Source organism: Anser cygnoides, chromosome 1, assembly GCF_040182565.1.
Source record: "Anser cygnoides isolate HZ-2024a breed goose chromosome 1, Taihu_goose_T2T_genome, whole genome shotgun sequence".
Lineage (NCBI taxonomy): Eukaryota > Metazoa > Chordata > Aves > Anseriformes > Anatidae > Anser > Anser cygnoides.
The window spans coordinates 189,465,476-189,587,473 of record NC_089873.1 but is presented as its reverse complement, the minus strand read 5'-3'; the positions used below and the strand labels follow the sequence as shown (position 1 = coordinate 189,587,473).

General features: G+C 48.5%; 2 protein-coding genes across 54 annotated transcripts; one reads left to right on the top strand and one right to left on the bottom strand.

The window, feature by feature from the left end:
* Positions 1-24,245: 24,245 nt before the first annotated feature.
* KATNAL1 (katanin catalytic subunit A1 like 1) lies at positions 24,246-64,258 on the bottom strand. Of its 8 annotated transcripts, XM_066989721.1 has the most exons (12): positions 64,165-64,256; positions 63,113-63,285; positions 57,178-57,353; positions 48,734-48,894; positions 46,575-46,743; positions 39,691-39,818; positions 39,081-39,186; positions 33,903-34,061; positions 32,901-33,027; positions 31,803-31,937; positions 29,350-29,476; positions 24,246-27,897 (listed from the first exon to the last, which is right to left on the bottom strand). In XM_066989721.1, exons 3-12 carry the CDS (start codon positions 57,337-57,339, stop codon positions 27,699-27,701), a joined length of 1,473 nt encoding a protein of 490 aa, XP_066845822.1. In that variant the 5' UTR covers positions 57,340-57,353; positions 63,113-63,285; positions 64,165-64,256; the 3' UTR covers positions 24,246-27,698. The 8 variants fall into 8 exon arrangements, with proteins under 8 accessions (XP_066845822.1, XP_066845821.1, XP_047928755.1 ...); XM_066989720.1 differs by lacking the exon at positions 63,113-63,285 and having other exon boundaries at positions 64,165-64,258; XM_048072798.2 differs by lacking the exons at positions 63,113-63,285; positions 64,165-64,256 and adding an exon at positions 53,145-53,423 and having other exon boundaries at positions 57,178-57,310.
* On the top strand, positions 63,894-119,964 carry LOC106041153 (uncharacterized). Of its 46 annotated transcripts, XR_010828309.1 has the most exons (13): positions 63,894-64,179; positions 67,585-67,666; positions 81,544-81,942; positions 84,015-84,170; positions 92,175-92,241; positions 94,092-94,255; positions 104,038-104,126; positions 106,239-106,390; positions 112,374-112,486; positions 114,109-114,711; positions 116,508-116,608; positions 118,013-118,167; positions 118,716-119,964. XR_010828309.1 is itself a non-coding variant. In XM_066989726.1 (7 exons), exons 3-7 carry the CDS (start codon positions 81,598-81,600, stop codon positions 104,122-104,124), a joined length of 819 nt encoding a protein of 272 aa, XP_066845827.1. In that variant the 5' UTR covers positions 63,894-64,179; positions 67,585-67,666; positions 81,544-81,597; the 3' UTR covers positions 104,125-106,009. The 46 variants fall into 46 exon arrangements, 2 of the variants coding, with proteins under 2 accessions (XP_066845827.1, XP_066845828.1); XR_010828308.1 differs by lacking the exon at positions 118,013-118,167 and having other exon boundaries at positions 118,716-119,963; XR_010828307.1 differs by lacking the exon at positions 118,013-118,167 and having other exon boundaries at positions 114,109-114,743; positions 118,716-119,963.
* Positions 119,965-121,998: the final 2,034 nt, after the last annotated feature.

The window sequence follows — 121,998 nt, the reverse complement described above, 5'->3', positions numbered from 1 at the left end:
CTGAACACTTCAGCATTTTCTGAAATGCTTCTGATATGGTTTTTGGCAAAACGTTTTAGCAGCTATTTCCTTGCCGTACAATGATTTGTGCCCTGATCTCGCTCTTTCAAAGCAAAAGAAGCAGGCACATTGTAAATACAACTGCAGCAAGAATAATACCAGCATAATTGGTTAAAAAAGGGTAGTGTTTGGGCATACACCATGAGCAAGCAGTCGGTATTGTTGGAGGTGAATAAGGCCTTATATTGCTTTTATCCACACGCTACAGGAAGAACCGAATTGATATACTTACAGATCATGTCACAGCAAGCTATAGAGCACAAACAGTATTTGCCGTGAAAGTACGTGGAAGAAACATTTCTGCTGTTACAAGATCGTGCATTTTGGGGGCGGAGAGGTGGTGCTTGGTAAGAGCAGGGTCTGCTCTCCCCTCTGCTCTGTGTAACCAGGAGCCTTGCGAGGCCCCAGCTGAGCAAAAGCCTTCTCCACCTTCTCTCCATCACCGGTTCCGTTCTCTGTAAGCATGCCCAAGGCCACTTGCAGCACCACATCCAAAACCACCAGCTTGACAGCCACAGGTTCGCAGCCCAGCTCCTCAGAAACCAGGTCTAGCTCCACAATTAGCCTTATTTAGTGTGAAAGAAAAGAAAGAAAGGGAAAAAAAAAACAAAAGCTATCAGTTGCTGAAGTCAGATTTACGTGTCCCCGATTTCTATGGCAACTGTCTGCAGTCCAGCAGTGACACTGATACATCCACAAGCCCTCGTATCAGCATCGACCAAACACCAGCAGCCACGATGGATATGTCTGGCCACCCCGAGAGCATGGGATGGGAACGAAGGGTTTCCAGCAGCGCCAGAGCAATGCCAGGTAATGGGTCCAACAGTGTTTTTTTCACTTAAGTCTTAGGAGATACTTGGTGCAACTGCAAACTGAAGTTTCTTGATACCTCCGGTGAATATTTCTCCATACCTTTCCCTGAGGCTGAATATCTTTAATAGCTTATGTCCTCTTCCTTCTTTCTCATTTCCCAAGTCATCCCCTTCATCTTATTCTAAGTAAATGCAGTCTTTAGGCTTCCTGAAAAGCCAAATATTGAAGCAGCTCTACCAGAAATGGCTTTTTTTCCTCCAAACTCTGTGGCTAGCACATCACTGTTTGTTAGGAGCTTTGTTGAGGAGATGAGGGCTGGCCACACGTGGGTCACCTTCGGCACGAGCCTACTCGGTGGCTGAAGTACAAAACCCAAGGCCTGGGCTGGACTTTGAAGCTAGCCCCAGATTAAATTATTCTGTGATCTACAGTTTCATTATTCACATGAAAAAAATTACTGCAAAAGCACAAAGAAGAGTAAATGTGTTGTTTCTGTTTCATTTTTGACGGCAATAAAAAGTAAAGCAGCAGTCTTGACTACAGCTCTGAAATGATTCAGTCTGATGAGTCTGCTGCTGGTTTTGCCTGCGAATAACAAAAACTGCAAAATATAGCTGAGTGTTGTTTATTTTAAACCTAACACAAAATTTTCCCTTTTTTTTCACTTAAGAGTCTCCAAGCTCACACACGCAGCTCCTGCCTCCCTCGCTGCACCCATACCAAATTTGCTTTGCCGTACGGAAGCAGAGCCTGTGCAGGAGCTTCTAAAAATCCATTTCCCAGCAGGAGGCTGTGTTTATTCTAGATAAGCTCCTTGTCCCATGGGGCTGTGGCATTTCTGATTCGCTGGAGGAGATCCCAGAGCCCCGTCTGCCTTCCTGCAAGCCGAGGGAATCCTCTCCATCCCACCAGCAGTGGTTTTCCCCACCCCCAGGCGCGGCGGCAGCCACGCCTGGTGTGTGCCATCTGCATGCTGCTCGCATCAGGCTTTTGAGCTGGGAAGGTCGGAGACGATCAGCTGGTGGTAAGGAGCCCGCTGCTCTCTCTCAACATGGAGCTCTAAAAATACTGCAGACTGCGAGATGCTCGGGACCACATTTTTGGTGTTATAACTGGCGTTCCTAATTGTTTCACCAGGGCTGAGGGTTTCATCAGCACCTGCTGCGACTGTCCCACAGACCAGCTGCCAGCTTCTGTAGCCCCCCAGTGATGCCGGGCACTGAACCTCCTGAAGGGAAGCAGAGAAAGCTGAACGGGGAGCCCGGGCATCTCTTGTGAGTGATGCTGGGGAGCCCACGGGGTGCGACAGGGCTGGTGTAAAAGGGGCGACTCGGGTCTGCCAGGGTGCATCTCCCACGGGATGCCTGAAACTAATCCTTCAGGTATGGCCCTTCTCCATCGCAGGAAGGGAGTCGCTCTCCTGATGTGGCCATCAGCGGTGACGAGAGATTAGGAAGGAAGAGAGCTATCACGGCGACAAGCCGTGTTCATGTGACATCCTGCAGCGCAGATCCAGATAAGGATGCTGCCTCAGTCAGGCAAAAATAGCAACGAGATTGCCTGGCCGGGTCGCAGCACCATCCCAGGTTTGGATGGGTCGCTGTGAGGGCAATTCCAGAAGGATGTCTGTGCCCCGTCCCCGTGCTGTGGGCATGGTGCCAGCTCCAGGAGCATTGTCACAGCCACGCGCTGCTCTGCGAGCTGGGCAGGGCTCCTGAGGGGGGATGCTGGAGGGCACAGAAGGACCAAGGGACCCACCGAGGGGACATCTCCCCGAGGAATGGGTCCAGCAACCCATGTTGAAATGGATACGGCCGAGCAGGAGCCCGTGAGTCACAGCAGGGCGGGGAGTGAAGGGTTTCAGCATCTCATCCCTGTAAAGGGGTCACCTCAGATGATGCCACCTGCACGATGAAGAGAAGGGAACCCTGCTGGTGTCCTCACCCCCAGGATGCGCCCGTGGGGGCCCTGGGAGCCGCCAGAGGAGCTGTGGGATGCTGCGGGCAGGACCACGGGGTTCGCCTCCAGCCTCTGCGTGAGGGGGATGCGCAGCCAAAGGGAGACAGTTCCCGCACACTCCTTTTCTTTCCCTTTTCCTATTTTTACCCCTGCCAAATCGAGAACAAAGCCAGCACCAAGGGAACGCAGCCCACATCTCTCCAAAGCGATGCGCTGGGGAGAAACCTGTGCAGGATCCACACACTGTGAGGGATACATCTGTATCTATTTATATACCTAAATCTATATCGACCTGTGCCTGGGAGGTCTCCGTGTGGCACTGGCAGCCCCCAGGAGGAGCCGACCAGCTCCAGCCCAGCCCCTGGCCCCAGCAGCCTGGGCACAGGGACGTGCCTTTGCTCACAGGAGAGCACCGAGTCCCGCTGGCAGGCAGCTCTCCAAAATCCCATTGCAATGGAAAAACCCTCTCAGCCCGCCCACTTGCTCTGTCTGAGCATTGCCTCAGCATCTTACGAGACTTTATTGATCATTAGGCAGGTAATGAGGAGTGAAATTGTCCACCTCTCCCCCTCCCGCACCTGCCTTTCACAGAGTACGCGCGGGGAGCCGACATAATATTTTCATTTATTACCCACTTGTCTCGGACACGTACACTAAGTGATTACGGCACACACAACAACAGCAATCAGAAGAAGCTATATAGTATAGCAGACCTGCAATCTACTTCTTTTTTTTTTTAGCTGCAGAGTTGTGTTTTAAGCTGGGTGTTATACAGCTTACTCACCGCCTTATTTTAAAACCTAAGGAGAGCAGAGGAGCCCCGTGACTCACCCCGACACACCGCTCCTCCCTCCTGGCCCCAGCTCCCAGTTCAGCTGCCCCGGTCCCCCCGGGAGATGATGTGAGACCAGATTCAGGGCACAGAAGTTAATTATTGAGTGCAAGCAAACGTCCGAGCTCAGTAAAACACCAGTGCGTAAGGAAAGTGGCAGGAGAAGGAAGGTGCACAGGTACGCATGGCTAAGGCTCAGGGACTTGTTTCTGCAGGCAAAAGGGAAATGTGCTGGGTATCCAGCTCCTGGGCCCCCCACGGGAAGCAGCAGCAGGAAAAAATTGGATTTATGGAGACCGGTGTTGTGGCTGACGCTGAGATGGGCTCAAAGTAAGATGCCATCTTCCTTCACCAGATCTTGTGTGCAGATCAAAGGACGGGACACCAAGCAGTCTTTTTTGGGTCAAAGATGAAGAGGCTCCACGGCTGGATAACCAGGCTGGGAGCAGAGTCACCGAGGGCTGCAGGGAGGAAGGTAAATTTCGGTCCGCTCGCAGCTGAAAGATTTATCGCTCTGCCTGGCAGCGATGCCCACAGAGAGGGATGATGCACTAGCTCTGGCGAGATGCCTGCCTGCCTGAAGCACAAACTGCCCCCACTCATCCTTCCTGGGTTGTTCCAGATTCACCCGAGGAACCTGCCAGCGAGAAATGAGTTTGCTGCCCAGTGCACCTGCTGAGGTCTTTTTTTTTTTTTCCCAGGTGATTTGGCTGCACAGTCCTGGAAGCAAAACCAGCTCTGGGAGTCAGCATCACCCCCTCTGCAGGGCTCACCCGCAGCACATCCCGGAGGGTGCAGGGCACCCACGGCACAGTCTCCGTTTGGAGTGACCCAGGGGACACCGGGACCCTCAGGCATTTTTAATTTCCTTGTTGTGGAAGAGGGCTATCAGCCTTTCCTGACCTTCTCATGCTGAGCAGATGTTTCTGCTCTATCGTTCATGCACCGCAGAGGCTTCAGGTGATGGCCGCCACTGTTTCTTTTAGGTTTTTGGACTCCGGTGCACAGCAGCAGCTCCTGGCTGAGCTAGCCTCTTTAATTAGTTATTAAAACGGAGGCGCTTTCTTCCTCACATCTCCTACCATTCTGGAACGGGTCCACTACAAGTAGACACAACTCAGATTAGCATCTATTACTAGGCTGTGAATAGAGGGAAGAGGCTGGCAAGCCAGACTCTCTCCTTGGAGCCCGCCAGGCATCTGACTTGTGCTAGCATCCACTTTTGGGAGGGTACGGCTGCCGTGTCACTGCACGGTCCTTGTCACCCCAGCATCCCCCGACTCCATCCATTTGGGGCGAGGGCTGTGGCACCCCAGCTGTGAAGGCCTGAGTACGTGCCGGAGGTGACTGGTGGCAGGGATTTTCACGTCCTCACCGTGGCTGGGGAGCAGGGCAGGATGACCGGGTGAGTCAGGAGAGCGCTGGGGACGATGTCTCTGGTCCAAACTGGGAAAGAGATGGAAACGTCTGGGGGCAGCTTCACCACGCTGTGCAGGGGCAGGCCCCAAAACACCCCCCCCCCTCACCCCCCAAAAAATGGGATTTCAGCATTAGCTTTTCCAAAGCCCCTGGGAAAAGCTGAAAGTTTGCTGCTAGAAAAGAGAAAACTGTCGAGGGGGATGTTTTCTGGTCAGATAGGAGCGTTTGTTACCGCTAAGCAAATAAGAAACGCCTCAGGGCTACGCAGAGCACTCGTGACCGCCTGCTTTTAGATATTTGCATGGGTGGCCGAGAGCAGAGACGATCCCAGCAAGCTGCCACGCCTCTGTGGAAGCCAAATGTGCCTCTTATCTGATCTAACTCAGGGCTACGTCCCGCTACGCCGGATGCAGGTCGTGGCACTTTGCATCCCCGGCCGAAGGCGCTGTGCGAGGTTTCCTCCTGAAGGCTGGACGTGGTGCTTGGGGACATGGGTTAGCGGGTGGCATTGGTGGCAGGGGGATGGTTGGACCAGATGATCTTGGAGGTCTTGTCCAACCTTAGTGATGCTATGGTTCTCCTCATCCCCTGTCCCTCTTGTTGGCGTGCTTCGTGCCAAGAAAGAGGAGCCGTGTCCTGGCCAGGCAGGGCTGGGGTGGGCGCAGGGTGCAGGTGTGAGTGCATCCCTGTAGAAAAAGCTTCCCACAGAAGCAGCAGAAGCTCTTTCTCAGCTGGTGATTTCAGAATAGAAGGAGGGCCGGGCTGCTCCTGCAGCGTTTCCGAGGCGTTTGGCCCTGGGGACAACCCGCAGCTGCTCCTGAGAGCGGGGACAGCAGCACCAGCTGCGGCTGCTTCCCCTTTCAGCCCCTGCTCAGACCCGGGGCAGGAAAATCCCTCTAGATTTCATTTCTTGTTTTGATCATCGTTTTGTTTATATTGCAGTTTCCAAGGCTGGCACTGCCCCGGGGTCACCTCCCACCATCACCTCTCTGTTTTCTCACACTGCCATGCAGCCTCGCAGGCTGGCCAAAGCAAAGACCATGGAGGGGATAACTTCATAAGGCACGGCAGCCCCTGTTAAGTCCAGCACGGGACACTTGGAGCATCCACGAGCTGTTCATAACACCTGAATTCACCTTTTGTACATTTAAGGCCAGGTGAGATGGCTTCCCATGGCACCCTCTCCCCAGCTCCCGCGGTTTGAGGTCCATCACCCCAAGACTTCTGCCGTCCTGATGTGGGCGGTTGCCATCCCACCTGGTTTCAGGGCAGCCCCAGCAACACCTCGACGTCTGCAAATAGAGAACAGTGCCAGTCTTCCTGGTGGAGCTGCACCCACACGTGAGAACCGGCCCAGCAAAAGGGTCCTCCGACGCTTCGATGGCAGCCGACTGAGGGAGGTTGCGGTGGATGCTGTGCATCGAGAGGCCACAGCATTTCTGATTGTCTGTGAGGACCCCTCATGTTGGATTAATGTGTTGTTGAACATTTACACGCTGATATGTGAGTGGCAGACCCTCACCAGAAGATGGTCAGCTGGAGCCCCTGGGTGGCGGCAGCTCCTCCAGTCCGATCCAAGTGTAGGCAGGTATCAGCGTGGTTTTCTTTCATTTCCACTCACCTGACCCCATCATAAATAAATTCCACATTTGTCCTGTATATATTTATACCCCTTAACTGCTCTTAAGGGTCTTCTCAAGGCTACTGAGAGACATGAGAGCACTCCGCTCCTAAAGGCACGGGGAGCTTTTGAACCAAGGGGGGTTCACCCAACGTCTCCAGCACCTCAATATGATTCTCAGTACGTGTGTTGGGTGCGTTAGCCAGGAAAACCTCACACCAGGCAGCGGGGTGGTGGGGACGCTCTGGTCATGCAGCAGGACCTGGTGGCGATGGCAGCAGAGGGGCAGCTTGTGTCCCAGCCTGCCCCACAGGATCTCCACCCAGGATCATATCGGGGTCCCCATCCAGGCACTCAATAACAGGTCTGAGGCTCTGGTAAATAAGGTCCGCCTGCTTTCAGCGGGGCATTGCCCATTACCTTTGGGAAAGCTGCGTCCCCGCCACCTGCCTGCGGCCGTCCTCCCTCGGCAAGCAAAGTGGCTGTGCAGCAGGACTCCCGTCACCGGGCTGGGAGCTGTCATCACGCAGCCTGTAATCGTCCTGCCAAACTGACGGGCTGCTGAGGCGTGCCATGAAATCACCACCGCGGGAGAGCCGGAGGCAGGGCAGAAGCCGCGGTGTTCCTCCCTGCTTCGGAGGGGCCGACGGAGGTGAGCACCGCTGCTCGGGTGATGGGGGTCACCCGTAGCCTTTCCCCCCAGCAGGGGGATGGCTTCATTGGTGGCTGCCGATCACTCAGGTCCCACGGTGACAGCATTAAAGAAGCACCCGGGAGGAAAATAATCAATATGACACCTGATCAGGGGTCTCCTGGGATGCCCACGATCAAGCCACACACTGAGGGCAGACAGCAAAAGCGGGAGGTGGGTGCGAGAAGGAGGTGAAGGTCCCAGACACAGCCCCGGGGTGGCTGGGGAGGGGACACCAGGCTGGTGTCTCCTGCCACCTCCCTGCTGCAGGACGTCCTCGCCCGGCCCCGGTGCGTCACGGCGCGATTAGAGGCTGCCGAAACGTGTCAGCGCGGGGTGGGTGGGGACGGGGCTCCGCTCGCTGCTGGCATTTTTCTCATTTTTGGCAGCCTGAGTAATTTCAGACTCATTCGGTGTCTCCTTGTGCTCCGCCACTTGGGTTTGCTCTTTGTCATTATTACTATAATTGCATTTATGATTTTTTTTTTTGATTAAATATCAAATAGTAAATAGCCACGTTCAGTCATCACAGTAAGAAACGCTCAGATTTTCTCTCCTGTCTCCAGCCTGCCCCGGAGCACCCAGCACAGGACTCGGGACCTGGGAGCAACATGTGAAATCAGGAAACGAAAATCAGAGCATCGCCTCTGGACAAGCCCAGAGCAAGCCCCAGGAGCCACCGTTTTAGGTCCTCGTCGCTTCCCTCCCTGTAGTCACCTCCTGCTTGTGCCTCCACCTACAGGAGGCATGAATATTCCCTGCGATGTTTACTTCTGCAGTCTCTCATCTCTTAGGCATTTTAGGATGCTCAAAATTATCTTCAGATGCACTGAGATACGAGAGCACCCCCAGCAGCAACATCCACTAAGGCACCTGCAGTTTTCCTCGGCCAGGGCCGGGATTTATCCCCTCGGACACGTTACAATTCCTCATCCTGGGTAAGGATGGCACCTCGACTCGGGAAGTTATTCGTGCCCACCGGTGATGCCAGCGATGGTCACAGCTGCTGGGTCTGCTTAAACCAAAGCCGGGGGCACACGTGTAGGTTAGTGCCACGGCTCAGCCACGGGTTGCGTGCCCCATCTGTGACCACAGCATGCCCGTGAGCATCACGAGCTGGCGATGTGGGCAGGGGACACGAGGCAGGGATGGAGGAAGGAAGGAAGTCATTAAGGACAGGACAGGAGGTGTCCCGTCAACATCGCTGCTGCTGCTGGGCGGAGGTTGCCCTGCAAACGATGAGCACGGGGGACGTCGTGTGCTCGTGAGCTGTCCCACAGCCCCGGGCAGGCAAAGCCCTCTGGTGCTGTTTCATTTTTGGTCGGTTCCCATTCCTTGAAACTGCTGGGATGGCAGAGCAAGGGCTCTCAGAGTGCCTGCCTGTCCCCATGGCAGGAGGGGACATCTTCGGCCAGCCAAGGAGGAATTCACAACGCGTGGCTGCAACCTGCCACGGAGGAGAAACCTGCCCTGAAAAATGCTGGGGGACTCCAGGGTGTCCGACACTGACAGCACCGAGGAAGGACTGAACCAAACGGGCCTGGTTTGGACGGACGTGATGCCTGCGCTCTTGAGGAGTGCCATGAGGCCGCTTTACACCTCGCTGCAGCCACCACGCATGGGACCTGGGGAGGACCACGCGTGATCGTCCCTGCCAACGCGCGGGCGGCAGAAATAGCAACTCGCCCACGAGAAGGTGCTCACTCATTTCATTACACCCCGGGGTTTTCATCACCCCGGTTGGGCCAGTCGCAGCCTGACTAATGGGAGGCCAGGCCTATATTTACTGCAATTCATATAAATCAGGAGAGACCTCGTGGAAGACAGACAACCGGCCTAATTGCTCCAGGGACAAATTCCTTCTGACACACACACACACATCCGATAACATCAATTACCTGGCAAACAGACTGATTCAAGTGTGGGTGTTTCCAGAGGTGATAAACACGACGGGAGGAGGCTGGAAACACACTGGCAAAGGCAAGGACCTGTAAGGCTCTGCGTCCGTCGGGGGGCACACACTCAGGGGCAACAAAGATGCCGGGAGGGCATGTTCACATGTCCCTGCACAGCACAGGCCCAAAGAAGCTTCCAGCATCTCAGAAATCTCAGACCTCTGTTTAAAAAATTAAAAAGAAAAGAAAAAAATCAAAGCTAGGCTGTGCTAGAGCACACTGCCATGTCAAAATCTCCTGCAATAGCAGGGAATACATTGAATAAAAGACATTTCAGAGTGCTTGGAGCCCCCTCCACCTCTTCAAAGCCTCTCCAGCCCCATCCCAGTCTCCGTCCGTACCCCATCCCACCCGTAACCCATCTCCATCCCCATCCCCTCCCCATGTGCCAGAGCTGGCCTGGGCTTGGGGCCCCACACCGTGGCCCCGCAGCCATTAGATGTAATTGCGCTGTGTTTTTTTTTTTCTGTGGTTTTCCAGTTCAGAGCATCTGAAATAACAAGAGGGCTGTGTCATTGCCTGCCAGCGCTGCCTTCTCACAGCATGGCACTGCAGGTGAGTTCTGTGTGCCTTGGGGTGCAATAAAAGGGCTTGATGGCAGAGGGGCCACTGGGGTACAGCACCGGGGGACCATTGGGCCAGACACAGCGCAGCAAATAAAGGCTTGTTGGAGAGGCTCAGGGGGCAAATCTCCCCCCTTGGTGCTCCCTTTGTCCTCAAAGAGAGTTTGTTGGCTTGGCAGTGAGGGGGGAAACCAGCGCTGGAGCCACGTGGGCCATCGTGGCGGGCAAGCCAAGCAAATTGTTAGTGCAGAGGAGCAAGCGTTGGCATCCTCCTGAAAGCAAACTCCTTCAACTTTTGTTTGGACTCACATTAGTCCCAGGGGCTCTTCAAAGTTGTTATTACTGTCAGCTTCCAGCTCTTGCTTCCACCACAGAAGTGAGGACATCTCCAGCCCCCAGAGCGATGCAGGGTGGCTCGGGCCAGGCTGGTGCCACCAACCCGCAGGTCGGGCTAGATGTGGGACCGGGTCCTGAGCTCACCCCCAAAACGTGTGAAATGATAGAAAAATGCTTAGTGTTGTGGAAAACGAGGAGCCAGCTCCCACCACCACAGAGCCTTAGGATGTTTCACTGCTGGTGCCACCAGCACAGGGTGGCCCCGAGTCCCCCCCAGTGTTCCTGCACCTGGCTGGCCGTTCCCCACCCTGCACTATTGGGAATTGCTCTTTGAGTGCACTTTGCGCTAAGGTCAGGATGAACTGGGGCCAGCTGGATACTAGCCCTCTTTTAGGGGTTTATTAGGGTTTTTTAGGGGTTTATTTTGGGGGTCATACCAACACCAAGCCTCTGCAGACCTTCCCAGCAGCCGTCCCGTCGAGCGTCTCACTCGCTGCAGGTAGGAAAGGGGAAGGGTGAAAGGGGGAGGAGGAGCCAAGCAGGAATTCGTAGCACTGCAAACTAGGCTAAAAGGAGGGGAAAAATTAAACAAAGTGATTGGGAAGCAGTAACTACAGGGGTCCTAAAGGAATCCTTGGGAAAAAAAAAGAGGACGGAGCCTCTGTTACAGCAGAAAGTAGGACTGAGCTCTCCGAAAGCACTTCCGTGGCTGTGAGAGCTGGATGCCAAAACGAATACATCACCGCCCACACTCCCACACTCAGAAACGCTGCAGCAAACCACAACACCATGAGGCGCATCCGTAACTGAGGGACGGACGGGCTCGAGCTGGGAAGGACCTAGGGTCTTCGCCTTTTCCTCGGACCTGAAAATCCTACGGCCAGCCCCAGGTGAAATGCAGAAACTGAGAGGCGGGCGTGTGGAGCTAATTGGTCCTGATTGGAAAGAACTAAAAATAAATCCTGGGGGAAGACCCCGGCAGACAGACGGCGCGTCCCAAGGGGATGCTGACTCAGCCAGCAGCAGCACGGCGCAGCCCCACGGGGCGGCGAGACCGTCCCGAGCAGAAACCTCATCGCGGCTGCTGGGCCATTCCTGCTAACCTGCCTCCTATTTACTGCCCCCGGGGCTTCGGCAAGGAACGTTAGGGCTGAAATGCAGAAAGGAGAAATGCGGGCTGGATGTCTGAAAAAAATCTCCCTGACACGGCAAGATGCGCCGAGCGTGTCCGCGGGGAGATTTTCCGACACCATCAGTCTGGATTGAAACTCCCTGGGGGCTGTCTCCCTCCCTGCCAGGCACCTGGGGGCTCCTGGTACCCGCAGATGGGGGCAGCAGGGGTGCACAGTTCCCCCTGAGCATCCTCTGGGCAGCAATGCTCATGATGAGCAGGGGGAGATGGACTTTCAGCCCCCAGATGCGCTGAGCGGAGAGGCGCAGGCCACGTGCAGCGGTGGCCGTGCTGGAGCAATGAAACTCAAGCACGTGCCCACCCAGCACAAACCAACCAAAAAATGAGAAAATTAAAATAATAGCACCATAGACCCAGCCCTGGTGGTGAACAGCACATCCCTTCCCATTCTCCTGTCCCCAGGGCTGTCCTCTCCGGCACCAGCATGAGAAGCACCCAGCGCGGGCACCCAGGCTGGCGCCGCAATTAGAAGCTGCCATGTGCCGTCTGTCCTCTAATTTCCTACACTGGCACAGGCGCCCGTGTGGGTAATTAGGCACACAGTGGGCTCTGCAGCATTACGCGGCGCCGCTAGCGTGAGCAAAGAGCCAAAAGAGAGAGGCTTTTGCAAGAGGGCAGCTGGGGGAAAAAGTCGGCGTGGTTAGAAAGCGTGGCACGAGGTGTGCCAGGGCTCCCCGTGGGGGGCTGGTGGGAGATCACTGCCAACATCCACCTTTACGGACAAGAGAGCGATAAAAAAATTTGTGATGATGGCATCCTTGTTTGCTTGTCCATCGCTTCTGCTATCGCAATGTAGCCGTCCTGGTGGGAATGGTGCCAGAGGCAGGGCTATCTCCGAGACGAGGAGCGTAGCCACCAGGAGGGCTGGTTTCCAAAATGCATGCTAGCACAGCAGCACTCGCTGCCAGTTTGGGTGGATGTACACCCACGTGGATATACATCCTTCAGGAAGTCAGTTTTAATCCCCCGGGTACCTGTAAGCCAGGGAGGGCTGGAGGGCTGGAGGTGAGGGGCGCAGATCTCCGATTCTCAGGAGGACAGGCCTGCGTTGAAGCCTTCAAGCACGTGCCCAGCTTCAGCGATGGGCTCAGGTCCCAGCAAATCCCAAACACAGGACCATGATCACGCCAAGCCCCGTGCAGGCTCCTACCTCGTCTCTGCCGCTGGGCACCCACCCCAGAGGCTATAGCAGGAGCTGCTGGGGGTTCACCAGGCAGGAGATGGCACTAAGTCTTTCTTCTCGAAAGGTTTCTGTCCCGAAGAGCTGCCGCTTGTGGGCTCTGTGCTGGTTGACCCTGGGCGAAACACCAACCTGAGCTATGGCTTCCTCCACCCAAAACAGTGCTTGTGTTCCCCAGAGCAAAACCATCCCAACAAACTCTTCCCATTCCCTTAAACAACACCAAAGTATTCCTGAAACTTGCGGCTGTCCAACCAAACGGCCATCAATCACAAGGGATTAGAAAGCAGGGTGGGGACAGCTCGGTTTCAAATCATTGGTTTTGTCCCAAGAGGAGCAATGGGAATAAAGTTTTTATTCCCTGTTAGCACCCCCAGACTGCCCCCCAGGACCCCCAATTTTTGCTGCTGATGCTCTGCGGGTGGCTCCAGGTGTGGCATTGAGTGGGACAAGAGGAAAGCAGGGTAGGGTGGGTGTGACAAGCAAAAGGACAACCCCAGATGGAGCTGGGACTTCTTCCTCGTGCTTTTTTGGTCATAAGGAACGGAAGGCCAGGTCTTGGGGGCCCAGCATCCAAGTGATGTGTACGAGCAGTCAGGATCCCACACAACGTCTCAGCTGGCTGCCTTGCACGGGGACCACAGGAGCTGACCACGCTGCTGTCATGTGGTGACACCACTGACCTGTAGCTGTTGTTGTCCTGCTGCATGGAGCCCCCACGCCCCAAAATTGCTAACGGGGACGCAGAGTAAGCATCAGGGAACTTATGCCTTCTCCTTTCTTTTCTGGTCACCTGAAATCCCACATTGCCTGCTAAATGCACCAGCGTGTGACCACCAATCCTCCTTTATGACAAAAGAGATTTGCTTTAAAAGCTACTGTTTAAATTCATTTTTAAAATTTTATTCAAGGGATTTATTGCCCAATAAACCACCCCTCAGCCAGCTCTCCCTTGCCAGCAGCAGAAAAGCCCTGGGGGTGACACAGGACCACCAGCAGGACCACCCAAAAGCAGAAGCAGCATCTGGGGACACCCGAGCCGAGCCCCTCCATCCTCTCCATGCCATCCAGGTGCAGCAGTGCTTACAGCTCTGATTTAATTTCCTCCTTCATCATACAGCAGTGGTGAGCCTGGGGAAGCTCCAGGCAGCCAAAACACCATTTCTGCACGCTTCCACGAGAAGATGCCGCAACGCAGGGAAGACCGGCTCATTTCCAGAAAGCCCTGTTGGCCGCAGAGGAGCGTGCCCATGCCGGCCCCTTTATATCCTAAATAATAAACAGGCGGGCAGCTGTACGGAGCAGAGACAGCAGAGGGCAGCTCCACCCTGCCTAACGCACGAAATATTGTGTGCAAGCAGCTGCTGTTTGCACGCTGCATGAGAAGGTGAGGCGGACAATTTTGCAGCCAGAAAAGAGCAGGGATGATGCTCCTCATCCCATCCATCCATCCATCCATCCATCCATCCATCCATCCATCCATCCATCCATCCATCCAGAAGTGCTGGGGTCTGTCACATCGCTGGGGCTGCGACAGGCTCCCTGCGTGGTCCTGTCTGCTGCTGGGGGCTTAATGTGGCCCTGGGGATGTCCTCCTGAAGCCCTGTGTCCACATGGGCGGGTGATGGGGCTGCAGGGATGCTGGCCTTGTCCTGGCCCTGCTGGGTACGGGCTGAGGTCTGCGTGGATAAAGTCTGTGCTACTCATGCTAAAAATGACCTTTATATCTATATAAATCACCTATATGTACAAAAATCAGCAATAAGCACTCTCTACCTTCCCTTGTGCACTGGGTCCGACCCCCCAGGCAGAGCAGGCTGCCCTATCCCCCCTACACCTCACTGGGCTGAAGCGAAGAAGTGGGATAAAGTAAAATCCGGGACGTGCGTTTCTGTAGCAGTTCCTGAGGTTTGGAAGATGGTGAAACCCGAGGGCTTTCACCGTGGTGTCGCAGGAGGTCTCTGCACATCTCCAGTGGCAGCCCATGTGCCGAGCAGTTGTGGGTGCACTGAGGACCCTCCCGCTGAGCTCAGCTGAGGCATCCTCAGCCCCCCCTTCCTCGTCCTCTGGACGAGGGCAGCGTGTGGGGTGGTCCCACCAGGACTCGCTTGGAAATGCCAAGCTGTGGGTGCACGGCCGCCGTGACCCGCACCAGGACCCAGCATCATCCCATCCACCTGACTTCCCTTCCAGCAACTCCTCCATCTTTTCTCTTCGTGCCACGAAGCCCCACGTTGGAGACCTTCCCATTTTTATAGGGGCTTTATGCACAGGTCCTTAAGCTCCTTCCCCTCGAGCCGCAGCTCGCTCTTAGATATACGCCTCCAGCAGAAGGTGGGCAGAGGAAGTTTTTTAGCTCTCAAGCGTACAACGAGCGCTCAATAAATAGAAATCGTTTCCCAGACATGAAAACGCGGCGGTGGAGTCACCGGTGCCCCAGGGCTGTTTGCTCGACTGTGCAATTGGCAGCGCATGGATCCGGCTTTGTGGTGCACGCCGCGGGGTTCTGCTCGAGCACTTCTCCTGCCTGTCTGCTCGGCTCTGAAATAACCACGAGGTACAGCCTGCTGCTGGGGGCATGTCTCAAAGGGGGCAGCCCCAGCTCGGCCCTTCTTGGACGGGAGAACGAGAAGACCTGCCGGGGAGGGGGGATCTTGCGGTCTCCCTCTTTTCCCTTCGTCCATCCATTTTGGCTGCTCTTCCCCGGTGACTGCAGCAGCAGCAGGGGCCTGATCCTGCCGGGTTTGAAGGCAAAGCATTGCTCCTTACCTCGTGCGAGGGCACAGCCCTGCTCCTTCCAGCAGCCCCTCTCAGCACCCGTGGTGCTGGGGTAAATCCAGCACCCAGCTCTGCAAATATACGTTATCATTCTTCATGGTTGTCTGACATCGTATTTTACAAAAGCAAGTGAAAACACGCTCATGATGGACCAAAAATTGGAATTTCCTGTCAGATACCCTGTCAACAACATCCCCGCTCACACCGCAGGCGCGGCAGGCAGCATTCCCTGGGCTGGGCCTCAGTGCTCCCCTGCGCCTGTCCAGGCCGACCACAACTTCCCCATCCCTCCCTGGGGAGGCTCTGGAGTTATTACGGGACAAGGACCCTTCCCGGTAGGCACCCCAAGTGTAGCCACGCTATTTGGGACTGACACGGCCTGGGTGGGTGGGTGCCAGCGCCCTGCTGAGCCCCGTGTTCAGGTTCCCATCACCCACAGCTCACCTCCAGCCCCTTCAGGCCCACCTCTTGCTTTTGTGTCCCACCCGAGACAGCAGGAGCATCAGGGTGGATGTCACCAGGGCATGTTGGCAGGGAAAACGTGGTTATTTGGGGTGTAATTTTGGTGTGCTGGCGCAGCTGTGGGGCAAGCATTGCCCCCCACCCCTGAGCCATGCCTGGCCAGCAGGTCACACCTCCTTCCTTCTTCCCTCCCTCCGCTCTGTGCCCTGATAGCCCATCTCGTTTGAAACCTCATCACCTTCATTTAAGAGGTTATTTTGTGAGGAAGAGCAACCTGTGCTGAAGCTATGCATGACAGGAAGTGTCACCTTTTTACTCTTTAAGAAGTGCTGTTACTATTAGGAAAACATGCACCCTGCCCCTAACCTTTGCCCACTCAGAAAACCCATCCTGCCTATCGGGGTCACCGAGGACAGCCAAGAAATGAGGGGCCAGGCCTCAGCTCCTGTACGGCCCCAGTGCTTCGTGCCCCGTTACGAGCAGGACGTGTCGGGAGGAAGGAGGGGAGGAACCCCGACCAGCCGCTGTACGCCGTGGGGTTGCGAGATATCATCAGGAAGACGTCGGGGCTCGTGGATAATATCTGGCTTCTTGAGCCTGGCAATTAAATGCTGAGCTCCTCATCTAATTTCCTACCACATTAAGCACAGAGAACGACAACTTAGTCTTTTATGATTGCTCCCAGGGGAAGCCGAGCCATTGCAGCAGCCTGCAAGATCTGCAGCAAAGGCTGGAGGTTGCTCCCGTGTCGCCAACAACCTTGCTGGGAGAGCCCAAAATCCAGCAGCATCCACAATTTGGAGCCACCCGGCTTGCGCCTGCACCCTACCAGCCAGCTCCCTGGCCTCATCCACGTGGGGTGGACTGCCCCTGAGATGCCAAACCCTAAATGATGGCGTTTTTTATGGCCATGGGAGAAGGAAATGGTTGTATCTTTAAGAATTACAACAACAGAAAGGCCCTTTGCTAATAGGCAAAAATCATTAAAAATAATAATAATAATTAAAAAAAAGTGTAGGTATTTTCTTCCAGGGCTTTTCTTCCACCTTCCTGGTGAGCTCCTTTTGGCCATCCATCTCTCCTTGCTCTCTCCGACCCTTTGCTTCCCACCCCAGAGCAAAGCCTCCCACCTCTCTGCAGCCTCCTCCTCACCCTACAGCTCTCACAAGAGATTCAGGGCTTTCCTCTTCGTCTTTCTCCTTCAATCTCATTTCTGCAGCTATCAAGTGATGCTTAATGCAAATGTCCTCATAGGTCAAGTCACTTCAGACGCTGAGCCGCCGGAGCTGAGAAAAGCAACAGGTTGCTGTGAAGTCTGCTCAGTTTCTATGGCAGCACCGAGAGAGATTTTCCACAAGGCTCCGCTTTTGAGATGTTGCCTCCGGAGCCGATCCCAGGCCCCGGCAGCGAGCGGTCCCTGTCTGACCCGGGGCATCAGGAGCCGCCAGACCCATGGAGGTGCTGCTGATGGAGCTGGATGGGTCGGGAACGGAGCAGGGGCCACAGGGCTGAAGGGCTATCGGGCAGCAATTCGGGGCAGCAAGTGAAGGAATAGGAAAACTTGGTGAGGGCGGACTGGTAGGTGAACCAGATGAACCAGCACTTGTGCTCCTTCAAGCGGTCTCGTCACCAGAGGACACTGTCTCAACCCCTGAGACCTAACAAGAAAAAACCTGTTTTTACAAAGAGGTGAGATGCTGAACAAGCAACCAAAGGTTTTATCCTACATGACATTACGCTAGGCTGAAAGGGCATAATCAGATACTTAAAGAACAGGGAGGCCTTTGCCTTGCAAGGGTGGAACAAAATCTACACGTTAAATTTGATTTCATGTTTCTTATGGACAACCTCAACCCCACTTTTCCACTAGTGGTGTTTTGCAGTGAATGAGAGCCTGTGGGTGTCAGTGCTAGGAGCGCTGGGTGAGACAGCGGGGCTTTGTCCATACACTCATAGGGATCCTCCAAGATCTTGTTTTGAGTTTTCCACAAATACAAAACCATATCCAGCAGGTTTATGCTGACAGAACACATCTTTTTTTTTAGCCGTAGCCCAATATTCATGGCTTTATTCTCAGCTCAATTGCACTGATAAGCCAGATTAGTTGTTTTCTTGACCAAAATACATGTTGTCTTTGGGAACTCTTCCCCAAGTTTGTGCTCTTCTCTCTCTGAAGAGCAGGGAAGGCCTTTCTGAAGTCTCATGAGGCTGCCCCCAGAAGATGTGCCATGGTAGATGTGCTTGCAGAAGGGGCAGGAGCCTCCTCTAGCACAGGAGGTAGGACCGGCAAACAAAACGATGGACACCATTTTGGGGAGAGGTCAGAGCATCGGGGAGGTGCCTGCAGTCAGAAAGATCACGGCTGCAGATTACTTCAAACACGTCAGAGAATCACAGAATAGCAGGTTGGAAAGGACCTCTGGACGTGGCATGGTCCCTTTCCAGCTCAAAGCAGGCCCAGTTTCAGCAAACTGGTCAGGGCCGTGATGACTTTGAACGCATCCAAGGGCAGAGACACTTCTGTGGGCAACTCATGCCAGTGTCTGACTGCCCTTGTGGTGCCAGCACAATCTGAAGTTTCCTGTGCTGCCTCATCCTTTCACCACACACCTCCAGGAGGGGTCTGGCTTCATCTTCCCTGTTACCTCCCCTTGGATTGCTGTAGGCAAAATTAGCTATCTCCTTTGCCCTCTCTTCCTCTCTTTCCTTGAACACCCCCAGGGACGGTGACTCCACCACCTCCCTGGGCAACCCGTCCCAGTGCCTGACTGCTCTTTTTGGGAAGAAATGTCTCTGCCAGGCAGTGCAGGAGCACCCCGACCCCGCAGCACTCCCCAGCCCACCCGGCACATCCCACCCTGTGGTGCTGAGCCTGCCCGCCGCAAAGGTGCCCAGAGCAAACAGCCAGGGCACCGGCCTCTACCAGGCTCTGAAGTGGAAGAAAGTGTTTTCTCAGCATTTTATTTCAACTAACGCGGTCAGGCTAGTCTCATGCTGTGCTATTAATGCCGCCCCGGTTTGTAATTCTGCTTTCACGTCGGCTCCATTTTTCTCTTTTAATGCCGCTATCTAGCCTCGTGGGTCTCAAACGTGGGACCTATTTTTCCAGCTGCTGTAGCAGAAAGAACTAATTTGGTCCTTCTGTGTATAAGCAAGAGGACTGTGAAGAGGAATAGCGGGTGATTTTATCTCCGTGTACGTCCCTGGTCAGGCTGACACCATCCTGCTGAGGTGCCCATATTTTAAGGAGGACATCACAAAATTGGAGCGGGTGAAGAAAAGAGCCATAAAAAAACGGCTTGAGAGCTGAGGAAAACCACTTACAGGGGAGACTTCTGGAGGTCAGCCTCTGTAACTCGTCAGAAAGAAACCCGAGGAGTGATTTGATGATGTGCGTAAGTACATGTGAGGAGAGGAAATACGGGATGCTAAGGGGCACCAAAAAGTTTGTCCGAGAAAGGCACACGGCGAGGCAGTAATAGGCAGCCAATGCTCAGAGCTGAATTAGGAATCAGACTCACTTTTTAATCACAGGGGCGTTCACTCTCGGAGCAAAATTGCAAAGTGAATGATGGGTTGGAGGTGAGTTTGGGTGCTAGTGCTGCACGTCGGGACAGAGGTCCCGGGGGAATCACAGTGAGCTTGCCCAGATACAGCCTGGGAAGGCACGGGAGTTTGGGGAAGGGTACTGCCCATCAGTTCACATCTTCAGTTTGGGAGAAGGCAACAAAATGTTGCAGTGCCTAAATCATCACAGAGATCATCAGGAGCAGGTCTGGAAGACGACACAGCACACCCGCAGCTAATATATGTCTGCAGGCAGCACTACGGGTGCTGAAATTGCATCCAGCCCCAAACGCCGGAGCTGCCCCAAGCACAATCTGAAAGTGCTGAGCATGTAGAGCAACTTCTCACCCTTAAAACTTCCTCAAGCGCTTACGAATCTCAAAAGCAGCTAGACTATTTTCTTCCCCTGATGATTTCTTGCTCCTGAAGGACGTGTTTTTGCAGACGGGCACAGTCGGGAGGACGCTATTAGCTTTAGGAGTCAAGTGGTCTTCAAGAATTCAGAGCCCAGTGCAGCTCTGAAACCTTTCCAGCTGAGCTCTCGTGCTCTGCAGCCTCTGTGTCGGGAAAGAAGTGTCAATACCTATGAACGTGGCACATCCCGAGGAACCCTAAATCAAAGGGGTTATAAGCTCTGCGAACACGGCCTTAAAAACGGGATCTGTCCATAAACCACGTGGTTTTGTTTCGTCCCCAGCAGCTCACTCGGCAGTCCGGGTGTCCCTGCTGGCGGCCAGCTTTAATTTCCACCTTGGACTTGCTGAAGAGAGGGGCAGAAAGCCAAAAGGCTGGGATTTGTCGTGCATCAGGGGCTGCCAGTGGGTTAGCCGCAGGGCGCTTTCCTCCAGGGTTAACGGAGAACTGCTCACAACTTTCCATCCCGCGGACATCCAGCTCCAGCAAAGCACAGGGGAGAGGAGGGGTGGGAACAGGCAGCCTGGCAATAAATAAGTCTGGGAGAATGAACCATCTGCTTACTGCTGGCCACAAAACGTGTCCAGCGATCTCCCGAATCAGCCTCAAAGCTCTGGTCGGGGACCAAAACCCAGCGGGCTGCAGGGAGATGCGAGGGGACAACCATTGCTCTGCAGCAGCTGGGGGATTTCTTGTTGAATCAGCATGCCCCAGGTGGAGGTCACAACTATTCATCTTGAGTGGCTCTGAGTCCTTCTGCAACCCAAATCTGGGGACTGGTTTCACCACGAGCTAGCAGAATTCACCGGCTGTAAGAAACAAAGGTTCGACCACCAAAGCCATATAAACCGTGAACCCCTTGCAGAGCAGTCGTCTTCCTTTTAGCACATTTGGAGCTCACAACGTTTCCAGTCACCTTCCCCAGGAGGAGATCGAGCTTGGCCCCAGCCTGAAGGACGGGGAGACCTGGCTGTTCTTATTTGCTTGATTACAACATGCCACCGTGGCAACCTCATTTTTCCTTGCCTTGCTGGGTCATTTGCCACGTGTGGCTTACTGTGCACCCTCCTCGTGACTTGTGTCAGAGAAAAATCCAAGCAGGTGCAGGTGGAAAGAAAGGCTGCTGAAGAGAATCTGTCTTACAAAAAAGGGCTGAAAGGGCTCGTGCTAACAAAGCACAAGGTGTCGCTTTACGTGGCGACTCTATAAATACATCCACGGATGTAGGGTAAGTGTAAGCATCAGGGAGCAGAACTCTTCGTTACGAGACGGCATTAGCACAAGATCAGCTGGATACAAGTCAAGCAGGAACAGATTCAGACTGGAAACCAGCAGCAAGTTTCCAAATCACCCGAGAACGCCAAGCCTCTGGATGTGCCACACAGCTGGAGGAGGGTCACTGGCAGTGGCGGGCTCCACTCCACCTTCAAATTGGGTAAGGATTTGGATCCGGGGAGGGGAGCTGACCTGGCAGCGCCTGCACCCTCCGGGCAGCACGAGGATCGCTCGGCTCCTCCTGGTCCCCCCGGCACCACGGCAGAAATGTCTCATTAGGTACAGCAGAGGAATAGATATGCATGCTCAGGGCCCTTCCTACACGGGCATAAATTAAAGAAAGGCAAATATTTGTTTTAAACGGCTGTGCCATATGCTGATGAAATGCTAATCTGCGCAGAAAAGACGCAGTGTAAATAAACTCCCCAGAAGCACCTTGCATTCGCCGAGCTTTGTCTGTCTCAGCAAACTAACAAGAAAATAAACCCGACCGCATCCATCATCCTCCCTTCCATAGGAAATTCAGGCGAGCTTAGGATGACGTGGGCCAGCGCCTTCGACGCTATCGCCTGCCACCCCTGGGAGCAGCACAGCCTGTTCGTAAGGTGCCTGCAGGAGGGACTGAAGAAAAAGAAACTTACTGGGTTCAGCTCACAATATCTTCAGCCTCGGTAGGAAAAACACTAGGGTGCTGCAAATCAAAAGCAACTGGAAAACGCTACTGTGCCATTTAGGAACTGGGAGTCAGAGGGATGGTTTTGGCCCCATGGCCTCAGGTGAGTCACTTCAGCTCTACCTCCTTCCCCAGCACATCTCCCTGCGAGCATTACAGCATCTCTTCTTGTGCACTGGAGCGGTACCCAGCACTACAGAGCCGCAGCACCCTACAGAAACAACTCCTGCCCCGGCACACCCAAAAGCCTGAAGACATTTTGAGGTGGGAAGCGAGCCATTAGGATTTCGAATCCCTTCCCATGCAAGGCAGGTTTTGCCGTGGCTGTAAGAAGCCTGCCCCGGAGGTTGGCAGGTTTTTAAGCAGCAAGGCAGGCGATGCAACCCGTCAGCAGCGTCTGCAGTCGGCTTCCTTTGTTCACCGAGGGCGACTTCCATCCCCTCACGCACGTCCTCCTCCCTGCGAAGGATGCAGAGACCCCCCGCTTTCATCGACATGCACATTGCAGCGCTGTCGGCAGCTCCTTAAGGTTATTCCCTTTTCTTTGGGGCTATATTTATAAACCCAGCGCGGAGTTGCTATGGTTTCTGTTACCGTCAGTCCCATTGGTATTCAGAGCGTTTCCTCTCACCTTCCCCACGCCGGTGACCTTTCCTTCAGGAGGAAGAGCTCTCGTACCATCGGCCCGCTCGGTGAGACGGCACGCAACGCGCCGTGCGAGAACACCCACCGCCGAGCAGGAGAGCGCTCCGTGGAACCAATTCATCTGCAAAACGCCGGCTGCGAGGCGGATAAACAATGGTAATTATTTCCAAACAAATTGGAACCAGAAAGCGCAACCCGGCAGCCTAGCTGCCAGACAACAAGGGAAGCCACAAAAAGAAGAAATCTCATCCCCTAACATCTCGGGTACTCTGCTATCTCCCTTTAGGCAAATGTTTTTCTACCTTTCTTGTTCTCCCAAGCTCAAAAACTTCTTACATCCATGACAGCTTCTTTTACACCAGTCGAACAACTTATGCAAGGGGCTGCTCACAAATGGGAGCTACGGAGATGTGATCCACTGGTGAGAACTTCTCTCTTTGTCAGACCGATATTCTATTTTAAGAAACTTTGCACAATTCTCCGCTAGTTGCTGTACAGCAGGACAGCCAGGCAGGATACACGATGTTTTCCTCCCCAGATAACCGCGCTGGGGATGGTCTCAACAGCTCCAGGTGCCAACCAGATCATTGCATCCCCAAAGCCCAAACATGGAGCAAAAACCCCGTGGCTTCCCCTTAACTCAAAGAAAAACGCTCCTCCTACTGCAGTCACAAATGCAGAAAAGCCAGAAAAATGGGGCCTGCCCATAACACAACCCTAACCCTGCCCGTGCAGTAGGGATGGGAACGTCCCGGCACTTTGCCTCTTCATAGCGAAACTTTTCTAGTGGCACTTTCTTAGCTGCTGTCACCCGCCTGGGTGGCTTTATACTGCCCGTTTCTTCCCTCAGAGGGCACTGAGGCTGCTCCCACCTGGCACACCAGCGACACCAGCGCGTCCCTCTCGGTTCCCTCGGCTCACAGCTTCCCCCCTGGCACCACCGTGTCACCCGTGTTTTCATCGCGTTCTTATCTGTAACTGCAGATCGGAAAAAAATCTCAGTCCGTGAGCTGATTCAGGAGAGTCCGTTCCAAAAACAGACATTTCTTTTCACCCTTTCCTCTGCTGCTTTTACCTGCTCACGTCCGGATCGTGGGGCTCACTCTTTACTCACTTGATGTATGCTGTAAAGAAGTCCTACAAGCCCTTTAATCTCCTCCCTGATCAGAACAAGCCAGCGCACCTTTCCTATTGTGCAGTCTTCTTTTAAAGCCGAGCGAGCTGAACTTTCTATGCAAAGATTTGACCTCTCCCCAAATCCCTTGATCAGCAATTTCCCCTGCTCGCTCTTTCATGTCGGAGGCATTATGAAACGCTGGAAACTACACATGCTTCCATGAGGAAGTTAGCGAGAAAATTCAAATAATCGACTCGGCCCCAAGAGACGTGGGGTCTCTTTCCAGCTCTGAAAGCTCTTTCCTAACAGGAGTTTGGCTTTTGAAAGCCTTCTGGTGAGCGAGCAGCTGATGATAGTTTCTCTAGAGCCTGGTTAGACGTTCAGCCCAGGGGCAAGCCATAAAAAAAAAACCTGCCCAGCTCTGTGAGGTCTGAATCAGGTGCTAACACCGAACATCTGCTGGGGCCTCTGCTCTCCTCTCCCCCCTCCTTCCACGTGCTGGACGCTGGAACATTTACCATTTTATAGCCCGGGGCAATGAAAGGCCAATTTAAGAGGGAAAGCATTGCTGACAGTGTTATCCAAAGAAGACCAGGCTCTGCTGTAACTGCTCTCCGCCCAGGACCTTGGTGAATCCAACACCACTGGGACACGCTGAAAAAATCCGCCTTTGGAAACAGTCAGAGACAGGCAGACTCTCCACGTACATTTATTACTTCATACAACCAAATGGCACGTTGTACAGAAATTAACAGTGCCACCCAAGCGGGCGTTTCACAGACGTTTTGAAGGAGACGCGTAAACACAGCTTTGAAACGTGTTTTTCTGTAAGGTAAAGCCCAAGCCACCGAAGCACCACGCGCGTATAGCCACGTACACACATCCACGCGTGTGCGTACGCAGCTCCACACACCAACAGGCTGAAGGAACGGTTGCAGCAGGCTGCGATATGCTAGTAAGCTGCTCTCTGATGAATCAAACAGCCCTAAGCAAGGGCTTCCCCCAGAGGGATGGGTGTTGGACTCATGTAGGGTCTTGCCTTGCTACCGCTGTTGGCCCGGCCTTCCTTCCCTGTTCCTCCTTGCTCCCTTTTTGAGACAATCACCCAGCCTCTAAAGGTGGGTGCACCACTGAGACCTGGTGGAGACGTAAGGGTCAGCATACACGGTCCGACACCTACGCTGAGGTCTCGGCCAGGCAGGGGTGGTCTCTGTCTGATCAGCGCCTGATCTAGAGGGGCTCAACTCATGGGTGCAATGCTTGGGCACAGCCAGCGTATGGATAAAGAGCTATGGCCTGGAAACTCTCCTTTCTGCAGAAGTATAAGATGAATGGGCCTGTACAGAAAAGAAAAACACATTTGGAGCAGAAATCAGGACCTTTAGAGAAAGGCTGCAGCACCTGAATAATTGCCACTAGAGGGAACGTCCAGCGTAATGGATTTTGGTTACAATGCAAGGGCATAGCTTAACACCTTAGGGTAGGAGGTTCACCAAAAACCCAAGGAAGGACATCTTTGCTAAACGTTGTGCTTTCAGCAGCAGCAAGGGCCCTGCTGCTTGCAGTATGAAGCTGAGAAAAGGGGTAGTTGCACCTTGCTAAGCAAAACACTGCTGAATCCAGCACTGCTCCCGGGCAGCCGAACGGTGTGGGTTATTGGCATTCACGTCTCCTCCCTTCTAGTGCTTGCCTGTGCAGAATAAGCTCCTCGGGCAGCAGTGGTCTGAGACTAGCGAGGGCCTCTGAAGTGCTAATCTGGCACCGGCCACAGAAGAGTCATAGCTTTACCCATTTCTACTGCAGTAAAAGCAAAAAAAAAAAAAAAAAAAAGAAAAGGAAGAAAGCAAAGCAAAACAGCCGCAGCACACAGCTTTCAGAAGGAAGAACTGACAGGCTGTAGCAAGGCTTTTAAAGCTTTCTCTCTGTAAAGATCCAGTTACTCCCTGGGAGGAACAGACTGGCACTGGGAGGAATTTATCCTAAAATTATAGAGTTGACACGGCTCTGTGCTTGCTCATCTTCCAGTGCAGAGAGAGCTTCTCCTTCCAGAGCCCGTGAAGCCCAAGGGCTGTTGGTGCAAAGTGGGCAACCAGGAGGAAAGGGGAGCTTTAATTCTGCCTGGAGGTGAAGAGGGAAAAGCCGATGTTCTCCCTGCACTGACCTCCCTGGCCAAGAGGGTGACTCCAAGATGCGCTGTCCTTGGGCAGACGTGAACAGCAGCTGCGTCTCAGCCAGCCCAGGGGCCACAGAAGGTGGATTTCTGGGGTGCTACATGGAAACGTGCCTCCAAAGCCCCAGCTGACTTTTACATCAAATGGAAGATTGACAAACTCCAAGGTGTTTCCCCATGGAAATTAGTGGGGCCCTTGAAAATGACAGGATCAGCCCGAGGTGTGGTCTTTACACAGAAAGGAAGAGAGAAGGAACGCTGGCAGACAAACGGAGACGGTAACACGACCACAAATGTTGCTCACGCAGTCAGACAGATGCTGCAGAGTTGTCAAGCACGTATCCTGACAGCCCCTGCTACTGAACAGGAGGCGTGCTCAACAACCATTTGCCTTCGTGGTTCGCGTGTCATGCCCTGAGAGACCACTGTGCCGGATTATGGACATTATTTGCAACTTCCAGAACTAGCAAAAAGGAGCAGTAGGGACACACTTCCATCCAACAGGGGGTGAGCAACTGTGAGTGCTTGGCCTAATTAAGAGATCCATGTCTTACTCCAGCTCCCCACATCCGGCAGTGCCACCTGACGTCTCAGCAGAAAGCCAGAGGGCACAGTAACCCCCTGAACTGCACAGCAACTCAGATCCAACACAGTGCTTGGCATCCAGCTCACAAAATCACCACGAATCTCAGAGCTTGCATATTCCTCTGTAAATTTGACCTATCCTTCTCATTCCTTCCATGGGAAACCTTCACGCGTCAGACTTGCAGCCCAGGTCTGTGAAAAGCGTGACAATTACGCTCCAGAGAGGACTTCTCATGCTAGGGTTTGTAACCCAACCCTTCTCATCCTTGCACTTGGGAAGGGAAGAAACACATAAGAACATAAAGGAGATTGTACAGGTTATTTTCTCCCTAAATCAATTGCATTTATACATTTGTAAGAAATCTTCATTAAAAAAACAAAACAAAACAAAAACATTAACAGTTTAACAGTTCTGCAATATAAACAAGTGCAAATTCCATCGCCTAGTAAAGCTAGGAAAGGGTTCAGGCCTAACTGAAAGAATTGGAAGTCCACAGTCATGTATTTTTAGGACAGCCTTGATATTAGTGTCTTTACTGTATTAAAGTCCTACTTAAATAACAACAATAACAATAATACTAATATCTAGAAAGCAAAGTACAGGATTCTACATAAGCATAAAAGTGCACGATATAACTTAAGTCAAAGTGCCTACTGGTCAAACGGGTACAAGTTACGTTCAGAGATCAAGTATGGGCTGAAAGCAGCCGAGGCCCTTTCCTTTTCCTCTCATTTCCATCAGGAGAAGTCAAAAAAAGTAACATCAGTCCAGTCTGAAGTCACATCGACGCCAAACGGGTGTACAAGAGAGGCGAGCCCCCGTCTTGATGGCAAACCGATCCTCGTTTCCTCTGCGTAAATGCCAATTAATCCACAGGCTTTGCTCTGGAAATCTGTGCGGAGAACAGCAGCAAGGAACAGCAGCTTCGATGCCACGTCCAGGGGAGGCAGAGTCGGCGGCTCAACAGAAACGTAGCACTTCGAGCAGGGGGTACAGCGAGCCCTCGTTAGCTCCTCTGGAGTCACGTCCCCCAGCTGATTTACTGATTCTAGCCATGAAAGATGACTATTAGAAGGTAAACAACGCTGCTCGTCATTGGGAAAACGAAAAGGTTATTCTCAGAAGTATTTTTTTCCCTTCCTGTTTGTCTGATTTTACTATTTCAGACATAACATATATATATATTTTTTTACAGTATCAGCTCGTTATTGTGTTCGCTCCCTTTAAAGGCAAATGGAGTTTAAAAGATCTTGTCACCAGAAGGGGGGCAGCACGGGTGGGGGGGAGGCAGACCTTTTATTAAACCTTTAAAAAAAAGATTTCTAACTCATTTTGCAAGTGAAAACAACAAAAGCCATAAAACTCTAGCAACGGAGAGCTGTCGGTGAGATTAAGCAGATCCAAACTCTGCCATCCATTTTTCATACTTCTCCAGGTCCGCAGCAGAAACAGATTTGGAGATTTTCTTCAGAGCCAGCTCAAAGTCCCCCTTGGTAACCGGCATCTGAAGTTCCTCTTTAGAAAGAGCCCGGATCTCTTCTGGAGTTAAGCCGTTAATACGCCGTCTCATTGCCATTAGAGAGGCATCCCTGGAAATACAGGACAAGGTTTGGGAGCTAATTGCTAGCAGCACGTGCCGTAAGCCTATGAATTTCGATTGTGCTCTCTTGCTAGCAACCACTGGCAGGAACACTGAAGAGAGCATTTATTTACCACGGAAGATGCAGTTCGCGTCTTTGTTAGCATCCGCGTTCCCGGATCCCGACATCAATCCAACATAAAGAACGCACTGGCACCAAAACCCATTTAAGCATACGGCAAATGCGCAGAGCTAATTAAAACTATAAAACTGAAAGCCTTTTACAATGATTCATAGAGACGAGATTCTACATCTTCAGCGCAGGGAAGGGCACGGTGGGAGAGGAACTGCACCCAAGGAGATCTATTTACCCTTTTCTTTTTCAAAAGCACTCTGGATCTTGCAGACCCCTCTTTAAGATTTAAGATTTTCCCCTTCTCCCCACCACACAGCCCCAAAGGACAGCCAGCGAGCGTCGTGCTAACGCCACGTGGCCCTGCGGGGCTGAGGCCATCGGTGCCCGCGGCTTCTCGTGCTCTTCCTGCTCCTCCACTCCTCCCAGCTCTGATTCTTGCCAGCGTGGCCCACCGCCACAGAGAACACCGCTCATTTCTCACGCCACAGCCCACCTGCAGCTTGAAATTACCTTTTCTCTTTCCCCATTTTTTTTCCCAGCAGGGGATAACACAGGCCTCGGGGGGAACAGGTAATTTAACTATTGCACTGTGTGACACACACCGAGTTTCCAAAACCACGGAGTCATTTCAGTTTCAGCAAAGAAGCAAGGGAAAAAAAATAATCCCAAGCCGTGTTCTTAAAGGATCGGTTTCTTTTAGCAGGGACCCTATCTCTGTAAGGGATGGACAGCTCCTACTGGTAAGTTTAATCAAATACCTGTCCTCCCAGAAAAGCCTCATTTGTCAAAAATTGACACAAGTTGTGCAAACGGGATGGAAATGAATTCAATGCTAATGGTATACGCTACCTGTTATACTTTGCACCTATAAAATTCCAGCAGAAATCAAGACACTGCTGTGCTGGGGCTGTCCAAACATACACCATTGGGAAGCCCCAAAGAAGGCGAAAAATTCTAGGAAAAATTCTTTTCCACTGCACAACTACAGAATTCTAGCTCTTAAACTCACAGGATTTAAGAAAAGAATCCAACCCAGTTTTGCGCTGCATTAATAAACATCAGTAAATGCAGACAAGGGTAACACAAGATTTGCTCAATTTTTTTCCTCTTCAGATCTAAGCAAACTTGATCGCATCTCATGCAAAACACCGCGGTTTTTAGAGTGCTCCACATGACAGCAATGCTCATTTTCAGTAAATAGATTTGGGCCCCAAAAGTAGTCACTGTTAGCTCAGCTTCAGCTGTTGTGGGTATTGCCTTTTATCACATAATGCAAATGACGACCTGCCAGGCAATTTTATTTGCAAATTAAGGGGAAGGAGATACCTGCAAACATTAGTGATGTCAGCACCAGAATAACCTTCAATCTTCTCAGCAATTTCTTCGAGGCTGATATCAGGATCCAGTTCTACTTCCCGAAGATTAATCTTAAGCAGATCTGCTCTGCCTTTTGCTACAACATAAAAAATATTTGTTTGAAGCCTTGCAAGAGTAACATTAAAAAAAAAAAGAAGATACGAGCACAACTTAGATTTTTCAAACAAACAAAAGGCTTTAATATAAGGAAAGGAAAAAGACAGAACAAATCATAAATCTTAGCAAAGTGCACAATCAAATACAGCAGAGTATATGTTTTAAAATTGGATATTAAAACAGCATACTCTAGAGACGTTTTCCAAAGACATACATCATTAAAAATGCCTGTTATGTCTCAGGTGACAAAGCGTTTGGTGACACGCTACCCAAAGGCACTAAAGCACAAGGCTACAAACGTCTGCTGCTTCTCACATCCCTTTGGATTCACTCTCTGCTTGAGTGTTTGATTGCATATTAGTCACACAGTTTCATTAAAAACACAACGAGGATTCTATTAACAGAGCTTTAAACAACACCAAAGCCCTAACAATAGGCTGAACTTTAAGCATGTGTTTAAGCACTTTACCCAGTTGGGACCCAAGAAAGCTGCTGAAGCCTGATAGAAAACAGATACATTAAGAGGGTAAATACATTAATGTATTTACAATCCAAATGTCCTGGCATCCCACTTTCAGACCTGGGTGCAGCGTACATACAGTGATAACCAGCTGTGTAAATGAGTACTTACGCAGCCAATTAACCATTTTGCTTGGGGAGAGCACACAGGCATGTGTGCATTTGGGTACATACGCTAAAGAGCCCAGGCTTCTAACAGGGAATTCGCATTTGACAGCTTGGGCCTCGGTGTTTCTCTGCGTAATGGTGGTAAAGGAGGGACAAATGCTTTCCTGGCTTTCGCTGTGCGGAAACACAAAGCAGCTCGGCACCTCCACATCCACAGTGACCATTTTTTATGGCTTTGAAATGAGGACAGCCATGGCAGAGGAAGTAGCACTAGGAAAAGCTGAAAGTCTGAAGGAAATATCCACACGTTTTTATTCACTGATGCCACAAATTAAAATAAATAAATAAATAAAAGCAGAGGGGAATCAGAAAGCTCATCCAAGGCTGCTGGCTTGGAGCGCTTTGCAGAACTGTCAAGAATACAGGCAGGTATCAATCAGACAGCTGGCACTGGATATAAAATGGGGATTTACTATTTACAGAGCGCAGTGTACACACGGCGTGCCTGCAGAGAGCTTCCTGGATCAGAGAATATTCTTCTAATTTTTCTACCGGGATGAGCAAGCCCCTACAATATTCCAAAAATGAAACACTGTAGAATATATACTTGTGTCAAATTGTACAATATAGAAGCGTATATATGACGTATCTCTTTTTTTTCCAATTAAATTGCCTGACCGCATCGAATGCCACAAGGCAGTTATAAACGCATCATTTAGACTTGCACGGAACTGCTCAACTTTCTTATACACAGAATAAACGCAACGGCACAGAAGACCGGAAATAAAACACGAGCCCATCTTGTATGTTGTCCAGGGTGTAATCTACTGTGTCAAAAAACAATCTTGTTTAATTAGAAACGAGCAGGAGCTGATAGGATTTTAAACTAATTGGTCATAAAGACAGGCATCCCGTTAGTAGCTGTTGCTGCCTGTAACCTGCACAGACAAGCTGTAGACCTATTAAGTGTCCTTATACCTGCTAAACTCAATCACAACTGCTGTCACCACACACACAGCATCTTGTTATCTTGAGTGCTCATGCAGGGAGACGAGGCGCCCGCTGCACCGCGCAGAAACAAAGCTACGCAAACTTCAAGCGAGAGGGATCTCAAAATTAATAGGACAGCTGAATGACAGCTAGAAATGACAAGACAAGCTGAGCTGTCTCGGGGCAGGAAAGCAATCAGCCCGCTCCATTCGGAGTGACTCGAAGCCTAGTCGTAAGGCAAGCAAGCGGTGATTTACAGTGAACTAAGCCTGTAAGTGAAAATTCATGGAGTCACTTCTTTGTATTCATCCGCAAGGGCACGGGTGCATTCGCAGTATTTCTTAACATGTCCAAAGGGTGCCTTTGATGATCACTCAAGGACTGACTGTTAAACATTTAAAATAATTCCAGGCTCATTAAAATGAACTCTCTTTCAAACTGTAAGAACCCAGCAATGGGCTTGCAAAGCAATGCAGCAGCTCTTTGTTTTTAAGCCCCCAAGCAAGGGCTTTTTTTTTTTTTTTCTCACTCTTTTTAAAAATAAAGCAATCCTACCAAACGATTAACTCCTGAATTTCACAGCTCATCACAAAAACATCATAATTCCTCCCAAATCCAACAGTCCCAGAGCAGTCCTAAGGTAGGCTTGTAAAGGCCATTTTAAAGTAAAATGCTTGTACCAAACATACCTGTGGGTAGAGGTATATAAATCCTCTTTTCCAGTCTCCTTCGGAGAGCTTCATCGATATCCCAGGGAAAATTAGTAGCAGCTAACACCATAACCATCTTGGAGGGGTCGTCGTTTTCCAGGGCACCACCTACCCCTGCAAGCACAATGGTTGAGAGAAATTTCTCTTGAGATGCTTGCTAAGAAACATTGCACGAATGTTGCAAAAGCTCAAACAAAGCTCAGCAACTGCTCCTTATGCTCCTAGAGCCACTTTCCAGACTTTCCATGGCTTAGATGTGGCATCATCACTGTCACAGAGAGGGGAACAGTTCATTCTTTTGCTGAGTCAAGAAAGGGCTTTCTTTGCCAGTGCTAATAACACTGTTTGTGTGAAATAATGTGTGTGTTAATAAATGTATGTGTTAACTAATATATGCATGCAGCGCTGTTAGCCCCACCAAAAATGCTCTCTCTGTCAAATCTGGCCACAGAAGTAAGAAAATCACTCCCTGGCCTCCCAAATGAGGACTGCAAAGAAATGATGACTTTGAGGCAAAAAGCTGTTTACGCAGGGTGAATATTTGAGGCAATTATAAATGGTGGTTCAACAGCAACTGCAGTACAGAGGTGATTATGAAAGCACTACGCCACAAAATGTTCCTCGGGTGGTGGGGCCTCGGTGCACAGAACTGGTACTAAATGTGACTAAAAGGGTAATATTAGCTGCCACCACAGCACACAGCAAAATGAGATCTGATCACTGGGGCCCTGAGCAGGAGATTCGAGAAAGGAAGGAAATTTGTTTAAATTGCATCAAAAATGAAGGCCTGCTTTAAACTTCACAAATTTCCATTATCTGCTTCTCCTAGAGCAAGGTGTCTCTTAAAAATGAGTTCTCAATTTTCCATCAAAATTGGTATCTTACCAAGAAATAAAGCAGAGCACCTTTCTCAGTTATCTGCCTTCAAACACTCAGAAAATGTACTCCTCCCAATTTGTCTTATTTTCCCCCCACCCACAAAGCTAGGTTTTCCAGATGGTTCAAGTTTTTTACATTCCCATCTGTAATGAAACAGCACCCCGGCCCCAAAATTAAAGCTAAGCCTGTAATCCTTACCGTCCATTTGCACCAGCAACTCCGACTTGACTCTGCGACTCGCCTCGTGCTCGTCAGATGTGCCTCTGCGACTGCAGATGGAATCTATTTCATCAATGAAGATTGTTGTTGGAGCGTAAAACCTCGCCTTTATTCAAATGGAAACACCGCTATTAAGACTTGTGCAGCAAGCACAGGCCCTCGTCTGACCACGACACAGTTCAGCCTAAAATACCGCATAGATGTCTTCCCCGCTTGCCACAAGAAAAATAATTCAAAATCTTTGATTTACAAACTGCTTAAGTTTATACACTTCAAATTGTGCCCCTTGAGTCAGAGGTCTTTCAGTGTTGGTTGGTTTTCCTCAGATACCAGTCTTGAAAAGGGGAAAAGGAACACAAGCACTGTACATACAGGCAGTTTTTAATGTCCAGGTTTTTGTGCTGGTGAGGACAAGGCACAGGGGACAGAAAGGAACCTAGTCTACCCCAAAATAGAGAGGTTTCAACTGAGAGCGTGCTAGAAGCAAAATGAAGATCCCAGCGAGGTGAATGACCCTGCAGTGTAGGTCCACATGGGCATGTCTTTCACACAGCCCACATGACGGGCTGTGCTCAAAAATTCACTGAGAAGCTCGTGCCCATCACTCAGAACAGAAACAGATCTAAAATATGTATTGCTCCTAGAATAATAGCTCCCAATCCCTTCTAATTTCAAATTACTTCCTATTACTACGGGTTTGGTATCCCATAACTAAATAACTGAATTTCTGTCAAGATCACTACCCTACTTTTAGCCTGGAAAAAGCTCTCCTGAACACGGGTGACGAACCCTTTCCTTCCTAATCCTCAGTGACATATCTGAACAAGATGGATACAAACAGATTGTCTTTTCCTGCCTGGTTGAGGGGGGTCTCGGTGCAGTGAACTCCATACTTTCAGAGCGCTACAGAAGGGACAGGGAGCCGAGACGGAGGCCCCTTCTCACCTTAGAGCTCCCCAGACCACGTCATCGAGGACGTACCATTTCAAACAAGAGGCGGACTAGCTTCTCAGACTCGCCCCTGTACTTAGATGTCAGCGTGGAGGAAGACACGTTGAAGAACGTTGTTCCACATTCTGTAGCAACAGCTTTCGCTAGCATTGTTTTGCCAGTGCCGGGAGGGCCAACCATCAGCACACCCTGAAAGGTGAAAACAAAGGGAATGAACAACAAATGAAGGAAATTTGCACTATATTCCTCTATACTATACCTCAATATAATCCAAAATCTGTATTTTAATTGCTTAATGACAATTGTAATCAGCGGAAAACAAAAGAACCCCGTATAATGAGAACAACATGGAAGCGTTCTGCAATTTATTTGCCTTACCACTTCACCCGAGTCAGAATCATAACAGGCAACAGCTGCTGCTGCAGCTCTCACCTGGGAGGCAGGTGACAGATTTACAGCCTTGCTCTGAAACAGACAGAGCCTGGACTCGAACTTGGGCCCTTCCCGTCTCACAAGTGGCTGCACACGTGGATGAAGAGAGTGAAGTCATCATCTTTTTGGAACAAAGGCTCCTTCGTGAAGAAAGTTGCACAGAAACCAAAATACTTTTGCAGAAAGTAGAGCATTTTTCTACAGAACAACATTTTGCCAACAAATCCTAACCAAGTGTGTGTACGAATCTGGTTGATTTTTACAAGTCAGTGTGCTGAAGAGCACTCAGTGAACACAAGGACGTGTCGTACTGTTTAATCTCCCCATCTAAGTAGTTCTGTGGCCGTCAGGTTGGGCAGAGAACAGACTGAGAGCAGCCCTGTGGAGAAGGACTTGGGGGTACTGGCGGATGAAAAATTGGACATGAGCTGGCAGCGTGCACTTGCCGTGCAAGAGAGCCACCCGTATCCTGGGCTGCATCAAAAGCAGCATGGCCAGCAGGTGAGGGAGGGCATTGTCCCCCTCTGCTCTGCTCTGGTGAGACCCCACCTGGAGCCCTGCGCTCAGCTCTGGGGCCCCCAGCACAAGGGCAGAGACCTGTTGGAGCGAGTCCAGAGGAGGGCCAAGAGGATGGTCAGAGGGCTGGAGCACCTCTCCTATGGGGACAGGCTGAGGGAGTTGGGGTTGTTCAGCCTGGAGAGGACAACAGGACAAGGGGTAATGGTTTTAAACTGAAAAAGGATAGGTTTAGATGAGATATTTGGAAGAAATTCTTCCCTCAGAGGGTGGTGAGGCCCTGGCACAGGCTGCCCAGAGAAGCTGTGGGTGCCCCATCCCTGGAGGTGCTCAAGGCCAGGCTGGATGGGGCTTTGGGCAACCTGGTGTGGTGGGAGGTGTCCCTGCCCATGGCAGGGGGTTGGAATTAGACAATCTTTAAGGTCCCTTCCAACCCAACCCGTTCTGTGATTCCATGATTGTCTCAAGAGGACTTGTTCTCAGGACCCATGTTAAGACTGTAGCACGGGGACTGGTTAACCACCCTGACTATAAAGCAAAGACAGGCTCTTTAAGTGAGCCACGACAAAAACAATACAGGCTTCTGAAGACAGGTGACCCTTCCACCATGAGGTTACCGCTCACTCTCAGCACTAAATCGGGATAACGTTTTTAAATAGTCATCTTCATGAATCATCTTTCCAACCCTTTCAGCACCAGAGCTGGGGCAACACATTGTTCCACCCCCTCACGGCACTAGAAAAGGACACTGGCATTTTGAGCATGCTCTGAAAAAGTGGTGCTCCAGCAGCTTTTTTTTCCCCCCAACTGCAAGGTCTGATTACATGCTAACAAGAGTTTCCTAAAGCAAAGTTGCGGTGTGTTGCAGGGGTAATGAAATTAGCTGGAATTAGAATTGCACATCATAATGTGCTTTGCAATTAATATCTTACATAAAACGCCACAGCAATAAAGTATCTGTTAAACGCAAGCCACGGAGCAAATTAGATTTCATCTGTTCCCCACAAAAAATTTACCTCAAAAAGCACAAAGAATGACATGGAAGAGATCTATAAAAACAAATCAACCGGGAATGCAATTATTCAAAAACGCACTATTCAAAAGCAATCGCCTCTCTGTATTCCATTTTCCATTAACTCTTAATACCTTTATTGCCATTTAACACTTAGCTAATGCAAGCTCAACATACATTCATCGGGAAATTAAGTCAGAAATGTTCATACTTCCCCCGTACAGCTGACGGCCCAATGTCACTCTTCAGGCTGCTCAAGGTTCCCTAAATTCCAGGGCAGCGAGCATGAAAAGTAAATTGACTTTTTTTCTCTCCCCATGAACACTCAGACATGTACGGATTTGAGTTGCTGCAGAGTCACACTGACGTTATGACAATATTGCAAGTACAAGCCTGGAGCGCCTGGGTGAAAATTACTCAGCCTGTAACAGGCAGGTCAGAGATGCCTTACCGGCCTCTCGGAGTTTCAAAACGTGCTTATTTAATATTTTAAAACAAGCATCGCCTCACTTCAAATCGCACTCGACCTGTGTTCGACGAACTGCACTTACTGCAGGACCTAGTGACACAAGGGGCTAACATCATTTCTTTGGGATGTAGTTTTAGTCCTCCATCACTCCGGAAGGTCAAATTCCAGCTTCAGCTATACACCCTGCTCACTGCTGAACCCAAAGCTCATCGCTTCGTACCTCCTGTGCAAGTACTACAGCGAGCATTATCTAGCACAGGATACTGGTGGCATTATCTATGTGCTTGACACAGGTGCAAAGCCAGGAGAACACCATGTTCTACAGGGATTTAAAAAAAAAAAAAAAAAGAAAAAAGTCAGTAATAAAAGAAAAAAATCAGAGAAACCTTGAATACTCAGGAAAACAAGGTGTTCACGGCTGCAAAGAGAAACACATCGGATCAAGTTGCTCTTTCTCTTTGCAACTAGGAGGGGCTGCCACTTACTCACTAGTTAAAATCCTTGATGAACACAAAGGCTTCTTTATTCCTCCTCTAAGGCTCTGTTAATCCACAGTATTCCAATAAGAAGCTGAAACACACCACGGGGAGTAAGTGTTTTGATGAAATCACTGCGGGGTTACTTCTTGTTGTTGTAACAATCACTAGCAGAGCAGTGGGAAGCACAGAGAGCCACCGGGCCTTCTTGGAACAAAACAGTTCAGAGGAAAAGAAAAGAGCAAGCCTTTGGACCCTCAGAAACCCACGGCTGCAAGCTCACAGCCCACTGCTGAATCAGGAAGGCAGCTCTGGCTCCTTCATGCAAGGCACTGTCCTGAGCATGAATGCAGGGGCAAACTGCGAGGGCTGCCGTGGGAATTGTTCTCAGGAGCGTCTGAACATCCAGAAACAGATCTGGCTGCCTCTTCCCTGAGTTATTGTCCTGAATGCCCAGGCTCAACGAACGCCTGCTGCTCCACTGATTACCGCGAGAAACAGCCTTCCCTTCAGAACTTCTCATCCTTGTAGCACAGTCAGAGGTCAACAGTAGGGAAAATACATGCTGTTCTACGTGAAAAATAAATTCAGGAGAGTTACAGCTTCACAAGCCCCCAGGGAAAAGGCTAACAATGAAGACTCTTCATGGACTCGTCAGAAATCAATCTGCATTTCAGGCTGAAGGGAGGAAATAATCTTAGCGTTTTTTTCCACGTCTGCAACCACCTAGCTTTCAGAAGTGATACTGGCCAGCAAGAAAGGATAATCTCATGCAAAGAGAAAGAGACTGCAACTCAGAAGATGAGGTTGTTGTTTCTCTATCCGCTGCCACGATATTTGGAGAGACAAGGCCATTGGCACTCTTTACATTCCCTGCAGCCTGCTGAGATACCTGCCTTAAAAGACAGATGGCCACTGCATGCTCTAGGCATGTTCATAGGTGGAAAAGCAGCACAGCATCTCTTCAATCCCATAAAAAGTTTCTGAAGGCTGGATGGGTGGTGCCCCAGTAGCCTAAGAAGGAATGGATCAAATTCCTCTGTGCCAAGAGGAAGGGAGAGAGATTCAATAGACATTAAAATCTCTCTACACTTGTGACCCACAATATCTAGTCTTCATCCAGCTTGCTTAACCTCGAGCACACTGGCACTGACCACAAACACACTGAACCCCAAAGGCCACGCAGCTCAGGCCCAGAAGGTGTGCTGACCTAGGCTGGGACTCTCTCCCTACAACTAAAACCTCCGTGAGCTTCCCGCAGGCAGCAACCCCACAGCTCCTGCTGCTGCCTCGCACCCTTCCACCTTCCCCTCTTTGCTGCCTGCAGACACAAGCCCCAGGAATGACACGTCTTCCACTCGTCAGTTGCTGCAGCACTTTGTTCCATAAATAAACAGCGCCGGGGGATCTCGGGGTGGCGCAGGCTGGAGGAGGACAGCTTTGGAGGCCAGTCCTAAATGTGAGAGAAGTATGAGGACCAAACAGGAAAAGATGGGGCAAGCGTTAGTAACGTGAGGTCTGATGTATGCTGCTGAGCCAGTGTACTAAAAAACTACTCATGGACACAGCATTCCCTACACATGCCATTTCTTTGGAGACTCCGGATGGCAGACAACTTGCAACAGAGCCTCTTCTCCTCAGTTTATCACCAAATGCTTCCCTGTAACCAGAAGGCCCCTGTGTTGTGACTAGTTATTCCCCAAACAAGTGTCAATCCATCCCACGACAAAAGCAAGATAATTTTATTTTTTGGCTACAGTAACACCCACCAACCTCCTCGCTCCTCTTCATTGTTAGGCCTGAGCAAGGCCCAAGCTGGGCTCATCTCCGGTCCATCAGGAGCCCAGCCCAGCCCCATATCCTTGCTGTTGCCTGCAGTTTGCAGTCAGCGTGAGAGAGAGCTGGCATATGCAGAATAAACCAGTCCAACAACTGCTTTCCTCGGTGAAATGCTGAAGAGCAGCCATTCTATTAGGCAGAGATTTCCATTAAGCGTTTCTGCTTCTCTCAGGGTACCCTATATGCTTGCTAATGTGTACAGGCTGACATACAGAAAGTATTAACATCAAGAAGCAATCACGGAGTAAACACAAGAGAATTATTTAGTGTAAAACCCGCATCCATTTCCAGCTGTTTATTTCAGCACATTTTACTTGAATCGTTACGAGAGGATTTCACGAACAAATTCCTGAACTTTCCTGTTTGGCATTTTAGCCATCTACTGCAGCCATCCACACATGCTAAAACAGCAGACGTACGTAACTACGGCTTGCCATTTACTCAGACACCAAATAAATCCCCACCTTCCAAGGTCTTCTGATCCCTTTGAAGAAATCAGGCATCCACATCGGAAGAACGACAGCTTCTCTTAATAATTTCTTGGCTTCTTCCAAATCTGCTATGTCATCCCTGTGCAAGAAGAAATTTTTATGAGATTCCCATACAGCAATATTCCTCCTGCTTTTACATAAGGACAAACAAAAGCTTTCCACTCGGTGCCATCACTTTTTAGCATGCCAGTGTATGCCTCGTGAGAGCACTCCTATAATCCCACGACCTAAAACTAAATCCGTTTGTGAAAGGTAGGCAAAAAATGATTTTCGACTCAAGTTACTCTGAGCTGCTTAATTAAAACTTGTTTTGGATAATGTGAGCACCAAAGCAGTATCTTTAGAGATCTCTGGAGTATGCCTTTATTTCGGCAGCACTTGCAATGGATGCGCTGCACCGTAATACCAGTTAGCAGCAAAAGCCTGACTATAATCAAATTAATAAACTGTTAAAACCAAAAGATCTTGCTTTGCTCATTTGTAGAAGACTGTGATGGCTCCCTGTTTTAAAGGCTTAAGAGAAGAATAATTCCTCCCCTCTTCCATGCTGGCAAAACCACTGCAATTGAGAAAAACCTCATACCAATGAATGCTCGGATTCCTTGACACAATATCCCTTTCAAGAGCTTCAACCAAGTCTTTGTCGTAACCCGCTCCATCAAATTTTGGAATTTCCCCATCACCAACACCTTCCTGGGGTATTTTCTTTCCCTAGAAGTGAAAGTCACACAGGCTCGTAAGGACATTTTTCTTTGCACATACCCTTTACCGTTAAAACATTGCAATAATGTCTGGTTTAGCCTCCGCTCGAGCCACACGGAGACATGAAGCTTTAATGCAGTACCACGATGGGCAGCAAAACCGACATTTTCATACCCTGCACGCCACAAAGAGTCCCCAAACACCCGTGGTTGCTGCCACCACAGCTGCACAATGCTTTCTCCAGGGATGCAGCTCACGGTGACAAACCCATGCCAGACCTCATTACCTGTCGCGGTGGGTGGGTTGGTTGGTTAAATTAGCGAACCCGACTCTCTTACCAGTGCTAAACCACTCTTTAGACAACTGACAAACTTCTTGGCTGACCGAATGCACGAATGCAACTTGTGTAAGAACAGAGACGGCGCTGGGCTTCGTGCCGCGCTGCAGCCTGGCTGAAGACCGGACCATTTGAAGCCTGTTTGGAAGATGCTACCCCTGCTGCTCCCCCTGCCTGAGCTCAGCCAGGGGCACCCCACCACGACAGAAGAAACACAAAGCTCTTACACCCGATGTCTTTGACAGAGGAAAACCGAGAAGGGTCTCTCCCGGTGTTTAAATAAAGCCTTCTTGCCCAGCAATTTCTCCTGCAAGCTATCCATTTCCTTTCTCTCATTCACAAGCGAGCTCCGTAAAGAGTTAAAAGCTTGCAAAAAGGTCATATTTATTTAAGGACAGCACTGAAAGCCCTAAGCAAGCTCCCCAGTCACCCAGATGTCTTTGAACTCCAGTCATTTCTGCAGCAAGCTGCAACCCATTCAGAGGCCAAGCCCAGCCTTGCCTCTGCCCCCAGCAGCCCCCAGTTTCTGGTTTAATGCCCCCACAATGCCGGCGAGCTTACGGGGTCGAAGCAATATTTTCGCTTTGAAGCATCACAGCTCGTGCTCCTCCTTCTCTTGGGCCTCTGACTACAGAAAGCACTTCGACGGCAGCGTTGGGCCGCGCCTGAAAAGCAGCTGCGCTGTTTTACCCAAGGGGGCCGAGCAAGGAGCTGCTTTAGGACTCTCTAACTCAGCCTCTAAATGCCATCAGCGAGCAAGTTAAAGAATCCCAGCTGGCGGCACAAGAGCAGCCTCAGCGAAGGCCTGAGAGGCAGCTGGAGACACACAAACAACCTCACGGTGGAGAAAGGAAAAGGTAGCGACTGCACCCCTCCTGCCTGCCGTTTGCCCACGAGGCCGGTGAGGGAGCAGTTTATCTCCCCCGTTTTTATTTCTTCCTTCCAAGCGAACGCGGTGTTGTTCAGTGCTCCCAGCTCAGGGTTTCTGCAATGGAAATCAAGCTGAGGGTTGTGGTTAGACAAAAAGGTGGTGTCAAAAACGTAATGGCCTGGCGTAGAAAGGAAAGGGGGAAAAAAAGCCCTGTGGAGTTCGGACGGTTTCAGAAGAGAGAAAATGGAATCCAAATGTAACTATAAAAAATGTAACTATAAAAAAAATCACAGTAAAGCAAAAGGTATTTGCTGTCTGTTTGTTAGAATTTCTCTCATATCCCTCTATAAGGAACTGACTGTCCTAGTGGAAGAATTTCCCTGTGCATCGGCATCCAAAGCGCATCGGCTGCATTGCTTTTTCAGGGTGAAACTGAGCAAGGGCAGCTCAGAAGGCAGGGCGAGCTGCTCAGCTGCTGCGCCTGGTGGAGGAGGCTGGAGCAGCTCGAACCCGTGGCCCTGAGGCAGGGCTGCCTGCTGGAGAAAAGGGGGGAAAGAAAAAGGGATGAACAAGTAAATCAGCCCAGGTGATGGCGGGCTCTTAGTGTGATATAGCTGAAAGAGGGCCCAGCCCTGGCCCAGGGACTCTTCTCCTGCCTCCTGGGGGACAGCAAGAGGGGACGCCACCGGGAGATGCACTGTCAGCGTCATGCTGCTGCCATTTTGGTGAAATTCAGCGTTTGGGGGGTTTAGTCCTGGAATTAAACCGAGATTTAAAGAATTTAGAGGCCCACGCATAATAAGATTATTAGGGTTGGTCCCAAATTGGCCCAATATTCAATCCTCTGTCAGCAGGTGAGTGGAGACCCGAAAGAAAGGAAAGCGTGTCGCCTGGGCGCAGGCAGCAGGACTGAGTGACATGTTCTCGTAGTGAGTAAGCACAATTTCCCCAGCCATATCCTCGTCTCTTTCCCAGCTTTAAGTAAGGCTGCAGTGATGGCTTCTCTCTCGGGATGCCTGTCCGCAGACAGAGGCGTACAGGACTGCAAGAGACCGCTCCCACCCAGCCCCCTGGCAATCACATCACCCAAACCTTCTCCTCAGCCAAGTCCTGACCTCAACGCAGTCAGAAATCCATCAGGAAGGGTCATCAGACTGGAATAAATATCTCATTTCCAACCTCTCTCTGCCCTTGCGCTAGGTTTGTGCATTGCTTGCAGCAGCCGTCTCTTTGCTGTGCCCACCACCCCGCTGTGCTTGCAGCACGCCTGTGCTCTGCCCTCATTTACCAACCCCTTCTCTCTCCCCTCTTGCAACACGAGCACATCTTTGCGGAGCACGGCTGCTGAAATGCACACAGAACAGCCCCACCAGTGCCACCTGTAAGAGCATCAGTATCTCTCCTCTCATCCAGCTGGGCTGAGGACTTCACTCTCGCTCCCATCACACCGCTGCCTTGCAGTCAACCTCCAGCAGATCATTCACGTAGGATAACCGTGGGGCTGCGATGACCAGAACGGGGTACGAAGACACCTTTTCTTCCTGCAGGCTCTTCCCACCACGCAGAGGCAGCAACGACTGCCAGATGCCCTCCGCACCCCATGCTGCCAAAGCTGAAGGTGGCACCTCACTCGGGCAGCCAGCCCTTCCCATCACCGCCAGGGAAACGGTGACGTGCCAAAGTTGGACACGATGATTTCTACTGATACATCCCAGCCTGTCTTCTCCACAGCTGCTGAGCTCCCGTCTTCCAGAAGAAATTGTCCTTACTGTCCCTGAGGGCATGGCCTGCCACTCCGCACCGCTCACCACCATCCCATTTCCACAACATCCAACTCCTCCTGGCTCGTCCTCCTCCACTGGAGATGGTGCTTCCCAGCCCAGCGACATCAGCAAATTTAATCAGCACTTTTGTGCCGAGGTCATTAACTTAAGGGTAAAATATGAGCCCTGGTCTTGAGGAAATCCACAGGTAATTTGCCAGTTGACTGATATTTTTGGTTTAAACTCCCCTTGCTGCTTAATTCCTCCCCAGCTCTTCTTCTCCACCATACGCCCTCTAGATTAACTAATTAATTCCCATGTGGCACCCCGGTAGATGAATTTCTTTCTCTAAGACATTAACTCAAACTCTGAGTTCTTTCTTTCACAGAAAGTGCTAGTAAAGGCAATACCTGTGCTCAAGCCATTCATTTTCCCTCCGTTCTGCATTTCTTCCACAACTTTGCGTACTGTTTAGATAAAATTAACAACTCCAGTTGCCTGGACCGCTTTTCCTCGTCCCTTCTAAATACAGGCATGGTCAACACAGCTCACCATTCCCCTGAGACAAGAGCAGACCCAGGACGTTTGACTGGAAACCCCTGCTCCCAGCCCTGCCATCTCGCCTACCAGTTCTTTCAGCGTTCTGGGATGGAGATTAAAAAGCCTTCCAGTCCCAGTTCATGGAGGTCTGTACTTCCACCTACGTGCAGCTACCTCATCTCACATCTTCTTTTCCATAATCTGCCTTGCCTATATGCTTCTGATGTTGCATGTTGGAATAATCAAGCAAAAAACCTCTTTTATGGTGTTTTAAAATCACATCTTGATCAATTTTAATATTCACTTCACTGACAGAGCAGCACAGCCCTTCGCTATTTCGTATCCTTTGCAGCAACCATCCTTGCCCTCTGAGGATCAAAAATAATCTAAAGACCACTCCTAAAAGCATTCGGGTATGGTATTATGCAATTTCTAAAAGACAGACAAGGTAACATTCGTGCCACCTCTTTAAGCTGAACTATCGAACAGAAGCTACGACTCTTGGAAATGATGCAGCAGAAGGTACCTTGAGAACCAGCCTAACAATTTCCCATGGAAATAAGAAGAAAGCAACACTTGAAAGCAGTTATTTTTAGAAAAAGGGATGTGTAAATGTAAGAGCTTAGTGGATAAACACCATCCGTGTGGGTTTCAGTTCAAAATTATTTTACAGAGCACTCCAAAAGGCCATTTTACAGGCATAGTCAGGTTAAAACTCCTAATAGCAGGATGGATACAGCCAGAATGAAAAGATGATATGGCCCGGGAAGGAAAAACAGTGATAAAAGGCTTCACACACATAGGCAAAATACTCTTAAATATACATACTATAGCTGCTTCAAAAATATTAGAAATAAATATGCATATCGCATGGTAATATAGCCAGGAAAGGGTACAACCTATTGTGCTGCAGCGAACATCTTAGGAAATGCTTTAACTGTTGTTTTTAACTGAACATAAAGTGTTAATGAATTTTTGATTCAACATCCAGGGTGACCTCATTGCAGCTTTTCAATACTTAATATTATAAAAAAGATGGAGAGCAACTTTTTGCTCAGACAGACAATGACAGGACAAGGGGGAATGGTTTTAAATTAAAAGAGGGGAGAGGTAGATGAGATGTTAGGAGGAAATTCTTCCCTCAGAGAGTGGTGAGGCCCTGGCACAGGCTGCCCAGAGAAGCTGTGGATGCCCCATCCCTGGAGGTGCTCAAGGCCAGGCTGGATGGGGCTTTGGGCAACCTGGTGTGGTGGGAGGTGTCCCTGCCCATGGCAGGGGGTTGGAACTGGGTGGGCTTTAAGGTCCCTTCCAACCCAAGCTGTTCTACGATTTTACGAACAATACTAGGCCACAGATGGAAGTTTCTGTTAGCTTTACTCCAGAATGAAAGCCTGCAACAGTTGCAAACTGAGAAAGGATAAATCTGAAAGGGAAGTTAAACCTATTTTCATGCCTGTGTGTAAAATATGGGAAGTTGCTTTAACTTCTTTCACTTCCCTTGCCTGGCTATTTACTCTTTCATTCAAAATTTTCTTCAAAGGAAAACCATGGGTTCCTTACATAAATCACCAAACAACACAGGAGAAGTTGTAACCTGGTGTGATTTTTGCAAATATACCTCAGACAAAGAAAGTAAAATGACCACCAGGTAGCTAGAAAAATGCAAAAAGAAGAACATTTTTTGAGTAAACATTAGTAGCTATTTTCCTTCTGCCACCTAGTGACCGATTTATTCAGATGAGGGTAGCATTTAAAACATACCATGTTAAGCAGACCTTCGTGACTTCCTCTGTCTGACAGCAGCAGTGTCGCTAATCGTGTTATTCCCAGAGGTATGTATTGTACAAGTCATGGTGGTGTGGGCTCCTTATAGTAAACCCTGGTAATACTCTTCCCAGGATAGCTTCGAGAGCCCAGTTCACCCTCATTAGAGCCGAGGCTCTGGAGGCTGCCTCACACGAACACAGCTGGTCAACCTGTCACAAACAACGCCTCCAAGCCCCTGTGTAGCTGGCATAACTGTAAACAAGTTCGCAGACCCTTACAAGCTTTTCGGAGCTTGTAGGACATACCCTTGTTATTTTAAATCTTACTGATCCAGAGGCGAGAGATTTCTAAAACGATTACACTTGAACCGTGCAGTCACTCGGTGGCACTGCTGAAGATGTGCCTGGCCCTACCTGCTAGCTGTAACAAGGGCTGATACTACTCAATGCTTTTCTTGAGTATCAGAAAAGCAATTCATGATGGAAAGAGCGCATCTTCTGAGTTTTTCCTGCACTGAGACACAACCTGTAATAGAAGGGCCACAAAGAGACTAACTGAAGTCATCTGGAGGGAAACTGGACTAAATATTTTCTTTTTTGTCTGCCTAGATCCATACAATGCTGACTGTGTGCCCCGTAGGAAGGGGCTTCTTGTATCGCTGTCTGTCAGGAAAGGAAAGCCACTACAGCACACTCTGGACTTGAATCACGTATACCACAGATTCCTCGTGTTCCCAGCACTGACTCCACAGCTGAATTTAAAAATGCAAGCGTCTCAGAAAGCAGTTTGCGCACGCAGGCATTTTTCTCAGCCACAAAACAGTCCTTCCTATATATCAGTTGATTTGACATCATTATTTGACAGTGAGTCACTGTTTCTGCTTTTCTATCACTTCAGCACTGCTTCTTTGTCACGAGCCCACAGAGGAAAGAATCCCCAACTTACTCCAATTCACTGAATAGTTATTTTTTTCTTAAAAAAAAAAAAAAAAAAGACAAAGCCTTTCCAAGAAGCATCTTCCTAAACACCATAATAATAACAAAAGCTTTTTCATAAACAAAAGAAAATTAAAGTTGCTCAGGGTTTGCTTTCATTGCATCTCCTTCACACCAATTTCAAATATGTAATTTCAGACAATTTGGCACACATTTGCATACCACTTACAAAACCCTACTAGACTTCAATGTACACCCAATTTTACTTTGGCATGGCAGCAGCGACAGCACTGTGGAACTCTTTTTGTAATGACTGAAGTCTACAGAAGGGCTCTGGTCTCACTTCTGTACTTTTTATGCGGAAATCTTTACACACGACATGAATTGGACCCCTTTTTTTAAAAAAGGGGGGAGAAGGGACTTTACCCTGACAGATTAGAGTCAGGATTATTGTGGTTTCTTTTCCTTTTTTAAAATTTCTATTTAATAAGTGGAAGTATGAATGCTTCCTTAGCCACCTGTGCGTGGCAGCTCCTTCCCCCCACGCCTTACCTTGTCATCCCTCCCTCTAGCCCTCGGCTCCCTGTCGCGGCTGCCTGCGGACTTGTCGCTCCTCGAGGCCGGGTGCGCTCTGCCCGCGGGCCCCCGGGGCTGCAGGCCTGGGGAGTCCTTCCTCAAGGGCTTTGCTTCTCGGTTGGGACGTTTTATCTGAGGCGGGGCCCTAACGATTAAAATAAATAAATAAATAAATAAATAAAAATGCTAGAAACAGAGTAAAGAGAGCAGTGTTAAGGAGGAAGGATTCTAGTAGCTTGTTAATGGCATTTAGTGAATTAACACCAAAGCTGACAAGCCCCTGTGTCTTAGCTCTTGATATCTGAAAATCCTGCAACCTATTTCTGTCTAACACTTAAAGACAGAAAAAAAGACAAAACACAAATTTTCAACAGCAGGGAAAAAAAAAAAAAGAAAATTACCAATATTATTTATCGGCCAAAACTATTGTACAAATCTTACAAAAAACCTGTACGCTTGCAACAAGAGAGGAAACAACTTGGTAAAAGAGATGGAATTACAGTTTCCTCTGACTCTTAAATCACAAGAATATACCAGGCTACATTTATATGCACAAGTCCTACACAGCTAGGAGACGCTGCTAGCAAAAAAAAAAAAATGCTGGCTAATAACTCTGACAGGCCCCAAAACAGAAAGAGAGAATTAAAAAAAAAAATCCTCCTACCTCCAACTTAATTCCCCTGAAAATGTCAAAACGTAGAAATTGCCCAGAAAGCAAAAGCAAGCAGAGCCAAACTGCAAGCACCTGTACTTGCGCGCATCACCCACGATATCAAAGGGAACTCAGCAGTGGCATGAGGAGGCAGAATTTGTTTTTATGATGAGGTGTCACAGTCATTTTGCTCTAGGGATCAAACTTGAACCAGAAAACTGAAATACGTGGCCAGAAATGTCACCCAACTTTAATTAGTGTTCCCTCCTGAATCTTCTACTTCGCCTTGCTCTGAGTAACTCAAAATTTGCTAACTGCAAAAAACATTTTCGTGGAACATGACTTAAAAGGAGTACGTATGGATACGCAGTCTTGCATAAAACTGCTGCATTTTGCTTTGTATACATTTTCACCAAGCTTAACAGCACACGAGAGTGGTTAGTTTTCCTTACTTATTTGCACAAAATTAAAATTTCAGCTTAAAAATGCAGTTGAACTATTCGGCCCTTACCTCTACAACAGACACGAGAAGGAATACATCTTGTACTTCCCATGGCATTACCACAAAATTCTGATAATCATTTCTACCACTCACTAAAGGAATCAACGTTAATATTAATTTTACATTTACATTTATTTTTTTTTGGAAAAGTGAAGAACAGCTTGTTTGACAATCATACAGCACATGAATTTACACATAAACTTGGCATTTCCTTCTGCTAACCCAGATCTTTCACTTTCTTTTTTTTCCTTTGAATATACGAGTACACAAACATCAAAATTCTTCGTTATTAAAATACTAGAAGAATGTTGGCATGTTAACCTTTATTCTTGTATTTAAATTAGATTTGTTTTGGTTTTCTTCTTCCAACAACCTGTGTCAAGTTCTATTAGGGTAAAAGCAGGAATTTCACAAAACACACATGCTTTAAGAAAACTATTAGTTAGCTAAAGTTACTTTTAGAGTGGTTACAAAAGGAAAACCAGCATGTATAGCAGAACATGGTTAGCTAACCAAACTAACCAGTTGATTAAATAAAGGTGATATCATCTCTAACTAGGGAGCAGTTTCTAACCACTCTGTCCTTCCAGCTCCTTCAGTTCCAGCTCCTTACAGAGTCCTCAGCCATCAACGAATTCAACTGCTTAAATAAATTGAAGTGGAAAAGTTTTCTCTCTGCATATGACAAAGGCAACTGTCACCAAAAGCTCACTGAGCTCTCCAGCAGACTCTAGCTCCAGGACTTATTTAGTCCCTCCCACCAGAATAAAAGCCTGACTTTCTTTAGAACTCCGGTAATAAATCTGACTGTAATTTATTTACATTTTTCCCCCAACGGATTAAATTTAAGCTTTATTAGAAGTGACTAGTGTATAAACGAAATGTGATTTTCGTGTTACAAATACAATCAGAATGAAGAAAGAACTTGAAATTAAGGCAAACCAGTTTTATTCCATCCACCCTGCCTGAGCCTCTCATTACCTGTGTTCAGCTGGAACAGGAGGGGGCCAAACAGCGGGGTCTCTGTAAGGCTCATCTTGACAGGATACGGGGATATCTGCAGGTCTGTCCATTTTAAAGCTCTCTAAAGTGTTGACAATGCTCTTAACTTGCTCATATTCTTCAACTAATTCTTGTCGGACCTTCAGAAATAGATAATTTAACAATAGTTACAATTCCAACTTCTTTTTCAAACCACAGAAAGCAGTTCAAAACACGCACTGCCCTCAAAAGCTGAACGCTTCCACTCACCAACCCCAGCCCTACCAGGCTGACGACACCATCAAAAATGGAACCTGCTGGGTTCATCTTCCTGCTTGTGAGTGTCACGACCAGACTTGGAGATGTGACTTTTAATGCGGGGACCACTGCTCCGTAACATGTTATTGCCCAGATTTACACGTGCATGTTGACACATATGCACACACACACGTGGTTTTGTAGTTTAAGGGCCCTGCTGGCAGATCTTTAACATTTGGCATAAAAGAAGCACAATCTCTAAGGTCCTAGTTATAAAACAGAGTCTGTAAAATAACAATGCTATAAAATTAACTGTGATGTGCACAGAACTACCATACAATCAAAGCACAAGACCATTCTTTTTTTGGATTAGAAAGACTAGAAGACAAAAACGGGATCGCTAATGCCCTATAGCATCAGTTCAAAGGATAAGTAAAGCACGCGAGGCAAGAACGAGAGGAAATTATGTCTCAAAGAAATCTGGTTGCAGAATTCTGCAGCTGAATTACATACTTGACTTTTCCATTGCCACTTAGAACTACCGCAGTAACTTCAAAATTACTTACTCAATATTGGTTCACTTCAAGTTTTCTGTCCATAAATCCTGGGAAAAATAAAATCTGAAGATATTTCACAAGCTTTAAGTGATACGGCTTGTTACAAGACGAAGTTTTCTATGTTAAGGTCACCAGTTCTTAGCACACAACAGCAGCCAAAAAAAAGGCACCGTGCACCCTTGCTCAGGAACACAAGCTCTCGGTGCATTAGTTTAAGATGTACTTGGATTCACCTGAGTGCACTTGTACAGCGTTTTACCCATCTTCTACCTATCGTTCAGTGATGCTTTCCATCCTGTGGGATCAACCTCCGTGCTTACTTCGTTTCCACCTGCTCAAGGGTCATAACATCCAGATGTCACCTCTTCACCGAAGGGCTGGTGCGCAGCTAAAACCAACGCCTGCCTCGCTGTGTGTGCCTGGAGATCAGAATTGGCCACAGCTAGGATTACCTTAGGGCAACGTCAATCTTACCCGTACCAGGCTGGCAGCTGGAACGACAGAGACATCTCGGACCTTTCTATCCTCTGGAAAGGCACACAGTCCCTAAAAGCTCTTGAGGAGACACGCTACAGCAAGGGTTATTTGCAGGCTGCCACCAGGCACACAACCAAGCGAGGCCACAACTAGCATACCCTGCAGGGCCGAACCTAAAGCCAGGAGCAGAAGTCAACCTGTGAGACAGCCAAGGAAAGACACAGACACCCAGCTGTGCTCACGTCGTGCGTCCACATGATAAAGAGCTGGGAAAAACACTGCCTGGGAATGCTACACCGAGGCTTTGCTTTGTGGCAAACAGAGGAAGGCAACCGAGGACATCATCAACAGATGTCAGCGATGTTGCCCAAAACCCAGACAATCTTTGCTGTGCATATCCTGAGCAGATTCCAAGAGGAGAGGAGAAAGGAGGTCTGCACGGCCAGCCTGCCTCCTGAGGTTATAAACATAACAGCAGCAAATCAGGAAACTACTACTGAGCAGCATCACGCTTCATCAACATTGTTCCTGGTGGTGGTTACTGATGAAATGATGTGGCCACTAACCAGAGACCTTCTCTTCTCCATGCGTGCTTAGAAAGGAACCACAATGGGCAAGTGCAGGCGGCTGTGTCTTGTCAGCACATGTGTGCCTGATTTTCACCTGCTTATCCCATTTCTCCCTTACACTCTCATGTCCCCCTCAGGACTGTCAGAACAGCACCTTTCCTCACCCACCCCACTCTCCCTATTTAAAAGGGCAGCAGTGGCCCTCCACTTTCGCTGGGAAAGCTTCAAGACACAAAGTGCTGTCTCACATAACCATTTGCTGGTGTATAAAAGAATGAACAGAGCGCACTCAGAAACAAGCACACATCACCTCCTCCTGGAAGTTACCGTTCTCCTAAAATACTACCAGGCACCTCCTGTGGTGATGTCCCATCCTGCTCTGTAACATTTTCCAGGAACTTCCCCCCACAAAGAACAAATTAGGACATTTTAGCAGTACAAAGAAATTCTTTTCTAGACTAAAACTTCAGCCCTGTTTAAGAAGAAGAATATATATGACTATCCTCAGCCAGATACCAGCAAGGACAGAGGAAAAAATGAAGGGTTAACCGTTGAGGTCCTGCCCAGTTCTTGCAACACCACACTTACTTCACCAGGATTTCTCCCTGCGTCTGTACCAAAGGTACCCGAGGGCATGGCAGAGCAGCCTTCTCGCTCATTCCCGATGGGACATCTGCGTCTTTCCAAAGATGCAGGACACCCAGCTCAGGCAGGGTTGTTCCACCAATGACAGTCAATGCTCGACGTGCCCTGCTACCCTGCTTTACTCCCTCTGCTTTCCCCTCACACAACCAGCACGCAGCCCCCGGAGCAAGAACTTGCTGCTGGCTTACAAACGTGATTGATTACTGCCTCGGTTCCCTCCGACTGCCTGACACGCATCCCTCCTGTCCAAAAATAAATCCAGCCAAACAGCTGCAGCGAGGTGCAGAGGTACAGATGCTGCAGCAGCCCTCCAGGGCACCGCTCCAGGAGACAGCCGCCGCCTCCTCCGGTGCTCCAGGAACACCGACGGGATTCCTCCTATCGGCCTTCCAACACGTGCAGAAAAAGTTGGTGGAAAAGTAGCAGGAAACAACTTGCCACCACTGAGGACCGGTGCACCGGAGCAGGAAGGAGGGTGGTATCTGAAAATACAGAGAAAGTGAGCTTTTGGTGCCTTGGAAGCTGAAAATTTAACAGCTGGCCGTTTGTTATCGAGACCTGAGCAGCCCGAACTCTGAATTACACAGCCCCTGTCACTGACTTGGTACCTGGCAAGGCAACTAAAAACCCTCAGCATACTCAAACAACGTGACCACAAAGGAAAAACAGTTGACAAATTCCCAGAGGCCTTAAAGAGACCGAGTCAGATGAAACAGGTGCAGAGAGAGCTTCTTGCAGCTGGCAAACGAACAGCCCAGACCCAAGGCGAGAAGGGCTGGGCTGTAATTACAGAGGTGACTGAGCACAGCCTCTGAGTGATGAGCACGACTCTGCAGCAGCCTCAGAAAGCTGCAAACAGGGAAATCACTGGGCTGGGCTCACCCAGTCTCTTTGCCCCTTCCCTCCGGTGTAAGGGCTCCCAGACAGCTTCAGCTCAGGTTCCAGAGAACCCCCTGAAAATTTTACATTATTCACGTTAAAGTAGTTTTAGGAGAAAGCATGTGCTGAGTTAACAGCTCACCACTGCCAAGTAGGAAAGGTCTCGCTCTCCTTACTTCTTCTACCTAACCACGCTCTACTGGAACTCCTCTGGATTCAATTCTGGAAGAAAACTACCCTAGAAGAGTAATAAATAAGTATATATGTAAATAAAGGAGAGCTTTGTGAGGTTAGCAAGCTGCACTGGCTCACTACCCTGTGACCAGATGAACACCAGGACAAAGAACGACAGTGTGCAGAGGAGGGAGAGGAGCTGGTGATGCAGGAGGGAAGGCTAGGTGGGAAGAGCTTGGCCTCTGGGCACCAAGCAGAAAGCACATACGGGTATAAAACGGAGCTGGGTTCAGTCCTCCTTGTGATAGTTCCAAAAAAAAAAAACACCCCCCAGAAAAAAAAAAAACAAAAAAAACACAAAAAAAAACCACATTTCAGAGTTCCTCCGTATTTCAAAATCTTGCAACTCCAGTAACCTTTGGGATTGACAGCTTTTCTTCATTATATTACAGCCTGTACTTCTACACAACTTTCCACAACATGGGTATTTTATACTCTGGTAAATGCACACACAACACGTGGGGTTATTTTTAATTGCATCGTGCTGCAACTAAGCTAATCAAGTTTCTACAAAAGCGTTTTCCAAACCTGAAATTACTGCCTGCAATTAGCGTTAGTTGTTCAACAATCCCCATCCAAAAAAAAAAAAATGAAAGTAATTTCCCCAACCATACTGTCTGATCCCACAAAGTACAGCTCCGGCATTCGCAGATCTTCGCGAGCTGCCTGCTGAATATATCCCTTAATTACTCACGAAGAAATCTGTGAAGTGCTAATAAAATGGGCAAGAGGCAGAAACAGCATAAGCACAGACTGACCGAAACGGGCTGACGATTAAAAACAAAAATTAACCTTTATTCTTTGAGCAAGACCACAGCGCACCTCATCACCTCCTCCAGCAACCGTGGATGGAAAGGGCGTGTTGTCGGCTGCTCAGAGCTCTCCAAGAGAATCCCTGAATTTCTGCCTCAGCTCCGGCTCCAGCAGCACACAGTTACAACACGCAGCAGGTTTTGCTCAACAGCCTCTGGCCTCGTTGTAAGACGGCGCTCTCTCCCGGGGGCACGCTCAGCTGTCGTTCTGCAGCTGCCGAACTGTCACCAAAGCAGCTCCTTCCTGCAAGCCAGCTGTCTAGTAAAAAGACCACAACAGCCAAGAAACTCTCTCGGAGTAAGCAGGGGGAATGTCAGAACTAGTAAAGCTCACGACGGTGGTCAGGAGAGGAAATCTAGCTTTTATTGTTGGTAAGCACAGAGAGAGATGAGTTGCTTTTGATTTTAAACGGGGCTACTCTCAGCCAATTTTTTTAACCTCAAGCCCTTTGAATTTTCCAAAGCGTTTGAGGAATTCTCGTATCGTCACATTGCTGCTTTGGCGGGCCGCGCACTGACCTCCAGGATGCATCTTTTGTCCTTTTGAAATTCTGCAGACTGTCCCAGACTAATCATCTCTCTCCCCTGCTCAGCACTGGTTCTGATGCCTGGGACGCAGCATTGCTCCAAGTGGAGCTGCACCATTCAGTCGTTCCCAGCGGAGCAGATGATACGCGTCCACATTCCTTCTCCTCCTAATTATCCTCTCCGTGCCAAGCACATGAACTCCTGGAAACCATGGTGCCCAGTTTCAAAGCCGAAGCTGTCTGTGCTGTGTGGAATACAAGCTACCAAATACTCGGATTGTGGCACTGAGTTATTCTGTCCAGACCAACCTGTAGGAATATGAAAACGATGACACCCAGGCAAATAGAGGTGGATCAAGAGTGCTTGGGAGTCTGACCCCAAATCCTACCTAGTTCTGGTTCACCTCTGCCCTACATCCCTCAGAAAACCGCTGGCAAAATCCTCTGTAGCACACAAAGCAACGAGCCAGGTTCACACAGCACGAGGGAGCTGCCCAGGATGGAGCACCCCTACGGAGAAGTGACTGTATGGGGAGAACAGCGCTTCAGATCGGGGGTATGAGTTGGTCAGCTGCAGTGGCACGGCTGTAACTGCCCTTTGAGGTGTGTTACCTTTACAGACATTCCTATTTTAGGAGGGAACGTGTACGCAAACACCTGAAACTGAGTTCCCGACCTGAGAAGTGAAAAAACACCCTGTTCACAACCACACAGGAAAAAAAGGGCATGCTCCACGCTGCCAGCTTTCCTCAGCGTCCATCTCCCAGGAATCCTTCAGGGGGTTCAAGGAGGAAGGCAGACTGGGAACATGCCTACAGACAGCAGATCCCAAAGAAGAACTGGTTTAAGTAATAATCTTTTCTTCTCCTTTAAGCACTTACCTACGTGCACATTCACGCCATGGACCACTCCCAACAGTTAAAGCTCTACCTACCTAGAGAATGCCAAACTCCACCTCCAGCAGGTTCCAGTGGCATTATCCTCCTCAGGTTCACCAGAGGATGAAGAAACCAAAGTGACTAAAGAACAGGTTTGTTCCATATTCCAAGTGAGACAGAATTTAAGGTAAAAACCCATCAGCATTCATCCCCTTAACCACAACCTAAGGTTGCTTTGCTTCTGGTGCTACTTACAAGAGGACGCAAGGGCAGGAGAATATTCTAATTTTGTGCATTATTGGGTTAGACCTTAATTTTGATAAATCTATGTGTACAAATTCTGGTGATGTAAATTTTTCTTTTACTTTTCTCGTAAGAGGCAGCGTGTCTGACAGGTACTGCTGACTGGAAGTTTGGAGGCAGCCACCAGTGGAGCTGGAAAGCAGCATTAACATCCAGATCATCAGCGTCCCTCTTACTCTGTCTCAGTGAGTGAGAAGGCACTGCAATTATTTATCTAGGGTGGGTTAGAAAGCACGTCTACCCCTCCAGGTCCCAGCAGAAAAGGGGCAGCTATGGAAAAGCTGGCGATTCCAGGGTTATCATTTGCTCCCAGGGCTGCAGGTAGTCCCATCAATTAATGACAAGGCAGACAGCCTGGGGATGAAGAACAATACATTTTTTTCCACCCCATGCTTCTTATTCTTTGGTATTTGTCCCTGAGCCAAGGGTAGCACAAGTAATGGCAAAGCTATACTCTGACCAAGCTTATCTACCACCGCTGCGTTAGGAAGCTTCAGAACCAGCATGAGCACACAGCATGCCAGGCACTACCCCACCTGCTGCTGATCTTCCTGGGAATAGCTCTCTCTGTAGTGTACACTGTTGGGGACACTGTTTTTATACAAAATGGGGTAATTTCTGAGATGGTGCCAATTTCAGATCCTCTGCTAAGGAACCAGCTGCCTTCCCCAAGGAGTAATCCTGCAGACTGTGTTACTGGCCCCTTTTAACATGAGGCTTGTATGCAGTGTACAGCATCCAGTCCACGGAGCACAGGCTTCTCTGAAGCAGTTGAAACAACACAGTGTCACGAGACTTGAAGTAATCTTCACGAGACAAGAGCTGTTAAAAGCTTAATGGAAGAATCGATGTAATCAGAGGAAACACGAAATACTAGAAGTGAAGACCATGCAGAGATACAGCTGCAGAACAAGGAACAAACTCATGCTCTACCTTCATGTCAGCTACAACCTCAGCAGGAACTAAGGACATGAACATCTCTCTGTACCAGAATGGCCAGGGGCGAGGAGGAGCTTGAATCCATACACCTGAATGCGAGCATCTCCTATCGAACCTTCAGCTTGTCACAGCATCAGGACAGCTAGGCACTATCACTGCTGCCTGTCCGCACACGTACTTTGCAGGCAACATCTTAATAAGCAAACAGACTTTTACGGTTTCATGATAAAGACCTATGAGTAGAACGTGATTAGAAAATGATTGCCAACAGTTTTACTGTCGGTATTCAAAAAATGTCAGACACTAAAAAGCACAAAATCATGACCAAAGCACCTGCTGCAATAAACATAAAAATTTGCTTCCATTTTAAGTGACCTTAGTTAAACACTAATATTTGGAAAAACACTCCTTGAAATCTTCTCTTCACCCACTGCAGAATTTTATCTTCTGTAGAGGGATATGTTCTTCTTTCAAAAAATAACTTTTACACAATATGATATTTTCTTTCCTGGAACATACCTTTACATGTTTATCCTCTAAATATTAGTATTATTATTATTTCAGATGGAGTGCATTTTCTACAATGAAAAATATACACATGTAGAAGGATGATGTATGTGATACATGATCCAGACTAAGAGTATTACTTGGGGTTTTAGAAACCTGATCCAAATTTGCACATTGTAGAGTCATAGCTACCTGCTGCTCAGACAACCGCTCTGCTGATGCTAACCCATTCACAGAGTCATAGAATACACCAAGTTGGAAGGGACCCACAAGGATCATCAAGTCCAACTCCTGGCTCCACACAGAACCACGTAAAAATCAGACCATGTGTCTGAGAGCGTTGTCCAAATGCTGCTCGAACTCTGGCAGCTTGGTGCCGTGACCACTGCCCTGGGGAGCCTGTCCCAGTGCCCGACCACCCTCTGGGTGCAGAACCTTTCCCTAACCCCCAGCCTGACCCTCCCCTGTCCCAGCTCCATGCCGTTCCCTCGGGTCCTGTCGCTGTCCCCAGAGAGCAGAGCTCATTCACTCACATCTTAAGCTTACTGGACAAAAGATAAAACAGCAAAGAGAAGTCTTCAGTGAAACAGTTTTGCCAAAGAAAGCAATCACACACAAACAGACCAGTGATTAGCCACACATCACAAGTGAAAGCAAAAAGATGTTCAATGAGAACAAAATGATTCCTTTTAAGTACACCATAAGAAATATTTCCCCACAAATATCAACCAAATATTGTGAAGAAAATGTTAAAAACTTGGTTGAAATGTACATCCTCTACAGCACAGAAGTTTTGGGATGTACAGTGGACTTTCCAAATATCAGGTAAGAGTGTCCAGGCAGCCTTATTTCACCTTACCTGTTGCCATTTGCCCTTTATCGCTGGATCTCGGATCGACTGGCAATGTCTCTGGATCTGTTGGATTACACCCTGGTAGTATACCATAGAGGAGTCATAATTCCCAAGGAGCGCGTATTCTCTTCCCTTTTTGGCATTATCGCAGATCTCAGCTAAATTCATCTTCGCTCAGAAGTCTAAAAAAGAACACAATCATCAGAAAAATCGCAGACTGTAGAATAATACAGACCACAAAACTCCGGTTTTGTTATTTCTCACATAGCTGAATGGTGTCTTTTTTTTTTTTCTTTACCAGTCATTTAGCTCTTGGAGTACCTCCTTACCAAATTAAGGTTAGAAGTCATACGTCACGATTCTTTTACAGTGATTAAAAAACAAACACACAAAAAGACTGTACAGCTTCTTCATCGCCTTTGGTCCCAATCCTGTTAAATTAACATAAGAAAATTAAATGCCCTGCCCACGCTGAACTTCAAGGACTTAACCAGCCAAACTTCCACTCGCAGATCACCACAATATATTAGCCCATGAATCACAGATCACACGAGGCATTAAATTGCTTTTTAAGCTGGTGGATCATATACGTGCCTAAACGCCCCGAGCAGCACCAGGGAAGCCTACGCTTAGCTCTTTCAAGAGCCCTCACCCTAATGAGACTACAATGCAGCTGAGTGGCAGCTCCGCTACAGGCAAAGCTGAGAACCTCCTTCTGCTTAAATACTCTTGCAAAGTACTCCAACGTCCACGTGTTGACTTGCACCTTTTCATTAAATTTAACGTGTCACTTGGGGATTTATGGCAGTTCAAGGCTTCTTAAAACAGCAATTCTCAAAGCACCACCTTCCCCTAGTCCCCAGAACAATTTAAGGTTAATATTTTTACTAGCTTTTTCACATATAAGCAGCAAATCACAGCACAACTTGAAGGCAAACCCGTAGTCCAACTTCTCCAGGTTGGAAGAAGGCAGAATTAAACCACGCGCTCTCAGGCAAGGTGTGCTGGACAGAGCGGTTTGTATCTCAGGTTCAGGATGCAAGCGATGCCTGCCCCTTCAGTTTACCTGAATCCCACACAACTCAACACCTAGCGCCTTCCCACCCAAAACGGCATCAGCTCCTGTGCCACGACTCAGAACATGGGGTTCCTCCACATTCACCCAGATGGAAACCTGCAGAAATCCGAAATGAACCTCAGGTTCATAGCTCTGCAAGGCGAAGCCGCCGAAGGCTGCCACCCGTCCCCAGACCCAGGGCCACCTCTGCTTCCCCTTGCTGAAGACCGTCCCGGCAAGAACCCGCTGCTTGCCCGTAAGGAAAACACTCCTCAGACCCGTGGATGTTTTCCATTTCTAAGGAACCGCTGCATTCAATTCCTAGAAATCCACAATATTACGAAAAGAACACGTAGCTCCTTCAGCAGGCTGTTGGCTCTGCTCAGGACAGCCGGTTCCCACCTTGCTGTGTGGGTTTAATTCCCTGCGGCCCTAAGAAGGCTGACCCTCACGTCTGGATCCGCAATCCTGCTCGCAGTGAGGAGATGGCCCCATCATTTTGGTGGGAGCTGGGCCACCCTACAGGCACTCGGGAGAGTGGTTGGAAAGCAGGAGCTAGAAAAGCTGGAAAGCAGGAGGTAGACAATTTTACATTTGGAAGGAAACGCCAGAACAATGTCCCGTTTCCTCCAGCAGCTGTGAGTTTGGGGGCTTCTGCCCTCGTGCTTGTGACGCAGAAGCTCAAGCAAGAGCTCGGTGCCCGGTGCACGACACCACAGGGTTCCCACACACCCACAGCACCGAAGCTTGGAGCTTACGGGGAAGTCACTGGATGTACACACGTGCTCCTGAAGACAGGAGAACGCCCATCAACGCCTCCAGAGGCAGAGTGACTAGCTGAATCTCTGGGATTCAGGCACTTTGGTTCTACCCATCACCTTTTCTAGGCCCCAGAGCAGATGCTATAGCCCTGAGGTGTCTCTAACATCACCCCTATATACCTGAAACGTGTTGGAAACGGCAGCTGTGGAGCTCAGTCCTAAAGCAGCACTCAGGCAGCGCTGAGGACCTAGTGCAAAAAGACTGCCTCTTTTAAACTAACAGCACAAAAATAGTTTAAACGAGTTCCAAACCTCTTAAACCCATCAGCTACGGCACTCTCAGTTCAGAATAGCCAGCTTCCAAAGCAAGTCAGAACAAATATATCCAAAATTAAGGGGAAAAAGAGTTCTTTTGGGGAAGGCACTTTCCTGGATGGTTTTCTGAACAACCCCCTGCTGCAGCGCCAGGGGTGGGAGGAGGTAACGAGATTTAGGTATGGATTTTTTCCATGCTATATATGTATTTTTTATTATCTGTTCTACATCATAGTATGGAGTTCACACATTGTATACACCGAAGAAAGCAGAAATAGAAAGTGCATAGTTTGTGGTTTTTGCTTTGTTTTTAAATATTTGTTTTTCGCAGCCACATATTTTAAGAAGATGCACAGCGAGGGACGAGCGTTGTCAGGCACCCTCCGAACAACTCACACGTTCCTCGTGACACCAGCTCTCCGCCCGACCGCGGCGTGGCTCCGTCCTGCACCAGACGTGACAGCTCCACGGCACGCCAAGGTGCCCTCCGAGATCCCTCAGCTCACGGATCATCGGCGAGGAGAGGCGTTACAGGCGGTCACGTCGGCGGAGCGGCCACACGCAGGGTCTTAGCCCACTCGTTAAAAACCCTGCAGCAGCAAGGCTAAAAGGCCGCGGGGGACATTAACCGCTGTGCTTTGGAGCATAAGCCCGGCTGATCCATCCCTAGCCGGGGTCAGGAGAGAGTTTTTCTCACGACTGAGCGAGATCCAAAATTTGGTCTGTAACACAGCCGGTCTTTAACTCAACTCACGTCCTTCTCTCACCAAAATACACCCAAGCAGACCAAAAATTTTCCGCAGCTCCCCGAGACTTGTGGCCACACGGCCTCACGTCGTTGCAGCTGAACTGCCCGACTGGGCAGCTGAACATCTGGAAAAGCCCGGGCAGCCACGGATGAAGAGCTGTTACTAATTCTGCTTTTCGTTTTCAGCACATCAGCCACACAGCGTGGTGCTGGGCGTCCCGAAACCCAACGTGAGAGCACCACCTTGCTGGCATCCAGCACCACCGCCGCGCTCCTTCCCCAGCAGGGGCAGCCCTCAGCACCGGGACGTTTTTCACGTGGAGCAAAGCAAGGAAGGCAGCTCCGTATTAAGAGGTTTCGATTTTTGGACTTACCCACCTTTCACTTGCACCCATTTCCATTGCCAGAGTCTAAGGAGTGAACTGGTGGTTGCTCCTTTCTTCTTCCTGCTTGGAAGCTTTTCCTTGCGATTAATCTAAAGCTGCCCTTCTTAGTTTAAGGCCATACTGTTCTTCTAAGTCAGCTCCGAGCAGTTGCAAACATACTCCTCTCCTTCAATCATAATTTCATTGAACACAGCCCAACAATCTTATTTTCCATCTTCCCCTTCAAGGTCAAAATTGGTTAAAATAGAGACACGGAACAGTGTGACAACAGGGCCTTACCTGGAGAGGCATAACCTGCAATGATGTCAGAGGAGGAAGAAACATTTTCACCACATCACCCGCAACCCCCCCACCAGAAGCCTGCAGAAGCGTATTTCTATCAGACTGTATTTCTTCATGTGCCTGATTTGTTCTAATTGAGTTTTAAGGATGTTGCTCAAAGACGCAATTCCAAAAGAGATTAAATAAACCTTGCCTGTTCTATTAGAAAGATCACCGCCTTCATTTTGCATGTGGGCGCAGAACCGCTGGTCTTCCCTTCCCATAACTGACCGGCCCTGCTCAGAAGCAATCCCTGATGCCGCAGACAATTATCAGGCGTTACGCTGGCACGCCAAAACCAACATTTTAACCCATTGCTGTCCGACGAAGCACAAACAAACAGCAGGGCTTGCCAAGTCCCGCAGCTGAATTATTTTTTTCTTTCTCCAGTAACTTGGCTTTGCTTAAATTTGCTCCGTGGCCCTGGATGGGGACTAATGATTCTAACCTCACAGCATCCCAACTTCTTTTTGGTTTATATATATATATATGTATGTATGTATGTGGTTCTTTTTGTTATATATATATATATATATATGTATATATATATACACCTGTGGTTCAGTTCCAGCAGGTCTGGATTTAAAGGGTGATTCAAGGAGCCATTTAAAGAGAGATAAAAAGTGTGCTCTAAGATTTTTTTATGTTCTTTTTTTTTTTTTCCTTTTGCTGTGCACGTCAGCAGTGGCAGGTACAGACACAAACACGGCAGCGGCAGCAGCGCTGGGGGCTGCAGCGGTAATGCCATCAGAGCGTTCCCTCCTCCTCAGACGTGTCACTTTGAAGAGCACACACCGAATAAAGTGTGTGCACACCCCGGTCCAGGAATCCCGGCACTGAGGGGACTGTTTTCTGTCAACCAGTGTTCGGCTTCTTTGCACTGAAGCTCTGTTGTGAAATAGAGTTAACAGGGAAATGTGCATGGGAACGGGAGGAAAACGCACGCACGTGGGTGTCAAACAATGTGTGTGTGGATTCTTCTGAGAGCTAACTTAAAATATAAAGGGGAAAAAAATTTTCAAATGAAGTAAAAACAACCACCACAAGTTAATGGAAATCACAAATATACAACAAACCACTGAGCAAGCTGGTCAGTGCTTCAGAGATAACATGCTATTGCACTGAACAGCGAGCATCCTGCAGAACGAAATGACCATGTGCAAAGCCCCTGAACTACAGTTTTCTGAAGAACTAGAAAGAGAAGCACCAGAGACTGCTGTGCTGCTCCTAAGACTGACTTCAAACTATATTCTCCTCCCAGGCACCTTACGTGCCAACTTCAGGTATGCCCACAGCCGCATCTGCACTACTTCAGGTGATGAGATGCTCATCACCCAGGCTACGTAACAGAAATGAAAATGGCGAATACAAGCTCTGTGGGGCACTCAAGTGGACATAACTCCACACACACGTGGGTTACCTTGCGAGAAGATTACCATCTTCCTTACTGTCATGGCCCCGCTGGCCCACGCGCCTCTCTTCCCTATGGCACGCTCTCCTGGGCTTCTGGCATTAGCGCCACACCAAACCCAAACCAGAATCAAGCGTCCATGCGGTACCAACCCTGAGGTGGTGGATCCCTTCCCCGACAGGATGCAGGGCTAAGATAACCTGAAGGCTTTTATAGGGCCTGTCCAGAGCTCAGCCCAACTCAGTAATCCCTCTGGCTCCTCGCGGAGCCACCTGCATCTCTGCACAACACACACATAAGCGCTTCTGGCGGAGCAAATGTGCCACCAAAGACTCCCAAGATGGGTCTGTGCAGAGCCAGCTCGGGTTCAAAGCGTTTATTAGGTCAGGCTCTGAGCCAGGGAAGTTAAACTGCTTCTGCACCTGGCCCTGGATACGGCACATCCATGTTCCCACACCGCTGCGGCTCCTCAGCCCTGCCAGCCCGCAGCCAGCTCCGCTCACATTCAGTTCTGGTGCTGCTACATTCCTAGCGCAGCCGATCTGCAAACCAGATAAACTTTCCATGAATAATTGCAGGTTTAATGGACTCGCATGTGTTTATAACCCTGACTCATAAGGTCAGAATTTAGGCCTGGATGCTTTTCCTCCTTTTGAATTCCCATTTGAATGCTGGAGAATTGGCTCCTTAGGACTATGACTGCATATCTTTTGGAATTTTGCTTTTTAAAAATTCTTTTGAAGAACGTATTCGTTAAGTAGAAGAATTTTGAAGAATGTATTCTATGGATGTATTCTTTAAGATGTGTATTTATACACATCCTGCTGTTAGTGCTACAGCCTTCAAGTCACTAGATTCCTCAGCTCATCACCAACAGAATGAGTTGTTTTGCAATTATTTACGTAGAAAGCCACAGATAAAGGCCTATTGTTATTTCCCTACCTTCCAGTTACTTTTCAATCTTGAGATTGTGACTGGCTCAGGGCAGGATCCGTTCCTTCACAAGCAGCTCAAAAGCCAAATCTCTGTGAGCAGAACGCTTCTGTGGGAGCATGCTGCTGCAGAGGCGGTCACTTCTGCAGTACAGCAAGTGCCAAGAGCTGCTGAGAACGTGTCTGACATTGGGGAAAGGGGAGAAGGAGAAGGGGAAGGAGGGAAACACCTTCAGCTGCAATAAAAATCAAGCACCCACTGGACAGAATCCCATCTCTGAGCCAGTTAATGCTGCATATACGTGTGAAACTGTACGGAACTGGAAGAGACGCCCAGTGTTAATACCCAAAGGAGTACTACTGCAGCGACGCTTGCACGACACCGCTCTGCAGGAGAACTAAAAAAAAAAAAAACCACACTTCCACACAGCATGCCTGCGATAAACATACATATTTTAAATATCCCCTCGAACGGGAGCTGCGGTTTTATTTCCCTGCCCCTCCCCACGCCTGTTGCAGACCAGAAGGACAACACCAAACCCATCGCCAAGGGTAACGGAGGGCAGCAAACAAGCAAAAAAAAACAAGAGGCCCGACAAAACCCCGCAATTTTAACACATAACGAAGAGCCTGAGGGCGTTAATACCCCCTCACGGACCCTCCTAGCCCCAAATTCCCCTCTTCTAGCCCCCAAACCCCCTCCTCTGGCCCCCAAACCCCCCCCCCCAAGCCTCCTGCCCCTCCATCCCCTCACAGGGGTTTCGGGCCCCCCCCCCCCCCCGGCCCCTCACATCCCTCTCAGCGGGGGCAAAGCAGCTGCGCCCATCCCCGCGCATGCCCGCTGGGACTTGTAGTCCCCGCCCGCCTCCTCCGCCCTCAGCGCCCAGCGCGCGGCGGCGGCCGCGGGACTACATTTCCCAGCAGGCTCCGCGGGAAGCTGCCCCCCACCTCCCTATACACCCCCCCCCCCCCAGTTTCTTCCCTCAGCGCTGCCGCGGGGCCGAGCCGCCCCGGGCGGCGCCTTGAGGGACCGCCGAGGGGCCGCCGGGGCCCCGCCGTTACCTCGGGAGCAGCGGGGTGCGTGGCCGGGCGCCGGCGGAGCGGGGAGGGGGGCGCGGCCCCTTCGGCTCGGCCACACCGGGGGGAAACGGGAGGGGGGGGGGGAGGATGGGCGACGGGCGGTTGCCATGGCGGCGGGGGAGGGGGCGGGGCCTCGCCTTAGGGGGCGGGGCCTCGCCTTAGGGGGCGGGGCCTCGCCTCAGGGGCGGCGGGCGGGCTCGGGGCAGGCTGAGGGCGGCAGGAGCCGGCCCCTGGGGCGGGGGAAGGCTGAGGGGGCATATTGCCTTTATCCCCCGTATACCCCTTATGGGGGGATTTGGGGTCGTGGTGAGGTGTTTTCGGCCAGCTGGAAGCAAATAAGGAGCCCTCCCGGCTGCTGGAGGGTGGCTGGGGGTGTTGTGTACATCCCCCCCCCACCCGCTGAGAGCCGTTTTTGCGGTCGTTTTTGTGTGGTGATGGAGGAATAAAATTTGGGATTTGCCTGTTCTGGCACCAAAGGTGCACCTGGTGAGGGTGGAAAGCAGACGGGCTGACCCAGGTTGTGGTGTCTGAGGGTGAACATAACCTTACGTTTCTGAGCACCCACCGCACAGCCCCTGCGAGCAGCTTCTGAGGGAGGCAGTGCCCGTACAAACCTCTCCCAGGGCACAAACCCCTCCGAGGGTGAAGCTTTGCTGTTAACGCAAACCAGCCCCTGCCACCAGAAAGGACAGACCTGCCCGCCTCTCATCTTGGCCGGGCTTTCCTGTTTATTTACACAGCAATAACGCTGCTGTTGCCATCTGGCGAGGCGTGCCTGGGCTCCAATGCGGCCGAAAGCCCGTTATGCCCCTCGCAGAAAAGAGCTGCTTTTCAGCGGGGTCAAGCTCCTGACCCTACAGAGCCGCGCCAGGCACGAGGAAGACGAAGATGCGGAGGCAGAAGGAGCCCGTTCGGATCACGGCCGCCCCGAGCTGCCTTTCTGCGTGCAGCTGCTCACTGCCGCAGCTCCCTCGTGACAGCTCCGAGAGCGTCCCACTAACCGTGATCTGGTGATAGCTCCCAACGGCGGCATGTGATTTCTCTGGAAAAATGTAAATTGTTATCTTAAGGTAGCAGCCTGAGGTTGTGTCTCGCAGTAAGAGCCTCAGAAATGTTAGCTGACACGAGTGAAAAGAGCAGGGACTGAAGCTAATGCTCAGGACGCCTCTTAAACAATACAGCATGTGTGGATGTGTCACTCATATATGTACATATCTTGCTTCCCTCAAAATCATGTGGAGATTCTTATGCCTTTGTGAGTATTTTAGAACTGGAGCCAAAATCGTGATGAATTCATAACAGCTGCAACTCTGGCCTCCCCTTTTTCCAGATTTCTTCAAACTTGCCTGCCCGTGACTCCAATTCCTGCTGTTTTTTCACATACCCAAAAGCGTGGATGCTGTGCAGACCTTACAGAGCTCAACGCTTTTTGAAGGGGAAGCAGATCATAAGCAGCCTGCCCCTCTGTACCACCGTAAATATCCATTCCCACAAGGCTCTATACCTCTGATCCCATTAGACGACACATAAACTGCTTTGTCTGAGGATCGTATCCCTCAACTGGGAAACTGTGACACAGAGAAGGTTGGGTAGTTAGTCATAACCTCTCTCTGTTGTTTCTTTTATTTTTTTTCCCTTCAACTTTTTCAGTAATATTTGAATCAAGTTGGGCTGCTTCCTAGTGGCATTGGGTACCCTTGCTCCCACTGATTTCCCTCTGAAAAGTAGTTGCTGAACGCCGTAGCAATACCTGAGTCGCTCTGGTTGGACCCCTCAGAGGGAAAGTTTGTTTTGGGAAGCATTGGTCTGTGTATTTTGCCAAGATTTGCTAAGCATTGGGACAGCAGGAAGGGAACCACATCTCCAAGCTCCCACCCCTGCACATTAGCTGTACTTTGGGATCGTAGGATAATTGAGACTGGAAGGGGCCTCAGGAGGTCGTCTAGTCCAGCCTCCTACTCTTTTTCGTGATCGAGCTTGTAGCCATACTGCTGCGTGGTCTTTGGTACAAGAAATGACGAAAGGAGGGGGAAGGATTAACAGGCCATCAAGAATTCATAAATTTGTTAATAAAGTAAAAGAATGGTAATCATGAGGGTGATATTTCATAGCTTTTACTACTGCCATGATCAGACAAACTCCAGCATATTTGGCTGGAGAGACCCAAGAAATATTGCTCCCCCGACCCTCTGTTCTGCCTCCTTACTGAAGGTTCCTGCCCCCACAACAGTCCCTGGAATGGAAACCACTAATGTTTCTAATCCATTTTAATACAAAATATGGCATTGAACTCATCCTTATCAGCAATTTAAGATAATTCGCTGGACCTTGTATCGAAACAGCTGGGACTCGTGCACGTATTTCATTTCAGCAACTCTGCTGTCAGGCAGTAATCTCAGGCAGAGGGAAGGTACAAAATTTCTGTGCGGGGGTGACACTCCAAACCACTGAAACTTGTTCTACTACGAGTGTGTTTTCATGGCTTGCATCCTTTTATTTTTCGATAGAGGCCGTATACCTAGCAGTTCTGGGTAAGACATGATGTCGGTGGGTGTCAGCAGCTGTGGCTAGATGGGCTCCAGCTGTGCTGGTGGAGAAGGGCATTACTCACAGCCAAGCCCCAGAGACTTATCATGCCCCTTTCAGCGATCTGCAAATCTGCCAGCTGAGCTGATTGCATGCCCTCTCTCTCTGATTTATTCTAGTCAGTTCAATCAGAAGCTGATATAAATTAATGTAGCTCTTTTGCTGCAAATGTTTGATTTGGTTCAAAAGTGTCTCTTGAGCTAGAGTAATGGCAGACTCTGTCAGATAAGTTTAGAGCTATCCACGCTTAGGGTCTGTGTCAGATTAGCAAAACTGGTTTCTACATTGATTTGGTTATTGTTACATAAATTCTGTAGACTGTGTCTAACTCAGATGGCTGGTACAGGCATTTAGGACAAAGTTGCAGGGATCTTCATTTGTAACCTTCTCCCACGCACAAAGTCCTGCAGGAGGAGGTTGAAAGCCTATGAGGTATCTGTGAATTATCAACTGCCCTTTGCTTTTGCCTTTCCTTCCCCTCACAATTATATTTAACTAGACAACCAGCATTATTATGCCTTCATAATATTGTTTAATGCTCACGTGCAAATATAACTCTACCAAAGGTCTTACAGGTTGCATTGAGAAATGCTGTAATAATGGGAGGTAAAAAAATGTAGGGAAGCAATAAGGAAAAGAGGGAGCATGTAACATATTCATGGACGTTAACCTTCTAAGGGAAGTTATGTACAACTCAGTAAAGGCACCAGTGGACACCCTCTGTTAATTTCCATGCACACATAGTAATTCTTCTGCCTATGTGTTTTTATTGTATGATATTTATCAGAATGACGCATCCACCAATTTCTCTTCTAGGCAAGAATGTCAGAGCCTGAACCTCCAGAATCTGTGATGGAGTGGCAACACAGAAGGATATAGCCAACATCTTTCACGCAAGGTACGTCTCAAATGCTATGGATTGTTAACAAAGAACAGTTCAAGGGAAAGCAGTTCATTTTCAAATGAGACTTCAATTTAGCCAGAAAATGAGAGTAGACATGGCCACAGTTTATTGTATTTAACTGGTGACATGTGGACGTCTGCCTTGTAGACTTGTGCATCTGAATTAGCCTTCTGCTTGTTTTTTTCATGGTGGAGAGAGAGGGAGGTACTTCCCTCTTTGACCAAGGTGGACTGTGTCCTGACTGTGTTTAATATTTTTTCCAGTGCTATTGAAGAGCTTAGCCAATCACCATAAATGTGGGTGTTTGCAACTGTAGATGCATAAAGTTAGATGAGAGGAGTACTACCTAAGGTGTTTGTTGCATCATTAGAGCCACAGAGAGAGAAAGATGTCATGATAGTTATGACTAGGTTGATTAAAATGATGAAGAACGAGCCAGTGACAAATTAATGAAAAGTACGGGTAGAAAAAATGTACATCTCTGAGATGGGTTGAAATAAGCTCGCAGTAAGTTGGAAAAAAAAAAACAAAAAACAAACAAAAAAAACCAGTAATTCTGCTTGGAGTCTTTGGACAGAAATTGAAAGAATTATCAGAAATTAGGATACTGAGTTTCTTTTCTGTGTATACTTAATATGCAGACGCATTTTGCATCTGCTACAGTATTAGTCTTTGGAGAAGGATTAAGAAAGCAGTTTACAGAGGTCAAAAAGAGAGTAAGGCTTGGACAGAAACCTCAGAGAAAGTGGAGCCAGGCCCACGAAGCTGCATGTCAGCAATTGTTACCTGAAAACTGAGGGCAGGAAAAGAAAAATCCGGTCACGTCATCCCAGCCCTGTGACAGGTCACCAGACAGTGTAAGGTGGCAGAGTTGTGCCAATTTCATCCGTGTGCGAGGGTTGACAACTAAGAATAAATCTATGATGCACAATTAAGGAAAAAAATATTTGGTAATATAATTCTTCTGTGGTGGGGTGTGGATTTTAGACTGGTTTGCTAAAGGTACGACATTTTGGAGTTGCACACAGTCTGTCCCACTGCAGTGATTTTGACCCTTGTTGGCCAATTTCTACTACATTTGAGAAAAGGGTGGAAGCCTTAACGATAACTGAGTTCCTTTTAGTTTTCAGTAAGTGGCCTGGTAGAAAGCATGGGCTCAGCTGGTGCCTCTGCTGAGCACAAGGTAGGCAGGACGTAGCTGTTAAATATTTCATCTGGCAACAAGCTGCCCAGTCAGCGTGCATAAAGTGACCGACCGCTCCGCGCTGACTGCTGCTTGCAGCACCCACTTCCGTGCACGGTTGTGGTGTTACGCATGACCCGCAGGCAGCTGTTTTACTGAAGTACGAGGGCTGAGGGGAGAAGATCACAGAACCATAGGATGCTAACCTGCCGTAGTTTGAACCAAACTGTTATCTCAGTTGAGCCTGTTAACTCAGACACAGGCATAAATTTAAGTCATGCTGGTATGTATTATTCTCCTTCCCCTGGAAATATGTCTCTGACTTAAACGTGGAAGTTTCAAATAAGGGAGTGGTTGGGCAGCTTTTTATCATGCACTGCTCAGATGTGGAAACCAGTAGAATAAACAAAGCATGGTCTAATACGTATTAGTGCCTTGTCCAGCATCTTCCGTTTCTTAGGCATTTTAGATCCAGTTCTGCAGTGTGGGGTTTTAGAAGACGAATTGGCTTTAACAGTCCATTCCTGTAAACATGTTCATCTAGAGTAGGAGATAGCTACGTCCAAAAAGTGTCCTTTAAAGTATCAGAAGTCCTTTTTAGGATTGTCTTGAACAGTCCTTTGAACAGTGGTGTGAGCAATGGCAGTGAAGGTGGTTATGTACAGAGAAAAGTACACTGAAAATTTGTGTTCTGGCGTGTGCCTAAGAATCAAGAATGTGCAAGTCAGGAGTGCAAGAGGTAAGCAAACCAATGCCCATGAATCAAAAACAACTTTTGTCATTTATCCGTAACTTCTTACTTCCAGCAAGTAACGTGTAAAAAGTTCTGAGTGGATAGGAGCAATGTACTAAATGGCAAAATGTAATTACCAGAACGTAATTAGCCAAAATCATCCATGAAAACTTCTAAAAAGTGCTCAAGGAGAACAAAAAAATGAATAAGATATGCTGGTGATCATTTCAATAATCACTTTGTCCCTTTCTGGTCCTCTAATGTGATCATTGTAGGGAACATGCCGTGGTTTCCATGTGAACGACTTAATCTGGTTTGTATTTTGAGAGTAAAATTGGGAATCTTTTTTTAACTTTAAAATTTGGACTGCGTGTGGAAGATGTGCATTTCTTAACTTTGTTCGTTTGTCTAACAAATGAGAAACATTATTGTGTCAGCGGAGGGTCAGTGGCGCAAAGACAGTATCTCGTAAAAGAACAGACATCGTTATCATAGCTTCGGTTAAACATATTTCAAATTATTATAACATCCCATTCACATTCTCGGGGGAAATATTCACTGCATACGTTTAAACATCTAACTTACATGCCTAAATTAGGAGGCTTGTCTCCCTAGATGCCTTGCATAGTTGAAGGAGTGAGAGAGGCTCCTCCAGGGAGCAATTCAGACTATGTTAGCGAGGCTTCTGCTCTGAATTATCATCTGGAGGAGCCTCTTCAACTTTGAGAGCTGTTCTGTGCTATTCTTTGCATCTTTTCCTTGGCAACAAAACCAAGTTAGCTGATCTCCACCCCTCAACACTTGTTCTTGCTTTTGCTTATCACTCTGTTGCTTGTGCTGGTACGGCTGTTTGTGCAGCGGCACTGCCGGATAGGCTGGTGAAATCAGCTGGATTAAAAGGCACCCTGAGAAAGAAGTCGTTGCTTTTCACCCAGACCACATCTCTGATCTGGTGCGTTGTACGATCTTGTAAACAGTTAAACCTACATAGCCGAGGCAGCAAGGAGCTTCAGCAAGAGGCAGCAATTAATCAAGCTCTGGGACCTGTCTGCCAAGCGTCCTACCAAGAAAAAGATCTATTCAGCTTCAGGATTTAAGGAAAGGAGACTACGTCCTTTATCAAAGCATGTCTGTTTGTATATGTGATTTTTATACCATTCGTGTTTCACAAATATCCTGGAGGTCTGTTATAGTTTGCATCACTGTGTGAAAGAGATAAGCTAACCTTATGTCTGTGTTATTCACGTAACAATGGCCATCATTTACAACCAGAGTAGCTTACAGGATTTACAAATGTACCATGAAAAGGTCTGCTGAAGTTTAGAAATTAACGTAAAAGCACGGGGTAGCCGCTAACACAGAGCAACTGCAGTCAGGGTTGAGTAGCAGAAGTTACCTGTCCTTCAGCCAAGAGCTGCTGACGTTTCGTCAGAGACACACTCAATGCAATTTACCTAAATTTAATGATTTACAGTGCAGATACCTGCACACAAGCTAGCCGCCTTAGATTCCTTTCAAGATCGCTGGAAAACCTGACCTTTTGGGTGGTGCTTCAAACAACCTCTGCTAGATACCTGCTGTATGACGAAAACGAAGCAGTTCTGTAAGGCCGTGACTGCGGAGAGAGGCAGGCTGCCTTTGTCAGACGTGAAATAGCGGCGTTGGGCCAGCTGAATCCCACCCACTGGTCCTCGTACACAGCACCACAGACTACACTCACGCTCAGCCGCAAACATGTGACAGACTAAAACTTCATTTTCTGATTATTAAAAGCCCTTCCAGTTCAGAGGGATTTACTGCTGCCGGTGACTACTGCTGGGACACTTTTGCAGTCTCTAGCAGTTAAGATTAACGTTGGTATAGAATTAACTATCGTGTTTTAAAACAGTATGCTTTTAAAACAATTAGGAACGCTGGCCACAGACCCAATGAGCTGAGAGAATGGTTAATGGCTTGTAATGGTTAATAATTTTACATGGTATCTGGGGCGCTGCTTTTTAAAGTTGTGTAGCCATCAGGATAGGCTTCTTAATAACCTGTGAAGAGATTGTTTAGTTACATATTTATCTATGACATTCCATATGCATTTATCTACGACATGACCTGGCTAATTGCTTCTTGTAGCTGAAATCTCACCTCTTTCTGGTCCTTCTCCATGTAAGTAAGACTGAAGACATTCCTCAAGAATCACTGGCTCACACCCAGCTGCTTAGCACTGCTACAGTGTCCTTTCCATGACACACAGCCCTCTAACCTGGAGCTTGAGGCATCCTCCTAGCCCTGGAGCAGAATTATTATTTTAATGTGTTTTTCAGCTTACATTGTGATATGTGAGGGCTGTACAACAACCTATCAGAGTGATGTTGTTATAGCTTGAAATGAAACGTATGTATTATATGACCTGTGATACAAGTGAGGGCATCTGGGTAGGGGGTTTGCTGAGTCTACTAGAATAGTGTTGGACAACAACATGGATCTGAGGGATCCAAATATAAAGTTTGTGGCCTTATTTCTGCTTGGGAGTAATCCCGAGATCCATGCCTTATCCTGAAGGTAGGAGATGTACCTCGACAGATTCCCAAGGAGAACGCAAACAGTTAAGCAGTGGGGACAAGTGGATGCTCAAACTTGTTCCCTCTTATTGCTCTGTAGACTCAGTGTAGATGTCTACGTGCCCAGTTTAGTCTCGCGGAGGAATGTGTACAATATAACTACATAGGTTCAGACGGATTAACTGTAATTGTAAACAAATTTTGAGAACAGAAGTGGTTAATGCCATGTATCACAAGCATCTGAACATTTCATACATGCTGCTGAAATAAAGCCGCTTGCATCCCTGGTTAATAGCTCTACCTGCAACTCAACAGAGCTTTGGCTGGCTCTTAGATCTAAAAATAAAATTCTCCTCACTGAGATACCATGTAATTCAGTGATATTCTCCGTAGGAAGGGAGTGTAAAAGTGGAGTAGGTTATATTTAATTGTTGTATGGAAGCTTTCATATGTTGCATAGGAAACTTTTATTGTATTCTTGATGGTACCATATGGCATCCAAGTGTAATGTGATAAAATTACTAATACAGGACAATAAATAACATCATGGTTATGTGTTCTGGGTGCCACCTCATCCATGCAAAACAAGTAATTATAGCTGGAGTGAATAATGGAGGTGTGAGTGTTATATCTAGGAATATATTAAAAAGGACACAGTTTGCTATTAAGGGTGGGAATTGTCTCATCTGACTTTATGGATTCAAGAAGTAGGTGTCCGCACTAAGCCAGTCATCTGCAATTGCGTCTGTGATCAGCGGAGAGGAACAGGCACTTCAGAAGATAAATGGCCCCTCCAGTCTTAGACAAATATTTTCAGAGGAATGAATCTCAAAACCTCGCACAAACGGAAAATCTTCAGCAGTATCTTCCAGAGTGAAACAGAGAATACATCCAGGAAAACCCGGTCACACACTGTAACCCTTCTCAAACAAATCACCAAGCCTATTCTCTGCTTCAGTGGACAATCATCAATAGCAAAACTTTTGGTAATGTTTATTTATGTTTTTTTTTTTTACACATCCCAGCAATGAAAATTTCACTGTTTCTCTGGACAGTTTATATTTATTTTCCTTAATCCTGGGCAACTGTCTAATGTAAATGTCTTTAACTGCAGTTTAACTCCATTGCTTGTAAGCTAATGGACACAAGTAGCAGTCTGTTTCATTCTTCTTTATGACTACTTTCTGTGTATTTGGAGATTATTATTCCCACTTCCCTCCAGTTTCCTCTATTCTTGACATCGTTTGTATCTTGACACTGAAATAAAGCACTGTTGTGATACTAGCAGGATTTATGCGCAGTTAAGCCTCTCAGATAAAGTGTAAGTGGAGTTAAGGTCTGGAGACTGGGCTGGGGGAGGAGGAAGGTCTTTCTCCATCTCAGCCCTCCCTCAGCCCTCTGTCCTGCGGCCAGTTTGACCTGATCCTGGACTGTTCCTGTTCCTGTCCACCACACTCTAATGGATGCTGTAGGACAAGGTGACACTGGGGCCCTGGAGCTTCCTCTTCGTTCCGCATTACTTGAATTTAGAAACTAAACCAAACCAACGCCTGCTCTCACCTGCCCTTTCCCGGCCCCCGGTAATCTCCGTTATCCAGTAACTCCACGGGAGCACTGATATTTCCTGGTACGCTTACAATTGCAATACCATTATGTTGTTAGTCCGTCACTCAGCACTAGCTCAGGTTGAGCAATCCCAGTTCGTTCTGTCCTTCCTGATACATCGGGGGGAGGAGGGGATTAAGAATTGGATTGTTTCTCTCACTCTTTTCTGGCCTCTGACTGGTTCACTGCTCTCGAAGGCACGATGGCTACACTAAACAGCGAAAATGTTGAGACTTGTTAGGCAGTTTTTACAAGCATAATGTAATTTTTGTATCTTATCTTCCCTTTTTTCCCCCCTTGCTGTTTTCACTGAGTTTCTTCACTTTCTAATTTTAAACACAAATCCAGCCATTTTATTTGTGTGTACAGAAATATGCTCCAGGATCTTGCAAGTTACCTTTAATACAGCACGATTCTCAGGACTATACGGTATACCACAAAAATATCCTTAACATGTTAATTTGAAACATATTTTTCTTTAGATTAGTTCATAAAGAGAGAGGAAGGAAGATATTTAGCTCCAGACAGAATTTGCAATAGAAATTGGTTATTTCTGTACAGCATCTTTCCTTTGAAATATCACTAAATGATTTCCAGAGAGAGGAAGAATGTAATTTAATGATCCCTTGCACAGCTCTAACACCTTTCATCAGAGCATCTCAAAGCACTTCAGGCAAGCCTGAAAGCTTGTCTCCTTTTCCCCAGCTATATCAGTTGGCCTAATAAAAGATATTTTCTCTTCCTACACACCTTGTATTGTTTAGCACTCAAAGTATTATCATGCTTGTTTTACAGATAACTAAAAAGAGACCCCAAATCCTTGTAGTTTTATTTCAGGCAATGAATCCGAGATGAGCTCTGTGGGGTCCCATTTTCACCGAGGCTCCAGGACTTGCAGAATACGCGTTCTCGGATTACAGTCAGACACGTGGAGCGAAGTCTTCGTCCCACTGACATCAGTGGCAAGTTTCCCCTTGATCTGAATAAGGCTGAAATCGTGTCCTAGCTTCCCTGACTGCTGTCTGCCAAAATCGACTTCAGACCTGCACATCCTTCCTGCTTTATGCGTCACTGTTAGTAGTGACGGCTCTGCGGCCCGCATCGTGCCTGCCGCTGTGTTCTCGAGAAGCGATCGAGACGAATCTAACCGAGGAATGAGAGACCCCAGCAACAGGAGGGGTCGTCGCGCAGCGAGTGTGCTGTGTGTAGTTAGCAGTCTCCTTGCAGTCACCGCAGAGGGATCCATCTGCCTTTTATGCACGTACTCTGTGCTGACGAAACGAGCCATACGAGAGCCCTTTGAATCAGCTCGTCCTGACGTGGATGTGTGCTCTCCTCACTGGTGAGTGTCCCAGGTTACAGGTGTGCTGCCAAGACCGCTGCAAAGACTTGTCACGTCCCCTCTATCTTTGTCCTTTTCTGATTAAAGGCCAGCCTAACCTTTTGGAGAAAATGGAGAGATCTCTTCCAGCTTCATTTTTTGCCTAGTTAAGGCTGTGGATTTGGGTCTACAGCACCCAGTGCACCTAAAGACAAGTGTTGTCTTGAGAAATTGCAGTCTCAGAGAATAATCGAGAAGTCTTTCTGCTGTATTGTCCTTGGAGTATGCACTATCATTAGAAGCTATATTCTACAACATAAACACCTTAAAATACAGATTAAAAAAAGAACACAAAGGGAGAAAATGCGTGTGTATGCAGTTTACAGCTGTCATCTTTTGCTCTTGAGGATGGCTGAATATGGTCCTGGTGAGGAAAAGGGGATTCGTTCATTCTCTCTCCCTATATTGTCCACTTTCCCCTTGCCGCAGGAGTCTTCTCAAGCTTAATGGAGATGTGGCCACCCAGTCTTAGTATGTTCTTGATGATTTTCTTGCTGGATGTTCAGTGAGTGCTCCGGCTGTTGTGCTAGCCTGAGAAAAGAAAGCTCTTGCTCATCTGGCATTTGTTATCCACAGCTGCCTTTCCCTCTTTCATAGCATTTCAGGTTATGGATAAGCTAGAGGAAAAGAAAAGGGAGTTTTTTTAATACCACCAGTTTCAATTTGAAGCTAAAGAGCACCAAACAGCTGAGGTCTGAGAGTAACTGCTAGTCTCACGGAAACGCTCTCGTGTCTTTTTGGCTGAATTAAACGTTGGTCTTTCTACGTCTCGTATTACGGGCTGCTTGCAGATCTTTCTATCTGATCGTTCTCTCATCCTGTTGGAAAACAATATGTGGGAGTTTCTTTCCATACCAGATCTTTGCGGGTTACTTGCTAGTAAACTAATTTTACATGACTCAGATTTAAATAATAAAAAGGCTTAACTCCAGTCTGAGAAGAGTTTATTGTCCACAACTGTAGCCTAGAGACAAACCCCAGCACCTTTGGGACTCAGCTGAGGCAGCAATTAGGCAGCATTTTATTGTGATGCAGTGAGTGCGCAAAAGATGAAGCTGGACTACTCTCAAGAGCTTAGAAACAAAATTGGCTTCCTGGAGAGAGAACATAAGAAATCTGGCAACCTAAAAATATTTAAAGAGCTTAGGGTTCCCAGGGGAGAATTTCAAGCTATTGAAGTGGAAAAGACTGAGCATTTGCTAAGATTGGAAAAAAAAAAAGGGGGGGGGGAGGGGGCTACATGAAAAACGACAAAGTGTACAGACTTTTTTTTTTACTGTAGCATGTTTCAAAGGGGAAAATATAATAAACCTGAAATCAATCAGTAGCACAGACTTCAATGCAGCCTTCCAAATCAAACGGCCTCAGTTTGAAAACCGGAGTCGAAACAAGATTTTTTTTTTCCTTTATTTTTTTCTCTCATTTCAGAATTATGAGTGATCGAGGCCAAGAAAACATTAAATGAGGTGAAAGGTCTAGGCTAGAGGGCATCTTGAGCAAGTCTAATGAAGTCATGGTTGCTTCAGTGGCCGCGTTCCCAAAGGGTTTTGCTGTGTCTGTCACCGTGTCTCTCTGTTCCTGCACGCCAGGCACCCGCCGTAGCCCTGCTCCTGGCAGCAGCCCCGTAGCGTGTAGCATCCCCGTGTCAAAACAAAGACGTGTGAAAGGGGATTTATCTCACCCAGCGCTCCTAACAGACATTTACCTGTGGGCTGGTCGTGCCTGACTGCCTTTATTGTCAGCGGAGAGCAGCAGGAGCTTGCGAGGCACGATTTAGCCCAACTGAGTGTGAATTCCTAATGCCTGCTAAAAATGCCAATTTCTCTGTGACTTAAAAAGGGGTCCTAAGGTGGTTAACTCACAAGTGGACACCCCCAAGTTAAATATCCCCGTTTGATCAATGAGCTCTACCCACGCAGCTCCCATTCCTTTGGTGCAGGCTGTACATTAGAGGTTTCTCTGCTGGCTTTGGGCTATCCCTTCACGCAGCCTCTAATTAGGCCTGTATCTAGGGCTACGACAAATTACCCGAAGTGGTTTAGCTTATCCCAAGACTAACAACCACCCAGGCCCTGCTGCAGGAGCACCTGGGGCTGCACCGCAGGTAGGAAGCATGCCACCCCGCAGCTCTGGCATGAAATAAACCCTGCCAGGAGACACACATCCCATTTCGCTTGTCAGCTGTCTGTCAAACGAAAAAAGAAACCCCAAAAGATCTCTGAAGGATTTCTGTGCCAAGGGTCAGAGCCGGATGACTGATCCACGTGGGAGGTCTTCTCTGCTCTTCTGTACCTGAGCAAACTTCGTCTGCGTGAAGTCTCGATGTCTGTGTTGTGTTGACTTTGACAGAGCTACACTGGTAGGCAAAAGTTGTCCATGTTTTTTTTTTAAATAGTCCCATAAGGAGTACCCACTCTGTGCTAAACGTACCCTAAGGCTTCCCTTTCAAGTGTTTTATGTCATAGGCTTCCCGTTCTGTTGTTCCACCACCAGTTGGGAGGTTTCTACACACTGTGATTTGCAGGGCAGACAAAGTTTGTTGCCATTACCATTAGCGGGGCGCTGTAACGGCTCAGCTTCTGCGAGCCCAAGGCTTGCTGCAAGCTGCCTGGTGTTCCAGGCTTTTGTGGAGCCCTACGCACTGTGCTGTGCATATTGTAAAGCCATCCTGCTCTTGATTATTGCTAAATTGCCCAGAATCCATCCCTTTTGTTTGTCAGAAAGGAGGCACCTCCGGTAAACAATCAACAGCAGGAAAAAGGACGGCGTTATCCCCTCCGAAACGTACCAGCAGAGCATGCCAGTTGCATTCACAGAGCAGAAAACAAGCTGCTGGCTGGTGTGCAAATGTAGCAGCAAACACAGCGTTCCCCGGGGAGGCCGAGCTGCAAGGCGCACAGACGACGTGGGAGCAGCTCTGGACGAGCAGAGGACATGCGTATCGCAGTGCCTTGCGTGAGGCTGGGGTTCTGGTATTCCCTGCTGCAAGGCCAGATATATATTTAAGGCATTTCCTGCTTCAGCATCGTCTGCTAGGAATATGAGCCACGTTTCCTAGGTTGGGTTTCTGTGCTTCCCAAAGACCCAGCGTAAACGCAGCCACGGCTGTAGGAGGGAAGGAACCAGGCCCTATGCCCAGAAGTGCTCCCCGGCCCCTGCCAGGTCAGTGCTGAGGAGCCACGCACACCGCACAGCTCCCCGTGGTGCTGAAGAGGGGACAGTGCCGAGGAGCTGCTCAAACACGCCAGTCCCTTACTTCACCAGGTAACCCGCTTCACGCTCGAGATCCTGCTCTTTGCCAGAGCCACCTGGAGGAGGAACAGTGTTCGGGTTCGGTGGGATGTGGAAGCGCTCAGCACGGGCTATGAAGGGAGATGGGTATACCTTAAATGTGTTTTCCTGCTGACAGCAGCAACCTGCAGCCCCAGAGCCAGGGCCTCACGCTAGGAAGAGCCGCCTGTCCTACAGCACACCATTTCGTGCTGAAGAGCCCCTCCAGAAAAAGCACGTTTTGCAGCAAGACTCGAAAGAGGCAGGTATAATCAGTTGTCGTATCTCTGGGTGACAAGAAAAGAAATGTTTTTATGCCTACCGAGATGTGACTAGCCCGTCAGTTATGAAACCTGCTCGTTCATGCTGTTGTCATGATCTATGAGTAGTTTTTATGGCAACAGACCTTAGACAGCTTCTTGGCCTTAGAGATCTGGGCCATATTGCACTAAGCATTATGTGTAGATATAGAAAGGTCTCAGAGTCTTCCGTGAGCTCTGCTTGTGGCCATACATTTGGTGTTCTCACATTAACCCAAATTTGAGATATAGAAACAAGCAGACTCTTTTGAAAGAGTTGTGTTTTTGTTGTTGTTGTTTGTCCGTTTGTTAATTAATTTATTTAATTTATGCTTCTGTAATAAATAGTTCAGCCAAATCAGGGCTTATTTTTTGGTAGACCAGACTGGAGACCAGCTGTGCAGTGTCAGGTCAGAAAGTGCTTGTTTAGGGCCCTTTAGCAGTGCTTCGTACTTTTGTTGAGATGTTCTTTGACCATTTCAAACCATCCTACAAACTGAAGCATTAATCCTGACTCCACTGTAACAGATCTCAGCGTTGCTCCCATTACAGACAGGAAAATGAAAAAACCAAAAGGGGCAGGGATTCATCTCTTGTCAGTGGCTGGGACTGGATTCGCTTGTCCTGATTTTTGGCTCTAAGCACGAGACGCGTTATTTCTTAGGTGTTATCACAGCCATCCTTTAGCTGATGAACGGTGGGGCAGGAAACAAACTAAAGCCTAATGAGGCCAATGTTCTTCTCAAGGTAGATTGATACTAATGGAGCTGGAGAAGCTGCCTTGAAATTACTACAGGCTGACACCTCATTAAAGTCAGGAAGATCAAGAACAACGCATTTTGGGGAGGAAAGAAGTCCTATGGGCAGAGCTCACAGAAGACTGAAAGTAGCTGGAGGGCTAGCTTCTGATTATGGTATCAATTTCTCTCTTCGTGGTATAACTGAGTTTGATAAATGGCTTTACTCTCCTTGTTTTACTGTCATTTTGTACTTGGAAACTCAAGCTCGAAGGAATTGTTCACCAGGTGCTCTGAAAGCACAGTGACACCAGGACACCATCACCCTGTGCTGTTCCTGATCAGGATGTGAAATAAAGCTGGCAGGGGAAATGGAAGAGGCAAGGCAGCGTGCGTCAGGACACCGAAATGAGATGGCGTCTTGATCTCCTGAACACCAGGACACCGCCTGCCTCTCCGCAGGCGTCCACATGAGCAGACTCAGCTTTTAGAATTACAGGTTCCTGGGCACGGAGGAGAGGGAGCAGAAACCAAGATAAGATCCTTTCCCAGGCAGAGAGGAGCCCAGGCAAAGCGCTGTGCGTGCCATGCAGAGGGGGAACAGCTTTTTTTTGGTTTCTGTCATGTGGTCCTCTTGCAGGAGTGACTTCCCCTGAGCGTCCCTCTCGGCTCCCTGCTCTGCCATGCTCCTTGCCCTCTGCTCCCCGCACTCCTGTCCGGTGGCAGACGCAGCGTGGACGTGCCTCGGAGAAATCAGCTCCTCTGCAGGACTGCATGCTCCTTTTGGAGAAGAAAAGGACTGTGATTATTGCTCCCAGAAGAACCGTAATAGCTATTTACCCATGGCAAGAAAATGTTATTTCTGGGCAAAAGGGAGCTGTAGTGTTTTCCTGTTACAGTAGTTGGCAGCATTTCTCTATAGCCCAAACCTATCTTTCTTAATGGGATCCCTACTCATTGCTGTAAGTTTACTAGAGGGAGAGAAGCGTATGAACAGTTTTGGAATTCAAACAGAATATAATGAAAGTAAGGGAGCTTTAAACCCTGGGAGCCCAATAGCGATTGAATGAAAGAACGGCAGAATAGGACCCAGACCCAGGAGCCTAAGCTGAGAGGGCACTGGTGGCTAAGTGCAGTGTTGTATGTGCAGTGACTGTCAGAGCACAGGCTGTTTGGAATACAGACGGCAAGGACATCGCTTCTCTGGGTTCATCCAGATGTTTCAGCTTACTAACTGTGAGTGATGGCACGGGGAAATGGGAACCAAATGGATTAGCTGGGACAACCGCGTTCAGAGGCCAGCTTTGCTGAGCGAGCTGATCAAAGACACCAAGGTGAATTTAATGGAATTAGAATAAGAAGAAATAAGAAAGATAGGTGGTGACCTACCTCTCCTACAGAACTGATTATAAACCATCCTGTGACCCCGATTTTCTCTCCCATTATCGTCTTGTCTCTAATCCGCCTTGGCTTCAGGGGAAGGTTACTGGAGGGGCTGCTGTGGGTAAGCCCTGGTAGAACTCGTCCTACCGTGCAGCTTCCTCTTACAGTGCCTACACAAACCTGACACAGCAAGGGAGGAATGAGCTCCTGCTTCAGGGAACGCCTGGGGGGCCTTGTTCAGCCAGGTGCCAGCGCTTGCCCCAGTTTTCCTTTATCACAGCGTGAGCACTGCGATAAGGGAAAGTGAGCTCTGCATGGCTCCCCGTGCAGCTGCATCACTGGCACGTCACCAGATGCCCTCCCCAGGCACCCATCACAATACATCTCCCATCCTAAACCACCATCAGCCTTAAACAACATGGGAAGCCACTCGATTTTGGCTGTCACTTTGTTCCCTGGAGAGTGCGTTGCCCATGTTATGGCGCTGCTGACCGATAAGAGCCAGACTGCAAAGTGCTGTTGTAGCTACAACCGTGGTGTGTCGGGTGTTAAATCTAGTGCTTGCCTTGCTGGAGCTGGAGAGGAAGGTTGGTGCATGGCTGGATAATAAAACCGTAAGCACCTTAGGCCCAAATACCACAGGAAAACCCCTCGGTTACGTGTATATCAGATGCATGGCACTGTTCTTTAACAGATGGCTGTTAACCCCCTTCTCTCTATGTTCAAAGGCACGGAGGAATGTTTGCATCCTATCCCAAGGCAGCTGCCGGCCCTGACCCCCCATGGCTTTGGGGGTTTGCGAGGTGCCTCAGAAACCCATTTCGGGTTCACAGCCCCAGCGGTGCCCAGCGGCTGAAGTCGACGCTGCTGCCAGAAGGGCCGGTCTCGCGCCCACCACATCTCCTTGGGCCAGCCCTGGCATCCACACGGCCACTCAGCCAGCCAGCACGCTGAACGTCCTGCAGATTAACCCTACGGAAGGGAGAACAAGGAGGGAGGATTGCTCCGAGACCAAGCGGCCCCCGGTGCCACGGGCCGCGCAGCCAAAGAAGCACAAGTGTCAGCACAGGGGAGAGAGCGAGGGCGTGCGGCCGGCTGGGGGAGCTGCCTTCTGGCAGGAGCCCAGGGTAGGTCAGCTTAGGCCAGTTGTGAAACTGCACATTCACGCAGCTTCGCTCTCAGGAAGCAGCCTGAGAGCTTCCCAGGGGCCCGTGGTCCAGTGTGGGTTCAGGAACCAGCAGCATCTTCACTGGATCCAGTTACTTCTGCAGTTCATCTCGAGACCTTGAAGGTTTAATGCCTGTTTTCACGAGCAGAAAGGAGCAGATTCATACTGCACGTGAGGGTGATCTGGCGTTATCCCGAGAGACTAAGTGCCTCAGGGCAGAGCTAGGGTCTTGTTCTCCTCCAAAGCGGCTGGCATAAATAGTTAATTCAAGAACAAAAGAGGGCAGCCACACCGGGGTTTGCACCAGAGAGAGAGGGAGAGCGCAAATTAACCTTTATGGCTTGCCTTTAAAATAATGGTACAAAGTTTTGGATATCGTTTCAGTGGTGCTGCAGCAGTAATGATGTCAGGCTATAAGCAAGGCAGGATTTATAGGAAGAGATAAGGCCTTTTATTAGACCAGCTGGCCGAGCTGTAGAAAGCAGACACATAAGCCCTCCTTCAGGCGCCTGTTTCAGATTGGTAGAGCTCGTGTCTCGGGAAGCATGTTTTCCCTTTGAGACGGGTTGGGTCCATAAACCTCTTTTCTACCAGCCTCGCTCCACTCCTGGTTCATGTGGGCTCTTCAGGCCAAAGTTTCAGCTCGTTGAATACAAAGCTCATTTAAGTGGGCATCCCTGATCTTGGAAATTCAGTTCTCACCCCTGAAATGTTAACTTGTAGGTCCACATTTTTAAATACACAGCAGAGGCAGGACCATGCTGAAGCCAGGTACGCAATGAATCAAGTCTTCCCTCGTCTCCCCTTGTGCCAGGCGTAGCCACACGCCATCTAGTGAGGTGACACAGACCGCTGGGTTATGTATCCTGCACATGGAGCTTGCATTTATCCTATAAGCCCTGCAAGGACGCCTACTGGAGAGCAGGCAATTTTTTTCCAAAGTCACACAAGTTATTTGTTTTAAGGTAGCTCTCCGAAGGAAAGGGCCTGTCCAAGCCATTGCTGCTCAGTAAACTGAGGCGCTTGCCGACCACCACCACAATGGGATAGACACATGGAAAATAAACGAGGTTTTCAGAAAAAAATGCTTAGCACAAGACCAGTAACCTGGAAGGGGCCCATAAGGTAGCTGTTGCCTACGGTGCTCTCTGGCTACGGTAGCTGTTGTTGTAGAAGTAACTTTATCACCATGTAGCCGAAGTGAAATGCAAACTTTGCGACTGAAAAGCTGAATTCCTTCCTCTAACCAGGCTGCAGCCGCCGAGGAGCTGAGGAATCCCCTCGCTTCTTCCTGCTTCGTGCTTCCTCGCTGTAGCTGCAGTCGGCGTTACAGGAAGCAATGCAGAACACACACCCTCCTTTTGTGCTTTATGAACCCTGCACTGGCAGCAAACACTTGTCTTTTGTCAGCGAGTAAAGCAGCTAGCGTAAGACGCAGAAGATTTATAGGTGTAACATCCCAGCGCCGCGCACTTGGATTTACCCTCACTCCAATCCCATTTACTTTAATAGGAACGTTGCTGCTAAACCCCGATGCGATGCCGAGGATATTTACCCCATAGGGAGCAGATAATCTGGGAAGTAACAAGGTGCCATTTCCTCCTGGATGTGTTGTCTGACTGCAACCACATGTTAGTGGTACAATTTAGGGCCACGCTGGAGCGAGGCGTCTATTCACCGCTTACCGGCGCGGTTAGGCTGTGCTGCCACGTGAGCTGGGAAGGCTCAGTTTGCTGTCATGCTGAAAGTTTTCAAATTAAAAAAATAAAATATATATATATTAAAAAAAAAAAGGATAAAGGAAAAAAATTAAGATACCAAAAAAATTTAAAAATTAAGATACCAAAACTGGAATGCCAGGCTTCATTGTGGGGCTTTCTTTTCGTATTTTTATTTATTTATAGTATACGTTATAAATAAGATTATATATATTGTAAATTATAAATAAATATTTATTTTTATTTTGCATATTTTGGAGTCAAACTCCAAAGGTTATTAGATTTCTACTAGATTTCTACCTGCTCCTCACAGGTGACAGGGTGGCTCCAGAGACCACAGGACAGCCGGTCGCCTCGTGTCAGAAATCCTGTCTTCCAAGAACGACAAAACGTTGCCTCGCCCTTCACTTCTCCGGTATTTTGTTTATCCTGCTGTGGACACCAGCAGATCTTATCCCGTCCTTTGCAGGTGAGCAGCCAGGAGCTGAGCTATGCCACCACGTCCCCAGTACTCTGAGCCAGCACGATGCTGTGAAACCTCAGGACACGCCAGCACACACAGCAGCTCCCGTGAATTTCTACTCAGATAATGACAGGACAAGGGGGAATGGTTTTAAATTAAAAGAGGGGAGAGGTAGATGAGATGTTAGGAGGAAATTCTTCCCTCAGAGAGTGGTGAGGTCCTGGCACAGGCTGCCCAGAGAAGCTGTGGATGCCCCATCCCTGGAGGTGTTCAGGGCCAGGCTGGATGGGGCTTTGGGCAACCTGGTCTGGTGGGAGGTGTCCCTGCCCATGGCAGGGGGTGGAACTGGGTGGGCTTTAAGGTCCCTTCCAACCCAACCCATCCTATAATTCCATGATACTCTGAAGCCCATGGCGTAGCTGTAGTTCTGCTCTTCCCCAAGCTGCGGCTGTACTTGGCCGACTCTCCTTGTCAGTGGACAAGGAGACGAGTTTGGGGATGTATGAATGAGTTTGTCAGGGGTGATTAACCACAGTCCCTCACCTTGAAATGGCTTCAGCTTGATTTCTTATGGAAATGAGGCTTCTGTGGTCGCATGGCAGCTGTATCCAAGTGTTTCGGTGTGTGCCTTCCCCTGCGGCTGCCCTTCCCCTGGTAACTTTTAAATTCACTGACCAATTCCAGCAATCTTTAACAGAGCAGTAGCAGTTTTAAAGATAATTAAGTTGCTAAGCGTTCATTAAAGTCGGCAGTGAGCTGCAGGAGAAAGAGCCTATTGTCATTTAGAATAACAATGTGGCTCAAGGCTGCTTGCCCCAGAGAATCCCCGCTGGAGAGGATATTATGCAAAGCCCCTTTTCCTCCCCACACGTGTTGTAGCAGAGCAGGATCCAGCCCTAAAAACTGCGGTTCTTTTCCAGATTGTTTATCAGGTGGGGGATCACAGATATGTTATTCAGCGAGTAAAAACTGCCAAAGACTAATGAATTCCTCCAAGCTCGGTGCAAGACTTAGCAGAGTGTGTCTTAGCACCCTGCCAAAGGAAGCAGTTCATTCAGAACTGTAAAAGGATTACCAGCAGCGTTACCCAAACCACTAGAAATGATCTCGTGGGATTAGAAAAGTTAATTTTGATGTGGTATGTGTGGCAGCATCCAAACCGTTTTCAGCAGGTCTCTGCGTCGAGCTGAGCGTTCTGCCTTCTCCTTCACCCATTTTGTGCTCGCCCTCATCCATTTTGTGAGTGCCAATGCAGCAGCACGAACCTCTGCCTAATGCATCAGAGGAACAGCTGCATCAGCCAGTTGTCGCTTTGCAGGGAGGAATTCTCTCCCTTTACAGCCCTACCGTACAAACACGACAGGGCAGGGTCCAGAAGCACAGCTCGAGCAAGCGGGTGGCATGGAGGCATTGCTTCTTCGGGAGCCCGAAACCCCTCGTGCCACCGCGCAGTGCAGGGGTGGGGATGACAGGCGTTCCCTGCTCATCCCTGAGCCCAGAGCTACCACTTAAAACAGATGTCTGTGTAAAAAAAGGCCTCACACCTGCCAAACCACCAGCCTCAAGCTTCCTTCCTTGTTTCTTCAGGCCTCAGAATAACAAGAGCGTTTGTGCAATCTGCAGCGCGCCCTGCGGTTTTCTCCTCTCCCCGAAGACATGCTATCTAATCTCCTCAGAGCAAAAAAAAATCAGGCAAAGAGAGAGGAGAAAAGAGGTTAACAGAGAAGCACTCGGCTCGGCTGGCTTCGCTTTTCGCCACCCTTGTTCAAAAAGGGTGGCACGGACCTTGCAGGAGGGGCGCACTTGGGCGGATTGCACCGTGCAGCACACGAGGCGCTGAACGAGACGAATCCGTTAGCTGAAAAGTCATCTCGAATCGGAAACTTTCCAGGGTTCGATTTTAAGCTGCGGCGCGAGTTTAGTGTGCTGCTGCTGCTTTGCTTTTGGTTCCTGTTTTTTTTTCTTTTTTCGCTAGCGTTGAGAAACGAGGTGCCTTAGGAAGCGGCGCGGCGCGTAACACACGGCTTCAGCCTGTATACAAAGGAAGGAAGATGATGTGGCAGAACATTGTTGAGGAAAGATCCTGTTTGTACAGGGAGCTGGAGAATAGTAAACCAGAACAGAACGGGGATGCAGAAATGAAAGGAAATAAGCCCCAAACGCTTGTGAACGCTGTTTGTGTGCAAGAGCCTGCGAGAGGCGCTGAAACGGTTTTAAAACCTGGCTTATTTGTCTTTTCTCAGATTTCCTATCGTTTAATGGAGGGGAGGAGAGAGAAGAGAGAGGAGACACACTTGGCTGCGTTCCTCCGCCCGTCTTTTCTTCTGTGTCAGTCCGGCAGCAGTTAGGCATGTGACTCCTGCAACAGTGAGGTTTGCATGAAAACTGCCAGAGCTGACTAAAAGTTTCTGCACAGTAATTCCTCGCTCTGCTTTATCCCAGCAGCGCTCGGCTGCAGGAACGACTTCTGAAAAGGGCCCATCTACATCCGTGATTTCGGGAGGTATACAGAAAGCCTTCCCTTCGTTCAGCTCCACGAAATAATTAACTGATTTGATGAGCTTCGGTTCCCGATAAACATTTGCCTGTTCCACAGATGCTGTATGTGTAACAGAGGGAAATTACTTCCCTGCAATGTGTGCCCATTTGAGCTCATGTACTCTTTTGTTAGCCTTTTTAAAGCACAGCCACTTAAGGTCATTACATTCTCTGAATAAGCCTCTAATGCAATTTTAGATAAACCCATCTTTTCAGAGTCGTATCAAACATCTTGATAATGGAGCGTCTTGTCTCTGCAACAGGAGAATTAGTCTGTGAGTAAGCTGGGTGGTACTGCAGCAAGTGTTTTCTTCTGAATTGATTCAAGCGGTTTATGGTCAAATTTAGAGACCGATACGTGCACAGCAGCAAAACCTTGCATCCAAATACAAGCATCTGTAGTTCCTTTCTGCTTGTGCATAACCTTCCTGTGATGGTGCGAGCAACTTTGATCTTTGATACAGTGACCAGCTTCCTGCAGCAGGCGGAAGATAGAGTCTCAGCGGTGCCTGCAAGCCGTGTCAAGAATTTGTCAAAGTTGCTGACTCCTAAAACGCAGGCAAAGCTTGTTATAAATGACCCTTTTCTCCTGGCCCACAGACTGTAAACAAATCTGATGCAAACTGAGGCAAGGAAAGCACCATGCCAAGGTGTTTATTGATTTCTTTGTGTTGTGACTCTGGTGGCCAGGGTGGACCCCGCTAAAGCCGTCTGTAAAAACGCAATGCCTGAAAATGCCTCCCGCATGAAATTAGCAATCATTTTAATTGCAACAACCCCGAGACATGCCAACGTACCGCAGAGCCTTCCTGGATCAGAGCAACAAGTAACACAATTCTTATCCCAAAGCTCCCATAATGTGGTTAGCCAGTGGGCCTGGAAGAGAAGCAACTGCTCAGGGATGTTCCTCTAAGCATGGAGACAAGCTCACTGCTCGGGTGATTTCCACAGGGAATTTGCCTGTTCTGAGCTTTTTTGCGGCTGTTGCGTGACATCGCTGGATAGTTTGGGTCATTCTCATGGCAGGTGCAATATGGTGGGCAGGGGGAAAGCAAAGGAGGGTAAAATCCCTGCCTTGTTTAGGTGCCTGCACCGCTGCGATGGTGGTGGCACCAAGTCCTCTGTGCTGATGGAGTGGGGTGAGAGGAGCCACTGGAGATGTCGGTGGCTCCTGTGCACAGCTGCAGCCAGGCAGGACGGAGCCACAGGCTCCACTGGCACTCTACCAGATATGGCTGGGAGCCATATGGGTTGGAGATCTCAAGGCTGAGTCCTGAGGAGCTCCCGGAGGGGTCGGGGCTGTGCACACACACCTCAGGTAGCCAGCAGCTACCCGCGCGGTGCAGACATCACGGAGCGCTTGGCCCAGATGTGCCTCGTTCTGCTTCCGTGCTGACTGTGTACGGTAAAAGCTTCGCTGTGGTAAGGGTGTCATCTCTTGTCACCGTTCTGGTAAGTTTGCGCAGCCTCTCTAGGTATTACGCGTGTCTAAAAAGGAAATAGGAAGGAGCTTCGAAGGGAAATTGTGAGCAATCAGCGATGGAGCAGAACCCAGCCGACTTCCCATAGCTCAGGCGGAGAATCCAGGCTGTGTGCTTCGGCGTGAAATGCTCAGAGACCCTGAACTCTACCTGGAGTCGTCCGAAATCAGCAGGTGCTCGAGATGCTTTGTGCTGGCCATACGTATCCTGGGTTCAAGCGGGGCAGCCACGCTGTTTTGCTGCTCACACATACCCTGGCAAGGCTTGGCCTTTGCCTCTGAGCTCTCCCGAGATGCTGTTCCTCCAGGCCTGGACAAAACCAGCCTTTTTTGTCTGGGGGGTGGCTGCAGGAGGGGAGCTTGCCCTGCAGAGGAGCTCCGCTGTGCCACTTGCCAAAGGGCAAGAGAACACACCCTGGTCTGTTTTGTTTACAACATAAATCACGGTGCCAAATTTGTCTTTAGCTTCACCAGGGATGTACCAGAGAGAGTTTTGGCCCGGAACAGCATGACGTGTGTAGAGCTGCCATGAAAACACGTATGAGTAGAGCGGGGAAAAAGATCTGGGATCTGAGATCTTAATATCTGTTTTGTCTATTTTTTCTGTACAACACCCCCCAGTCAAGAAGTGGTTACCATGAACAGATAATGCACGGAGGAGTATTGTTACAGCACCTACATTCGTCTTCAGTTAATTAGCTTCTCATCCAAGGACTGCTGAGCGTGTTGTCTCGTCCCAGGGAAGAGCCACTCCCACCAGCAATGAATTTGACAAAGCTCCGAACCAAAGGAATTGCCAGGCTGCAACACCCCCTTAACAATGGGATCCTCTCCTCGCTCCCTGCGAGGTGTGGTTTTCAGGCAGGCACTTTCAGGCTCTTGGATTCCTTTGCTAGGCTGAAGGAGCTTATGCCGTATGTGTAAGTTGGTACAAACCCTTCTGAGATCTACCAGAATCGAAAGGTTTGGTTCTCCACTGAATGTACGCAGGTCTTGGGGACTTGCCGTGTCCCACCCAGGTGGTCGCAGTGCTGGACTGCGTTAATGCAGGTAAAGGCTTCCCTCTGTGCGTGTGTAAAGAGTGAAAATGCGATCGGGTCACACTGTTGCAGGTTTGTAAATACAATTTCTAGAGCAGTGAACTTCAGCGCTAGGTTTGGTGGAGGGAAGGACGGTGGGATGATTTCCCTTGGCAAGATGGGATAGCTGAACAGATGTTCACCTGAAAATGCTGAAAGTAAGAGAGCGAGGGGTGCTGATCGTCAGAGTGCTTCACGGTTACAAAAAGAGAGCAAGCATCCTCAGCTCATGGGGAGATGGATGGAGAGAGAAGGCAAGTCTGGAATATGCAAAGATCAGAGCTTCATATGGCCTTGCTGCTGGGTTTCTTTTCTGTGCCAGTAGCCCGTGGAAATAGTAAAATTAGGCTGGGCTAGTAAAGGCTCTAATCCCAGCTCATCGCTTAGACCCTGCTCGTATCCAGGCCTTCTCAGCTGCAGCAGGCTGCCGCATTTCACAACCCTGGGAAGGGCTCCCCAGCTGCACGATCCCAACGTTTTGAAGTGAAACATGGTGCATTATATTAACTCGGCTCAGACAATCGGCTTTAAACATCTGAATCTCATTTCTTGATGTTAATTCCCCTTGCTCAATCTTTATTTCAGCTGTGTGGAATTCTCAGACCTTTCTGACCCTGACTTATCGTTTCCTGATGTTTCCCTGCGAGCTCACCGAGGTTTCAGGGAGGCTGATGTTTCTAAAACGTGCACACCTTTGATTGCATGCGTGGCCGGCCCGTCAGACCCGATCTCTCATGTGCTGTGCATATATCATCGTCTCCACTGCTGTGTCCTCTGCAGCTTTCCCGTTCGGCGCGCTTATCTGCGTGCCCCACTGATACAGTCCTCCTTAAAATGTGGTTATTATTTCAGGCTTTTCAAGCTCAGCCTCTGCATACTGCAAAACTTGATCTGAGCTTACGTCCGCTCTTGTCACTCATATACAGGTTCCATCTGTTCCCCTTTTCCTCTCCCGTCGCTGCTTGCCACATCCAGGCCACATGCTGCTTATACATTGTACCAGAGACATTTCTGCACACACACTTCTGAAAATGTGGCTCTTAGTGCTTTATTGTTCACATGTGTCTTGTTGCTTAGGGCAAGTTTTATCAGTAATGATTTTGTTGTTTACTGACACGTAGAATAAAATAGGGTACTGTTAAAATGCGGACGGGGGAGAGAAAGAGGGCCTTTGATACACCAGTTATGCTGCTTCTGCCAGCTTTCTGATCGTGCCCCCCTGCCACCACTTCCCCAAATTCGGTAGTTGCCTGAGGATAACACCAGATCCTACCATCACAGCAATGTATGGACAGCTTCTCTCTGTGGTAAGGGCTCCCAAGCACCTCCTATACCCCTGCGCCTGGTGAGGAGAAGGGATGGGATCTTCTGTCACCGAAGGACTCCTTCCCAGCCCTCCAGCCCTAGCTTCTGCGTTAGGGCTGCTTCACGTTGCACCTCAGCACCTCTACACAGCGGCTATACTCTTCCATTTGAAGGGGGAAAAAAATCCCTGCAGAACCTAGTTTGGGAAGTGAAATCAGTGCTAGGAGCTGTGTGTGAAGCCCCTCCTCTCGCAGGAGCTGAGCTGACCCCCAGCACGGGGACTGGAGTGGACCCACGGGCGCGCGGCGGCAGTGAGTTGCTGCGGGCAGATCCACCAGGAGCCATTTCAGATCTCCCCCATCACGCCTTCCTCCGTGCCTGCGGTGAGGCCAAAGTACCCGCACACAGATCGCGGCGAGTGCAGCTCCCAGAAACGTTCCTGGGTGTCTGCAGCGGCGATGGCGCGGAGCCCATGAGGCTGGATTATTGCCACCCGGGGATTTCCCGCAGCAGGAAATCCCCAGCTGCCCCGAACCCCTGCTTTCCCACCTGCGGAAGCCCAAGACCTGCCTGTGGTGATGATAATTCCCACTGCCGGGGAAAGCGAAGGCTTATAGGAACCCACACATGATGGGAACAGACCCAGTTTCCATCGGCGACTGTCGGCTGCTCCCTTCCCAAGAAGAGGGGCAAGCAGCCACCCGGCTCCGTTCGCATGCCCACTGCGCAGCCACACGTCTGCTATGTACCGCTCTGCACCCAAGTTTGAGGCCGTGGATCAGCCAGAGTGGATGCAGGAAGAGTATGAAAAAAAAAAGAGAAAGGAGCGGAGCTCTTGGCAAGCTGTCGTAGATTAAAAAGGAGGCAGGTAGGAGCGGAGCTGAAGCAAGTGCCTAAAAGAGTTATTCAGGAGAAACAAGGGCTTCGAGTGACATTTGAGTATGGGAAAGAAATCAGCATCCGTGGTTTTCATTGGTGTTCGGAGCGCTAAAAGCAGAAGTGCTTGCTGGAGTCTGAACAGGAATCCAAGGCTGAGCTCGCAGCTTCCTCCCAAACTGGGGGAGAAACTGCTCACTTGATTTACAGGCTCAGTGGCAAAAGAGTTCTTGGTTGTAGAAGTTTACTTTTTTTTGGGAAACAAATCACTTTGTGAGCAGTGGAACTAGTGACACCTGGTTTCCCATGGGTCCGTGACCCTTGCTCCTTGCTCCTCCTGCACACAGCAACAAGCCCAGCGCTCCCCTGCCTCTGCGTGCTCAGATTTCGCAGGGCAGCAGGCAGGTACATGTGTTCAGGCTGACCAGCTAACGCCGGCACGGTCAGCCAGCGTGCAGGCAACCACTAGCCAAGTTGGCTGCTGGCCCCATTTCTCTAACCGAGGTCTCTATCCTGTGCCCAGCCAACCGTTTTCACAAAGTTTAGCAGGGAAATCAGTAACCTTTGAAACTTCTACCTCTCTGTCCTGTACAAAAGCAAGGTAAAAGTTACTAATGGGGCTGGATAGATTGAATCTGAGGTAAAATGTTCTGGTGTATTGTCTTTGGATGTATATTTAGGATGTCAGTCCAGGTTCTGGAAATCATTTCTCTCCCTCTCTCTCTTTTTCAGCTATTTTTAACCTGGACATGTTCTGTGATTTGTTTCACGCACAGCACTGAAATGGCACAGCTGAGGGGTGAGTGGCTGGTGGGAGAGGGGAAGGGGGAATCAGGGGCTGCTGATGTTGGCAGTGCTGCTAGAAGTGCTCGTGAAACGATAGCCTCGGCCTCTGCCTCTCAGGCCTGGATAAAGTGGAGTCTCACACTGTTGTGAAGCCCAACAGATTCACAGTCCTGAACTGCCCAGATATAAGGAGACAGAGAAATCAAGGCATCCTGTGAAAAAGCACCAGAGAAAACGGCCAGTTTTGAAAAGTAATGTTTTCTGTCACAGCTCAACACGTCAATACTGCCCACGCTTCTGCGTGCGCCTCCCTCTGTGCAGGGTCTCCACAGAGAAATCCTTTTTGTGGAAGCCCTGTCACTGTACGGCGTGTGCATCGATTCACGGGATCAAGCCCTAACAACCCTTTATCTGAGCTACCGCCAATACAAACTGGGGGCTTGGAAGAAGGGAGGTTTTATCTGGAAAACGCATAGGAAAAAAGCTTCTTGAGTGTTAATTTACAAAACGAGAGCTCTAATTGCAAAGCATTTCTTTTCTTCAGTTAAATATAGCTGATTATAATGTGTGAGATCTGTCTTTTCCCCTTGTGTTCTGTTTAACGCTGTTTGTTCGACATGAAAGGAAAAGAGGATTAAAAGGGAGAGATTGTATCGTAAACAGCCCTTCAGGGTAGGTGGGAAAACAACAGTAACTCTCTGAAACAGAACACAGGGATGCCCTTAGGAAAAGGTTTTGAAAGTGTCCTGCATTTGAAAGTTAATGAGTAAATAGATCTCAAACATTACTTTAAAGACTGACAGTGCCAGCTTTAACATCTCAAGCATGCACCACAACTGAGAAGAGACAAAGGGAATTTTTAATGGGCAATAAGTGGACTAATATTTTTGGATGCAAAGCTAAAAGCGGGTTAGTTCTGATGGGATGTGGGTTTCTTCTCTGCTTCCTGACACAGCAGCTTTACTGGGTTTGTTTGTCTTACAGTATCTTTGGATGAGACACCACTTTTTCCTTTAAAAAAAGAAAAGAAAAGAATAGCTGGTGTTAATAATCTCCTTTGGGCTACGGTAGATCTGTTGAGTATAGAGTTTGTAGGCCTTGGGGGTCCCTCGTTACTGCTCGCACACTGCCAGCAGTGGGAGCACGATTTCTCCCCACGAGTTTCTGTCCCACCCTGTTGCACTTCAAACAAACAGACTCCGGTTATCGTGCTCCTGGATGTGAGGCGTTTCGGAGGAGTGATATTGCTGGGCAACAGGGATGGGAGGGACGTGTAGGTTGGGATGGAAATCCTGTATTAAGGGAATTGCCATCAAGTGAGGGTTGGGAGTCAAGGAGAGAAACAGAGACCAAGAATCCCCATTTCCAGCCCAACATCAAGGCTGACAAAGTCCCCGTAGACCTGGGTATGCCTTTACCTGCCTAGAATCATTCAAAACCCCACTGATGTTCTCTAGACCCTTTACCCACTCAGAGCCCCCCAACCCATATCACCTATTGCCAGCCAACCCCCATTTATTCTGATATCTCAGAAATTCATGGATTGTTTCACAAACCCTCTTCCTAACCCCATTTTTCCCCAAACTCCTCTGCTGTTACCACAATATTGAGACAATCTGCCTACACTAGCTCTAGTCACCAGCCTATAAAAAGAAGAATAAGCTCCCTAAGCCTCAGACGTCCAAACATGGGGGAGCCAGCCCTTGACAGAACACATTAATAGCGTCTCCAGTCCCTTATCACAGCTGCTTTCTGACTCACGCTTTTGCCAAGGGCCAGCCACCACCTTCCAGTGCTTTCTCGATTGATAAAAAATACTTGGTGTAATTTTCCTGCTCTGTCATTACGCTGTGCCTCTTCTAGAGCAAGTAAACCCTCGATCTGTCTGCTCACACCTTCATGCCAGACCAGCCTCTCAGAGCCAAGGATCTGCACTGCTCCCAGAAACCTTCCAGCCTTCTCCCTGCACTCAGCTCTCACCGTGTTGCGTGTTGACCAAGGACATCATCTGCCTTTCTGCAGCAGAGGTACCTACAGATCACATTCCTGCACAGATCACTTGACCCCCTGTCCGTGTGAACTTGAATATTTCAACAACTGGACAGAGGGACGGGCTGTGCGCTCTTCTTCCCCTTCTCAGGGCCTCTTTCAGTACATTCCCAGTCTCTTTCTTCTCACTAGCTCCTTCTGGGATAGTCTTGAGGATCTCCCTGGCCAAGTGACAGGCTGCCAGGCAGGCACAGAGCCTTTCACTTGACTTTCTCCAGGGAATGGAGCTTTGACCTGATGCAGGTATGGCTGAGACTAGTTCTCCTGCCCCGTTAGGGATGATGCCATGTGGAGTCAGCTCTTCTGTGCCTTCTCTTTACGCTGTGGAAATTAGCAGCAAAATCTCTAGATTTCTTCTACCCAAAAGCAAGAACACTATTTAGTCCACCTTCCATCCACAGACACATAGGTACCTACATACATAGAGACACATATATATGTAAGCTTTACCAAGTCCCGTGCAATTCCTGGCATCCTTCTGAGCTCCTGGAGCATGAAAGTCCAAAAGGAAGAGGAGGCCGAGCTGCTCTGTTTATGTTTGAGAGAGACTGCTTGCACAAGTGGCCGTGTCCTTCGGTGCAGTCCCAGCCCCAGGCACTCAGGACACAGCTGATCGGTGTGAGGCTCCAGCCAAGCCTGTTGTGACCCTCTTTGGAAAAAAACTCAAGAGTTCAGCTTTCTTCTGGCTGATAAAGCCGGTATTGTGAAGAAACCAGAAATACTAGTCCTGCTCGAGAGCTGTGCTGTGCCCCAGGCAAGAATACTAACGCAGGATTCTCCCTTCAAATAAAAGTGAAACAATCGGGTATTCTTAACGCAGTCCCAGGTGGAAGGCCCTGCTAGCTGGGAATATGCAGTTGTGTGGCTCCAAGGGTGAAGATGTGAGGCTGGGGACAGGTGGAGCACGGGAACACAAACCCAACAGGAAAAAGGGGTTGCTCGTGGTGCAGAACCGAAGAATCTCATCACCTGCCTTCGCTAGGTGAAAGCTGGGTGATCTCGATGCCTCTTTGGATTTGGCTCGCTGGGAACAGCATCACATTCAGCAAAAGGTGAAGCACAGGGGAGAGGAACCGCATGGGCAAGTGTATGCAGAAGAGCAGATGGAAGAGGTGGGTGCTCTGATGCTGTTAAGGCAAGCACGGCAGAAAGAGGGAGAGTTCAAAGAAGGATGGGGGAAAAAAAAATCTCCTTACAGCGCATGATATCAAATATCATAGAGCAAGGGTAGGTCTGGGACTTTTCAATGGGAGGAGGAAGCCTTGAGCTAAAAACTATGCTCCCATTTCCTAGCCCACTGCCCAAAGACTCTTGGCAAGAAGCAGTACCAAGTGTGAAACACTGGCCTTAGTGAATATCAGTTCAGCAAACCCCAAATTCAAATGACCACCAAATCACAGCCCATGAGATGGCCAGTTTCCCTGCTTGTTTCCTACTCCTTCTGTGCGTTGCCTCATGCTAAACATGGTTTTATTCTTTAGAAAAAGACACTCTGACTAAACAAGCACTCCTCTTACCTGCTCTGACATCCCTTCCCTTCAGTCCCCTCACTTGAGTGCCGCACGGGGCATAAGTCATCTCTCCAAATCCAGGTGTGAAGCTCAGATGAATGCTCTCAGGACCCCAGTAACTGCAGTGACTAGATTTCCACTGCCTGTAATGGGCGAGCTGTGCTCCAGGACTCGCTAATACTCCCCGAAAGCCCTGTGGATGCACAGTCAGAGACCTAAAGACAGACCTATAATGTGCTACAGAAAAATAACAGGCGTTGCAAGTGTCTCATGTCCTGCCATAACAGGACTCTTTGGCAAGTATTTTAGAGTGAATGAGTCTCTCTGTTGCATCTAGACCCCTAACTCTGTTCCTGTCCAAAACTGCTGTGTACTTTTTCCTTGGACAGTGCCCAATCTGAAGAGTTAGTGTTTTCCACACAAAAATGCCTGGTTGGTAAACTTCCAAGAAGTTCTATTTTTGATTCAATGAAGAATGGCAGCTTTCCATGGAATTTACTTTTCTTCCCCCCCCTGCCCCTAGTTCCCCACCCCCAACACGATTGCTCAAAAATCTGTAAATTTTCATTTGGAAATACTACCAGGGGGCCTTATGGATGTCAGAGTTCAATTGTCTTGGTCTGCAGGAGGCTGGATGGTTTCTGTAGTCATCATTTCTGACTTGAAAAACTACAGTTGTTGTTTTTTTTCCTTTTTTACCTTTTCATTGCTCTGTTTTTTCCTTCTCTTGAAGACAGTACAGCGGAGGCTCTCCCGTAGACTTCTGAAAACTCTCACATTTTTTTTTAACACCGTGCTCCCGAGACCATATGGTCACTTGTGACCATGAAAGATTAGGACAGGAGTCAGAGCTGTGAGGAAAGTGAAGGAACCCACTCCGTGTCAGAGGAAAGATCTGCTGACATGTGGTTGCCCGAGAGCTAGAGATACAGAACTTGCAGGATGGCTTTTATTCTCCTGCATCCAAGGTTCACCTACTTCTGTATACAAGCTGTTCCACAGTCTGCAAACCATGTCCTAAATAGCTGAGATTTGCAAGAGCATGCCGGCTCCTCACTGGCTCCCACGTTCTGATTCATTTCTTGTCCCATTCTCTGTCTCCAGAGTCCTCAGTGAACAAGAACTGAGCTTCTTCCAAGTCGTAATGATCCTCACTTGTTCGCTCTCTCACAAACAGAATCCCTTTGGCCAGCAGCCAGGACTGCAATAAGGGCCAGGCACATACAAGGGCAGCTTAAAAGTACCTCAGCTTTGGGAAATCCTGCTGGGCTGTAAAAGCTGCCCACAAACCCAAATCATATCAAGCAAGGCCTGTCTGATAATTCTTTGGCATAATCCCTGAACTCGCTGAACAGCTTTTCCATACTAAGTATTTCCAGGTGGGTTATTAGGTCCTGTATCCCTTCCATCTTGTATCCTCTTGTGGTTGAAAAAGGCATTCCTTAGAGCAAGCTATTTTTTTTTAAAGGAAAACAAATATCTTCCTTTATGTTTCTGGTTCCTGCAAACCAGAAGAATACTTTGCAAGACACAAACTCTTCCTGCCCTAACACATAGCATAGAGGTCTTATCTCTCCCCAATGCCTGTAAAAAACTTTCAGTTAGGGCGATAATTGCTATTTTCACAAGGAGGTTGATACTGGTGCAACTACCAGCATGCACACTGATATTAACACAAGGCATGCTCTGTTAAAACTGGCTTTCTTTCCTGTATTTTTATAGCGGTATCACTGTAGCCACATTTGGGGCTGTACTTCTTTAATTTTGCCAGAGTAGTTAAAAGGAAACAGCTGAGCAGAGCACGTCCTGCAGCGCCTGCTGGCAGAGCCCTGTGGCTCAGGGGTACGAGGAGGTAGGATCCTGGACCTGAGCAGCCCTTCCAGCTTGGGGCGCGCACACTTCTGTTGGTTTACTAGTGTTTCCATGTGTGCACGCAGGATTCATCAGCAAAGCCCAGCTTTGCCAGGAAAAGCTGCATCCCCGTGAGGACCTCTCTGCTGCTGTAACGCAGCAAAGCTTTGATCACTTTCTGCTGGGGAAGGCTGCTTTGCAAGGAGAGAGGCAGGTAGGGGGTTTGCTGACCTGCTGTTATTTTTGTTCACTGTGGAAATCTATGTCTACTGTGAACAGGATTATTGAAAATGGACCCCCAGTGTAAGACTCGCAGATCTCTAGGTACTGCATGAGAGAACTGGGTAAAGAAATGATAGAGGTTTTCATTTGGAAATCGTCAATGCAACAAACTGATTGCTTTGCTGATCTGAGCCTTTGGGGTCTCCGCTGCCACAGAAAATGAAGAGAGGTGGAAACAGAACGGTGCAAAACCCATAAGGTTTCTGTGAGTTAAAACGTGCTGTTTCACTTTGAGAAACTTTCAGGCAAGATGATTTTGAAAGTACACGTGTCTCTGGAAAAAAAAAAAAATAACCAACTGTGACCGGTAAGATCTGACCAGGCAGCGTGTGGTTGGTTTGGAAGCAGCCCTGCCAGTGAGGCCTTACTCCCCAGGGAGGCCTGCCTCACCACGGGGTGAAGGACACGAGTGCTGGCTAGGATTTTTTCTACACCACCTCTTGAAAGAGGTAGGTACTGATGGGAGCCCAGTCCCACCTCAGCCAGCCCGTACTCGTGGTTGCAGTGAGGTCAAACAGGGCGCAGCCCTGCGCAGGCGCAGCGTGTTGGCGTGACTCACGGTCCTCCCCGCACAGACTTCCTGCCAGCATCCCCTCCCCGTGCCGGGATCTTGACACCTCCCATTCCTGAGATCTTCTTCTTTGTTCCCCCCACAGACATCCTGGCCTGTTCCTGTTGGTTTCTGGCCAGCCGTGACTAGCTGCACCGAGCACCATGGCCTGCCGCCATGTCAGGTGCTGGGCCAGCGCTCCTGCTTTTAACCTGCTCTATCTCCCCTCAGGTGGTGAGACCTGGTGAGACCATACCAAAGCCGGTCTGGGTGACAGAACAACCCGGGGTCTCTGAGGTCCTGGAAAAACTGCAGCTCCAACAGCCCTGGCAGGGTCTGGAGAGCCCCATGCTGCTGCTGGAGAGCAAAAACAAGGCAGGAGGTGTTGCAAAGACGTTATTTTCCCTCCCAGTGAACAGCAGAAAGCTCCGCCCAAGTTTCACTCCTCACTCCCATTTTAAATAGAAAAAAAAAAAAGTTAAAATCAACACTTGCTGCTGTGCATTGCCTGTGCTGTCATGTGATCCAGGCATGTGATTAAGTTGTTGATACTTGTTTTTTTTAATTATTATTTTTTATAGGATCAAATTTGTACCTGCTGTAGAAGCCTGTGTAACTTGTCAGAGCAATTCTCTACCCTGGCAAGTTACACAAGCTGTGGAGCTTCTCCCTGCCCCAGGGTATCCTACCGATCTCTGCCTTCTCCCTTCACGGATGACTCCTCCTTGGTGTCCTTTTTGCAAAGGCATCAGCTATAGCCATTTTTAGGAAAACGGGCAGAATTTCTCTTAGCTGCACTGTGGAACATGGTGAGACGCCTCGATGATGAGGCAGTAGTTTCTTCCAGCCTTTCCTCCCGTTGGAAGTAAATAAAAAGGGAGGATGAGTTTCAGCTGGAGGAAAAAAAAAATAAAAATCAAAAAGAGACTGTGCTTGCCAGCCTGTAACACGCTCTGTGCGTTTGATTTCCTCTCGCAGTCTGCACAGATCTGCCTGTGCAGATCTGTTTAGTCATGTTGCGTGGACTGGATGGGGCTGTTTGGCGGTGTTTGTTCCCAGCTCTCCTGAATGATCAGATGTTACCCGTGCTGGGTTGCCATCACCTCTGAACCGGGCCCCTTCCCTCCCTCCCGGTTTGCTTATTATCAACCTGGTCTGCAGCCAGAGCTCCAGAGGATGAAGAGGGGCGTGCAGAGGTGTTTTTTTTTTTCAGCAGGTTTTAGCAAGAGGATGTCCTTTTACTGCAGGACTAGAAACAGCTGTGAGCCTGTGCCTGGAGTCTTTCCGTGACCAGTCTACGTGCAGCGGGCCAAATCCCAGTCTGATTCTCAGGTCTCAATGGTTCCAGTGACAAAATGGGGGAGCCTCTTCTTGAGTGAGTGCCCTTTTTTTATGAGAGAAGGGGCAAGCCTTTGAGATAGCTTCATAATCCTTTGCTGGTAGAGCTGGCCTGGGACCAGGCCAGCACCTGATCTCTGATGAAGCATTTACAATCCTGGAGCCCAGCCATGGCCTCACGGTTACACGGAGGCATGAATGGGAAGCAGTCCCGTGCTGTTTGTCCTCTTCACGTGGGTGAGGAAGCACGGGCAGTGTGAAATGCCGGTGCTCACCTTTGTGGTGGTCATCACCCACCGCCTCTGTGGGTTATTGAGGCAGAAGATGAAAGGTATGGTGTGAACACTACTGATCTCCCCAGTGTGCGCCGCATGCTTCCAAAGATGCACCACACGCTCTTCCCGGGATTTGATTTTAATTACAAATGAGCTTTTTGTTCATGGGAATAGATGCCAATCCTTCTTACGGGCTTTAACTGCTCATACGGCTGATCCTAGCAGCCTGGGGAGGCCTCTCCGCTCTTTCTCCAGGGCTCACTGTTGTTAGCTTGCTGTTGGTGCTTGTACCTGCCGACACCACCTCCCTATGGAGATGCTGCCTCGATGTTTTAACTAGAAATCGGGTGTAACGGTTGTACAGCGATCGTGATCTCTATCTCCCCTGTACTGGAAATGTACATCCAAAGCTGCCCTGCAGGAAGCAAATGCTCACCTGAGCCTCCCACTGCTGCATGGTTTTCACTAGGGTATTAAGGTATGTGTTTCTCACTAGAAATAAACGTACTGTTTTCCTGAAGATGGTTTGTATTGTTTCTGTCGAAGTCTAGAGGCAACAGTGGGCAAAGTGCTAGCTTTTCCTCTTCCCCTGTTTCCCATTTTCTTTATTTTGCTACAATATCTTCTCCCTGCTTAGAAAGGTATCTTTTTGATCTCAACCACCCATCATCACCTCTTTTCATACTGCCTGGATTTGAACCAGACAGTCACGGGCTCTCCAACTCATTGCAAACTCCCTGAGTTGCCCCAATCTTTGTTTAAAAAAATAAAAATCTGATCTGGTGTTAGTGCTTTTCTCTTAAAAACAAACAAAAAACAAAGGTGATACTTAGAAAAGCCATGTGATTTTTAGCAGTAGTTTGAAATGTTAAACCAGCAAATTTTAGGCTTCTTATTTCTATGCTTAAGTAGGACTTGAGGTGGATCACTCAAAATACCTCTATTTCTTGATTGACTAGTTTTGCTGTGTTTTGCCCCATCTTTTCTCTGTGGCCTGTTTGAGGATCCAGTTGTTTCTCTGGGCTCTAGAGTTCTTTCCTATGTCATGTCTGCCTGAAACTCCTCCTTTCCCGAGGATCTCAGGCAGCTCATGCCTGTTCTGTATCTGAGACCTCATGTCTCTGACAAATAACGGACTCCCTGCCCCATTGGTTTTGTTTTGCTGAACAGGAGCCTGCTAATTTTTTAAATCTTATTCCCATGTTTGTAGAAGGTTCTGTTTTGCCAGATCACCAAACCTTCAGCCTGGAAATGCTGAGTATCTGTATGTCACTAAACAATTATCCAGATAGCATTCAGTGTGTCATTCTCAGCAGCAGTCAGCATCATTCCTTGGTTTTCTCGGATCAGTATAGCTTCTCGTTCTGTGCTGAAAATGACTTTCTGCTCTTAACAACTATCTTTCTACTCAAAGCTCTTCCTTTTTCCTTAGTGATACCAGCAGGAAACACGTTTATGATGGCAGATATTCATATATATATATATATATGAATAATAGACCATCAGCTTTCTAAATTTCAACTTGTTTTCTACTTTTCATATTAAAAAAAAAAAACTAAAATATTTTGAGAAGGCCTGTCACTTTCTGAGAAGCTCTGTTAAAAAATGTTTTTAAGTTCCTTTCTTTTCTCCCTGCCAGTATTCTCCACTCAGAAAAAAAATATATATATTTCCCTGTGAAAACTTATTCAGGCTCCTGAGCTAGCAAAGGGAGAAGAACCTAAGATGTTGTGGCCATCACGGCCGACCCAAAGCTGTTAGCAGAGGTTGCGGTTTCGCTAGCCCAGAGCTTTGCTGCATGGAGGCTTCAGCTGCACTGAGACGAGCTGCTGCTTTAGAGACAAGCTTCCAGAGGCTAAACAGCAAGTCTGTTGCAATAACTCTGTTGATCAAATAAAATTTCTGTTTGTGGTGCAGAGCCAAAAACAGTTTTTGATTGCAGCCTTGAGGGGTATTTCTTGGCTCGTGCTCGATGTTTTAAGCAATGTGCAGCTCTACAAGTCATTACCAATGTTTAAGATCTCTTCTTTCTTATTATTATCCTCAGAGATGTGGAATGAAGACTATTTACCTTCCCCTCATAGTTCATTAAGATTATTAAACCATAAGAATGAGGACATGTGCATGAGAGTTGGATATATCAGGCCTTTTCTGGCTCTGTCAACATTATTTCCCCTAAAAAGAGAGTATATTTAGAAATATGGCTGAGTTTTCCTTTTATCATTTTACTCTTGTAACTATGTTTGTATACAAAGATTTCACAATGCCATGTTATATATGCGGTGTTTGCTGAAGCAGTAATACACGGTTTCTCATTACCACGTTACCAAGACACTCAAACAAGTCCCTTCATTAATAATCTGTTGCCTTATACCTTCAGAATCCACGGTCTGATCTCACCTCTGTTTGCTATCTCATCTGCCCTCCCCCCTGCGTTAGATATGAAGCTATTTTAATTTTCCCACCTGCCCCCCATGCCCTACCAGCTCCTTTAAAATGGGTCCTAATACCCCAGTGCAGCAAGGAGCTGCTGAGACCCCAGAGAGATGGGATGGTATAGGCACTGCAGTGGCATACAGAGGTACTAAAGAGGTTAGGAAGGGGAGTATATTTGCATTAACACTGGATTACACGGCAGCAAAAAGGCCAAAGCTTGTTGAGCCAGGCCTTGACCAATCTGGCTACAGTGATTGTGGCTCCAGGCAGCTCAGGCTTTGCAGACCATGTTCACTTGATGCAGTGTAGGTACGTCTTGAAGTCCTTCGTGGCTTTCTAGTTAAACCAAATATTAATAAGACATCTACATAGCCTGTTTGCACTGTCATGCTATACAATTTTTCTCCTGAAAAGCAAGATTTTGTCTACTCTGAAGAATGTGCTTGTTTGCCAGACACACCAGTTTGTACCTTCTCCCCATTCTACATGTCTTTTATCCTTCGCCAGAGAGCAGCCTTCCAGTACCTAAAAGGGGTACTGCAAGAAAGCTGGAGAGGGACTTTCTGGAGGGGCATATAGTGATAGGACAAGGGATAACAGTCCTAAACTAAAAGAGGGTGGATTTAGACTCAGTTTAAGAAAGAAAATCTTCCCTCAGAGGGTGGTGAGGCCCTGGCACAGGCTGCCCAGAGAAGCTGTGGATGCCCCTTCCCTGGAGGTGCTCAAGGCCAGGCTGGATGGGGCTTTGGGCAACCTGGTCTGGTGGGAGGTGCCCCTGCCCATGGCAGGGGGTTGGAATTAGATGATCTTTCAGGTCCCTTCCAACCCAAATTCTTCTGTGATTCTGTGCTTCCATGATTCCCTGCTTCTAGATCATTGTGACACTACATTGGAGCCTGCAGGACCAGGGATCGTCTCATGACTTGCTCATGCAGCACCTACGAAAATGAGGTTTTAATCTAGACACGTATCCCTAGTGCATACTATGTAATAAATTGGTGAATGAAAATGGATAAACCATGAACACAGCTCATTATGGAAATAATACCTAATATGGGAACAATTCCTAACTCCTCAAGATTCCAGTACTCCTTTCTGCTTTGCTCTAAGCATTTGAAAACATGCTCGCTGCAAGATGGTTTGTGTTAGAAATGATGACATTTGCTTAATTAAATTTCAGAAATATCGAAGTGGCAGCCCTACTGCGCTGGAGTCAAGAACGTTTGCTTCCATATTTTATGGGGCTTACACTATGTTGCTAATTGGTGGCTAGTAAGTTTTCAGTTAATATACTCAACATCACATTGCTGATGGCAAATAAAATTTAATTCTTCATTTGAGAACACTTATCAGCACAAATACACTGTTATATCCTAGTTATGCTATGCTAGTGAAAGAGAAAGCAGCATTAACTAATAGTTCTGTGGAAATATGGATGGCTTAATAACAACATATTTTGTTTTAGTGATTCTACTAACTAGGTTAATGTTGAAATATTATAATTTTCACCATTCCAGGGCACAGGAGTCAACGCTTATAACCAGGATCGTGCTGCATTGGACTCTGAACAAGGAACAAAACATGCATGCTCCAAGGAGTTTTGACTGTAAGAAATAATGGGCGGATATAGGCAGGCAGTGGTACTAGGAGCAGGTAGAGCCAAATGTAATATTTATATGCTCACTCGAGCTTTTCCTAGTAGCATTTGCATTCTGACCTATCCACTGCTTTTAAAAACAATATCCAAGGTCTTCTCTGTAGGTAGGTCATGACTGAGTTGCCTTTTAAGCAGTAGCAGATGTTCAGATACCACTAAGACCATGTAAAGCTGCATGTACATATAAAATGTTGTCAGTTCCCAGCAGTGGGTCCTAAAAGTGTGCATGCAACCCAGTCCATGTAGAAGCTGTGCCCAGCTCTTTCTCTGGTCACCCTGCCAGCTGAAAATGCAGTACATGCAGGTATTGTGGCCGCTCCGTGTCATCCTTCTCCTGCTGAGCTCTAGTTTGGGGTGACAAGAGTAGCACAGGCACCCAGACTGCTGGGATGCTCTCGGGAAGCCCTGAAGCAACACTTTTGTGACAAGGTCTTCCCTTTGAGGTTTGAATCTGGCCTAGAGGGCACCTCGGAGCCCTGGGAGGCATATTGAGGGCAATACTGGGGCAGCATGTATGTGTGCTTTCAATTCAATACGGAAAAGTAAAGCTTTTGGTCAAGGAAACAGCAATTAGTGGGCAAATACTTAAAACTGGAGAGGACAGATAGGCAAGTAACCCAGATGCATAAAACCAGACAAAGCAAGTTGTGCATAAACAGTCTATGTAACTGTTTATAAAGTCCAAAAGAAAGAGAAAATACAAAATATATTTTTTTTCCTGCCTGAAAACAGAGGACACAGGCACTATTTTTTGTCCTTTCCATCAGTGTTGTGTAGTCTACTGCTGGTGGTGACACAGCCTGTGCCTGTGGTGCTTTGGGGTGTAGGGCTCCTCACATTATACAAGCACTTCCAGCAGCCATCTAGCCATTTCTGCAGTCTCTGTCAGGTGCATCAGGAGAAGCGTAACAACCACAGGCACCCGCTCATTTGCCTTCTTTCTCTTCTGCCCTTCTCCCTGTATCAAAAGCGCCGACTCCTCCACTGCCCTGGAGCAGTCAGTCATTAACAAACTCGCTCCTGCCAGGGTGCTTCTCAAGCCAGTGCAGTCAAAGATATTTCTGGGAAAGAGAGAAAACAAGTTGGATTTTCAGCTGCTGCAGAAAAGGAAAGAATAACCATTAAAAAATATATATTTTTTTCTTTTTACTCACAAGGGGTAGCACTGTAGGGCTGTAGCACTGCAGATGGATGGCTTGTCAGAAGCTTTGGCCAGTGTTGTCGTGGTGAGTTTACACTGCACATAGGTTCTCCTTGGCTTGGCAGGGGACATCTAGAGGATGCAAGGAGCTAGCAAACTTTACAAATTTTGGAGCGTGGAGTTGCTAATCTCTGGCTAAGGATACCCAAGGGCCAGAGAGAGCAATTGTTTCAGACAGCCAGAGGATGCTTCATGGTCCCACTGTTAGCAGAAAGGGAGGTTGCTGAAGTGCCTGTGGAGTGGTGTGCATGGGTACGCTGTGGTGGAAGCAGCGATCCCTACAGCCAGGAACCTCAAACGAACAGAAGCTGCTCCAAGGAGGCAAGGTCTGGGTTAGCTGACGACAAGCAGAAATACTGACGCTGCAGCAATTGCCTCCTGCCCTGGGATCTCTCTTCTTCGACCATTTACCTCTGAGTGAAGGAACTAGACTGTCAACACTCATGGCCAGACCGTGTTCACAGGACTGCCAGACACGTTTCCCAGGCAGAGGGGGTGTCGGAGGAGAGCACAACATGCTGCTTCTGGCCGTGGAAGGGGGAAGCAACATGCAGGAGGGGCTCAGATTTCTTAACCTTTACTGTTAGTTTCTTGGCAGCCATCAGCTTAATAAACCAGCAGAGGAAACCTTGCTTGCTTTTTTTTTTTTCCCCTCTATGCATGGATAATGACACCCATTTTAAATTACCCTCCTTAGAAAGGTAAAGGAGTATGCCAAGAAAAAAAAAAAAAAAGAAAAAAAAGAAAAAAAACACGTGGTGGAAGAGCAGGAGCTGATGAACACAGCACTCAGTAGAGTGGCTTTGCCTTGCCTTGCTACCCCTGATTCAGTGGAATCAACTTCAACTTTGTCTTTCCAGGTTTCAAAGGCAGCTTTTATGAGCTCCCAAGTTTCCCAAGGATAGTGTAAGGCCAGCAGAGTCTTCATCTTACTTCTCACTTGTGTCCTGATGTCCTCCTCAGCGTGGAGCTCAGAGATGCTATTTTGGGGATTCCATCATGTACTTTGCAGGTACAGTATTAGGATGGGATGGGTGATCATCGCCACCCCTTATAGCACATTCCCTCCTAGAGGAGGAACAGAAGAAGTTGGAGAATATTGGTTTTACTGGATGGTGTAGTGATACAACTGCCAAAAGTCCATTGCTTTGACTTGGTGCTGCTTTTCACCCAGCTTGTACCCCTTAGCTTTTGTTACAGGCTGGTTATCACAGAGCTCTGCATAGAGTCATTTCTCCTCTTGAGGTTAGGAGATCCTCTTGTTCTAGATGAAAACATGGGATTTCAGCTAGTGCATGTACACATCTCCTGTGTAACTACGTTTGTCCTGCTGGAGCTCGAACTAACTTGGTGGAGTCCAAAATTGTGGCCACCCTGGCACCATGAAAATGTGGGATCTCCCTCAGAACTGGTACTTCCATTTCTCCAAAATGTTTTCTAAATAGTGTTTCAGGATTTTCAGATCCTTAGCTAGCATAAAAGGATATGGATCTACATAGCTGAACAGCACTCGGCTTCTTCAAACTAGAAAAACCACAAAATCACAGAAATGTTGGTTGGAAGGGACCTCTGATGGTCCCAAGCTTGTTCAGGCTCCCACTCAGCACAGGACTGCCGCACTAGGTCAGGTCAGCCTTGGCCTTGTCTAACCAGGTCTTGGGAGCCACCAAGGATGGAGAGTCCCCCTCTCTGGGAGATGTTTTTCCTAATGTCCAACCCTCCAAGCTCCATCCTGGTTTTGTTGCCCTTCATATCACCATCTGCCACTCGCATGCGGTGTCAGTCTGTGTCACTCGTGTGGCTCCATGAGGCAGGTGGGATTTACGAGAGGCTATCACCCATTCGTCTCCCCATCTTTGGATTAAACCCAGCCTTCAGCCTCTGATCCTGGCTTGTGAGGCCTATGCTTCAACCACCTTGATACCCCTCTTCCTCACTCTGAGGGGCCCAGAGGAGCCCAGTGTGTCACCCGTGGCCTCCCTGGCACGAAGCTGAGGGGAATTAATAGCTCCCCTCACCCTCCTGGTGCGGCCCACCAGGCTCTTTGGCCTAGTTGCGATCCAGCGCACCCTGGGCTCATACAAGGTGTGACCCGCAGTTTGTAGCAACATGAACGGGAGCAGTGTTTTGTTCACTGCACTTGAGATAGTACAGTGAGCAAGCAGTTTCAAAATCCAATTTCATAGACAGAGAGATTACATTAATCTTCCTTAATAGCTAAACAATTCAGTTTTCAAGATAGGACAAAGCATGGGATATTCTTGACAAAACTGGTGCTTCAAAGCTGCCTACATCAGATTTAAACTCCTAACTCCTAAGCTCCAAACGATAGAACCGATTGTATCTTTTCAGAGAGTAGCACCGAAAACTTGTGTTTAATCTCCCCTTTTTAAAACACGCTGTAGCTGCCTGGGCTTGCCTGTTGGGAAGCAAATGTAGATTGACTTTGCCTTCAAATACCATATGAGGAAACTCACTCAGCCCTCACCAAGTGATCTCTGGGGCCTGTGGAATGATAAAAGCCCAAGTTATCAAAGTATCTGTAAACTGCCTTCTGATTTCTAGCTCGAGCACCTCCCTGAATCTGGACCCTTTGATTTAAGGTGGCTGCTTTCCTTCACCGTGTCTCAACAGGCAGAAAAGGGCATAGCATTAATTCCTGTTGGCTCAGTTGCATTAGCTCAACGCGGTGGAAAAGCCCTCCTCAGCTCCAAAAACGGAGGACTGAATGCGGATCTGCATTACAAACTTCTGTCCGTGTAGTAACTACCTTACAATCTCCAGGGACGTTCCCATACCACCAGAAATATCGGTGTCAAAGTGCTTTCGTTGCTGGCGCTATTCAGATCGGAGAACAAACATCAGCTGTCCTGGAGAAGATGTTGTTTTTTGGGACAGACTTCATGTTTGCAGAGAATTTGCAGGTTTTGTGGTCTAGGCATATCCATTTCAGGCTGTTTTCCAGTGTTTGTGCTGTGATTTAGGGCTCTGACAAATGAGCTCTAGCAAATCATAGCGAGGTGACTGAAGAGGCAACCAGGCCAGCTGTTTATGACTGTTCCGCTGGCAAGGATTTCTGTCCCTGCAGCAGACTTGGCAGAAGGCAACATATGTCCAGGGCAGAGCTGCTCCAAATTGTGTTTTAGCTGAAATCTCCAAGGAGGTGAGATTAGACCATCCAGAAGTCTGTGAACTGGAGATACTGAGATGTCCCTAATGCTCTATGCCCATCAAGGCCAGCACCACTGCCACGCCGTCTGTCCTCACAGCTTCTGTCCCGTGTTTCTGTCCCCTCCATGCACCGGAACTGGCAGTCGGCTGACCCTTTCGGGAGGTGATTCGGGGATTTCAGCCAGCCAAATGAACTCCTCACTCACCTAGCAGGAGAGTGTGGGGCTAAAACACCACCAGCTCCTAGCAGCTGAAACAATCGCGATGCCTCTCTCCCGGGCAATGCTACAAGTGTCCTGGTAGAATGGCATCGAGCAACAGCAGGTGATAACATGTTCATCTGCAACCAAATGCTAATCAGAGGCCAGAGGCTTCCCCTCGTGCTCCTGTACAGCCTGCTAGGACCTCTGATGTCAGGGAAATCACCCCTTACCCCTTAGCTGCAATTGCAGCAGGTGGTCTGGCCATCACAGAATCACAGAATCATTAGGTTTGGACAAGACCTCCAAGATCCTCTGGTCCAACCACCCCCCTACCACCAATGTCACCCACTAAACCACGTCCCTAAGCACCACGTCCAACCTTTCCTTGAACACCCCCAGGGACGATGACACCACCACCTCCCTGGGCAACCCATCCCAATGCCTGACTGCTCTTTCTGAGAAGAAATGTCTCCTCATTTCCAACCTGAACCGCCCCTGGCACAACTTGAGGCCATTCCCTCTAGTCCCATCACTAGTTATCTGTGAGAAGAGGCCGACCCCCAGCTCCCCACTCCTTCCTTTCAGGTAGTTGCAGAGAGCAATGAGGTCTCCCCTGAGCCTCCTCTTCTCCAGACTAAACAACCCCAGTGCCCTCAGCCGCTCCCCATAGGACTTGTGCTTCAGGCCCTTCACCAGCTCCGTAGCCCTTCTCTGGACATCAACAACCATTAGAGGTCCTCTCCATCCTCGGGTGACCCAGAGGGCAGCTGGCCAGAGCCTGCCCTTGCACCCCGAGCAGCAGCAGACAGGAGCCGCTGCAGCAGCGAGTCAGGACCAGCTCTGATCTGAGCGTTATTCCCAGGCTGAAACACATGAGAGTTTTTCTCTCCAGATCCCACGACTAACATGGAAATAAACTGGGAAAAGGACTGGGCCTTAAATATACAACGAGCTCTTCCCCACCCATTACCACCTAACCGATAAGCTATTCCAGGCTATCTTGTTTATGTTTAAGAGCGTTTAATACCTCTTAGCATTCGTGTTTGCCTTGAAGCTACAGGCAGCTATGTGCTGTAGTGTGCTAAATATTTGTGCAGTAAGTACAAACAGATGTTTGAAGATCTGCTTTGAAGCAAATCTTTGCCCTCTAGATTCTCTCCCAAGACTCTTCAGGAACAGTACACATCGATATATTCAGAGCAAAGCCTTGAAGGGCAGGGAGAGAGGAAATACACAGGAATAGCCAGTAGTGGAGGAGGAACACATACTCACATCTCTACACATAAATCCTCCACAGCAACAGTTTGGACATCAGAGCTTTCATAAACAATTCATTTGCAGGGCCTCATTCCTATAAAGCAATCTCTGCTGTGTGCAGGGCTTCCAGGCTTGTTTTGACTCACTAGCCAGATCCTTGTCACCCTCAAGAGCTATTGCCTGCAACCTAAATAATCTCACTGAAGTCAAAAATCCCAGAGCGAACAGAGAAAGCAAAAGCTGGCCGCTTTGCCCCGACGGCTCTTGCTTGCATGTATTGCTTCTGTGGGCTGCTCAAAGGGAGGGAAAGCCTTCCCCAGGCAGACACGAGTGGCATTAAATAATTTGGTTCTCGGTCCCTCTGCAAGATACCCCAAGCGAAGCAGTGGGGAAGGCTGAACAGCCTCTGCCTCGGGCAGCTCCCAGCTCGTGTCAGGATGCAACAGAGAAGCTGAGAGGGGAAAGGTAACGCGGCAGCGCTGAAACCAGCCAGGATTGTGCGGTGGTTGCTGCGTGGGAGGTTGTGCTGAGGACTCTCAAATGACTTTAACCACTGTTTTATGGCTTTGCTTTTGTTTCTCCTTTTCTCACGTTTTCAGGGAGAAGAGGGTGTGTCTGGAGGTTCAGGTGTTAGCCTGGGATTTAGATGAGCTACGGCCAGGTTTCTGCTTTGCCAGCGACTCCCTTGGGCAAGCTGCTCAAATTGCCTCAGCCTTTTGCCCCTTATTCTTGAAGTAAGAATAACGCTTCCATACCCCCAGGGCACAGGAGATTAATACTTCAAAGCCTGGGAGGCATTCAGATATGGCACTGGAGAGATCCATACGAGGCCCCAAGTAGGTTCACTCTGCGCTGTCTTTTGACTGTGTGCTTTGGACAGCAGAGGGGATCCTTCAGGGCACTTAGAGTAGCTGACTTTCAGATGCAAAGAAATGTTTGACTGGAGCTGTATAGAGCCAACGATTTGCTGTAAGGCTCGCTAATTTGCTCTGTGGGGTGCTTTGACTTCACTCTCCTTTGTTTCACATGTTCTTGTATTTCTTGGTTAAAACGTGAAAATGATTCGTAACTATACCATTCATTTTCTTTTCCTAGTAACCACTCTTTTTTGTCTTGCCTAATTCTACTTCATCTGAAACTGCTCTTCCTACACTTCCCTTCCCTTCCTCCTCCTCTTCTTCTTCCTCCTCCTCCTTCTCCTCCTCCTCCTGCTGCTCTCCCAAGGGCTCAGGCAGGAGCCACCCATCTCTCAGCTCCCCGCTAGGGCCGAGCAGGCAGCGAGTGGTGCTGCCAGCATCTAGAGACCCTTTGCTGGCAGAGCCCTGGGTATATTGCAACAGAGGGGAATGCTTCCCAGCTCCTGCGTCCCCGCTGCATGTCAGGGTGAGGCCAAGGTGAGTGGTTCTTCCTCTCGTCCCATGCTAGCCATGCGTAGGAAAGGCAGGTGAGTGCTTGGAGAGGAGCTGTGCTGCCTGATGGTGAGGAGCTGGCCTGGCTCATCCACGGACAGGCTTGCTGGAGCGATAATCGGGGAGAGAAAAGGGGGAAAAATAGGAGTGTGGCATCACGGGGATGTAAGCCTGTAAAGGTGCTGTCTCTCCCCTCTCCTTACCTTTGCTCTGTTCTTTTTTTCTAGTTGCCTACTTGCAAAGAAAGGAGGGCTAGCGGCTAAGCTATTACTCAGGAGGCTGTCTTGGTTTGCAGAGAGAGTGTTCTTTGGTTCATATCCCTGAAAGAGACTCCTTGGGGTGGGAGGCAGCAAAGTGCAAAGGCAGGAACAGGAGCAGAGCACCAGAGCTGGCGAGGAGCCCACCCTCATCTGCAGCACGACGCTGTCAGACTGACTCAGCTGTAAGGTGAAGCTGCATCTTCCAGCCGCCTGGGCCGGTCATTTTGTCATCTTGTGCCCCTGTATAAGAGAGCAGCTTTTTCTTCCATTGTAAGGATGAAGCCTGGGACAGCAAAAGCGTCCTGTAAGGGCTGTAGCAATGACCACAAGCATTGGGCCAGGAGTCTTGCAGCTGCTTGCTGTACCTGCCTTTGCTCAGCACCGCCTGCAGTGGCCTGCGTGGGAGAAAGATGCCCTTCTGGGGGACAGCTCCTTGACTTTGCTCTCAGCTGACTTCTTTGAGGTAGCAATGAAATCCATCGTGCTTTGTTTTCCCTTGTCTTCTGGCATCTGCAGCCCCAGTGGTCTTGGGATCGAGGATGAGTTTTTTCATTTTGAAAGGGGATGGGTGTGCTCACCTCTTTATTTGTGGGTTGGGGAAAGAAAACCATGTGCCTGTTTTCATGGATTTGCAGCTGAAACCTTATCAAGGACAGGAAAGCAAACAACTCTCTGTTTCTTTTTCTCTTGTGCAGGTTCCCTTCACAAACAGTGTTTTGCTGGTGTAAAACAGAGAGGAGGAAGGCTCTGTGGTGGTGATCTACTTCTGTGAATCTGCTTCAGACAGCTGTGAACAGCCGAGTAAAAGGTAGGGGAAAAGAGCAACAGCCCCAATCCTCTGAATAAAGGAAAAGAGGGAAGGAACTAAGCAAAATGAATCCTCACATCCAATCTCCTGTTTCACCAGGAGAATGGAAACCTTTCTGAGGGAGCTGATACCTACTGCCAGCGTTAGCCGTTTTGCGCTTTGTTTTGGAAAGAAAAGCCAAGCTGTACTAGGAATTATCACCTGCTCAATCTTAAGTTGAAACAAATAAATAGTACTGTTTTCTTTCCCTTGATTTCCTGCTTGGTGCCGGTTTTTCTGGGCCAAGAAAAGTCTTTTCTTTTGTGAGAAGCTCTGCGAGTGGCTGTGTCTGGGGAGGCAGCTTCCTCCCCTGCCCACCTCCGCAGCGACTAGCGAAGCGAGGCAAAGATCCCTCAGCCAGCAGGCCCAGATCCCAACAGGTTGTCCCTCCGGCTCTGCCTTCAGAGGGCCAAATGCTCTCTGGCATGTGCTGTGCTAATGCCTCGAGGCTTGGCCACGAGACCAGCAAGTTTGGCTCATTTCTATGCCATAACTGCTAGCCCAGTACACACGGTATTTTTTTGTGATGCTCCAGCTTCCTCCCAGGCTGGTGCCAGCAATTTGGTCCTGTTTGATAAACCATCATTCAGCCGTGGCATGGAGCTGTGGTCCTAATGGCCTGTGTTAATTAAAAATCTAATGGCCCTTTCTCGGGAGAAAGTTCGTTAGTTCCAGTGTTTTCCTAAGGTAATTATATCGAGCCAGCCTATCGCCCTCCCCCGCAGTTTCGCTTATTGCTCGCTTTCTCTAAGCTCCTGCACGCCACATGCAAACTGCATTGGTGTGTCGTGTTCCACCCCATCACCTCAAACCGGGCTGCACACTTGGTTCAGAGCATGGGAAAGGTCTGTAGGAGAGAGATGCCCCGTCTTTACTGGGATGGTGTGCACCGTTTGCAGCTCCAATTGTGCTGCCCCGCAGCACCAAATTGCGAATGAGAAACTCTTTGACGCTTCATCTCCCATGCGTTCCGAAATAGCAAGAGATAAACAGGAAAAAGGGGAGACACGTTCTGCTTTATATTGTTCGGCTCTCCAGTCAGCTCCGTCTCTGATATTAATAACTTCCTGTTTTGTTTTAAATCTTCTGACAAGCGAGGAGCCTTCATTTCAGCCTGAGCTTAGGCAACTGAATGACTAGCGTGCTTCCAGGCTCTGGGGTACAAATTCCAGTTTTCTGCTTACCTCTAGGCCAAAATTTTAGAGCTGGAAGTCAAACCGATGAAAATTGGGTGCTTAAATCAGCAATTAGTTGCCAGAGCACTAATGACCTGACTTTCACAATGGTTGAACACCTGCAGACCCTGTAGTAGAAGTCATGGGACTCAAGAGAGCAGGATCTACAGAAATCAGACTGGTTTTGTGTAGGAGCTCAAACAAGGATCCAAATTTAAAACTCCGGAGTTCTGCTCATATCGAAGGATGTGCTCAGAAATAAGAAACAGAAAAGAGGATCTAGAAAAAATGTGGAGAAAGGTGCATTTGTGTAATATCACTTTTGTAAGATGCTTGTGAAATGTTCTGCACGTTGCATTGAGTCATTTTTCACATATGCTTAAATTAGTAAGACTCTTTCTTTTCCAGGTCTCCAATAACTTCCCCTGTGAACTGAACCATTTCCTCTGGATAGCATGCTGGAGAAGTACAGTCCCTCTGCATGCTTACTTCATGTGTACTGCCCACGGCTACTGCTCTGCCTAACTGGGAACCATCTCCCAATTGTGGTGTGTGACAGTTCAGCTTGGACTTACCAATTCCACGAGAGTTAAAAATTAAACCAGCTAATCAAGATCTGAAGCAGCACTGGATTTAAGAGACTAGCAAGTGGTCCAGCCTTGAGTTAATTCATTATAAATATCTCTAGAAGAGCTTGTCAAAAGGAAACATGAAGCAGCTGGAAAGAGACATCCTTACAGTGAATGCCAAAGTCATTTGCATCCAGCGGACTGGGAGACTCAAGGCTTTGGACAGACGATGTGGGTGAAAGAAATAAAAATCTGAATACAGAGGAGAAAGCACCAGTTCCCACTGAGTGATTACAGAGGAAACAATCTTACCACTATAGGGACCTAATTAGAGACTCAGTCTCACAACAGTCTAATAACTCCTCCAGGACAGTGAGAAACCCAAACTAGCTACAACGGTCTGTTCAGGCCTGCAGAGTTTGGAAGCTCTGCCGCATCGGAGGTATGCTGAAATGCCAGGTTTAAGTAGAAGAGGTAATTTCCAGCGTTCTTGAATCCCATAGTGTGTTCAGTGCCCTCTTAGGGTAAGGGGAGCAAACTCATCGCCTGCACACATGGTCTGATCTACAGAGTGCAGCCCTGGGCTCCCACTGGCTTGCACTGCAGCCTCCTGAAGGAATTGCTTCCGGTACATGTATTCCCCTGCAAATATAATAATTAATTATCAACATTAACAAGTAAGATTTTCACATTTCTGTGCCTGATGTACAAATGTCTCAGGTAGTCTCTGAAGCGTCTTCTGCAGCTGGGGTGTGGATCCTCAGCCCTCACTCAAGACATCAGGCTTTTATAAGCAGCGGTGAGGCTTTGCTGGATTTTAATTTAATTAATTAATTTAGCTGTCATCACCATCAAAGGCCCTTTTTATGCGCCCCCATCCCTGCGGAGTGGCTCTGTACAGGAGCTGCTTCAGGAGAGCTCAGGGATCTCTCCATGCTGCCGCAGGCGGCCCCGTCTGATCTCCGTGCCCCCAGGGGAGCTGGAAGGAGCAGGGCTGTCCGGGGGCATCGCGTATGGGGCAGTGGTTTCGGGTCTCCTCCGGAGCCGGGAGATGGTGCAACCTGCCCACAGAGCTCTCAGCACTGCTGACATTGGACAAGGGCATTTCCATAACCAGGATAAATAAACAGATGCCTTTTTTTGCTCTAGGGAGATTATTTCTTCTGTGCCACTAGCCCGAGACTGTTTGCTTGGCTTAGCCCGTATTTTTACCATATGCAACAAGCCTTAACCACTTCATTTGAGGCTGTTATTCATTTGCAGCCAATATGAAACATTTCTGGTGTTTCTTTTTCTTTTTTTTTCTGGCTCTTGCACGTTGCTAATCTCTCCCCTTCTCTACATACACTCTCTTCTCTAACATTTCAGGTCTCCTCTCCTGTAATATTTTAAATCCTTTATTGCCTGATGCTGCAGATGGAGTATTAGTTACCTTCCATCACCAGTCTGGCCGCGAGGACTTCCTTTGCTTGACAGGTTGATTACTTTGTCAAGGTGAATGTTAAGTCGAGCCTGTCTGGAGCACCTCCGTGTGTTTGCTGCCAGGCTCCAGTTGCAAGCTGGTTTCTTACCAGACATTCTGCTTCACCAGACACAGAATAAAATTAGGAGTAAAACTGGGATTTTGAGAGGCTTTTCTCCCCAGCTCCTTCCAAGGTTGACGTTGCTCCAGTTTATACCAATGGGGTTTAGATGGCTCTCTAAATGCAATAAGCTAATATATGGAAAGCAAACCCAACTGATGAAATCCCATTGATAAAAGAGATTCCCAATCCCAGCAACGGCTCAGCAAAGCCCACAGGTAGCAATTAGGAGTTAATAAAAATTGTATCAATTAAAACTAGGAAAGCTAATCAAGGTGGGAAAGAAACTTTCTCTCCGTCGCATAGGGCTTGGTGTCCTGGATAGCTCCCCTTACCAAGTGCGGTGCACAGGGCTGGACCCAGTTATCTCCCTGCTCACCAAATGGGCTACACACCGCACCAAACCTTGCCTCCATGTGCCAGGCACGTGCTGCCCGGTTCTCCACAGACCCTCATTTTGTTCTCATGTTCTGCTTGACCCCTGAACACCACAAATCAGTGGGAGTTTGTCCTTCATAGGTGGTTTTCCCTCATCTTTAGTAACACCTAAAAGAGGGTAGCTGTAGCATTACCAGTGCTTTCAGGTGGCCCGGTGGATGTCACCAAGAAAAAACAATAAAAAAAAAACAAGTAAATTAAATGCATTTCCTTGCAGTTCCTGAGGGAGAGCAGGTTTGTGAGCTGCAAGCCAGGTCAAGAGGATTGGATCTTCCACGGAGGAATTGTTGACATTGGCCCAAAAATGTCATTGGTAAGGTAAGGAAAAGCATCCAAATCTCTCTTAATTGTTCTTAGTTGATACTTTATAGGAAGTGGCATCCAGAACACTTAAGAAATTGGGAAAAAACAGTAAATAGCACAAAGAAAACGGGGGGGGTGCTTTCTGTGACGGTAAGGAAACTGAGTCACGGTGCTGAGTGCTCCAGGAAAGTCCCAGTAACTGCCGGAGCCACCCATCACCTGTGACCAGAGTGCAAACAACTCCTTGCTGCTACTGCTGAGATAGTGTCGCAACTTCTTGGGCAAGATACAAAAATAAAAGAGAAGGTTGGCCGGCGCATTATTATCTGGTGGTAGGGGAGCGTTTATTTCTCTAACCACATGTGGCTGTGCCTGACCAATTTGGACATCTGAGCAGGCAGTTCCCGAGGAAAGCTGCATAGGCTTGGTTTTCGAAGGGACCCGTTTCCAGTATGTGCAAACTTCATTTCTCCTAGATAGGAGAAATCCTTCTTTATACTTTTAGGAATTCATTTCTGGCATATTGTAGCAGAAGTTGTAAACAAAGTCACGGTGGACTGGTAAGATGAACCTAGGGAGCACAGCATCTACAGCCAAACCAGCACCGCAGCCAGCACAGCCCCGGGTGCAGAGCGAGTGCCAAGGGCAGGCATTGGGCTGCCGTTCTCCCTCGCAGACGTGGTCCTGGGGTTGTTCTCCTCAGTGGGTCCCGTATTGAGGCCTTAGTGAAGAGGAGAGATGGAGCTGTTCTTGTCTCCCACCATACCTGACAAGGCAGGGGTGCGTTGCGTTCCCCATATATTGAGCTAGCTCAGACCAGCCTTGTACAATCACGGAATCATTAAGGTTGGACAAGACCTCCAAGATCATCTGGTCCAACCATCACCCTGCTACCAATGTCACCCACTAAGATGAGAAGAAGAGCAATACACAGCCACTTTTCGTTTTCCCCACTGATGTTAGTGCGAGAGAAGAAAAGCACCTTTTCCTGCCTGGGTCCATGCATCCCTTCTTCCCCCTGGGTGGAGAGGGATGGGGCCTCTTCTCTTCCCATCTATGAGGGAAGCACTGAGTGCTGGTGTGAGTGATGGGCGAGAAGCTCTCAGTGCAGACCTCGTTCTCCCCATGGAGCACCTCTGCCCTGGGCAGGTGTGCTGGGGTCCCATCATGGGCTTCCCCTTGTCCCGTAGCTCACAGCCCTGCCATTTTCCACCCTTGGAAATGCCGAGGTGGGGGAGCAGGCTCCCAAGGGTCCGGAGGAGCAAGGGGTCTCCATCAGGGCATCTCCTGGCAGGAGGTGAGGAGAGCATCTCTGCCACGGGGGCTGCAGCACCTGCACAAACCCTCCAGAGCGAGCAGCACGGCTGCGTTTCCCTGTCACTTGTCACCTGAAAACTGTTTCCTTGTGCTTCCCTCCAGGCCCTGGGCCAGGAGGGCTGGCGCTGGGGACACCTCCTCCTGGTGCTCAGCCAAGGACCGCAGCAGTGTCCTCCCGTGGAGGGCTGTGGCCACCGGGGCTGGGCGTGCAGCATCCATCCCTCCCCCGGGGACCGACTTTTGCTGGGCGATGCAAGGTAACCTCGCCACTGAGAACAGCCGGGACGGCGGCCAACCAAGATTAATGGCATCATTAACGTCCCCAGTTTATTTATAGGTTTAAAAACATCTCAGACCTGCAAACTGAGCAGCGTTACGCTGTGTAACGCAGGGACACACAGGTCTCCTGCTTCTGTCCCGTTCCTGTCGTTTCACCCTGATTGCTGAGACTGCAAAAACCCCGTGGCAGAGAGAGGCTCTCATTGCAAACCTACACTAAAAACCTTCTCAACCAGGGGGATGCACACTGATTTTTTTCTTCCATGAATGCTATGTTTGTCCAGTCTCCTTTTTCCACCTAACTCTTTCTGTGACCCCTATTTGGGAAAATTCTCTTTTTGAAGAAGTCCTGAGGCCCAGGCTGGGCAGTCATCACTGGAATTAGAGATTTTCTGCCTCCGTTTCTAAGCTGCAAGCTCTGTGGGAGGAGGATTGAAAGTCTCGTAGCTGCGGAGAGCACCTAGATTGTGTGGGGCCCCAGTGAAACACGCAGATGTAATTAATGACTGTGGAGGTCTTCCCACAGGTGCCGAGAGCCAGAAGAGCCAGCTCAGCTCCCAGGTCCTCAAGGAAACACGCAGGGCTGTCAAGAAAAGAAAAAGCACCCCAAGGATTTTGGCCCCGGAGTGGGAGTTTTCAGCACATGGCCTGCCTCCATGAGCTCAGGAGAAGGTGGGTTAGAGAGGAGGCTTCTTGTCAGCAGGCAGGAACCCAAGGGATCTGCTGTGCCACCGGCAGAGCTGCAGGGGCTCGCGGGGTGGGATGAGAATGTGCAAATGTCAGGAGGGACCCCTGACCTCCAGAAACACCAGTAACCGGTGTGTCACCTCGTGAAGACATGGTTTTGGAGGGCAACCACCCTTCACCCTACTGTTTGTGATGTATTCATCTGAGTTATACTCCTGTGTCAGACTCTCCTTGGCCCTCTGTCTTCTGTGGGGTAAAATAAAGAACTGGCAGAGAACTGCTCAAGCCAATTTGTCTGTTTCTTTGGGAAACGAAACCATGTCAGGGGTGAGTAAAGGAGTCCAAGATACAAAAAGGGGCTGAAGGAGGATTTCTCTGCCATGAGCACGGCAGATGAAGCCACAACCCTAGGATCATCTCACCACCACTATCTGGTGGGCTCAAAGCATCTCAGCACCTTACTTTCCCCTTCCCCTCTTTCCCTCTTGGGTTCTGGGCTCCAGGTCCTCTCCATCCCTACCTGGACAGGACCCAGCTCTCTGCTGTGATGGGGAAGTTCGTGCTGGCTCTGCGCCTCAGTTTCCCTGTCTGACCATGACACTTAACGAGTTTTGCACAGTCTTGTGAAGGACAAAAGCATAATTATTTCAGTCATCAAAAGACCATGACTGGGAGAGTGTTTATTTCCTTGTCTGATATCCGTGAGATCCCATATAATATAAAAGGCTTCAAGGAAATGCAGGTCATATGCAGCATCTGAGATAAAAGGGGAAAAAAGGTAACATTTTAACTGTGCTCCATTTATCCCAGGAAAGAGACACCTCTCACATAGTTGTTTCTCATCTAAATTCCTGAACATCTAACTCATGTTAGCTTAGAGGAGTGAGTCTCATGGTGTAAGAGGCCATCTACATCTCTCTCAGACTGATTATATGCTTTGAAATGTGAATATAAAAGGTGCAAGGTGTGTTTTTTTTTTAACATCTAAGCCACAGAGGGACAGCTGTCTCCCAGACTTCAGTGCTAAATGGCTTCTGTGCAATTGCTCACCTCTGATACAGAAAGCAAGAGCTGGGATTTTTTTTTTTTTTTTTTCCTGTTTCACTAGGCTACACCCTGTTGTAACCATATTTAACCTTTCTTTTTCTAGCTGCCAACACTGGGTGGCACTAGGTAACTCCTTCTGACATTATACAAAATTGACTCTCAAACTTGAATCACACTAACTTGGCTCCACTCTGTCCTGACAGCAAATGGTTTTGTTTGAGAAACTTAGGATCATATGGCATGATGCAGTAGACACATCTGACTCACATGGCACATTTTGTACTTCCTTGGTTTGTTAGACTGCTAAAGCACTCCTGAAACTCTGGCATCGCAGGTTTGGTAAAGACTCAATGTGCTCTTGGGCTTTAAAGCCAAGTTTCTTACTTACTGAGGTACAAATGGCTGGAATACTTTAAAATAACTGTGCTGTACGCTGGGGATTTAAACAAATTTCAGGGAATCACAGAATAGTTGAGGTTGGAAGGTACCTCTGGAAAGCATCTAATCCAAGACCCCTGCTCAAGCAGGGTCAGCCAGAGCAGGCCGTCCAGAACCGTGTCCAGTCAGGTTTTGAGTACCTCCAGGGATAGAGACTCCACAACCTCTCTGGGGAGCATCCTGAGTGTTCAACCACCTTCAGTGTAAAAGAGTATTTCAGTTGGCCTATTACCTCTTGTCCTGAGCTGGGTACCACTTAGAAGAGTTTGGCCCTGTCTTCTTTATTCTACCCCAACATCAGGTACTTTAACACATTGATGTGGACACTCTGATAAGATCCTGAGCCTTCTCTTCGCCAAGGTCAACAGCCCCAACACTCTCAGCCTCTCCTCCTACATCAACTGCCCCAATCCCTGGATCATCCTCATGGCCCTTCAAGGGGCTCACTCTGGTATGTCAAAGTCTCTCTTGTTCTGGGGAGCTCAGACCTGGACACAGCACCCCATATGTTTCTCACCAATGCTGAGCAGACGGGAGGGATCGCTTCCCTTGATCTTCTAGTGATACTATTCTTAATGCAGCACAAAAAGCCATTGGCCTTCTTCACCACGAGGGCACGTTGCTGGTTTGTGGTCAACTTGGTGTCCACCAGGAGCCCCAGGTCCTTCTCTAGAAAGCTGCTTGTCAGTCAGCTCCCAGTGTGCATGGGTGTGTGGGGTCATTGCTCTCCAGGGGCAGGATTTGGCATTTTCCTCTGTTGAATTTGATGAGATTCCTGGCATAGAATCATAGAAACATTTAGGTTGGAAAAGGCCTTCAAGATCATCTGCTCCAACCAGCCCATTTCTTGAGCCAGTTGAGGTCTTACTGAATGGCACCACAACCAGCTGGCACATAACTGCTCCTTCCCATTTGTCTCCTCTGCAAATGTACTGAGGGCACACTCTGTCCCACCATCCAGGTCATTAATGAAGTTAAACAATACTGGACGCAGCATTCACCCCATGGTACTCCACTAGTGCCTGGCCTCCAGCCGGACTTCATGCACCTGGTCACGATCCTTTCGGGCTGGCAGTTCAGCCAATTTTCTATCAACGTCACTGTCTATATATCTACCCTGTACTTCACCAACTTGTCTACGAGGATGTCATGGAAGACAATGTCGAAAACCATGCTAAAGTGGAGGCATACGACATCCACTGCTCTTCCTTCATCCACCAAGACATTCATCCCATCATAGCTGTCTACCTGGTTGGTTGAGTATGCATCCCCCTTCACAAAAACATGCTGACTTCTCCCCACCATCTGGGTCCCCTCTCCCCCAGTCAGCAGCAAGCTGTTACCTTCCCTAGCCTCCCTTTTCCTGCTCATATATTTGTAGAAGCACTTCTTGTTGTTTATGTCCCTCACCAGATTCAGCTCCAGGTAGGTTTTACCTTTCCTAACCCCATGGTCTCTATATTATTTCCAGGGTGACCTGCCCCTGCTTCCACATCCTGTGCACTTCTTTTTTGTGTTTGACCTTTTTCAGGAGCTCTTTGTTCGTCCATGCAGGCCTCCTGCTGCCTTTGCTTGACATCCTGCACACGGTGATGGACTATTCTTGAGCTTGCAGGAGGTGAGCGTTGAAAATCAAG

Excerpts from the sequence above, each read along its gene's own strand:
- KATNAL1 (XM_066989720.1), bottom strand. The coding sequence starts at position 57,339 with ATGAATTTAGCTGAGATCTGCGATAATGCCAAAAAGGGAAGAGAATAC. Across the intron at positions 39,819-46,574 it reads CTAGAGGGAGGGATGACAAG|GGAAAGAAAATACCCCAGGA; the intron begins GTAAGGCGTGGG and ends TTTCACTTCTAG. Across the intron at positions 34,062-39,080 it reads GGATCAGAAGACCTTGGAAG|GGTGTGCTGATGGTTGGCCC; the intron begins GTGGGGATTTAT and ends TTCACCTTTCAG.
- LOC106041153 (XM_066989726.1), top strand. The coding sequence starts at position 81,598 with ATGGCTTTGGGGGTTTGCGAGGTGCCTCAGAAACCCATTTCGGGTTCA. Across the intron at positions 84,171-92,174 it reads TCTTATCCCGTCCTTTGCAG|CTATTTTTAACCTGGACATG; the intron begins GTGAGCAGCCAG and ends TCTCTTTTTCAG. Across the intron at positions 94,256-104,037 it reads TCTGCCTTTCTGCAGCAGAG|GGCACAGGAGTCAACGCTTA; the intron begins GTACCTACAGAT and ends TCACCATTCCAG.